This window comes from Carcharodon carcharias, chromosome 17, assembly GCF_017639515.1.
Source record: "Carcharodon carcharias isolate sCarCar2 chromosome 17, sCarCar2.pri, whole genome shotgun sequence".
In the NCBI taxonomy this organism is placed as follows: Eukaryota; Metazoa; Chordata; class Chondrichthyes; order Lamniformes; family Lamnidae; genus Carcharodon; species Carcharodon carcharias.
Genome location: NC_054483.1, coordinates 117,172,943 through 117,317,121, shown reverse-complemented (window position 1 = coordinate 117,317,121; position 144,179 = coordinate 117,172,943).

Here is a 144,179-nt window from a genome sequence, read left to right as displayed (position 1 = left end):
CTAATTCACGTACGAGGGAGCGCACACAGATTTCTTTAAATATCCCACAGGGCATTGAGCTCATTCAGTTGTGCTTCGTGCATCACTAGCATCTCTCTCAAGCTTACGCAATTACCCTGTGTAAAATACTTTGGGTTTCATAACCTTCTTTCTCTCCTCCACCTTCCCAAACTCGTCACCGACATGGAACACCAAATTGAAATGAAATCACTCACCCAAGTGTTGAAAGAACTTGCATTTTTATAGCAACTTTCATGGCCTCAGGACATCACAAAGCATTTAACAGCTAAAGAAGTACTTTTAAGTGTAGATTGTGCCTTGCATTTATAACTTAAGCAAATAACTTAACTCGTAAAACAATCCACAGGAAGTTTTAGAGGCTAAACTGATCTTGTGCCTTTGTTTTTACCTGGCATTCAGCACCGTCACCAGCCCATCGAGCAGACAGACTCCTATCACCATTACTTTCTTGATCCACAACAATTAGTGTCAGCAGTTGGACAATGGTCAGTGGAAAATAATGAGGTTGTGAGGCCCATTTCAGAAGAACCTTTCAGGATAAGGCAAGCCTCATAAATTGGTTTCCTCAACCAAGTCGTGGCAATGCACAGAGTGTTTGAGCATGCTGAAGGCTCGCATCCCTGCTGGCATAAAGACTGTTGTCAGGATTTAGAAATTGTTTCAGTTTAGCTTTAAGAGATCAATTTTTTTCTTGAAATGACTTCTACCCTCAACTAAAAGTGTAAAACACCCTTACAAAAATTTCAGATTTGGCCTGGGGAGAGTCATCTTCACCAAAGTCTCTGAGACATAAGGTGAAGAGCTGAGGGATCAATTAAATGCAACATCTTTAAATTACCATTAGTGCTGCCTCATTAGAGGCACCTGAATTGGAAGGAGGTGAATGGGCCTTTCAAACGCGGGAGAGATGATCATTTATTTGAAAGGAAGATCCCAAATTAGTCCAATGAAACAGAAATTCCTGTTCTGTAAAGTATTGGCTGAAGTACCAGAAATCCCCTAATCTTTCAGATAGTGTTGTGGGATTTTTACATTCAACAGAGGAACCGCCTCCAACAGTGCAGCACTCCCTTCAGTACTGTACAGCAGTGTTAAGCAGTTCTGGAGTGGGATTTTAACCCAGAGGCGACTCAGTTACTGACTGATCCCCGGTTATCAGATGCTTGTGTTTGTGATTGTCAGTGAATCCTTACACTTGTTACACTTGTGTTTTTCATTTGTAAGCAAAGATAACCTAGGTGTTTGGGCGTGTAGTATGACAGCAGTAGTAGTTTCAACCATGAAAAGGTATTAGGTAGGAGCCTGTAAAGCAAAGGCTGCTGGGATACTTGACATACGTTAGCCTAGACAAAGGACACAGCAAAAACAGAGTAACCCACACCCAATGGTTATAGCTAGATGGGTGTCAGTCATTAGAATGCTAAGTAAGGTGAGGCAGGAGACCTACAATACTTAGCGTTTATCATGACAGTAATTGTAGGTAACACAGTGCACATCACTGGAATGCAAAGGCACACAGCAGAATGGGGCAGTTGATCTGTCATCTATTGTGATAGGTTGTGAGCCGATGTGATCAAGAACACACCCGCAGGACAGGGACTAAATGTATAAAAGACAATGCAACAACACAGAGGGCACAGAGTACTGACTTGTTCTGGATTGAATAAGACGGGGTCTCCCTGCGTTCACTTGAATAAATGGCTGAAAACTGTACCTGAGTCTCCAACGTGTTTGATTTCACCGCAACAACTGGTGCAGTTGGCAGGATACTCGCATCAGGTCACTGGGACGGCGCTGCAAGGCGGCTGTGTATGTTTGAATTTATCACCCATAGATAGGGCGGTTAGTCTGACCGGACTGACGCTGGTGAGTATCAAAATAACCAAACTGGAGAACTCAGGATGGTAAAGTCACCGGGGAAAGGGTCGGAACTGCGCTGGCAGAGTCTGAAACCGCGCAGGAAGGTCAGAACCCACGGGTCGGAACCATGCGGCTGGGGGGTTAAAGACCACGTAGGAACATCGGGACTCAGGGTCAGAATCACGGTAGTAGGATTTAAACTGCGCAGGTAAGTCAGAGCCCAATATACATGGAGGGTCAGAACTGCGCTGGTAAAGAAATAAAGCCGCGCAGGGAGGTCTGGATTGTGCTGGTCAGAACCGCGCAGGATTTAAAGGGTATCCAGAGGTCAGAACCACTCAGGCAGATGATACTGAAGCACTATGGCCAATAGTAAGGGAAACTTGAACCAGAGGTTCCCTTTCCAGGTTTATAGCAGATAAACATAAGAACTTGATAAGTAAGATGTAAACTGACTGATGGGGACTCGGACAGGAGTCAGGGAATGTTTGGTAAAAATTACATTGGGAGCACCACTGCTGTCTAGAATGCTGTTGAAAAGAAACAAAAGGGAAGCAATTGCTTGTGAGTAAGTACCTTGGTGTATTTTGTTTCCTGTTTGAATGTGGCATTGTGTGTCTAAGTGCTGTTTTTATGTCAGTGAATGAAGTGGGTATTAGCTCTTTGTGGTCTGGTCTTGCGTGATAGTTTTAAGTTTTTTTCATGGTTGTTTAATGCTTATTAAAGTTCAGACTTTAAACTGGTTTAAATTCTAATTTGTTTTCTCTCTCCTCCCCAGAGCTCGTGATCCGGGGGTACTTTTGGTTCCTGGAAATATGAAAGTTTGAATGCGCCTATGTCAATTTAATATCAGGTTTGGTTATGGATTTGTAGGGGCTCATGACCAGATAGATGTGAGAATTATAAGCATGGTCAGAGGGTTGTGGAATTAATGTTGGGATTTTGTGTTATCACACCTCTCCCAGATATAAAGAAGAGGCTTTTAGAGGAGCTAATGTGTTTGGGTGAGAATGAGTTTGAGATTTTGAATCAGTGCAGAATGCAGGTAACATTAGGAATTAGAAGTTGGTTTAAATAGGGGAACGATAGGTTAAACTATGATGAAATGAAAGAGAATGGAAAATTCTGCTATTTTTGGGTTTTTTTCTTATTTTAACTGAAGAATTGTGAGGTAGTAATGTTTTGTCTCTTTAAAAGCCTGCCTGTGTCTGCAAAACACATAAGACATGACTGAAATTTATGTGCTGTGAGAAACTGATTGCTTTTCTTTTGTGTGAATGCTTCTTTGCATTTTGGAGTAAAAATGTTGGAAGTTTCCTTGTTAGAATTTCCTTTTCTTCAGTTTTTTTTAATTACAGTCATTGGAAACCCAATTGAAGAAAGAATCACAAGACCACTGAGATTTATTTCTGTTCTCCTTCCTTTAAAAGCACATTCTACCCTTTTCTGTGTGTGTGTGTGTGTGTGTGTGTGTGTCTGTGCGTGGATTTATTTTTTTCTGCACATTATGTTTGTATTTGAATGTGTGACTTTATGATTTGAATTAAAGAGGGAACGTATTTTATTTGAAGTGTTTGGCGCAATTAGAATTAATTCTGAGCTGGGTTGGATTGATCTTGGGTTAAAAACTCCCTGCAAAGTTTAAGGATTGGAGGATTTTGGCTCTCAAGAGAACAGAGGGAGTTTATGTTTTAATTTCGGGATGTTGCTGATTGGAACTTGGAAACAAAGATTTTAGGTCTGAAACAATGGTGATGTAAACTCCAAAAAAAAAAGAGAAACTGAGAAGTTTGGAGACACTTGGCACTTAATCAAAAATCCTGCAAGCTACCGGGCTGAGGGAAATTAACTAGATTTAAAGATTCAAGTTACTGGGTAAGAGTGACTTTCAGTGTGACTTCAAAGCTGAATCACATTGCCACAATGTGGATGAAGCTCCAGCTATTTTTAAGTTCTCAGCTTTCATACCAGAGTTATAACTTACACTCGGAAAGTAGGTATGCATTTGGAGTAGGGCACGACTACTTGATTGCATGGAGTCATAGAGGCCTCAGGGGGATGGAAAATACAACCAGAGACCTGGTAGAGTCTGCAGTGGTGAAAGTTAAGGCACACCAGCAAGGTACAGACCCCATTCAGCCAGGTAACCAACAGACAGATGAGGCCACCAAGGGGGCAGCCGTAGATGGCCCAGACTATCGGATAGCAGTGGCAGTAATTAGACCACAGGAAGTAATGCTCATGGAATAAAAGGGACAGTAGCAACGTGGATACAAAATTGGCTGAAAAATAGAGAGCAGAGAGTGATGGTCAATGGGTATTTTTCGGGCTGGAAGAAGGTTTGTAGTGGAGGTGCCCAGGGCTTAGTATTGGGATCCTTGCTGTTCCAGACATGTATTAATAGTCTAGCTCTTGGTGTGCAAGGGGCAATTTCAAAGTTTACGGATCACACAAAGCTTGGGAATGTTGTAAACTGTGAGGAGGATAGTGTAGAACTTCAAGAGGACATAGACAAATGATGGTCTGGGCAGATAGGTGGCAGATGAAGTTCAATACAGAGAAGTGTGAGGTGATGCATTTTGGTAGGAGGAATATGGAGAGACAATATAAAATAAGGTGAAATTTTGAAGTGGGTGCAGGAGCAGAAAGACCTGAGTGTATATGTGCGTAGATCATTGAAGGTGACCGGACAGATGGAGAGAGCAGTTAATAAAACATATAATATCCTGGGCTTTATTAATAGGGGCATAGAGTACAAGAGCAGGGAAGTTATGCTGAATTTATATAAGACACTCGTTAGACCTCAGCAGGAATATTGTGTACAGTTCTGGGCGCCACATTATAGAAAGGATGTGAACACATTTGAGAGAATGCAGAAGAGGTTTACAAGAATTGTTCCAGGGATGAGAAACTTCAGTTACGAAGATAGATTAGAGAGGTTGGGACTGTTCTCCTTGGAGAGAAGAAAGCTAAGAGGAGATTTGATAGAGATGTTCAAAATCATGAGGGGGCTGGACAGGGTAGATAGGGAGAAGCTGCTCCTGCTTGTAAAAGGATCAAGAACGAGAGGGCACAGATTTAAGGTGATTTGCAAAAGAAGCAAATGCGATGTGAGAAAAACTTTTTCACACAGCGAGTGGTTCGGGTCTGGAATGTACAGTCTGGAAGTGTGGTGGAGGCAGGTTCAATCGAGGCATTAAAGAGGGCATTGGATGATTATTTGAATAGAAATAATGTGGAAGGGTATGGGGAAAAGGCAGGGCGATGGCACTAGATCATAATGCTCATTTGGAGAGCTGATGCAGACACGATGGGCTGAATGGCCTTCCTTCTGTGCCGTTAAAGTTCTGTGATTCTGTGAAGTAAACATTGTAGAGCTGCCTGGGGATTATGACAGAAGAGATAATTCCCAGGTGGGGTTTACCATTACGGATACACTTCGACCAAGGGACACATTTTATGGGGCGTCTAATAAAGGAAGCATGCAGGTTACTGCGAATAAAACAGAAATTCCACATACTGTATCATTCACAAAGTTCAGGATTGGTTGAGCGAAAGAGCAGGACGCTGAAGAAACCTTTAGCCAAAGCAATCCAAGAGACAGGGAAAGGATGGGCTGATTTGTTGCCCAGCATCCTCATGTGATGAAGGGCAAAACCTAATAGGACAACTGGATTAACTCTGTATGAGCTAATGACAGGAAGGGCTATGAGGTTGCCAGGAGACACTGTAACTGGGAGTGAGGAAGTCAGACCCGCAAGGGAAAGGGTCAAGCGGTTTGTGAATGAACTGTGCAAGCAATTGCACGGGTTAAAGCAGGAGGCCAAAGATCAGCAGATCAAATGAGATATGGAAATGGAAGCGGGCATGGAGAGGGTGAGGGTACCTAATGTAGGAGAGAGGGTAATGGTAAAAATAGTGCCTGAGAAGCCGGGATTTGCACCAAAGCGAGTAGGGCCATGCGAGGTAATAATGAAGTGTGATACCCGCGCCTGTGTTCATATGAAGGGGAAGGGTCACTAGAAAAATTGGTCACATGTAAAACCATATAATGGCTGATTTGTTTACTCCACAGGGAGATCAAGGTGATTCCCAGACACAAACTATATGATTGCAAGTTGAAATATGGGCCCCAATACATGGATCATGATAATACGCATCGGACTACTGGCCCCAATCGTATCGGGAAGGAACAGAAGACAATCCACTACGGGACCCGACAGATGAACCTGCCTGGAACTGAAACCAGGAATCCTTCAAAGTGGGTCATACAGACTCGAAATGTTAACTCTGTTTCTCTCTCCACAGATGTTGTCGGACCTGCTGAGTTTTTCCAGCAATTTCTATTTTCGTTTCAGATTTCCAGCATCTGCAGTATTTTGCTTTTATCTTGGTCATGATGCAATTGGATCCACTTTATTTAAACATCTGTTGAACAGGATAGCTCAATTTAGGTAATGGAGATTAAACCACAACAGGATCACAGCTTCTTTCTGGTTTGAATACAACATTGTCCCCAAGATCAACCAATAATGCAAGGCATTCTCAGAATTTCATAAGATCAGTGTGCATGTATATTTCTGTCTAAAACTCTCCCAGCTTTATCTATGCTACCAAGGATCAGAAGATGCCACCCACCATATTTTAATGCATGTCTTCTTGTCAGGAGATCTTTGTTTGAGTGCAATAATCACAAAGAGAAACCTTGCACCCAACAGACAGGAAAGTGAAGGAAGAATAACCAAAATGAGAACTCATACATGCAATGGGAGAAAATGTTTCACTTTCTGCATCTCTTACTGTTACTATTGAGATATGGAAAGATAAAGTATGGAGGAAAGAAGTGTTATATTGTTTTGTTCAAAGAGAAGGTGGAGCAGTTTCTGTTTATTGAAGTGGCACAGTTCAGCTTATTTTCCAACATGCAGAATTCATTTAGAGCCCCTGTTATTTTATCAGACAATAACCAACACAGGCCGAGCAGAAAATAAGGATTGCAAATTAATTTATCTTCCATCATGGCTGAACTCACTGAAGATATGAAAATCAATACAGAAAAATAACCCACTAAAGAGAATCTGATTTTTTTTAAACTGGTGTGCAGCTCACAATTGTCCTGCAGACAATCTGTATTCATCTAGTTGAGCTAATCTGTAAAAAGGATGCTTAAATTAATTTTGTTAATGTCCATTGTGGGTTATGGATTATCAAATCAATTGCTTGACCTAAAAAGCAAGCCAGGAAGAATGGTTGTGGTTGTTATGTGTTAATGTCATCAAAAATGTATTCATGAAAGTATCCTTTGGTTAGTGTTTCTCACAAACACGTTCTTCTTGAGTGACTATTGCAATTCCTCCCCCATGGTTTTTAAGGTAGCTATTTCCAAATAACCACTAAAAATCAGATTGCAGCACTTGAAGGCACTAATAGCACTTATGAAAGCACTTCTTAATGCCACAGTAATGCACTTTCTGTTGGAACTGAAGGTAGGCTGTAGATCATGCTGTCAAAAGAGTCTACCAAAGTTACATTTAAAGAAAGCATGAAATTCATTTTGCCATTAAAGTTAATGTGCAGATGTTATTAGAGTTTAGGAGATGAGAGAACCACCCCAGAACACTTTTATTTATTGCTGTTTTGTGCTCCTATGAATCACTTCAGCCATTTTTTAAAAAGTGTCTTGTGTGTATAATCATACATGAAAAATGATGTTCAACGATTCAGCCAAAGTTTTATAAGCCACAGAAAGTTATGATCTAATTGTACAGTTCTCTGGTCAGAGTGCACTTTGAATAGTGTCCAGTCTGGAGACTGAGAAACAGGAAGACATCTAAACACCAGAGATAGTGTAATGAGGAGCCACATGGTCGATCTGCAGTGATAAAGATGTGAGTCATGAGGAAATGCTGGAGAAACTTGGGGTTGAATTTACCTGTGGGCCACACTGGCCAGCAATGGCACTGGCTTGACCATTTTCCTGGAGCAGCCTCCTTAATTGGCTGTCTCCAGATGGTTGGGCTCCTGATGGAGTGGATGGTCCGCACTGGAGTGCTGTTTTTGGCTGCAGTAGAGTGCTTCAGTTGGAGTTTGGTGAATGAGGGAGTTCAGTGAGAAGGAAGGAGGTGCTCCTTTCTTTTTCTATCTTTCCCCAGAAAGAAGAGTGGTGGCCTTGGTAAGTAGGAACTGGTGAGTAAATCAGGAAAGTGTAATATTTTTAAACAAATAGCTGTACTTGGGTTAACTGAGAAGCGCATGGAATAAGGGAAATTTAGGGCCAATATAATAAAGTAATATAAATAATCCAAAATAGAATAAAGTTATGTAAGGGAAGTGGAGTTAAGACATGGCAGTGCAGCTCAGTCGGGTGGAATGTGTGTCCTATAATATGTGTGAAGTCATGGACGTCACCGGTATCCTAGACGACCACATGTGCAGGAAGTGCTGTCAGCTACAGAAACTTGAGCTCCGGGTTTCAGAGCTCGAGCGGCAGCTGGAGTCACTGTGGCACATCCATGAGGCTGAGAGCTACGTGGATAGCACATTCAGAGAGGTGGTCACACTGCAGCTTAAGGGCCTGGAGACAGAGAGGCAATGGGTGACCACCAGGCAGTCCAAGAGAAGTAGGCAGGAAGTGCAGGAGTCCCCTGGGGTCTTGCTCAAAAATCGGTTTTCCGTTTTGGAAGCTGGTGAGGGCGCTGGTTCCGCAGGAGTGCAGTCAGAGCCAAGTTTGTGGCACCACGAGCAGCTCAGCTGTACAGGAAGGGGAGGAAGAAGAAAGGGAGAGCTATAGTGATAGGGGATTCATTGGTTAGGGGAACCAACAGGTGTTTCTGCGGCTGTAGACTTGACTCCAGGATGGTATGTTGCCTCCCTGGTGCCAGGATTAAGGATGTCACAGAGCAGCTGCAGGACATTCTTCTGGGGGAGGTTGGTCAGCCAGAGGTTGTGGTCCACATTGGTAACAATGACATAGGTAGGAAGGGAGATGTGGCTCTGCAATCAGTATTTAGGGAGCTAGTTAGAAAATTAGCCAGCAGGACCTCAAATGGTAATCTCGGGATTACTCCCAGTGCCACGTGTCAGTGAGTATGGAGGATAAGGCAGATGAGTTTGTGGCTGGAAAGATGGTGCAGGGAGTGGGGGCTTTAGATTCCTGGGACACTGAGTCTGACTCTGGAGGAGATGGCACCTGTACAAGCCAGATGGGCTGAACAGAGCTGGAATTGAGTTCCTTGTGGGGCATTTTGCAAGTGCTGTTGGGAGGGCTTTAAACCAACTCGGCAGGGGTTTGGGAACCAAGAGAAAATATTAGAGAGGAATACCAGCGTACACAAAATACTGGGAGGGACAGATGCCACTAGTATGTAGAATAGTAAGTTAATAGATGACGTCGGGGTGAGGGAGAAAGTAACAAAATCTAAATCAGGGTTACTATGCATGTAAGCGAATGCACGGAGTATAGTAAATAAGATTGGGGAGTTACAGGCACATATTGTCATGTGGAAATACGTTGTTGTGGCAATAACAGAGACCTGACTCAAGGAAGGGCAGAACTGGGTGGTAAATATTCCCGGGTACAAGGTGTTCAGAAAAGATAGGAAAAGGAGGATGGGTGGCAGTATTGGTTAAGGAAAGCATCGCAGTGCTGGAGAAAGAGGATATCCCAGAGGGTTCAAGGGCAGAATTAATTTGGCTAGAGCTAAGGAACAAAAAGGGTGCAATTACATTGCTCAGTGTAGTCTGCAGACCGCTAACTAGTGAGAATGAGGTAGAAGAATAAATCTGCAGGGAAACTGCAGAGAAATGCAAGCGTTATAGAGTAGTTATAATGGGTGACTTTAATTACCCAAATATAGACTGGGACAGTGCTAGTGTAAAGGGCGGAGAGGGGCAAAAGTTCCTAGACTGTGTTCAGGAGAATTTTCTACAGCAGCATGTGCCCAATTTGATGGGTCAGGAACGGAGCTGGGCCAGATAGACTGGAACAAAATATTGGCAGGAAAAATTGTGGCTGAACAATGGGCTACCTTCAAAAAATAATTGGTTCGGGCACAGTCAAGGTATATTCATTCCATCGAAAAGGAAAGGTAGGGCAAACAAATCCAGAGCTCCCTGGGTGAAAAGGGAGATTGAAGTTAGGATGAAGAAAAATTGTGATTATGACAGGTATCAGGTAGAAAATACGATTGAGAACCAAGAGGAATACAGAAGGTTCAGAGAGGGGATGAAAAAGCATATTAGAGAAGTGAAGAGGGATTATGAGAAAAGACTGGCAGCCAACATAAAGGGGAATCCCAAAGTCTTCTATAGACATGTAAATAATAAAAGGGTGGTAAAAGGAGTAGTAGGGCCGATTAGGGACCAAAAAGGGAACTTACACAGGGACGAAGGGGCCAGGACTGAGGTATTAAATGAATACTTTGCATCTGTCTTTACCAAGGAGGTAGATACTACCCAGGTCATGGTGACAGATGAGGAAACTCTGTCACTAGAAGGGTTCAAAATTGATAAGGAGGAAGTGTTGAATAAACTGTTGGTACTTAGAGTTGACAAGGCACTGGGACCGGATGAGATACATCCAAGGATATTGAAGGAAGTGAGAGTAGAAATTGCAGGGCCACTGGCCATAATCTTTCAGCCTTCCCTAGACTCAGGGGAGGTGCCAGAGGACTGGAGAATTGCAAACATTACACCCTTGTTCAGAAAAGGTTGTAAGGATAAGCCAGCAATTACGGACCAGTCAGTTCAACTTCGGCGGTGGGCAAGATTCTCGAAACAATTATTTGGGATAGAATTAGTAGTCACATGGAAAAATATGGGTTGATAAGGAAGGACCAGCATGGATTTCTAAAAGGGAAATCGTGTTTAACTAACTTGCTGGAGTTCTGTGAAGAAGTAACAGAAAATGTTGATGGTGTGCATGGACTTTCAAAAGGCATTTGACACAGTGCCACACAACAGACTTCTGAGAAAAGTCATTGCTCACGGGATAAAAGGGACAGTAGCAACATGGATACAAAATTGACTGAAAAATAGGAGGAAGAGAGTAATGGTCAATGGATATTTTTCAGGCGGGAGGGAGGTTTGTAGTGGAGTTCCCCAGGGGTCGGTATTGGGACTCTTGCTTTTCCTGATATATATCAATGATCTCGACCTTGGTGTGCAGGGGACAATTTCAAAGTTTGCGGATGATGCAAAGTTTGGGAGTATTGTTTACTGCAAGGAGGATGGTGTGGAACTTCAAGAGGACATAAACAAGTTGGTGGAGTGGGCAGATAGATGGCAGATGAAGTTCAATGCAGACAAGTGTGAGGTGATGCATTTTGGTAGGTAGAACATGGACAGACAATATAAAATAAAGGGTGAAATTTTGAAGGGGGTGCAGGAGCAGAAAGACTTGGGTGTGTATGTGCATAGATCATTGAAGGTGGCAAATGGGGAGAGCAGTTAATAAAGCGTATAGTATCCTGGGCTTTATTAATAGGGGCATAGAGTACAAGAGCAGGGAGATTATGCTGAATTTATGTAAGACACTCATTAGACCTCAGCTGGAATATTATGTACATTTGGGTCACCAAATTATAGGAAGGATGTGAACACATTGGAGAGAGTGCAGAAGAGGTTTGAAGAATGGTTCCAGGGATGAGAACTTCAGTTATAAAGATAGATTGGAGAGGTTGGGACTGTTCTCCTTGGAGAGAAGAAGGATAAGAGGAGATTTGATAGAGATGTTCAAAATCATGTAGGGGCTGCACAGGGTAGATAGGGAGAAGCTGCTCCTGCTCATAAAAGGATGAAGAATGAGAGGGCACAGATTTAAAGTGATTTGCAAAGGAAGCAAATGCGATGTGAGAAAAACTTTTTCACACAGCGAGTGGTTCAGGTCTGGAATGTACAGTCTGGAAGTGTGGTGGAGGCAGGGTCAATCGAGGCATTCAAGAGGGCATTGGATGATTATTTGAATAGAAACAACATGCAAGGGTGTGGGGAAAAGGCAGGGCAATGGCACTAAGTCATAATGCTCATTTGGAGAGCCGGTGGAAATTCTCATTTGGAGAGTCGGTGCAGACACGATGGGCCAAATGGCCTCCTGCTGTGCCGCTAAAACCCTGTGCTTCTGACGCTGCTGGCCCAGTCAAACGGCCGGCAGCTCTGGAGCCTCAGTAGGGCCACTGAGAGAGGGGTGGGCGCCGCTGAGGCAACTCAGAAACCTCAGGGGTACCTCCTTGTAAGTTTATAAAAAAAAAGAATAAAAATCAGAGGGGTCAAGCATTGGAGTGGCTGGTGGGCTGGGAGGGCCTTCGCTGTCTGTTGGAGCATGGCAACTCTCTGACCGGCAGCTTCCCATACAGTGTGGGGGAAGGTGAGGGGTGGGCGGTGGGGGTTGGGGGGGCGGGGGGAGGGGGGGTGGGGAGGGGGGCGGTGGTGAAGGGGGCACACTTTACCACTGACAAAATATCAGCAGTCCAGGAAAATCACCCCTTGCTGAGGCATTTAAAATTGGCAGCTTGCCCCAGCTGATCTGCTACTGGGGAAGTTCCCCTGCAGCAGGACTGTCTCGAGCGGCTGTACTGATTCGGTTCCCTGTTATTTTCCACCTCTCAGACCATCATCCTGGGACTGGGAAAATTCTGTCCTGGGCTTTTCTGCCCGGTATGGAACTGTTGGAGAGGTGATAGTATAAGGTTTATTCAATAGCAAAGGGAGTGGAAGAGATAAATGCAGATTATGAATTTAAAATTAAACCGAGAGTAAGACGAGGACGCATGGAACCAGTCTAGCCAAAGAAATATTTAGGCCCTGATGTTATGAAGGTTGCCTTCATGCAAAGAATGACGTGGAGGCAAAATCCTGAAACCATATAAGAAACAGCTTGAGTTCTGTAATGAGGGACTGTTGACCCTTCTTAGTGGGATCTATTAAGATGAACAAATTGCTGTCCTTATCCTTAACTTCCTTGAATCAAAAATTCCTTTAGTTTTCACTGGATCAATATTGGTAGGCAAGGTAAATTTAACCTACTCCTCCAACACGCCAAAAACGTTGCGATAATATTAACCCTGAATAATGGTGAGGGGTTAACAATAAATTGGGCGAGGGTGGGTAATTAAAATATTGAAAATTTCAAGTACAGCCCCAAACTTCCAACTTTTCTTTTATTCGTTCATGGGCTGTGGGCATCACTGGCCAGGCCAGCATTTATTACCCATCCCTAGTTGCCCTGGTGCAGAGGGCATTTAAGAGTCAACCACATTGCTGTGGGTCTGGAGTCACATGTAGGCCAGACCAGGTAAGGATGGCAGATTTCCTTCCCTAAAGGGCGTTAGTGGACCAGATGGGTTTTTACAACAATTGACAGTGGTCACGGTCATTATTTAGACTTTTATTGAATTCAAATTCCACCATTTGCCGTGGTGGGATTCAGACCCGGGTCCCCAGAGCATTACCCTGGGTCTCTGGATTACTAGTCCAGTGACAACACCCCACTACACCACCGCCTCCCTCTCAAACTTCCAGTTTGAATGAAGGCAGGCAGAGGCTTGTGGGTGACCAGTCCACTCACAGGACATGGGTCAGTCGATAGATCATTTTTAGGCCTTTTAAACATTCCTTTAATCACCCTTGGTATGGGCCAGGGTGTGACGGCCCCTCCCACCGGCAGGGTGTTGCAGTCCTGCTGAACTGAATGGAGATTTAAGTGGCTCGCCGCATCCCCCAGGGGGTGGGGGGGAGACACACTGTGGCCCTGCTGTACATTCCTGGCCATAATCTGGATCTTTCCTAATCCATCCAAGGTGACATTACCTTCTATGTTTTAATATTAATAATGCCATTAGATCCTGAATGCCCACCATCTGCAGGGGCTTCATCTCCAGGAGTATAGACTGATGGGATGCAGACATTTAGCAGTTCTGCCATAACCTGAGAATAAGTTTGAATCTACACTACAGTCGTTTCCAGTGCTTAAGGGTCTTCTGACTTATGACTTTAGCTGGAAATGATTTTGCTATTACTACTGCAGTGATGCATCATCTTCTGTAGCAGATATCTCTTGGCTAATCTTGTGGCTTTTCTTGTCTCCCTTAATTGCAAGGGCAATTAGGGATGGGCAATAAATGCTGGCCTAACCAGTGATGCCCGTACACCATAACTGAGTTGAAAAAGATTCCATGCAATATTTTTCCACGTTCTCCTCGGATTTACATGTTGCGAGTGTGCAGAATGCCAACTGTTTCAATTCTGACAGGGCTGGACAGACTGGATGCAGGGACGATGTTTCCTTTGGCTGGGGTGGAGGGGGGTGGGGGTCTAGAACGAGGGCTCACAGTCTCAGGATACGGGGTAGGCCATTTAGGACTGAGATGAGGTGAAACTTCTTCACTCAGAGGATGGTGAACCTGTGGGATTCTCCACCACAGAGGCTGTGGAGGCCAAGTCACTGAATATACTTAAGAAGGAAATGGATGGATTTCTGGACTCTAAAGGTGTCAAGGGGTATGGGGAGAGAGCGGGAGAATGGCATTAAAATAGAGGATCAGCCATGATCATGTTGAATGGCGGAGCAGGCTCGAGGGGCCAGATGACACACTCCTGCTCCTATATTCTGTGTTTCTATCTGCTTTGCCTCTGTTTATTCCTGGTCAACCATAATGGTTTTATTTTGCCACGTGTCCTTCTTTGGACCATTGAGATGTACATGGCTTTATTCTGTCTGAGAATGGTTTTCATGAAGACCCATTTGTCCTTGGCGCTAAATTGTCAATCTAGTCAATCTGGCCTGGTCAATTTTGCCAGATTTTTCAGCCATTTTTGTTAAGCTAGTCCTCTGAAAATCTGGGACCAACATTAGATTGACTGCAACGTTAGACTGACCAATAAGGTTAAATCTAAATATATTAGCTGTCCATCACATGGAGGTTTGACACAACACTAGGGTCACTGTTTAAAAAATAGGTCTAAAATTTGTTTATCCCTAACTGATTCCTTACACAGCATATACTGGGGAGACGCCATTGTTTGTGCCACTTTTGTGGTTGATTGACTATATGGTGCGGGTTTATTTTTTAAAAATAAAATTGCACAAACATTCACATATCAAGGGGCGATGTTGCTGAGGGTAGCAAGCGGGTAAAGAAATGAAGGATGGATCTTAGGGGGCCAAGGATGGATCTTAGGGGGCATGCCAGAGATGTTAGTTTTGGGAGTGGGAAGAGGAGCTATTTCTGGAGATGTTCTAGCTGCATTTGGATAGGGGTGAAACTGTGCAATGCCAAGGTCACTGAGTCGGATGAGGGTAGTCGGCCAACTGGGGTGCTGCTATGTACAACAACTTTTTTCCCTTCCTTATTATCTAATATCAAAGAATGTGAGAAGATAGCAATGCCTGATAATATAGTGCCTTTAATACAGCAAAACAGCCCTAGGGGCTTCATAAGATTGCAGGAGATGCATTACATTATGTAAATACATGAAGGAGAAGAGAATGGAAAGTCCTGCTTGATAGGGTTAGATGAAAAAGGGCAGGAGGAGGCTCATGGAGCATACAGATCAAAATTGATTGGTTGGGCTGAATGGCCTGTGCTGGATTTTTAACCTCCACCTGGGGTGAGAGCTGAGGGAGGCGGGTGTGGAATTTTCTGCCACTAGCCGGCATGCCTACTTCCCAGAGGCAGTATTGGGGGGTGGGGTGGTGGTGGTGGTAGGGCGTGTAGCCGATTGAGCAGCTTGAGGGCCTATCAAGGCCTGTTGTCAGGGGATGACTGGCTTTGCAGGTTTGGGGGATGGTGGCAGTGGTTGGGGCAATGCCTCCCGGTAGCAGACCAGGGGTGGGGGAAGGGGAATCATCGGTCCAGGTAGGCTTAGAGGCCCAGCCCCCTGCCTGCGTTCAGCAGTAAATTCAGGCTGCCCTGTGGAACAGAGAGACACCCTCCACCCACAACCCAGTTGCTAAGAGCAGTTTTTTTTATCTTAAGTTTGTAAAGGTTGGAGAGAGGGCGCCTCCATTTTGAAGGACCCGCGCCCTCAGTTACCAGCAATGGCATCCGTCTGCTGCTTTCAAGGAAGCCCTCCAGCCCACCTGTTGTCCTTAATAGCCTGCCCTCTGGCCACTAATTGGCCAATCCAGCGGAAAATCATGGCTGAGTGACTGTTTCCACACAGTGCGGGCTTCTGACCCCCATTTGAGCCTGAAACCCACAGGAAAATCCTGGTCCATAGATTTTAAGCAAGCTTTTGGAAGTCAGAAGAATCATAGAACAGTTTCCTTGTTTGCCTGCATCGTTGGAATTGTAGTAAGTTGGCCGGATGGCTGCTTTGTGATGCAGAGCGATGCCAACAGTGTGGGTTCAATTCCCGTACTTGCTGAGGTCATCCATGAGGGAAAACGGAAACAAGAAAATGCGGGAAAAGCTCAGCAGGTCTGACAGCATCTATGGAGGGAAAGATGTGAAGACCCCGCCTTCTCAACCTCTCCCCTCGCCTGAGGTGTGGTGTCCCTCCGGTTAAACTCACCACCAGTCATCTCTCTCTCTAATGATACAGAGCCGCCTATGGTCCTCTGGGACTATGTCAACTTTCAGTATCACCGAGTGCATATTTACAAGAATTTGGTGATGTAAGCAATGTGCCTGAATTGCCTGACAGGGACAAAGTAATTATACATTCACTGCAGTGAAAAGCGCTGCAACTTGTAGTCGCACGATGGCACATCACCCTCTCTATTGTGGCTGTCAAGTATGACCCCAGGAGATGCTAATTCAAATCTGCCAGGGTCCTTCAACATATCCTGTGTATCCCTGTCATGTTTATTGTGGTGGAATTCTGGGTTTCTGCTGCTTCCTTGAAGGATTGCTCATCAGCTACATAAAGAGCTTTCAGAAGGAGCCCTAAACAGCAGGAGTGAAGTATGTATATATAGCTGAATAAGCAAGGATACATAAAAAAAAGGCTGTGTTATGGACTATTATGCAAAGATTCTCATCCCTTCAGCATGGCTAAACAAGCTGGAGTGTGTCGCACAACCGCTCCTGTACTTTGGCAATTCTTGTCTCCCAACTGGGCTAAATAATAACATAATCTTCCTAATGGGCCTGCTGAATGACTGTCTGATATTAGGTATGTCAGGCTCCATTTATTCCTGCTAAGTTTTGCGCAGATTTATAATCTGCGGCCAACTCAGCTGTGAAATACTCCTTATTTTTCCTTTGATGCTGGTGTCACACAGACCAATAATGGGAGGTGACAGTGGCTTCAGTGTTTCAGTGTAATTGCAACAACACAAAGGTTATCAAGCCTTTTTTTTTTTAGATGAGGTTTGTGATTGTCTTTGATTAAGTTATGTGCAGTTCAGTTCATATCAAAAGACAAATGGTGCCAACGATAAGCTGGGTAACTGATAATCACATCCAAGATAACACCTTGTGACGTCTCCAAATGTGGAGTTTATTGTGCCAGCGTAAAAGACCAGCAACCTAAAATCCTCTAAACAGAAATGAAGTGAGTTCCTGGGAGCATGACAATGTATCACTCTAACCATATTCCTGTCCGCTTTAATCATTAATTTATATCAATATTGGAACTTATTCTTGCCACTGAAGCCATTTTTTTTTAATGATGGCTAAATTGGTTGTTATAGGAAGTAACCAATGATTGTTATAATAAGGTTTAGGAATGGTTATTGTGATTTCAATACCCAATGACTGTCAATAAGTAAGGGAAGGTTACTTCTTAAAATTCTAAAATTGATTTTTCTTTTATTCATTCTCGCACCCCACCTCACCCAAACTGTTCCAATGATTTATTTAAACTCATCTTGTGTTCTCAATGGAAGCTTGAAGTTCCATTTGACATCGTCCTTCCAGTGACAGTGAAGGAATGGCGATACGTTTCTACCATCCTGACTTGGAAATATATCGGCTGTTCCTTCACTGTCGCTGGGTCAAAATTCTGGAACTCCCTCCCTAACAGCACTGTGGGTGTACCTACTCCACATGGGCTGCAGCAGTTCAAGAAGGCAGCTCACCACCACCTTCTCAAGGGCAACTAGGGATGGACAATGAATGCTGGCCCAGCCAGCGATGCCCACATCCCATGAATGAAATAATAAAAAAAGAATATTAACCTCACCACGTTTGAATTCACTTACAGCTGCACTCTCAAAATCCCAACTGTATGGCTTTAGGCCCTCTGCTCATGACATTTCTGCAGCTACTGATCTGCACCACCAAACCCTGAGCCCCACCTTCCATGCCCTCATTTGCATTAAACCCGTCACTCTCGCCCTCTCACCCTGATCGTTCCCCCTGGATAAGGAGAGAGGATATTGCAACAATGGGCGGAATCGTCCTGTCCCATTCGTCATGGTGGGTGAGGGGGGCTTACAATTTGGCGTGAGGGGTAGAAATCAGTTTCACGCTGGCGCGAAAGCAGAGTGGGATCACCCGACAGTGTCCGCCATGATGGAACATCAGTTCTACTGGCTAATGGGATGCAAAGTAAGGTCCAACCAGAATCGTTCACCCCCCCACCCCACCCCCCACGCTCGATTTATTGTTACTCCGGCAGGAAAATACGCCAGCCCAGAACTCGTCTGGACAAGTGAGACGTGCAGAAACCGGGACTCAGTTTTAAGGGCCGTGCTCAAATTGCGGACATCGGGGGGAGAAGAAGATGCTGGAGCCTGACAGCTACCGGACCCTGGAGGAACACGTGCATCGCATGCTGGCTGGATTCTCATGGACATGGCTCCACCACAAGGCAGCTCATGGAAGGTGGGAGGTCTCTGTTGATGCTTTTGGGCCTGCGTTGGAGCATCATGGTCTTGGGCATGGGATGCTGTGAGGACAAACATATGAATTAGGAGCAGGAGTGGGCCACTCGGCCCCTCCAGCCTGCTCGGCCATTCAATAAGATCATGGCTGATCTGAATATAAACTCAACTCCATATTCCCGCCTACCCCCGATAACCTTTCACCCCCTTGTTTATCAAGAATCTATCTAGCACTGCCTTAAAAATATTCAAAGACTCTGGTTCCATTGTCTTTTGAGAGAGTTCCAAAGACTCACAATTCTCTGAGGGAAATATTTCTCCTCATCTCCGCCTTAACTGAGTGACCCCTTATTTTTAAATAGTGACACTGAGTTCTAGATTCTCCCACAAGAGGAAACATCCTCCCCACATCCACCCTGTCAAAACTCCTCAGGATCTTAAAGGCCAGTGAGGAGGGTGGAGAGGAAGGTGTGCCAGGATTGGAGGGGGGTGGGAGAGGAAGATCTAGGTGTGACTGGGAGGTGAAGGTGTACCATGGGGAAGGGCTGAGGTTGGGGTGGGGGGGGGGTAGTGAAAGAGGCAGGGGGGGGTTGTGAGGTTGGGGGTGGGTGGGGTCGAAAGTGTCAGGGGGAGAAGAGGTTGGGAGGCGGGGACTAAGATGTTGGGGGTGAGGTTGGGAGTAGGGAGGAGGGATTGTGGGGGGAGGAAGGTGTAACGGTGGTGGGTGGGGGGGGGGGAGAATGCAGGAAGTGGGGAGGTAGGTGTGAGGGGGGAGGAAAGTGTAAGGGAGGGAATTCGGAGGTGGGAAGGTGTCCGGGTGGAGGAGGGAGTAAGGGGGGAGATGTCTAGGTGAACATGCAAGGGAGAGAGGGCCTGTGGAGTCAATGATTGCCTCTTGCAGACCGAACTGAGGGTGGGAGGGGGCTGAGTGAGCTTGGAGGGTGAGGGTGCTTCGGTGTTGAGAGGGCAATGGCGAGGGTGTTGGTGGGGACTCGGAGGCAGAGTGGACCCTGAGATTAGGAAGGAGGAGGTCGGGGAGGTCAATGTGGATCGGGTGGGATTCTCAGAAAGGTAGGGAACATGCACGCTCACCTGGACATCCTGGAAAGATGAGGGGTTAGTCTGGTAGATGACAGTGGGGAGGTGGAAGGTGATGTCAGGGCGGTAGACAGTGATGGGGGAAGGACTTGGGTGACTGGGGGAGGGGAAAGGATGGGGGAGCTGACAAGATACTTGACCACGACCATGGTTGTCAAAATCGAAATTGCGCAGAGCCTCGTGTTGGGTGGGCACAGGTGCTGCATGGGAGTGTGGTCAGTGGGTGGGCGGAGATTCAGGTTGGCTCAGGTGGAGAACTGAAAGAGAACCCCGACATTGAAAATACTCGGGACAGTGAGATGAGTGTGATGGACGAAGGCTCTGCGTGTGTGGGAGAGTGTTTGCATGAGGCTCTGAAAGGCTTTGCCACACATGCACTTCTCCCTCCAGAATCAATCGTGGTCCAGCTACATGCCAGTGGGTGGTGACAGGGGATGCAGTGGGAGGGCTTGTGAAGTCTGCCAATGAGCCTGAAAGACAACATTACAAATTACTCAGTGAAAATGAATATATTTTCAGATTATAACGTGACAAAATGTGTTAACCCGTGCAACCAACTGTGATCAGAATTTCTTAACTTTTCTAGGTCTACCACTTCTACTAGGTGCTGCCCTGACATCTGCAGCAGGGTGGAGACAGCCTATGCAATGGTTGACCCTGATGCCTCTGATGACTTTGGCGTGGGTGCTCTGGAGAACTGAGGTCTTGATGGGGCCGGTTTGCTTTGGCTGTCTTCCTGTGGGCCAGCTGCTCCCTCTGCAGTGACGGAGGACCAGGTTGAAGGGGTCACAGGCAAAGGGCGCTCGGAGGGAGCCTCTGAGATTCCTGAGTGGATGACCCGGGAGTGTCCAACTGCTGCTCCTCTTCCCTTTGGGTGCCTGAAGGCCCCAGCTTGACTCCTTGAGGTGAAGGAGCACCTGGAGGGATGTCGATGTGACTCATTTCCCTTTCATGTTGCCTCTGCGAGAATTTACCCATGGCTACTGCAATGGAGGCAGGTCTGCATGCAGCTCCGTGTTTTGCTGGACCAGGGTCTCCATGGTGTATGCCACCATTGTCCTGGAGACCTCCATGTGCACACATCTGGGCACCACTTCATCAGAGAGCATGTGGACCCTCTCCTCTGACTCACGTGCCAATCAATTGAGAGCTTCCAACAGCTCTGCGTGATGTCCCCCTGCCTTTTGCAGACTCTCCACGATGAGTTGGGAGGCTGAATCCAGAGGCTCACCATTTGATTCGGACCTCACAGATGCCTCTTCCCCAGCAGTCCGCTGAGTGCTGGGGACCTTGGCTGAACCTGCCTCCTCCTGCTGCGGACACGGGTTTGTGTGGTGACCACCAGATTGTGAACCCGAGCCTGCTCTAGATCCCGGTCCCACCGAGGTGTGTGTCTCTGCGCTGGTGCAGGGTGTGGGTAAGCTCTGTGATGGGTCTTCCAGGCTGCTTATTCCCAGCTCTTCATTGGAGGAGGTGTCCTCTTGGCTGGAGGTGAGGACCTGGATGGAGATGAGGGACAGGCTGAGGGTGTCGGTCACTTGGCAGAGCTCCCTGTGAACCAAAGTAGAGATAATTAGTGCATGGCAGCAGAGTCAAAAGCAGGAGAGAGAGCACTCAGTTGCATTGAGAGAGGGATGATGTGGTGTAGGATCCTCACCAGGGTGTTTGCCGCCAACCTCACTGTCACCACAGGCACTGTCCATGTCCTCAACAGTCAGCGCGATGGCACACTCCTTAATGTGGGTGAAAGGGCCTAATATGGGCCACTCCACCCCCAGTTTGTGACCAGCCTCCCACTCTGTGCAATGTACCATACCTGAGAGGCTGCTGTGAGGCAGCTTCTCCTGCATGAAAACAGATGGAGAGAGTGGGGGCAGAATGCATGATGCTGAGTGGAATGTTTGTGTGGTGAGCGGAGCCATGGACAGGATGAGGATATGAGCTCCAGAGGATATGGGCCTGATGGAGACATGAGGGTGTGTGTGAGAGTTAGCGGTGTTGACCCTTGAGGTGTGAGATCCCTGTGGATGGGTTTGTGAGTGCGTGAGTTGAGAGTGATGAGGTAGTTGACTTACCCTGGTGGAACGGATGAGAGCAGTCTACCTCTGGATGGCTGACCTCTGTGCTCTGGTGACGCTAACAGCTGTTGCCACCGCCTCTCAGGCCGGATTGGTGACTTTGGTGGACCCCCAGCGCCAGAGCGGGGGTAGAGGACATTGTGGCGGCCTTCCCCAGAGAGGTGTCACTAAATTTCAGGGCAGCCGGTTTCTTTGCTTTTGGGGCCAACTGTCATCTGGGACAGCCCTGGCCTGTAGACATGAGGTGGGCTGTGCTCTGATGTGCTTTAAATATGGCGCCCAGAGCGTGGAAGTGCTGAGGTCACAGCACGGCGGGAAACTCTGAGCCCAGCTGTCAGCGGTCCGGCATGTTTCCCGTGAATACACTGGTAATGAGGTGGGTTATGCTGAGATGGGGTGATGCGGTGTGAAAACCTGCCATTGAGGCCGGTGGGTAAAATAACCTTTTTCACACCCGCTGCCACAGTTATTACAAATCTGGGATGATTCCGCCCAATGACTAAACTTCAGAAGTTTCTTAGATACAAGTAAAATACTGCGGATGCTGGAAATCTGAAACAAAACAAAAACATCGAGGTTTTCTACACATGGTGTTGACAGGGCCCTCAACCGTGTCCAGCCCATCTCACGCACAGCTGCCCTCACACCTTCCTCTCCCTCCCAGAACCATGAAAGGGTCCCCCTTGTCCTCACTTATCATCCCACCAGCCTCCGCATTCAAAGGATCATCCTCCGCCATTTCCGCCAACTTCAGCATGATGCCACCACCAAACACATCTTCCCTTCACCCGCCTGGTTTGCATTCTGTAGGGACCGTTCCCTCCGGGACACCCTGCTCCACTCCTCCATCACCCCCTACACCTCAATCCGCTCCCACAACACCTTCCCATGCAATCTCAGAAGGTGAAACATCTGCCCCTTTATTTTCCCCCTCCTCACCATCCAAGAGCCCAAACACTCCTTTCAAGTGAAGCAGCATTTCACTTGCACTTCCCTTAATTTAGTCTACTACATTTGCTGCTCCCAATGGAGAGACCAAACGCAGACTGGGCGGCTGCTTTGCAGAACACCTTTGGTCTGTCTGCAAGCATTACCCAGGCCTCCCTGTCGCTTGCCATTTTAACACTCCACCCTGCTCTCTTGCCCACATGTCCGTCCTTGGCCTGCTGCATTGTTCCAGTGAAGCTCAACACAAACTGGAGGAACAGCACCTCATCTTCCGACTAGGGACTTTACAGCCTTCCGGACTGAATATTGAGTTCAACAATTTTAGATCATGAACTCTCTCCTCCATCTCCTCCCCCTTTCCGATCCCCCTTTTTCCAATAATTTATCATTTTTAAAAAATATATATATATATATTTTATATATTTTTCTTTTCCCATCCATTTCTATTATTTTAAAATGTATTTCTGTCCATTGTTTTATGTCCACCTTTTAGCCTATTTCGAGCCCTCCCCCCCACCCCACCCCCACTAGGGCTATCTGTACCTTGCTTGTCCTGCTTTCTACCCTTAATGTCCCCATTAGCACATTCCTCAGCTAATATCACCACTGTCAACACCCCTTTGTCCTTTTGTCTATGACATCTTTGGAAATCTCTCCTTTGCCTCCACCTATCACTGGCCCTCTATCCAGCTCTACCTGTCCCACCTCCTCAACCAGCTTATATTTCACCTCATTTCTATATTTCATTAGTTCTGCTGAAGAGTCATACGGACACGAAACGTTAACTGTATCCCTCTCCACAGATGCTGTCAGACCTGCTGAGCTTTTCCAGCTATTTTTGTTTTTGTTTCAGAAGTTTCTTGTTGACCTTGAAGCACTTTGGAACATTCTGTAATTATAAAAGACTCTTTATACATGCAAGATCTTCCTTTCCTTCCTTGTGCTCACCGCAGACTTTGTGGTGGCGACATCGTCTGAGTCTGCATTGACAGCAAGCTGGGTTTTGTGCGGAACAAGCATGGGTCTGATGGCCTCTGTCTGAGCTCCCACCGAAGCACTGAGACCTTGGGTGGCTTCCAGCTGTGGTGCGGCCGACGCTGAGTAGCGGAACGTGTCGGCCACTTCATCCCCTGATGAGTTGGCAGTCGAGACTACGGTTTTTCCCCGTGCAAAAGCTAAGTGCTGCAGAACACCCCCCACCCCCCCACCACCCTCGGGCCCTTCCCGGCCAATGAAGGGTCGTGTTTCACGCTGGGTGGGCCTTAATTGGCCCGCTAGCGTGAAATCGCGGTCAGGGGCCAATTGCGGGCGGAAGGCTGTTTCCCGGCAGCTCCTGGTCCCGCTGACCGCGCCTGCTCACCCACCTCCAAATTCCCAAAGGTGTGTGACAGCAACTTCTGTTTTTATTTACGCTTTCACCACATCGTGGCCTGGTTGCAGACAACTCCTGCACCTCACCTTTCAGGTACGCATTGTGCCACATTAAATGACAGTGTTTCTGCATCACTGGCGCAGGGTCGCTCTCCCTCTTCCTCTTGGGTTTGCTGCGGCCACTCTGGTGGGATTCCTTGGGTCTTTGAAAGTAGACGGTCAGAAGGGGAGAGTTTGGGCGATGGAGGGGCAGTGAGGAGAAAAGCAAGAGCCACGCGCTCACTGCAGTTTGGCCATCGTGCCAGATAGCGGGATGAGGGAGAGGAGGGGACTGAGTAGGACTACAATATACTGTAACCCTGGTTGTACTGGTGATGCCAGGTGCAATGGGCTGTCACAGGACTTGAAGAGGCATCTCCCCCATTGGGCTCAGTGCCTGCTCCCCCCACCTGTCCTCTGCTGCTCTGTCCTGCTCTGAGGCCACTTTGCCCTGCAACAGAGGGGGGAGAGTGTCAGTGATTGTGTAGAGCTGTGATTGGCTGGTGAGCCTGTCATCGCTGAAATAGCTGGAGGTTTATGGCTCCAGCAAGAGTTGGCTTTGAGGCTGGTGTGTGCAAGGATGAAATTTACTGTGTGAATGTTAGGCAGGAGTCCTGAGAGCTGGGTGGTGCTGTTGGGTGTGATGGGGGCATGGTACATTGTGCAGAGTGAGAAGCTGGTGATCCATGATGATGTGCGAAAATATATTCACTTGCCTTGATCACCATATGAGGTTATTAAATTTTTGCTGGCACTGCTGTAGGCTCTGAGGGCCAGATTCCTGGGCATTGACCTCCTTTGTCACCCGCTCCCGTCAGAGGACTCACACAGAGCGTCTCCTGGACGCTGGCAGAAACATAGCAGCCGCTCCCCCCCAACCCACCCCCCCCATCTCTCTCACTCTGTCCAACTCCATTAATAAAGCCTCCAATGCTGATTCAGTAATCTGGAAGCCCTCCCTCTGCCCTGGTGTTGCATTTCCCTTCTGTAGAGTTGCAGTAATCTAATTCAGCAGCAGCCTCCTTTGATTCAGTGCAGCTTCCCTTTAAGAGGGACAGACAGCCTTTAAGAGTTGGCGGGCTGGCCAGAACATCTGCAAGCCCCACATACTGTTAGGCCCCCTGTTTTGCATGTAGTCAGCTAGAAGCACCTACCTTGCTGGACTACACGCAGAAACCTTGGAAATGAGGAGACAGCACACAGCTGGGGAACTGGGAGCAGACCAATTTTAGCCCCCTTTTTAAAAAAATATAAATCGGGTAATTTTCTAAGTTTGAACTCCAGTAGGAAGCCTGAGAGGGTATATCAGAAATGTTGGTGCATAGGATTTATCAATCGATGTATAACACAAAATCAGAAAATGACCCCTACAGAATTTTAACAAAGTGAAAGCCACTTGAATCCTGGGTCTATCAAAATATCATCAGAGTAGACATAGCTGGTACATATGGATGGTGCCACTTTTATAATGGTTATTCTATATACTAGAATGCATGAGGTAGTGCTGGCTCTCCTTAATTTTTGTTGACACACAGCACAAAGTGAGATGCAATTGGAAATAAGCAACTATTACTGACAGGTTTTGGTCTGCTTGAGAACTCACAGTGATGATGTTTAGCGAGTAAGACTCGTGAATTGATACACACATAATTGACAAATTACCATGTAAAATGGTGAGGGAACAAGCATATGCCTTGCAAAATCCTTCATCAAAACCTTCCAAACCCGTGACTTCTAATGCCTAGAGGGACAAGGGCAACATATGCATGGGAATCATCTGCAAGTTCCCCAAGTCACACACCACCCTTGGAACTTGGAACTATATCGCTGTTCCTTCACTGTCACTGGATCAAAATCCTGGAGCTCGCTCCCTCACAGCACTGTGGGTGTACCTGTGGTTCAAGATGGTGGCTCACCACCACCTTCTCCAGGGCAATTAATGCATGGGTAGTAAGCGCCCACACTCCATGAACAAATAAAATCAATCTCAGTTCAACCAAGCACTGTACAGTTCAATCGGTGTAATATTTTTGCTAAAGGAATTCTTAGTTCTTACAATTTATTTTGATGGAAATCGTTTTTAAGTGCAGAAGGTGCAAATTCTATATTGAGTGTAGGATTTTGCAAGGCATATGCTTGTTCTCACCATTTTACATGGTAATTTGTCAATTATGTGTGTATCAATTCACGAGTCTTACTCGCTAAACATCATCACTGTGAGTTCTCAAGCAGACCAAAACCTGTCAGTAATAGTTGCTTATTTCCAATTGCATCTCACTTTGTGCTGTGTGTCAACAAAAATTAAGGAGAGCCAGCACTACCTCATGCATTCTAATATATAGAATAACCATTATAAAAGTGGCACCATCCATATTATTTCTGTGGAGTGTATGTTTGGCCTCTTCTACTGAAGATCAATATTTGAAGACCCTAAAATGTTTTTGGACATTTCAGAAATAACTGTGTTTATCATAATAATCAGGGTAATTTGATGGTAAGTGGTTGGTTACACTCCCACCTCCCAGCCTCCATATTGTAAATGCTATTCTGTTTGATATTCATTTTGTGTGCTTGAGTCAATATAATGCATTCTTTGTAAAATCCTGAAGTGCCCCATCATTTATAGGTTTAAAGCCCCATCACATTTAGCTGCTTTTTTTCGATGCATTAACAGTACAAAATTGTTCACCTACTTAAGAGCATCAGAAAATATTGAATTGCGGTTGAAATATTGAAGGCATGGGAAGGGAATGGGAAAAGGTAGATACATAAGGGATCCTCACAGAGTGGCTTCTTTCATTTCAGTTAGGCAATTCTTTATAGGATGAAAGGAGGCCATTCAGCCCAGTATGCCTTTGTTGGCTTTTTGCAAGAGCTATCCAATTAGTCCCACTCCCCTGTTCTTTCACCATTACCCTGCAAATATAAGCAGGTAAAGGAGAAGAGAAATAGCTGCACTTTGATCTTATTGTCCTTTGGATGAGACACTAAAAGTTGGACACTACCCATTGAGGCGGATGTTTAAAGATTCCATGCCACTTTTTGAAGGAGGGTTGGGAGTTCTCCTTATCTCCCAACCACCAAGGACAGGATTTTGACTTTTGGGTTGAGACCACGATGTTGGGGTAAAACGAGGGTCAGCCCCACACTGTGTGGGAAACACAGTCTCCCGGCAGCAATATTTTCTCCCCCCTGAATTGGGCAATTAATGGCCAGGCAGCTGTCCGATTCAGGATGGCAAGTGGGTTGGCTCTCAAAGTTGGAAGGCCAGTTGGAGCCCCTCCCCAGCACAGGAGAAGCATCAGGCTGCTTTCTCGGGTAAGAAAGAGAGAGAGGGGGACCTTGAGATGGAGGCAACCCTCCTTCCTACCTTTGAAACCTTTAAATAAAAAATTGACTCTGCAGCCATGTCCACAGGATGACCTGTGCTTGCAGTTGAAGCCAGGTAGGTAGGAATGGCCTCAAAGCATACCTGGAGCACTGCGTCCCCGATTTCCTGCTGGGAGGCAGTTGGTCTAGTCCCCAGTGCTTCAGGAAGCCTGAAGACCAATAGGAAGATTACATCAGGCCTCTGACAATAGGCCTTAATAGGTCTTCATTTGGTTACCTGCTTAAGAGCATCAGAAAATATTGAATTGTGTTTGAAATATTGAAAGCATGGGAAGGGAATGGGAAAAGGTAGATACATAAGGGATCCTCACAGAGTGGCTTCTTTCATTTCAGTTAGGCAATTCTTTATAGGATGAAAGGAGGCCATTCAGCCCGGTATGCCTTTGTTGGCTTTTTGAAAGAGCTATCCAATTAGTCCCACTCCCCTGTTCTTTCACCATTACCCTGCAGATATAAACAGGTAAAGGAGAAGAGAAATAGCTGCACTTTGATCTTGAGTAGGTAACCAGATGAAGACCTATTAAGGCCTATTGTCAGGTAGGGGGCAGGTAGCTCTGACATCCCCCTCCCACTCTGGGAAAATGACCCGGGGCGGGGTGCAAGATAGTGCCAGCCAATCAACATGCTGGCTGGTGGCATGTGATCTTGCATCCTCCTGCTTCCTTGCTTGCCCCCGTTGGGGGCTGAAAATGCTACTCAATATTTTCATCTGACACTAAAAATAGACTCATTCAGCTATTTGTGGGGCTGCTGCTGGGCGCAAGATGACTTCCATGTTTGCTTATATAGTAACAGTAAGTAAATCATTTTATTGCAATGTGCTTTGAGATATCCTGAAAAGCGCACACCAGGCGCTCGCTTGTATGAAATGAGGTAGAAGCCATGTTTACGTGTGCAAATGGGTTTCTGTAGCAATTCTGTTGAAATTATGGTGATAGAATGGGAGCAGCTTTGAGGAAATTCATGACCATGGGCAAAGTTAACATAAGCAAGAAAACAGCCTTAGAAAAGAAATATTTGGAATTATAGACCTGTTTGTTCTGGGTAAGTTATTGGAATCTATAACTAAAGACACTTAAATAAAATGAGCTGACAAGAGAGATAATGGGAGCCACCTCAGATTTTTAAAGTTAAGTCATGTCGAATGAACCTAATTGAATTTTTTGAGGAAGTTACACAGGGACTATTGGCCTTGGAAGGTGTACAGCATAGAGCATGTCAGTCAGGGCAGCAATGGTTAAATAATGAGAGATTATATAAACTAGGTTTGTTTTCTCTGGAATATCGAAAGTTAAGAGAAAAGTTGATTGAGATTTTTAAGATTTTGGGAAGAATTGATAGGGGAGAGAGAGAGAAACTGAAATACTTCAGCTGGGACACTTAGTCCACTTGTGGCATGACCCATGCTAATGTGGGTGTGCTGTGGATGTACCAGAAGTGTGCAGAGTAGGTGGATTGTGACCTTAAATAGCCTTTAATTCTGATTTGGTGCACAATCTGCCATTTTAGGCTTTCCAGGCTTGGTTAATGCCCTCATATGGTCACACCCAGCTGAATGTGTGTTCATCTACAAAAGGGACCCACCCCCCAGGGAACCCCCCCCACCCCCCACTCCGCTGCACTAGTGTTACTTCAGTTACCTTTGCTGGTATAGAGTTAGTAGAAGTGCAGCATTGTGTTATTGAAGAAGTTTTCCTAATTTCTCAGATTTCCAATGGGATGGTGCTGTATCCTGTTAGGAGAAAGTCTGTTTCAATAGAGTCCCTCTTGGGTTTGACTGAAGCATAACTTGGAGATGCATTAACAGCAGAGAGGAGGAGCAGTGTACGGTGGGATGAGGTCTCGGGCTCTCAATAGCACTTTACTCACCAAGGACCTTTAGGCAACAATTCTCCTCCCTGAGCAACTTGTGTTTCAACAAGGAGACGGCCACTGAACTGTGCCATCTTCTGCAAAATGAACTGCAGCCTCACAGCAGGGTGTGGATTGGCACTGCCGATGCCCATCAAGGTCACTGTTGGCCTAAATTTCTACGCCAATGCATCCTTCTAGGCCGGGGCAGGTGACACCAGCAGCATCGCACATTTCGTCATCAATTGCTGCATCAGGGGGGCGACAGAGACACTACAGGAGGAGAGGAGACATCATTACCTTCTCACTGCCCAGGGGAAAGCAGGAGGGAGCTTGCCGATTTGCCAGGCTGGAGGGTATCGCAGTGTAATTGACTGCAGATAAAAAGCTCTGTGGGGCCTACATGTTAATGGGGCGATGTTCTGCAACTACAAGGGCTACAAATCTATTGATGTCCAATTGGTGTATGACCATGAATGCATGCTATCCTAACAGCAGCCATGATGCCTTCATCCTCAGATAGTTAGCCGTATATGCTATCTTAAGATCACCGTGAAGAAATAGAGACTGGCTAACGGGAGATATCCCCATATACCTGGCTAATGACTCCCTCCGCCACCCAATCACATGGGGACGATGTGCTCATAATAAAAGCCAGGCAGCAACAAGGAACTTCATGGAGCAAATGATCAGTGCCCTGGTGCAACGGTTCTGCTGCCTCAAGGATGCCCCACATTGCTCGTGAGGGCAGGTATCTTGGTGGTGGTGGTCTGCTGCATCTGCCACAACCTGGTTATCATGTGGGAGCAACCATTTCCACACTTGGAGGTCACCTTGGGAGTAGGAGGAGGAAGAAGAAGCATTTAGGACCCGGTCGCTCTAGGCAGGCTGTTCAGTTCCTCTAGGCTGCCATCCCAACATCTCCGCAGCTCCACCATTCCCGACTTTTCAATTCACCTGCTAAGTAGTAAAACACTGCTCTCCTGACCAAAACCCTGAAATAAAAGGCACCACAAAAATAACAACCCTTAACAACTTTATCCAGCAGCACTTCCAGTAATACTCAACTATTCACCCTTTTGCATTCCCTTGGCGTCTGTCTTTTGCCTGGCCTGGTTCTGAAGCGCACAGCTACCCCGGTGGCTGCAGCATTGCTGGTGGAAGGCAACTTGAGACAGCCCAGCTTCTGGCTGCACTGCACTAACATGAACAGCAGCAGCCTGGGCTGGCCAAGAGCAAGAGCACAGGAGAGCGACCTGTGGCGGTAGCAAGAATGCTGTCCCCCTGAGAGATGCTCCACGGACCCACTGCCACATCTGTAAGGTGATGCCACAGCAACCCTAGTGATCTGCTGGAGGGCAAATTCCTCGACTGCTGTGAGAGTCTAGATCCCCCTTTGAACACGGCAACAAGCATGGTTGTGTGCGGCTGCATCAAGTGGTGCGTAGACCCTCAGTAAGCAAACACCAAGTGTCACTACGTGCTGAGGTTCTACCTGTCCCCGGCGTTGTGAAGGATGGGTCTGGCCACGCTGCCGCGGAATGCTCCAAGTAGTAGGACCGTGCCGTACCACCTGTCCCTCGTGGGAAAATTTATGCAGAGAAACACCTTTGACCACAAGTCCATCAGGCAGTGGTCGGCACATAACATCTTAAAGGCCCTGAGGGAAAAGGAGAGGGTGGATCCTGTGGGATGGTTTCCCCGAGCAGACTGACAAAGTCATTTGGCAGAATGCCTCATGACCAGAACTTTCCAACAAGCACTAAGGTGTAGCTTGGCTGGTGGTGAGAAAGGCCCTCCCTGTAAGATCCTTCCTACACACCAGGAGTCTCACCCCCTCGGCACGTTGCCCTCGAGGTGGCTGTGGTGGGGACGAGACCGTTGTTCACCTCCTTGTGGATTGTGCCTTTGCAAAGAAGGTCTGGAGAGAGATGCAATGGTTTCTGTCGAGGTTCGTCCCGAGCAGCTCTGTGACACAAGACTCTGTGCTCTACGGGCTGTTCCCAGGGACACACACCGAGACAAACATCAACTTCAGCTGGAGGGTCATCAACTCGGTGAAAGACACTCTATGGTTTGCCCGAAACTTGTGGGTCTTCCAGCGCAAAGAGTTGTCCCCGACCGAGTGTTGCAGACTGGCACATTCCAAGGTCCAGGACCACGAGCTGAGGGACGCACTAAAGCTTGGGGCAGCCGCTGCAAAGGCACAATGGGGAAAGGTCACTGTCTAAGACCTTTCAGCCCTAGTGCACCGAGGGACTGGGAATTGTATAGACCCCTCAGGCTGTACAGCTCACAATGAATGTATGTAGTGAATACTAAATGTGTCATAATTGAAGCACCTCAGAGTGCAACATGATCTATGTCGATAACTCCAATCCCATTGCACTGTCTGACTGTCTGTAATGACCAGATTGAATTGATTGTAATATTCATTGATTGTATTGATGCACCTTGTGATCCATGTGTAAAAGTTGAATCTGATTTCACTTTTTGTGATGGCCATTCAGAATTGTTTTGTAATGTTCATTCAGATGTTTCCAATAAAAAAACAAGCATGGGTCTTGTGACCTCAGTCTGAGTTGTGGCACTGAGACATCAGATGGCTTCTGGCTGTGCGGACGTGGAAGCTGAGACATGGACAACCAGATGCTGTATCACAGGTGGGTCTGTAAATACTGTCCTGTAGTCAGTCACCACTTCCGTCGTGGAAAGTATGGTCCCCAAAATCGGTGTGAAATGTGCCACGTTGGCTGGACTCCTCCATGCTCCTTGATAATGACAGGAAACTCTGGTAGGTCTGCCAAGGCACCAAACGTTTCAGTGTGTAGCCTGTCAGCCTTTTCTTATATGCTGTGCCATTGAATTCCTTATCTGTAGCAGAATTCATCTGTGACCTCCTCCTTAATGGAGCTGGCACATGAACTATCCTTTTCCCCTCGCCTAGCTGCTGCTCATTGGGGCTCAGCGATTCATCATGTACAGATTCCACCTCTCTATCTCCCTCTAAAATGCATGTGGTGGCTGTATCTGAGCTGGTGGCTGCAAGTGTTCGATCAAGTGGTGCTGTTCCTTCATCAGAGCTCAGGTGAGTAGGCTCGAGGGTCTGAATGGCCTACTTCTGCTCTGATTTTGTATGTTCATATGCATGAAACTTCCTGGCGAGGCTGGAGCGGCTGGGGATGTGCCAGACCTTGGGTACCTGAAAACATAAATGCACAAGGGGAGGGTTGGGGTGAGGGAAAGGAAATGGGGTAGAAAATAGGAGATCCATGGTCATACCATCTGCAACTTACACTTCATGCCAGATATCATGCTAGGATGAGGGTGAGGTGGGGTTTGAGTGGCATGAGGCAGGAATATACCTTTATCCTAAATGTATCTGGTGACATCAGATACATCAGGGTCTGTCATAACCACCCCATGATGAATAACATGGTCTTCTCCAGAGTGTGGCCCAGGTGATGCAGTCCCCAGTGGGTCTGCTCTTCTCTTGCCAACTTGTCTGGCAAGAGAGAGTGAGAGGCAAGAATGTTAGTGATTGTATTGCAATGTGTTTAACCCGGCGATGTCCCTGCCATGGATAAAAAGCTGGAGGCATGAAGAAGAAGTGAGTGTGATGCTGGCAACAATGTGACAGTGAGGTGGAGTATCTGAATGTTAGCCAGGAGCCCTGAGTGCCATGGAGTGCTGCTGAATGAGTGATGGGGGTGCGGTGCATTGAGTACCATAAGAGGCTGGTGCTAGGAGATTTCAAGTGAAGATGCATTCACTCACCTTGACTACCAGATCTTCTGGGCCAGATTCCATGGGTTGACCTCCCTGACCGCTCCCACGAGGTTGGTCCTTGAGGTTTGTCTGGCCACCTGCAGAAATATTGCACCCCTCCTTGGCTCCATTTGGACTAATGCCTCCATCACTGTATCGGAAAGTCAGGACGCCCTTTTCTCTTGCCTGTTGCTCCATATTATGTTCTTTTGCTTCTATCGACAATCCGTAGCAACCTCTGTAACCTGAGTGCAGCTTGTGTGTGTCTAGGGGCTGAATTCCCCACCAAGTGTTTTTATTCTGGACGCCGGGACCATTTTAAGCCAGTCGTCCCCAGGAGGTGTCCGATTAAGAACAGGATGCCCTGGCATTGCTGCCCACTAGGGGATGGTGGGTAGGTGATTCAGTTTGCTCAGTTACAGGGACAGCCTGTCGCATTCACTGTGACTGCAGTGAGCGTGTGGTTGAGGTGAATGGGACAGGACAGGGACAGGTGAAATGGGGCAGGAAACGGGCTGGAGGAAACAGCAGCAGCTTCGTCACTGCCAGGACTATCCTTGACTCCACTCTCCTGGGGCTGAATTTTACGCTGTTCGGGCGGGTGTGAAACCACGCAAGATGACGCTGGGCGAGCGTCCTGACATCACCCCACGCTGGCGTGGTATTTTAATCGGTGGGCATGTGCAAAAGCCTGAAGTGCGCCTGCCAACAAGTAAGAGGGTAACTTAAGCCCATTATTGGTGCAATTGTCTGTCATTTTAGGTAGCCCGCCAACGTTATGACTGGCGGACGAGAGAATCAGCCAGGCGGCCTTTACATTTTTCAACAAATCTCATCGAAGGGTGGGATGAGGTTTCTATAGAGTCATAGAGTCATAGAGGTCTACATCACAGAAGAAGGCCCTTCGGCCCATCAAGTACCTAACTATTCTAATCCCATTTTCCAGCACTAGGCCCATAGCCTTGTTGCCATGGCATCGCAAGTGCACATCCAAATACTTCTTCAGTGTTATGAGGGTTTCTCCCTCTACCACCCTTTCAGGCAGTGAGTTCCAGATTCCCACCATCCTCTGGGTGAAAAATTTCTTCCTCACATCCCCTCTAAACCTCCTGCCCCTTACCTTAAATCTATGCCCCATGGTTATTGATCCCTCTACCAATGGGAAAAGTTCCTTCCTCTCTACCCTATCTATGCCCCTCATAATTTTATACACCTCAATCATGTCCCCCCCTCAATCTCCTCTGCTCCAGGGAAAATAACCCCAATCTATCCAATCTCTCCACAACTAAAACTCTCCAGCCCAGGCAACATCCTGGTAAATCTCCTCTGCACTGTCTCTAGTGCAATCACATCCTTCCTATAATGTGGATTCCAGAACTGCACACAATACTCTAGCTGTGGCCTAACCAGTGTTTTATTCAGTTCCAGCATAACCTCCCTTCTCTTATATTCTATGCCTTGGCTAATAAAGGCAGGTATCCCATATGCCTTCTTAACCACCTTATCTACCTGTCCCTCTGCTTTAAGGGACCAGTGGACATGCACACCAAGGTCCCTCTGATCCTTGGTACTCCCCAGGGTCCTACCATTCATCACATATTCCTGTGCCTTGTTTGTCTTGCCCAAGCGTGTCACCTCACACTTATCCGGATTAAATTCCATTTTCCAATGATCAGCCCTTCTATATCCTCCTGTAATCTAAGGCTATCCTCCTCAGTGTTTACCACCCCACTAATTTTCGTGTCATCGGCAAACTTGCTGATCAACCCTCCTACATTCAAGTCTAAATCATTTATATATATACCACAAACAGCAAGGGACCCAACAATGATCCCTGTGGAACCCCACTGGACACAGGCAGCCAGTCAAAAGAACACTCCTCGACCATCACCCTCTGCTTGTTGCCACTCAGCCAATTCTGGATCCAATTTGCCACATTGCCTTGGATCCCATGGGCTCTAACCTTCGTTATCAGTCTCGCATGGGGGACCTTATCAAAAACCTTGCTGAAGTCCAGGTAGACTACGTCAAATGCATTGCACTCATCTACACACCTGGTCACCTCTTCGAAAAATTCAATCAAATTGGTCAGACATGACCTCCCCCTAACAAAACCATGCTGACTGTCCTTGATTAATCCCTGCCTCTCCAAGTGTAGATTAATTCTGTCCCTCAGAATTGCTTCTAATAGTTTCCACACCACTGAGGCCTGTTGCTCCCTGGTTTATCCCTTCCTCTCTGCATGAATAATGGTACCACATTGGCTGTCCTCCAGTCCTCTGGCACCTCTCCATTACTAAATAAAATAAAAATAGAAGTCTGTGGACAGCATTTTTATGATCTATATGTTCAGGTGCCTGATTGTGACGCTTGGATAATCTTTTTCTGAAGTTAAAAACTTTATTTCCTGGGTTTCAGGTCTTCAGCTCCCTGAGGCTCCGATCAGCTCCCTGTCTTCAGGGAGCTTTAGTCAGCGCTGGCCGGCGCCCAGGTCAACGTCATTACCTGCTCTTCCCCTGGCCCCCAACCCCCGGCAGCGCTGAGATTTTCAGTGCGCGTTTCACGCTGGCTAATCGCTAACTGGCCGGCCAGTGTGAAATGGTGGTCGGGGGGCTGATGGCGGCCGGAGGTCTGTTTCCCGGCTGCTCCCAGGACTCTGCCCATCGCGCCCGCTCACCGGACATAATCAAACAATTACAAGCCTCAGGCTGCAGGTGACCTGCAGCTTAGAGATTTGAACTGTTAATGTGCAGATTGCGTATTATTTTCACGACACCCTCTGACCTCAGACTGGGAGTTGATGAGCAGCTGACATGTGGCTGCATCACTGGTAAAAATTCCATTGCCCTCAGAAAATGCCGGTTAATCGATTCATTAAGTATCTCAGTTGGCTTCCTGCTGCTAAAGGGCGGCACACAAAAGCTGCCTAGGAGAAAAGCAGGAATAGACGGGAACCTGCTGGTATCCCTGTTTGACTTAATATTTTTTTACTAATTCCCTTCTTTCCTCCCCCCCCCCATCCCTGCCTTTCAGTCAGCCTCCAAGGGCCTGCTAAAATCCTACCCCTGCATGTTCCTGTAACAAAGGGGCACATTAGTAGTAGCAGCTGAGGCTGGTGGCATTGGAAGACAGGTTATAAACCAAGGCCTTGTTTACCGGTCCAAGTAGGCATGAAAGAGTTCTTTCTGAGAGGAGCAGCAAGGTTGCCTAATATCTAGGCCAATAGCCCACATTTTCTAACAGCAACTAAAAGAGACTTAACTGGTTCATTCGTTTTATTTTCTATTTGTGATCGTTTTATTTGCCTATATAATGACAGTGGCCGCATTCCAAAAACAAAGTCTTCCCATGTGATGACCTCTGGCTTCTCTTTTGGACATGTTAAGGCACTTTGGGTGTGCAAACTCTTTTTCTTTCATTTTAAGGCCCCTCTGGAGAGAAAAATCAATCCATAAAATCCTTTAGGCAGTTAAATAGCTACCAAATCCTTTCATGTTCAGAGATATGTCTACACAGATGGATTATGTTTTAGAATTGTTAATACTTGGTGCATAATGAAAGGAACATCATTGTGGTGAAGTGAGCTTGATGAAAAAGACAAAAAGCTTTCTTCGGAGAAATGCTTTAAAACTCTGTCATCTTAAAGTGAAAAGCAGTTCTAAGATTGATCAAAGTTTGGAGGCTGAAAGTTTATTTTTCTTGAAACAATTCTTCAAACGATGGTAGGACTCTGAATCTATTTATATAGCACCAATAATCAAATGTGACTTTAAATGTGACTTTATGGTGGAATTTTATATGCCAATGCGATTCTTTCCTCTCATTTAATTAAATTAGCTTCTACTTTAAAAAAAGATAACCACACACATTTTGCATGCCAATGTAAATTACAAGATCTGCCCAAAACCTGTGCCCATTTCACTGTTGGGTTGGTACCCACAACATTATCAGTTGTACCAGTTTTAGCCTCTGCAGTTAAACTACTTTTTGTACTATGCTGGTAAATGTTGTCAAACTCAGTTGGTGTTGCCGGGCATTTTGTTTTTATTCTCTCTTTTTTTCCCAATAATTTTCTCACCCCCAAAGATGTCTGCATCAAATCCATGTGGTGGCCCCAGTAATACCTGGATCAAATGCAGGTGGTGGCTCTAGTAACCTTTCAAACCCTTAGGTGCTGCATAATCTGAAGCTGGGTGCATCTTATGTTTAAGCAAATGGTTGTGGTTCATTTTGTTCCTAATTAATACTTTGTTCTATTGCCAAAGAAATGTCAAAACCCAAAAGGTTATTTCCCCTTCGGTGTTACATTTTAGCTAAAATAATTCCTGTTATTTATTTTGGAAAACTTAGACCTTGATTTAAAAATATTTCAACGATGTGCATATAGGCAGACTACAAACCAGTTGGGATGTTGTGCAGAGCTAAATCATCTGATACTGAACAACTATTGCTTATAACAACAGACCTGTTTTGTGGGGTGGGGAGGGGCGTTGGCAGTGATTCATTGCCATGATCGACACACATTGACAATACTCCCCTACATTTACCCTCATGTTGATGAATGAGTTGACACACCTAACTCCTACCTTAATATATGTTACAGACACCCTGTTGTAACTTTGTGCAAGTGGATGGGCTTTGAACAAGTTAAAAAACTTGCTCAATGTCTCTGACCTTGATTAACCTACACACTATCCCATTTTCCCGGTTCAGGTAGATTTCTGTCACATGAAGAAATCTGACGGTATAAGTGCTTTTTAAATCATAAGCTACACCACATATCTCTGATGTAAAATACATTTCATCCTTTCAATATTGTATCAACCTGTTGCCTTTCTAACTGTGCATTTGTTTTCTTTCTGGAACCTTCTGAAAAAATTGTTTTCTAGCAACTTGTAACACTGAAGATTGGAAAGGAGGTTTTAAAAATGTACAATTGCCTGGGTTAATTATATTATTGGAATAAACTTAATTATAAAATCTTGTGATGGTGGTACCAACCTCAAATGTTTTAAATTTGAATTGACTTGAATAAAATTTAAAATGTGGCATTTTATTTTTGTTCTGAAGATAGAAAATCACATCTCTACAAGTTAGTTGAGGGAAGTCTTGTGGCTGCCTCTGTATCAGAAGCTCAGGGTTCAAGACCTACCTCAGGACATGATGGCCAAGGAAGTTGCGTTCATAATGTTGCTAAACAGGCTGATTTATCAACCTGCAAATCCTTCCAACATATGCCAATGTTAGGAGAAGAGAGAGTAATTAAGAAAGCTAATAGAATATTATTACTTATTGTGAGGGGAATCGAGTGCAAAAGTAGAGAGGTTATGTTTAAGTTATACAGGGCACTGGTGAGATCACATTTGGAGCACTGTGTACAGTATTGGTCTCCTTATTTAAGGAAAGACGTAAATGCAATAGAAGCAGTTCAGAGAAGGTTTACTAGACTAATACCAGGAATGGGCGGGTTGCCTTATAATGAAAGGCTGGAGAGTTTAGGCTTATATCCACTGGAGTTAGAAGAGTAAAAGGTGGCTAGATTGAAACATAAGATTTTGAGGGGTCTTGATAGGGTGGATATGGAGATGTTTCCTCCTGTGGGAGAATCTAGAATTAGGGGTCACTGTTTAAAAATAAGGGGCCGCTCATTTAAGATAGAGGTGAGGAGAATTTTTTCTCTGAAGGTCGTGAGTTTTTGGAACTCTCTTCCTCAAAAGGCAGTGGAAGAAGAATCTTTGAATGTTTTCAAGGCAGAGGTAGATAAGATTCTTGATAAGCAAGGAGGTAAAAGGTTCTTGGGGGGGTAGGCAGGAATATGGGTTACAATCAGATCAGCGATGATCTTATTGAAGGGCTGAGTGGCCTACTCCTGTTCCTAATTCATTTGTTTGTATGTAAGAATTGCAGAGATTCCTGGTCAGCCATGTAATGGAAAGACAGTTGGAGCCTCTACCATCGCTGTCCATAGCTCCAGACTACAACATGCATGTAAAAGTGTATGTTGCCAGAGCAACTCGGACTCCCTAAGTGATCTATAGTACACATAAGTTAGAGAGGTGATGGTCTAACAGTCCATGACCTCAGGAGTGATCAGACTGAACTAGAGAAGGCGAGGGGGCAATCATATTGATCCTGTACCTCTGCTTCCAAATATCATATAATCCCTGAAAGCACTGCTCGTGGCCTCTCTCGTCCAGACAACAACCTCCATGGTTTGTTGGGTGTTTAGAGACTGTACTCATTGACTATAATTACTGTATATGCCTTTATCATACAGACCAGTTCCAATAACTTGAGCCAGGATGTAACTGTATGCCCTTGTAAACCATTGTAAAGCATAATAGTATATCATCATTGGAAATCAGTCTTTATTTTTGACCTTTTCATAAAATTGAAAAGGTTTACTCTTCATGATCAGTGCTTTTTTAAAAAATCTCGATCGCCTTTGTAATTAATTTCAAAGTAATTAAAAACCTAACCAAGGAAAACGGCCATGATATTTGAACAAAAGAAAGCATTTTGCAGCTGTATAACATGGGATTTTAAACTTTGAAGAATACATTAACAAGGCTGTTGTGTATTGAGAGATTTTGCATAGATTGGAGTTTTGTGGAAGTAAACCATGGTTTCTGTTCTTTTTGAATGAGAATAAATGACTTTTTGGAGTTGGGGGAGGTGAGAAAGTTGAGGGGGCATCAGGCAAAGTGAGCTTTAATTACACCGTATTTTTGTGTTATGATAACTATACATATTGATTTTAATGGCTCAGAAAAACAAACAACAGCTGCTTTGGAGGCTACAAGAACTGTTCAAACATTGTTTTGTGTGTATTGTCTCACTTGTGCTATAAACCTAATGCGTTCACACTGAAACCCTCAGGGCTAATTAGCAGTAATTATTTCCAGAATACAGTTTTGCTTTAACTGAATGACATTCAGCTTTCCTAATGAGATCAAGGTTTTGCTTTCATTACATTCTTTATCACAGCAATCTAACACTTCACCATCTGCAGTGGAGAGTGGCAACAATGCACCCTCCATTTCTTTGTCTTTCCAGATGGTTTTTATAATTGCATTGCTACCTTTCCAGCTGGTTTTCATAAGAGCTGCAGAATCTTTGCCAAGGAAAGATGGATGAACACTTTAGGATCTACACAGGCAACCCTTCAAATACTGCAGTCACCTTTCCAATTGCTGTACCCAAACATTTGTTTTCTGTTTCTATTTTTGGCATTTTTTTTGAGACACGAAAGCTGCCCATGTCTGTAAAAGGAACAGCTTGTGGATTTCTGTTTGTTGACTTGTGATGAAGTTGCAGTCGCCTCAGTGAGGGATTTATTTTTTCGCACTCCTTAAAAACATTTCGTTTTTTTTTAAAGGAACTCTTGACTTATCAGAATCGACCAAAATAAAGAGCAGAAATGACCTCTGGAGAGAAAAGAGATGATGGGATTTGGTGAGCAGGAGGAGAGTTTACCTGGATCTAAAGGTGATTTTTCTGGTTTGCCAAAACATTGATCTTCCAAATATTAAGGATTATAGAGTTTTCTTCCCCATGATTTTTGGAGGTTAAATTCCGGAACTATGTGATTTTCTTGTTTCTGCCACTAGGCTTTCACTCTTTGCTTCCAACCCCTGACTCCGAGGTGAAGAATGAAGCTGAGCGCCCTAACTTGTCCTTCCCATTAAGATGATCTCCATGACGCATTTAAAAAGAAAATCCATCCATAGGTATTGTGGTTAATGTTTGTGTTTTTATAATGATATGGAGGTACCAAACGCTCATCAGGGATTGTGCAAACACGTTGTGGATTCATTTATCAAGACGAGGCACATGGGAACAATTATACAGAGGCAGAATTCTTCAAGACATCAGAGCTGTGTGTGTGTATACTCTGCTGAAAAGCAAAAGTGAAACTAAACTGGATTGCACAACACCCTTCCTTTCTAGTGATGTCATGCTTCTATCCCTTAAAGTCATATTACAAGAGTTAAAGCACAATTTTTGGCAACTGGGCTTTTCACTTGGAAATAAATTCTTGTAAACATTGTGGTTATCAAGGTAAGGGATGTTGCTGCTGGATAATGGAATATTTTCCATTTTAAGCCATAGTGGGTGAGATTTGAACTCATTCAGAACCTACCCACTTCCCCATTTTTAAAATTCATTTATGGGATGTGGGTGTCGCTGGCTAGGCCAGCATTTATTGCCCATCAAGCACCTGCAGGTCAGGGATGTCACAGTGAGATGTGGAGGGCCCCTACCTGTACAATCATGTGCCTCTGCCTCAAAAGTGTCACCTCTACTGCATTTATGGTTAGGTATTGGCAGGTGGACTGCTTATTCCTGTGAGATGTGACTTATTTCTACACCAGCTATTGTTCCTTCGAAGGAGATTGCTAATTACTACCAGATATAGGCTAATATGTGGTGTGGAGCCTTTAGCACAAGAACTAGATTGAGACTTTGCAAATTCATGTCGTATTGGCCATTTTTTCATGCTATATTTGATATATATAATCATTGGTCTCCGGCAGAAGATTGTGTGCGGGTGAGTCCTCAGACCCACATGTGACATTACCCTGACTCTACTGGCAGTAAATGGCACCAAGATTGATGGCATGGTCCTTTTATTCAGAGCAATGCATTCCATACAACCGATGTATCTAGTTCCCAACTGATGTCTTGCATTTGGAGTTGTATCAAGGCTGATGCCTTGATTAAGTAGCATGATTTGCATTTCATCTCCAAACTAGCATCAGAAGATGCATATCCTGTTTCTGCTCTGAAGAAAATTGATCACATCATTGTGACATTTTGAGACCGCACAGCCCTTGTACAAATGGTATCTGGCAAATGAATGGTGGTGCCAGTCATAGGCTGTCTCCTGCATTTTGTTCTATTTAAACTAAATTCTTTCACCCTCTCGAATAATATCAGGAACGTTGTGCTGTTTACCCACGTCCTTGTGTGAAATGCTGTTTCCCTGTTTTGCTAGAACCTGCTTGTTTATGGACTTCACATCTAGGTGGTTATGTAATGAAATGTGTTGGGAAACCATGGGCGGAATTTTTCTGTTGGCGAGTTGGGGGCGGGGCCCACTCGCTGACATGAAAATGACATCGGGAGGAACCCCCGACATCATCCCGCCCATTTAAATATTCAGGAAGGTGGGCGGACAGCGAAATCAGCTGTCCGCCCGCCAACCTGTCAATAGCCAATTGAGGCCATTGACGGGGTAATTAAACCAATTAAAGGCCCTGCCCGTCCAACCTTAAGGCTGGCGGGCAGGTCAGGAGCCCCAGCGGGCTTCTGAAAAAACATGAAACCTCATCCACCAGCGGGATGAGGTTTCATGTCTGTTTTAAAAAAACTTAACAAAGTTTTTGTGACATTTATTAACATGTCCCATCTCGTGTGACATTGTCACGTGAGGGGGACATGTTAAATTTTTTTTTGTTTTTCTATTTTTAAACTTTCAAACACTGTCAGCAATCTCCCTGAGGTAGCATTTAGTCTCAGGGAGATGTGCGCTCTTTCGAACACATGCGTGAATGAGCGCACTCTGACAGTTGGGGAATCCCTCCCCCCCACCCCCGCTTCCCATCAGGCGGCTTGCTGGGTGGACCTTAATTGGCCCACCCACTTAAAATGGCGGCAGGGCCCGTTTCGGCGGTGGTGATTGGCTGCCCGCCCGCCGCCGAGCTGGTGGGGCCCACCAGCCCATCAAGGGCAAAATTCTGCCCCTAGTCTTCTAGAACTGTATTTTCTTTTAAAATTTGGAGGGACATTGCATTATTTGGACACTTGGGAACTGGCCTGGATTTTGCTCAAAAAGTCATAAGTATCCCTTGGACTGTGAGCAAGCATATCTTTTAAAATAAATCACATGACTTCAGGTAAATGACCAGCGTGGCATTTGAGGCTGGGAAAAAAACAAAACTGTTTTGAAGGCAAAGGCCCTAGTGATTTACTGGGAATCACCTGACAAGGATGAGTTTTATGTTTTGGACTTGTTTTTTTTTAACTCAGTTGGGAATAAACCGAGGAGGAGAAAACTGCCCCACTTGCACTCTCCTCGCCTTGCCTGGAAAGCAGTGCGGTTATCAGAATCCAGCTAGGAATCCTTGCCCCCGTGAAACTTGTCTGTATTTGGAAACCTGAGAGGCTGAGACGAGAGAGAGATCCCAAGGATTGGCCTGGCTCTATTCTCATCCATGCTGAAGCTCCATTGGTGAGAGCCTTCAAACATCTACTGGGACTAGTGATCACCTTCACATGAGGGAGAACTGTTTGATGACTATACAAACGTTATCTTTTTCATAAAGTTTTCCTTAACTGCCCATCTCTGCAGAGACTCTATTGGCAGAATTTTGCCCGTGGTGGGTGGGCTCGATGGGGATGGGTGGGGGCAGTCAGGAAGCCAGAAGGTGATTTGACGCCGATGGGCCAATTAAGGCCTGCCCAGCTTGAAAGGTGGCTGGGGAAGCTCCGAGAAGTGGCTGGTGGGGTTGGGGGCATGTTGTCTGCCGGGTCCAATGGAGACCCAGCGGCTGATTCAAAACCAGTGCAGGCAGCCCCCAGGGAGGCTGACTGGTTCAGAGCTGCAGCAGTGACATGGCTGCAATCCACGAAGGAGAATCCGGGAGGTGAGGTTGGCTGGGCAGTTGGCCCCGTGTTTCTCCGATGAGAGCCTCCTGGAGGAGGCTGCCAGAAGGGACAACCTTGCCCCCAGAGACAGGAAGAGGAGGCCCCCGCACCTCACCAAGAGGGCATGGGTTGAGCTGGCATCCTGTGGTGAGCAGCTATGACGTGGCGAGGTGCACATGGGTGCAGTGCTGGAGGCGCTTCAACGATCTGCTGCTCTCGGTAAGCATGAGTACCGTGTTGGCATTGGTCAGTGTGGCGAACAGTTAAGGGCTGGCCATCGCCCTGTGGAGCTCAGGGGTGTTAGAGTCTGAGTGGCACCTGTCAATGACGCCGGAGCTGGCCAAGGGGGTGAACTAAGGATGCTTGGACTGAGTGTCTTGCGGATTGAGGGCCACGACTTGGATGTGGCCTGTGAGGTGTTCCTCAGATGGGCTGGGCCAGGCTGCAATGGAGCTGCAGGTAGAGAGTGGACTAATCAATGGTCCCCTGTCCTTTCAGGAGAAGACATCCTATAACAATATTGAGAGGTTGTAGACTGGCGAGGGACCCCACACCTCCTCATCCTCACCAGCTATGAGCAGGAGGCCTTGAAGCTTGAGAGGCTGCATGCACCTCGGTAAACCAGCAATGGTGACGTTGGGGTATCAGATGAAGGTAAGAATGCAGTGCACTGAGCTGAGAATTTTGGATAGTGCAACCAGTCTAGTGTAGTCTCTTCATTGATGTGAGCCTCAAACCTGGAACCCCCATTGATAATTGAAAGATGAGGGCACCCTGATGCAGATCTCTGTTGTCTCACCTGACATGCACAGTGACAGTGTGATGTCCTTCATCTCCCTTTAGGTTCACCATGGCAGTCGCTTGCCATGAGGAGCCTGAAGGCCTGCCCCTGACCATGGAGGACCACCATGCTCCCAATGGACCTGTGTCACACCCACTCTACCAAGCAGGCACCAGGCAGATACCAGCACCTCAGTGGGCATTAGATCGCCAGCTAGTATATCAGTGCACAATGGTGAGGGCACTCCACTTGTGCTTGAGGTGCAGGCACAGGCAGCGAGTGCCAAGGGTGCTGGCAGTCAGAGGATGATCTTCAGTCGAAGGCTGATGATGGGCCTCTCCAGTTGTCCATTAGGCAGCAGATGCTGGGAGTCCAGCAGGATGTGTGGGTGGATCTGGCGGAGATACATGAGGGAATGCGTGCCATGCTCTCTGTTTGTGGGGGAGTCCCTGCGGAGTATGACCACTGGGTTGACCCTGATGGCTGAGCGCAATGCCCCCCCCCCATGGAGAGAGTGGCGACTCTCATGGAGAGGCAGCTTCAGGGACAGAATCAAGGGTCCCTGGGGTTGCACTCGGACCTGCAGCCCTCACACAGACAATGGCCTCAGCTGGTCAGTGTTAGTGTGGGAGATGGATGAGGCACCCAGTGTCCCAGCTAGGTGCCCGCCCATCAATGGTGAGCAGGGAGCTCCAGAGCGACCTGAGGAGCTGCTTGTCACTCCTGCAGGCTCCCCTCAGGGGGCTCCGGATGAAGGCAGCAGCTCCTCTGCCCCTCTGCCACTGATGAGACTGCAGTGAGTGGGGAGATGCCAGTCATGGCACTGGCCGCTCCCTCCCAGGTGGGACCAGCACAGGCTCCATGGGCCAGAGGACGCCCGCCAAGGTCATCAAGGCCAACAGGACACCAGAGTCAGCAGCTGCCTCCAATGCTGGTGCCAGTGAGGAGGGAGCATCCAGACATAACACTCACAAATGTAAACTTACAGCACCTTAAGCACAAGACAGGCTTATCACAGGTGATATTTTATTCTGTTTCCCCATTTTGCTTTGAGGTTTTTAATGGTGTGATAAACAACACCGGTTAATGTTTAGTTCAGCAATCTATCACATGTAACATTAAATGAGATTTTATTTTGTGCTATTGGCCTCTGTATGCTTCATTTGTTCTCTAGATTTAGGGAAGGCCATTATGTAATGATGGACGAGTGTCTCCAGAAACTTTATAGCACAGATAAAAGAGTGTATGTTGGTGGCCAAGGAAATGATCCTCTCTGGGATTGAGTATGGAGCCTGCAGCCCTCGCCAGTGGTGGTGGTTGTTATTTTGTAGCCTAGCTGAACGAGCATTGGATCAAAGCATCCTGGGTGTCCCTGCCTCCCTGGAGGTTACCCAGGTCAGCGTCCATGCCCTCAGTGTTCTCCTCACTGTGCTCGTCCTCAGACTGACTACTGGATTCATCCTCTGTGGCCTGTGCAGCTGTGTCAAGATCCTCTTCCTCCAGTGGGATCCCCCTTGCCAGTGCCAGATTGTGGAGGGTGCAGCATGCCACCACTATTAGTGACACCCTCTCTGGGGTATTGCAGTGCACTCCCTGAACTGTCCAGGCATTGGAAGTGCATCTTGACAAGACCAATGGTCCTCTCTATCGCCATGCTTGTGGAGACATGACTCCTGTTGTACCACCGCTCAGCCTCTGTTCTTGGGTGGCGGAGAGACATCATGAGCCACCTTCTGAGGGGATAGCCCGTGTCACCCAGCAGCCATCCATCCAGCCGGGCTGGAGCACTGAAGAGCCCCGGCACCTGGGAGTGTCTGAGGATGTAGGCGTCATGGGAGCTGCCTGGGTACCTTGCACAGATTTGTAGAATCAGCATCCTGTGGTCACACACTATCTGTACATTCATAGAGTGGAAGCCCTTCCTGTTGACGAAGGTACCCGGCTGACCCGCTGGTGCCTTGATGGCCACATGTGTACAGTCTATTGCACCCTGGACACGGGGGAACCCAGCAATCACTGCAAAGCCTCTGGCTCGCTCAGCCTGGCTGGCCTCATCTGTACGGTACCCACCTGAACAGAGCTCCTGTCACCAGCTTGACACAACTATGGACAGTTGATTGGGAGACTTTATACAGATACCCCACTGACCCCTGGAAAGAGCCGGAGGTATAGAAGTTGAGGGCCACTGTGATCTTCAGGGCCACTGGCATGGGGTGTCCACTCACACAGTCGGAGCTGATCTCAGGCCCAATCATCTGACAGATGGATTTGATGGTCTCCCTTGAGAGATGGAGCCTCCTTCTGTTCTGCACCTTGGACATATTGAGGTAGCTGCATCACCGCCTGTAAACCCTAGCAGCAGGATAGTGGTGTCTTCTGTAGCCCCTTCTACCTTGGACTTCCTGCTGGCCCTGCACCCCTTGTGCCTGCGCCTCTCCTCCCACAGGTCCCTCCACTGGAGGCTGCACTGGGACACCTGGCCTCCTCTCCCTTCTGCCCCTCTCTTCCTCCTCAGAGGAGGTACCTCCAGCAGAGACCACAATCCCCATTCCCAGGGTTAGGGAAGGATGTCTGATACCTGGAAGGGCCCAGACAGTCGGAATCCTCCGGGGGCCTGGGAGACACCAATGATTCCTGAAACCAAAACAAAAACAGCTGGTTAGTTCCGATGACGAGTCAGACGGACTCGAAATGTTAACTGTGTTCCTCTCCGCAGATGCTGTGAGACCCGCTGAGTTTTTCAGGGTATTTTTGTTTTTGTTTCAGATTTCCAGCATCCGCAGCATTTTGCTTTTATTATAATGAGTCCTGAAATGAACAGAATGCAGTTCTGAAGCGAGATGAAGATGTCTGGTTCACATAAGTACCCAGCAGCACACGATCTCCAAAATTCCTCATTGTTCACACTGACAATGCTGCTGATCCTTCTTATCCCGCCCACCGATGAGCTTTTGCAAATTGTGACCTGCCCGCCTGCCTGTTATGTCTGTGCGACGGCCGAAAGATCGCACAGGCTACGTAAAATTGACCACAATTGGTGCGTCAAGGGCCTTAACTGGCCTCTTAATTAATGGCGGGCGTGTCTACACCCCCCTGTGCCCGCCTGCTGAACGAAATATCACTCATTGAGGTCGGGACGCTTGGCCGACATTAATGCAGGTTATTTCACGCTCGAGCGGGTCAGGTGTGCACCTGCTGAGTGAAACATTCTGCCCTGTTTGTTTGTCCTTTGTTTGAGCAGGTGTGCGCATTTGCTGGGATTTTTTTTAAAAAAGGGATGGATAGTCAGGCTTCCAGATTACAAGGTGGGTGTTAACCAGTTCTTGCAGCTTGTTTAAAAGAGTTTTGTTTTATCACAAATCAATCATTCTGAGTTTATTGAAGGAAGCCTGGTTAGAGTCTCTTTTATTCTGGGTAGAGCAGGGGGTGAAGGTAAACAGATGGCCATTTTGATGAGTGGGTTATACGTTTACACCTAGGGTGTGACCTGTGGAGTAGTGGGGCTAGAGAAACTGCACGCTCCTCCCATTCCAGTAGTAACAAATGAGTGTGAACACCAATTCACCATCGCAAGGCAGGTTGCGGTCTGTGGAGACCTTTATAGTGCTCACTACGGAGCAGTTTGGACCCACTGACAGCAACCTCTGGCTTCCCATGGTAAGCTGAGCATGTTCGGACTCCTGCTGTCAGTTTCAGTGGAGTAATTATGGTGAAAGCTGATGGTTTTGCCCTTATTAACACAGCTGAATTGATGCTATTGAAAATGCATAAGGTGTTGGATAACATTGTTCCAATTCTAGTTAGTTAATGGGCCGTAACTTCCGTGGAGCGGCAGTGACAGTCGGATTGCCGCTCAGCTCCTAGTTTTTTTTACCTTGAAACCCAGCCGCTCCTCTCCCGCCGGACCTTCCGTCTCCGGCTGTGTGAGAACAGCGCAGCGCAGCGAGTTTCCGGGGCCTTCGGTTCCGGGCAGTTGAGGCTGAGGGAGGGAAGACGTGACACTTGCTGCTGTAGAGCAGGGAAGAATAAAGGTCCAGCCGCTTTCAGGAGCCGGGGAGAAGGCAAGTGTGGAAGCTAAGTGGGTAGGATGGGGATGGTCGGGTGGTCAGTGTGGGAGAGTGGTCAGTGGAGGGGTCAGATGGTGGTCAGTGGTGGGGTGGTCAGTGGAGGGGTGGTCAGTAGGGAGGAGGGGAGGGTAGTCTGGGGGGGCGGTTAGGTGGGGGTGGGTGGGGCTGCAGTCGAGGGGAGGAATAAATAGTCGGAGGAGGGCAGTTGGGGTGAGGGAAGAGCAGTCGGGGGTGTAATCAGGGTTTGGAGGTTGCAGTTGGGGGGTAGTTGGAGAGGGTAGTTGGGGGGCTTCGGGAGGGGTAGTCAACAGTTGGGTTTCCCATGGAGGGGGTAAGTCAGGGGAGGTCAGTACAATGGTTACCCAGAAGTTAGAAGTGGTTTTAATTCTTCTAACTTTAACTGGGTAACTATTACTGTAAAAACAGTTGGAATCATTTGAACTTTGCGATTAAAAACCGTAGTTTCGGATGATTTCCATTGCAGGGCAATTGCCCAACAGAAGTTTGAACTTTCTGGGCAATTGTCATGTAATCCTTACCTGCGGACTTGCGGGGATGAGGGGGAGGGTCCCCCAGCACAGCTTTGGGCTCCCCTCAGTTACGACACCACAAATATCAAAAATTATTGGCCATCGTCTTAAATTTGGTTATTTGGTACATTTTTTTTTGTTAATCTTATTTGTAGTTTTCTAATGTGAGATATGTCTCTCTCTCCCTTTTAACTGTCTGTATCTACTTGGGTCATTTAAAATTTGCTGGATTGGTGAGGTGATTTTCTAGGTTATTCTTGGTTACAACCCCACCCCCCCAACTGTTGCGCTGGAATTTATTGAGTGTTTGTTGGGTTCACTGAGGAGAACAGCAGTAGGGACTTCTACCCAGGCCTTTGAGTGGTCTAGCAACATTGAAAAAAAGCTGTCTCTGCCCATCTTCAAAGTACTTGTCCAGTAACTGAGTGAAATGTGTGATATTTCTCATGGGGACCAGGGGTGTGGGAGTGGGGGTTGAGGGAGTGGGGGGAGAGGACGGAAGGGTGGGTGGGGTGGGGAGGGGGGGTTTGCGTGTAGTTTAATTAAATGATTGGTACAGAGGTAACAGTGCAATGAAAGCCACTGTTAACAGTTGGAAAATTTGAGGTGATTATAGGAACATAGGAAATAGGAGCAGGAGTAGGCCATTCGCCGCTTTGACTCTGCTCCACCATTCAACTAGGCCATGGCTGATCTTTTACCTCAATTCTATTTTCCCGCCCTATCCCCATATCTGTAAAATCTAGAAATATATCGATCTCTGTCGGGAACATGCTCAATGACTGAGCCTCCATAGCCCTTGGGGGTAGAGAATTCCAAAGATTCACCACCCTCTGAGTGAAGAAATTCCTCCTTATCTCAGTCTTAAATGGCCTGCCCCTTATGCTGAGGCTGTGTTCCCTGGTTCTAGACCCCTCCACAACCAGGGGAAACTTCCTTCCGTCATCTATCTTTTTGAGCCCTGTGAGAAGTTTGTCTGCTTCAAGAAAGCTGCCTCTGCCCATCTTCAAAGTACTTGTCCAGTAACTGAGTGAAATGTGTGATATTCTCACTTTTCTTAACTCTAGAGAATGTAGGCCCAGTCTCCTCAATATCTCCTCATAGGAAAGGAAGAAAGACTGGCATTTATGGCAAAAACAGAATTACCTGGAAAAACTCAGCAGGTCTGGCAGCATCGGCAGAGAAGAAAAGAGTTGACGTTTCGAGTCCTCATGACCCTTCGACCGAACTGAGTAAAAATAGGAGAGGAGTGAAATATAAGCTAGTTTAAGGTGGGGGTGTGGGGGGGAGAGAAGTCGGGGGAGGTGGTTGTAGGGACAAGCAAGCAGTGATAGGAGCAGATAATCAAAAGATGTCACAGACAAAAGAACAAAGAGGTGTTGAAGGTGGTGATATTATTTAAAAGAATGTGCTAATTAAGAATGGATGGCAGGACACACAAGGTATGGCTCTAGTGGGAGTGGGGTGGAATAAGACTAAAAGGGCATAAAAGGTATAGATTTAAAAATAATGGAAATAGATGGGAAAAGAAAATTCTATATAAATTATTGGAAAAAACAAAAGGAAAGGGGAAGAAACGGAAAGGGGATGGGGATAGAGGAGGGAGTTCAAGATCTAAAGTTGTTGAATTCAACATTCAGTCCAGAAGGCTGTAAAGCGCCTAGTTGGAAAATGAGGTGTTGTTCCTTCAGTTTGCGTTGAGCTTCACTGGAACAATGCAGCAAGCCAAGGATAGACATGTGGGCAAGAGAACAGGGTGGAGTGTTAAAATGGCAAGCGACAGGGAGGTCTGGGTCATTCTTGCGGACAGACCGAAGGTGTTCTGCAAAGCGGTCACCCAGTCTGCATTTGGTCTCTCCAATGTAGAGGAAACCACATTGGGAATGCAGAAGACTAAGTAGGGGGAAACGCAAGTGAAATGCTGCTTCACTTGAAAGGACTGTTTAGGCCCTTGGATGGTGAGGAGAGAGGAAGTGAAGGGGCAGGTGTTGCCTACGGCACCTCCTCATGCCCACGCAAAAGATGCAACACCTGTCTCTTTACTTCCTCTCTCCCCACTGCCCAAGGGCCCAAACACTCCTTTCAAGCGAAGCTGCATTTCCACCAACTTAGTCTACTGCATTTGTTGCTCCCAATACGGTCTCCTCTACATTGGAGAGACCAAACGCAGACTGGGCGACCGCTTTGCAGAACACCTTCGGTCTGTCCGCAAGAATAACCCAAACCTCCCTATCGCTTGCCATTTTAACACTCCACCCTGCTCTCTTGCCCACATGTCTGTCCTTGGCTTGCTGCATTATTCCAGTGAAGCTCAACGCAAACTGGAGGAACAGCACCTCATCTTCCGACTAGGCACTTTACAGCCTTCTGGACTGAATGTTGAATTCAACAACTTTAGATCTTGAACTCCCTCCTCTATCCCCACCCACTTTCCGTTTCTTCCCCTTTCCTTTTGTTTTTTCCAATAATTTATATAGAATTTTCTTTTCCCACCTATTTCCATTATTTTTAAATCTATACTTTTTATGCCCTTTTAGTCTTATTTCACCCCACCCCCACTAGAGCTGTACCTTGCATGTCCTGCCATCCATTCTTAATTAGCACATTCTTTTAGATAATATCACCACCTTCAACACCTCTTTGTTCCTTTGTCTGTGACATTTTTTGATTATCTGCTCCTATCACTGCTTGCTTGTCCCTACAACCACCACCCCCACCACCGACTTCTCTCGCCCCCACACCCCCCCCACCTTAAACCAGCTTATGTTTCACCCCTCTCCTATTTTTACTTAGTCTTGTTGAAGGGTCATGAGGACTTGAAATGTCAACTTTGTTCTTCTCCGTCGATGCTGCCAGACCTGCTGAGTTTTTCCAGGTATTTCTGCTTTTGTTTTGGATTTCCAGCATCTGCAGTTTTTTGTTTTTATCTCTGGCATTTATAGAGTGCCTTTCACAAGTTCAGTATGTAGCAAAACGCTTTGCAGTTAATGAATTAATTTTGAAGTCTAGTAATGTAGGAAATGCAGGTGCCAAATTGTGCGCAGCAAGCTTTCATAAACAACAATATTTGTTAATGACCACATAATCTTTTATTTAGTGATATTGGTTATGATGCCTGAGAGCGCAAACAAAAGACTGGATTGAATTGGAAGGACAGGGACAGGATCCTGACATCGGCTGAGCCTGAAGGAAGTCACATGATTAAAGTTTTCACTTTTAATTCCAATGTTATTAATTTCTTCAAGGCTAATTAGAGACAACAGTTAGCTGGCATTGATGAGTATTTAGGCTGCATTAAAGATTGCTGAATTTTAAGTAGGAAATTGTTGAGCGGGATAACCTTCAGCCAGAGGAGCAGAAGAATTGTTGACCCTTTTACATTTGAACTAAGTCGGATGGGTGAAATTGCAAGACTCTTAAACAGCGGGTCTCACTACCCTCTAAGGTCCTTACTCCATACTTTTCCAGAAAGTAAGAAACAGTAAAAGTTGGGAAATAAGAGTACTGGACCGAATTGTTTTATCCCTTCTGGATTGGCATCAACGACACAAAATATACAATAGATACAATTTCCACGTTATGTGGAAAACCTTAATTAACCCGCTAAGCAATAGTATATACTTAAAATGCCAGTTGCTTAGTAAGACTCACGTGCAGGAGCTCATCCCCGGGTGGTCAGTACGCTGAATGAATTCCTCCACATGACTTCCAGTAACTGACCAAATCACACTTCCTGGCTGCAGCCCAATGTCCTTGGGAGCTGTGGCTTTATACCCCTTTCTGACCCTGGTGTCTCAGCATATAAGGTAGTGTCTTAAATCAAGACATCTGAAGCACACCCTGACCATGCAAAGCGCACATGCATGTGGTGACTTCTTGCCCCCAGCAGGGGGTATCTCTGGGTTCCTGCCAGCAATCGATATGATTTCTGGAACAAAAACAAAAATAGCTGGAAAAACTCAGCAGGTCTGACAGCATCTGCGGAGAGGGACACAGTTAACATTTCAGGTCTGTATGACTCTTCATCAGAACTAAGAAATGTGGAAATGAGGTGAAATATAAGCTGGTTGAGGGGGATGGGACAGGTACAGCTGGATCAAGGGCCAGTGATAGGTGGAGAATGCCAAAAGATGTCATAGACAAAAGGACAAAGAGGTGTTGACGGTGGTGATATTAGCTGAGGAAAGTGTTAATGGTGACATTAAGGGTAGAAAGCAGGACAAGCAAGGTACAGATAGCCCTAGTTGGGGTGGGGGTGGGGGGAAGGGATTTAAATAGGCGAAAAGTTAGAGATAAAACAATGGATGGAAATACATTTAAAAATAATGGAAATAGGTGGGAAAAGAAAAATCTTTAAAAAAAATAATAATTATAAATTATTGGAAAAAGGGGGATCAGAAAGGGGGTGGGGATGGAGGAGGGAGTTCAAGATCTAAAGTTATTGAACTCAATATTCAGTCCGGAAGGCTGTAAAGTGCCTAGTCGGAAGATGAGGTGCTGTTCCTCCAGTTTGCATTGAGCTTCACTGGAACAATGCAGCAGGCCAAGGACAGACATTTGGGCATGAGAGCAGGGTGGAGTGTTAAAATGGCAAGCGACAGGGAGGTCTGAGTCATGCTTGTGGACAGACCGAAGGTGTTCCGCAAAGTGGTCGCCCAGTCTGTGTTTGGTCTCTCCAGTGTAGAGGAAACCGCATTGGGAGCAGCAAAGGCAGTAGACTAAATTGAGGGAAGTGCAAGTGAAATGCTGCTTCACTTGAAAGGAATGTTTGGACAGTGAGGAGAGGGGAAGTAAAGGGGCAGATGTTGCACCTTCTGCAGTTGCATGGGAAGGTGCCATGGGAGGGGGTTGAGGTGTAGGGGGTGATGGAGGAGTGGACCAGGGTGTCCTGGAGGGAATGGTCCCTGCGGAATGCCGCCGAGGGGGATGAAGGGAAGATGTGTTTGCTGGTGGCATTATGCTGGAGTTGGCGGAAATGGCGGAGGATGATCCTTTGAATGCGGAGGCTGGTGGGGTGATAAGTGAGGACAAGGGGGACCCTATCATGGTTCTGGGAGGGAGAGGAAGGTGTGAGGGCAGATGCGCGGGAGATGGGCCGGACACGGTTGAGGGCCCTGTCAACCACCGTGGGTGGAAAACCTTGGTTAAGGAAGAAGGAAGACATGTCAGAGGAACTGTTTTGGAAAGTGGCATCATCAGAACAGATGCGACGGAGGCGAAGGAACTGAGAGAATGGGATGGAGTCCTTACAGGAAGCGGGGTGTGAGGAGCTGTAGTCGAGGTAGCTGTGGGAGTTGGTAAGCTTGTAATGGATATTGGTGGACAGTCTATCACCAGAAATTGAGACAGAGAGGTCAAGGAAGGGAAAGGAAGTGTCAGCGATGTGCCATGTGAAAATAATGGAGGGGTGGAAATTGGAAGCAAAATTAATAAATTTTTCCAGGTCCAGATGAGAGCATGAAGCGGCACTGAAGCAGTCATCGATGTACCGGAGAAAGAGTTGTGGGAGGGGGCCTGAGTAGGATTGGAACAAGGAATGTACCACATATCCCATAAAGAGACAGGCATAGCTGGAGCCCATGCGGGTACCCATAGCCACACCTTTTATTTGGAGGAAGTGAGAGGAATTTAAGGAGAAATTGTTCAGTGAGAGAACAAGTTCAGCCAGACCGAGGAGAGTAGTGGTGGATGGGGATTGTTCGGGCCTTTGTTCGAGGAAGAAGTGGAGAGCCCTCAGACCATCTTGGTGAGGGATGGAGGTGTAGAGGGATTGGACGTCCATGGTGGAGAGGAGGTGGTCGGGGGCCAGGGAACTGGAAATTGTTGATATGATGTAGGGCTTGATAAGAATCGCAGATGTAGGTGGCAAGATACTGGACAAGGGGAGAGAGAATGGAGTCAAGATAGCAAGAAATGAGTTCCGTGGGGCAGGAACAGGCTGAAATGATCGGTCTGCCGGGACAGTCAAGATTTTAGTACCTTGGTAAGGCAGGAAGAAAGCCATTTGCACATGCCCCAAGAAGCCATTGTCTAGGTCAGTCTCTGTAATCAGGGTGTCTGGTGGTTAACCAGCGTCTCAGTGGCATGTCCTGACACACTGTATCTGTGTGCATTTGTATCCTTGCCCAATCTCTATTTTTGTTTTCATATAAGCCTCAGAGTTGATGTCTTAGGTCAGAAATCCTTCTCCCTTCCTCCGCATTTCATGTTCCTACCACCTGGTTCTGAGCTCAAGATGTTGGTCCACCTCACAGCTGGTTACATTTTAACACAAGTATAAAGATAACAGATATTAAAAAAGAAACAAAGGAAGGCCTTATAGCATGACAGAAATACATAAAATACCAAAATGTCTTACAGAATTGAAGCTTTGAGTGAAGATTTGAACTTGGTTTCTGATTTGGGAAATTGAGGTAACAGTTTTATTTGACCTTCTGGAGGATGTTGTAGAACAGGATTTGATGGTACTTATTTCCAATTTCCTTTTTTTCTTCATTGCAAAAACAAAACCAGGCAGCGACGACCTCTCCGCCTTGTGGTAATGAGTCTTTTTTTTATTGCTGGGTGACCTATTGGTATGTAATCCCTTTTATAGATTGTAGCACAAGATGCTGACTGCTGTCTATCACATCTAAGCTGACAATGGGAAAAATCATTCATTGATGAGGAGAAGAGGAAATGCATCAAAAGAAAACATTGGCCATTTCCTGCTTTTCTGCACTACACTGATAATGGCCACAGAAAAGCACACAGGCTGGTAAGTGCAGCTGATGAACACTGGGATACTTTGCGCTATGCTGCTATTGTATAATATTCTTTCAGTGTGCTGAAGTTGCTGACTCCTGTTGTCCATTTTAATTTTTATGGATTTTTGGGTCTCTTGAGAGTAGAGCTGTTAACTTCTAGTATAGTTTGGGTTATGCTCCTTTGCCATACCTTTCTAGTTTGATATATTCAAGGGCATCCTGCCCTTACCTTAACTCAGCCTCACTGTCTTTGTCACCTTCGAGTTTAACTCCAAAGATGTTATTGCTGTCCTTCCAAACCTCATCTTAAGTGAACTCCAACTTGCCCAAAACTCCAGGACCCGCATCCCTGTCCTCAACTCCCTCCACTGCTTTCTCATTTCAAGAAAGTCAAATTCAAAAATCCTTGTCCTCATTAACAGATTCTACATAGTTAAGCCCAACATTGATTACATAGCGATAAAAACAAAAAAACTGCGGATGCTGGAAATCCAAAACAAAAACAGAATTACCTGGAAAAACTCAGCAGGTCTGGCAGCATCGGCGGAGAAGAAAAGAGTTGACGTTTCGAGTCCTCATGACCCTTCGACAGAACTTGAGTTCGAATCCAGGAAAGAGCTGAAATATAAGCTGGTTTAAGGTGTGTGTGTGGGGGGTGGAGAGATAGAGAGACAGAGAGGTGGAGGGGGTTGGTGTGGTTGTAGCGACAAACAAGCAGTGATAGAAGCAGATCATCAAAAGATGTCAACAACAATAGTACAATAGAACACATAGGTGTTAAAGTTAAAGTTGGTGATATTATCTAAACGAATGTGCTAATTAAGAATGGATGGTAGGGCACTCAAGGTATAGCTCTAGTGGGTTTTTTTTTTATTTTATATAATGGAAATAGGTGGGAAAAGGAAAATCTTTATAATTTATTGGGAAAAAAAAAAAGAAGGGGGAAACAGAAAGGGGGTGGGGATGGGGGAGGGGACTCACGACCTAAAGTTGTTGAATTCAATATTCAGTCCGGAAGGCTGTAAAGTCCCTAGTCGGAAGATGAGGTGTTGTTCCTCCAGTTTGCGTTGGGCTTCACTGGAACAATGCAGCAAGCCAAGGACAGACATGTGGGCAAGAGAGCAGGGTGGAGTGTTAAAATGGCAAGCGACAGGGAGGTTTGGGTCATTCTTGCGGACAGACCGCAGGTGTTCTGCAAAGCGGTCGCCCAGTTTACGTTTGGTCTCTCCAATGTAGAGGAGACCACATTGGGAGCAACGAATGCAGTAGACTAAGTTGGGGGAAATGCAAGTGAAATGCTGCTTCACTTGAAAGGAGTGTTTGGGTCCTTGGACGGTGAGGAGAGAGGAAGTGAAGGGGCAGGTGTTGCATCTTTTGCGTGGGCAAGGGGTTGTGCCATAGGAGGGGGTTGAGGAGTAGGGGGTGATGGAGGAGTGGACCAGGGTGTCCCGGAGGGAGCGATCCCTACGGAATGCCGATAAGGGGGGTGAAGGGAAGATGTGTTTGGTAGTGGCATCATGCTGGAGTTGGCGGAAATGGCGGAGGATGATCCTTTGAATGCGGAGGCTGGTGGGGTGATAAGTGAGGACAAGGGGGACCCTATCATGTTTCTGGGAGGGAGGAGAAGGAGTGAGGGCGGATGCGCGGGAGATGGGCCGGACACGGTTGAGGGCCCTGTCAACGACCGTGGGTGGAAAACCTCGGTTAAGGAAGAAGGAGGACATGTCAGAGGAACTGTTTTTGAATGTAGCATCATCGGAACAGATGCGACGGAGGCGAAGGAACTGAGAGAATGGGATGGAGTCCTTACAGGAAGTGGGGTGTGAGGAGCTGTAGTCGAGATAGCTGTGGGTGTCGGTGGGTTTGTAATGGATATTGGTGGACAGTCTATCACCAGAGATTGAGACAGAGAGGTCAAGGAAGGGAAGGGAAGTGTCAGAGATGGACCACGTGAAAATGATGGAGGGGTGGAAATTGGAAGCAAAATTAATAAATTTTTCCAAGTCCTGACGAGAGCATGAAGCAGCACCGAAATAATCATCGATGTACCGGAGAAAGAGTTGTGGAAGGGGGCCGGAGTAGGACTGCAACAAGGAATGTTCCACATACCCCATAAAGAGACAGGCATAGCTGGGGCCCATGCGGGTACCCATAGCCACACCTTTTATTTGGAGGAAGTGAGAGGAGTTGAAGGAGAAATTGTTCAGCGTGAGAACAAGTTCAGCCAGACGGAGGAGAGTAGTGGTGGATGGGGATTGTTCGGGCCTCTGTTCGAGGAAGAAGCTAAGGGCCCTCAGACCATCCTGGTGGGGGATGGAGGTGTAGAGGGATTGGACGTCCATGGTGAAGAGGAAGCGGTCGGGGCCAGGGAACTGGAAATTGTTGATGTGACGTAAGGTGTCAGAGGAATCACGGATGTAGGTGGGAAGGGACTGGACAAGGGGAGAGAGAAGGGAGTCAAGATAACGAGAAATGAGTTCTGTGGGGCAGGAGCAAGCTGAGACGATCGGTCTACCGGGGCAGTTCTGTTTGTGGATTTTGGGTAGGAGATAGAAGCGGGCCGTCCGAGGTTGGGCAACTATCAGGTTGGAAGCTGTGGGAGGGAGATCCCCAGAGGAGATGAGGTCAGTGACAGTCCTGGAAACAATGGCTTGATGTTCAGTGGTGGGGTCATGGTCCAGGGAGAGGTAGGAGGAAGTGTCTGCGAGTTGACGCTCAGCCTCCGCGTGGTAGAGGTCAGTGCGCCAGACAACAACAGCACCACCCTTGTCAGCGGGTTTGATGACAATGTCAGGGTTGGACCTGAGAGAATGGAGTGCAGTAAGTTCAGAGAGAGACAGGTTAGAATGGGTGAGAGGAGCAGAGAAATTGAGACGACTAATGTCGCGCCGACAGTTCTCAATGAAAAGATCGAGAGAAGGTAAGAATCCAGAGGGAGGGGTCCAGGTGGAGGGAGAATATTGAAGATGGGTAAAAGGATCCGTTGAACTGGGAGAGGACTCCTGCCCAAAGAAGTGAGCCCGGAGACGAAGACGGCGGAAGAAGCGTTCAGTATCATGCCGAGCCCGAAATTCATTGAGGTGAGGGCGTAAGGGTATGAAACTAAATCCTTTGCTGAGCACTGAACATTCAGCATCGGAGAGGGGAAGGTCAGGGGGTACAGTGAATACACGGCTGGGGCTGGGATTGGAAGATGGGGTGGGGACGGAGGGACAGGCAGGGGTGGAGGGTCCTAGATGGGTGTTGGTGTCGATGAGTTGTTGCAGCTTGCGTTCCTTAGCACTTGAGAGAAAGAGAAAAAGTTTCTTGTTGAGGCGTCGGATGAGCCGAAGGATAAAATGAAACTGGGGGCACGCGCAGCTTTGAAAAAGGGTACGGCGGTGCTGCTGGAGGGAGAGGTCGAGTGTGTTCATATGGCGGCGCATGGCACTGAGTGTGGATCTCAGAATGTGACGGGAACAGCAGTCCGAGAAACGTTTTATGTCCCGGAGATACCTGTAATCCTGGGTGGGTTCGAAACATGAGGGGTGGAATTTCAGTTGAAATCCACGTGGGGTAAGTCGGAGACGGAGACAGTCACTGAGAAAGGAGATATGGCTGTGAAAGCGGGTTTTAGTAAACACCTTGTCAAACACTAGGAGAGAAATGGAAAGCAATGAAGGTGAACAAGGCAACAGAGAAATCCGGAAATCTTGTCGCAGAGAGGAACTGTCTCTCTGTCTCTCTATCTCTCCACCCCCCACACACACACCTTAAACCAGCTTATATTTCAGCTCTTTCCTGGACTCGAACTCAAGTTCTGTCGAAGGGTCATGAGGACTCGAAACGTCAACTCTTTTCTTCTCCGCCGATGCTGCCAGACCTGCTGAGTTTTTCCAGGTAATTCTGTTTTTGTTTTGGATTTCCAGCATCCGCAGTTTTTTTGTTTTTATCTCTGTGTTTAATTGACTGCCACTGCTCTTCAAGAAATGCCTACCTCCTTGAAGAAGTTGTGTTCCTCTCTGCGACAAGATTTCCGGATTTCTCTGTTGCCTTGTTCACCTTCATTGCTTTCCATTTCTCTCCTAGTGTTTGACAAGGTGTTTACTAAAACCCGCTTTCACAGCCATATCTCCTTTCTCAGTGACTGTCTCCGTCTCCGACTTACCCCACGTGGATTTCAACTGAAATTCCACCCCTCATGTTTCGAACCCACCCAGGATTACAGGTATCTCCGGGACATAAAACGTTTCTCGGACTGCTGTTCCCGTCACATTCTGAAATCCACTCTCAGTGCCATGCGCCGCCATATGAACACACTCGACCTCTCCCTCCAGCAGCACCGCCGTACCCTTTTTCAAAGCTGCGCGTGCCCCCAGTTTCATTTTATCCTTCGGCTCATCCGACGCCTCAACAAGAAACTTTTTCTCTTTCTCTCAAGTGCTAAGGAACGCAAGCTCCAACAACTCATCGACACCAACACCCATCTAGGACCCTCCACCCCTGCCTGTCCCTCCGTCCCCACCCCATCTTCCAATCCCAGCCCCAGCCGTGTATTCACTATACCCCCTGACCTTCCCCTCTCCGATGCTGAACGTTCAGTGCTCAGCAAAGGACTTAGTTTCATACCCTTACGCCCTCACCTCAATGAATTTCGGGCTCGGCATGATACTGAACGCTTCTTCCGCCGTCTTCGTCTCCGGGCTCACTTCTTTGGGCAGGAGTCCTCTCCCAGTTCAACGGATCCTTTTACCCATCTTCAATATTCTCCCTCCACCTGGACCCCTCCCTCTGGATTCTTACCTTCTCTCGATCTTTTCATTGAGAACTGTCGGCGCGACATTAGTCGTCTCAATTTCTCTGCTCCTCTCACCCATTCTAACCTGTCTCTCGCTGAACTAACTGCACTCCATTCTCTCAGGTCCAACCCTGACATTGTCATCAAACCCGCTGACAAGGGTGGTGCTGTTGTTGTCTGGCGCACTGACCTCTACCACGCGGAGGCTGAGCGTCAACTCGCAGAGACTTCCTCCTACCTCTCCCTGGACCATGACCCCACCACTGAACATCAAGCCATTGTTTCCAGGACTGTCACTGACCTCATCTCCTCTGGGGATCTCCCTCCCACAGCTTCCAACCTGATAGTTGCCCAACCTCGGACGGCCCGCTTCTATCTCCTACCCAAAATCCACAAACAGAACTGCCCCGGTAGACCGATCGTCTCAGCTTGCTCCTGCCCCACAGAACTCATTTCTCGTTATCTTGACTCCCTTCTCTCTCCCCTTGTCCAGTCCCTTCCCACCTACATCCGTGATTCCTCTGACACCTTACGTCACATCAACAATTTCCAGTTCCCTGGCCCCGACCGCTTCCTCTTCACCATGGACGTCCAATCCCTCTACACCTCCATCCCCCACCAGGATGGTCTGAGGGCCCTTAGCTTCTTCCTCGAACAGAGGCCCGAACAATCCCCATCCACCACTACTCTCCTCCGTCTGGCTGAACTTGTTCTCACGCTGAACAATTTCTCCTTCAACTCCTCTCACTTCCTCCAAATAAAAGGTGTGGCTATGGGTACCCGCATGGGCCCCAGCTATGCCTGTCTCTTTATGGGGTATGTGGAACATTCCTTGTTGCAGTCCTACTCCGGCCCCCTTCCACAACTCTTTCTCCGGTACATCGATGATTATTTCGGTGCTGCTTCATGCTCTCGTCAGGACTTGGAAAAATTTATTAATTTTGCTTCCAATCTCCACCCCTCCATCATTTTCACGTGGTCCATCTCTGACACTTCCCTTCCCTTCCTTGACCTCTCTGTCTCAATCTCTGGTGATAGACTGTCCACCAATATCCATTACAAACCCACCGACACCCACAGCTATCTCGACTACAGCTCCTCACACCCCACTTCCTGTAAGGACTCCATCCCATTCTCTCAGTTCCTTCGCCTCCGTCGCATCTGTTCCGATGATGCTACATTCAAAAACAGTTCCTCTGACATGTCCTCCTTCTTCCTTAACCGAGGTTTTCCACCCACGGTCGTTGACAGGGCCCTCAACCGTGTCCGGCCCATCTCCCGCGCATCCGCCCTCACTCCTTCTCCTCCCTCCCAGAAACATGATAGGGTCCCCCTTGTCCTCACTTATCACCCCACCAGCCTCCGCATTCAAAGGATCATCCTCCGCCATTTCCGCCAACTCCAGCATGATGCCACTACCAAACACATCTTCCCTTCACCCCCCTTATCGGCATTCCGTAGGGATCGCTCCCTCCGGGACACCCTGGTCCACTCCTCCATCACCCCCTACTCCTCAACCCCCTCCTATGGCACAACCCCTTGCCCACGCAAAAGATGCAACACCTGCCCCTTCACTTCCTCTCTCCTCACCGTCCAAGGACCCAAACACTCCTTTCAAGTGAAGCAGCATTTCACTTGCATTTCCCCCAACTTAGTCTACTGCATTCGTTGCTCCCAATGTGGTCTCCTCTACATTGGAGAGACCAAACGTAAACTGGGCGACCGCTTTGCAGAACACCTGCGGTCTGTCCGCAAGAATGACCCAAACCTCCCTGTCGCTTGCCATTTTAACACTCCACCCTGCTCTCTTGCCCACATGTCTGTCCTTGGCTTGCTGCATTGTTCCAGTGAAGCCCAACGCAAACTGGAGGAACAACACCTCATCTTCCGACTAGGGACTTTACAGCCTTCCGGACTGAATATTGAATTCAACAACTTTAGGTCGTGAGTCCCCTCCCCCATCCCCACCCCCTTTCTGTTTCCCCCTTCTTTTTTTTTTCCCAATAAATTATAAAGATTTTCCTTTTCCCACCTATTTCCATTATATAAAATAAAAAAAAAAACCCACTAGAGCTATACCTTGAGTGCCCTACCATCCATTCTTAATTAGCACATTCGTTTAGATAATATCACCAACTTTAACTTTAACACCTATGTGTTCTATTGTACTATTGTTGTTGACATCTTTTGATGATCTGCTTCTATCACTGCTTGTTTGTCGCTACAACCACACCAACCCCCTCCACCTCTCTGTCTCTCTATCTCTCCACCCCCCACACACACACCTTAAACCAGCTTATATTTCAGCTCTTTCCTGGACTCGAACTCAAGCTCTGTCGAAGGGTCATGAGGACTCGAAACGTCAACTCTTTTCTTCTCCGCCGATGCTGCCAGACCTGCTGAGTTTTTCCAGGTAATTCTGTTTTTGTTATTGATTACATAGCACTTTCCACAAAGAAACAGCTCATTCAGACCAACTAGCCTAACCTGGAATTGATGATTTGCATGAAACTTCTCCCTACTTCCTATCACCCTAGCAGTATATCCTTCTATTCCTTTGTCCCTCTTGTACATATCTAGGTTCACATTAAATGCTCTATTCACCTCTATTATTCTAGGTGGTGGCAAGTTCCACTTTCTAACCACTCCTGGGATGAAGATGTTTCTCCTGAAATCCTTATCAGATTTATTGTTGACTATCTTATGTTTATGACCCATAATTTGGACTCCTGCACAAGTGGCAATATCTTTTCTATGTCAATCCTATTAAACCCCTTCATAATTTAAGATATCACCCCTTGGTCTTCTCTTTTTCTCTAGAGGAAGGAGTCCTAGGCTATTCCATTATAACCTTGCAGTTTTGGTACCATATTTGTAAATGTATTTTTGTACCTTCTCCAGTGTCTCTATATCCTTTTTGTAATATGGTTGTCAGAGCTATGCACAATACTCTTAATAATTAAACAGGGCCAATTCATTTTAGCTAAACCACGCATTTTGAATATGCATGTGCTGTGCGTATGCAAAGGTGGAATTGGTGTTCTGGTTCCAGTTATCATCTTTTTCGAGAAGGACGAGGACAAAGGGAGAGTTTAGTGATGATTTGATTGTGATATTTTACTGGTTTTGATATCAGGTTTGCTTTGTCCAGCGAACGCTAGCTGAGCTCTTGATATTAACACATTCTTGGGTGTTTAAAACAATTTGGGGAGAGAGACTAACTGAACAACCACTGGTAGTTTATTGGAACTAAGAACTAACACCTTGGGCAGAATTTTACAAGTCGGCGAGCAGGGAGAGGGTCCGCTTGCCGACATGTAAAATGATGCGCGGTGACATCGGGGTGAACTCCCAACATTACTGCGCCCGATTTAAATTTCCAGGAAGGCGGGGGTGCAGCAAAAACAGCTGCACACCCTCTGACCTGTCATTGGCCAATTGAGGCCATTGACAGGGTCAATTAAGTAATTAAAGGACCTGCCCGTCCAATCTTAAGGTTGGCGGTGGGCAGGCCAGAAGCCTCAGCGGGAACTAGAAAAAACATGAAACCTCATCCACGGACGGGATGAGGTTTCATGCAGGCTTTAAAAAATTTTCAATAAAGATTTTGTAAAAATTATGGACATGTCCCAACTCATGTGACTTCGAGGGGACATGTAAGGGAATTTTTTTTCTCTATTTTTAATATGTTTGAAAGTAGAGGCAATCTCCCTGAGGCTGCACTTAGCCTCAGGGAGATGAATGCGCTCTTCTGTGCGCATGTGCGAAAGAGCCCACTCTCAGTTTTGGAATTCCCCCCCCCCCCCCGCACAGGGACCGCTCAGTGATTCTGTGCGGACGTCACGCTGGGCGGGCCTTAATTGGCCCGCCCACGTAAAATGGCGCCATGCCTCCGATTGGAGGCACTGATTGGAAGCACGGCAACACGCACCCGCCCATCAACTTCGCCCCCGAGAGGCAGGTAAGTTCAGCCCAATGTGTGCTTCTACAATCACCTCCAGTTCTAGACTTACAGTTACCCAAGAAGCTCATGCTGTGCAGCGATTGGTCAGTACAGTCACATGGTCAACTAATTATATTCTCTTAAAGGTACACAGCACTCCACCTTACCACATCCCTCCCCCTTTACATGAAAGTACAATTGACAAGCATCACAACATCCCAATTATTTACATGAATAGCTATTTACAAGTCAAGTCTCTCAGGAAGCTTCCTCAAACGTGTCGAGCATTGTAGCTCAATGGCCTCGGCTGGTTTTTCCCAGACCCTCTTCTCAGGGGTCAACTGTCCACCAGGCTCTTTGGTGGAATTGGGAAAGTTTGTGTCTTCAACACTCTCAGGTTCAACAGGCCCCACCGGCACTTTCAAATCATGTGACATTTTTTCCATGTGTGGTGCAGACTCAAACGCAAATGATGACAGCATTCCTTCTTGTGGGACCGTCTCTCTTCTCTGGAGATGATCCATGTGTTGTCTAATTATTCGGTTGTTTACTGACACATTATAGGAGAGACATCCTGTCGCAGCACTGACTTCGCCTAATAGCCAATTGGGTCCATCTCCAAAGTTCCTCATGAGAATTGTGTCTCGCACAGTGAAACCTCTTTCATGATTATGGCATCATGTCTGGCCTTCTGGGCCTCTTGGCTTCTCTCCACCCTCCACCCTAAATTTGGCCTGATAAGAGTTAGACGGATGCGGAGACGTCTCTTCATTAGCAATGCAGTGGTCGTGTGTGGTGTTGTCCGGTGTGTGAACAGGAACCGTGACAATCTGCTGCTGATGGAATCCCCGTCCAGCTTTTCCTTTTCGGACTTAAAAGTCTGGACCGCCCGCTCAGCCAAACCAATAGAGGCTGGGTGGTAAGGTGAGGATTTGATATGAGTTATTCTGTTGAGGGTTGTAAACCTGTGGAACTCCCGGCTGGTAAATGCAGTCCCGTTGTCTGACACAAGCACCTCTGGTAACCTGTGCACTGCAAAAATCTGTCACAAACGGTCTATGGTGGCAGCAGACGTGGGTGACCAGACTCTGTAGACATCCATCCACTCGCATTGGGTGTCTATTAGTAAAAGGAACATCGTGCCCAAGAAGGGCCCCATGTAGTTGACGTGGAGGTGCACCCATGGCCGCTCCAGCCATTCCCAGGGGCATAATGGAGTTAGAGGGGGGTGGGAAGCTTTTGTACCTTCTGGCATTGAAGACAACTTTTGACTAGGGTTTCGATGTCCATGTCCATCCCTGGCCAACATTAACAACTGCGTGCGAGCATCTTCATCCTACTAATGTCAGGGTGAACGCTATCTAGTTCGGCAGGAATGGCCTTCGCCCTCTTGGGGGCATGATAACCCTTGCTCCCCAAAGCAATATGCCATCCTGGCAGGCGAGCTTATCTCTGTGACTGAAACTGGGACGACATGTCATCAGACTTTGGCTTGCCGGACCGTCCATTCAAGACCTGCTCCCGGACGTGAGATAAAAGTGGATCTCGGCTTGTCCGCTCACAGATTTGTTTGGCCCGGACAGGGGAGGAATCGAAAACATTTGGTACTAAGATAATTTCTTGGGGATTTGGAGCCTTCACGTTGTTATCTGGCAGTGGGAGGCGGCTCAGTGCGTCAGTATGTGCGATCTGGCTTCCTGATTGGTGAATAAAAGCATAATATTCGTAAGCAGCCAATATCAGTGCCCACCTCTGGATGTGAGCAGATGTGATGGGGGGTATCACCTTATCCTCTCCAAATAATCCCAGTAGAGGCTTGTGGTTGGATATAATGTGAAAATGGTGACCGTGGAGGTATTGATGGAATTTTTGAACACCAAACACAACAGACAAATCCTCCTTCTCAGTTTGAGAATATCATTACGCTGCAGCACTGAGCGTGCAAGATGTATAATCAATGGGTCGTTCGGACCCACCCACCATCCGATGGATAAGTCCAGCCCCTACTCCATAGGGGGATGTGTTACAAGTTAAAATCAATTCTTTCTTTGGGTCAAAATGGACCAGTGGGGCCGATGATCTTAACAATTGCTTTACCTTCAGAAACGCATCCTGGTGTGGAGCTTGCCAAATCCATTTATGGTTTTTCTTAAGTAATGTGCATAATGGAGCCAGTACAGTTGATAGATATGGGAGAAATCACCCATAGTAGCTTATCATCCCTAAGAAGGCCTTTAGTTCTGTAGTGTTGCTCGGTGCATGTGCCTCGCAAATAGCCTTGACCTTTTCTTCTACTGAATGCAGACCCTGTGCATTGACCTTATAGCCCAAGAAAACTAATTCTTTGGCTTGGAAAAGACATTTTTCTCGCTTCAAGTGCATCCCCACTTGTGGAAGAGTTTCAGCACCTCCTCCAAATTAGCTAAGTGTTCTTTGTCAGTTCATCCAGTCACTAAGACATCGTCCAGATAAACAACGACATGGGGCAGTCCCTGTAGCAGATTTTCCATGGTAGGCTGGAAAATAGCACACGCCGATGAAACCCCAAAGGGTAGTCGAGTATATTGACACAATCATCGATGCGTATTGATGGTCATGAATTCCCTCGAGCCTTCTTCCAACTCTACCTGCTGGTAGGTGTGGCTCATGTCGAGGTTGGAATATGTGATGCTCCCTGCCAATTTCGAATATTTCAATCTTCAGTATCGGGTGTCTATCACGTTTGGCCACTCTGTTTACAGTGAATTTAAAGTCACCACATAAGCGAACACTTTGGTTTGGCTTCTGTACAGCTACTATGGTTGCCACCCACTTAGAAAATTGAACCAGTTTTGTTTGATACCCAACTTTTCCAGCCTGTTTATCTCTGTCTTGATCTTGTCCTGTAGAGCATAAGGGACAGGTCTGGCTCTGATAAACCTGGGGGTTGCATTAGGCTCTATGTGGATTTTGGCTTGTAGCCCATGAATCCTTCCTAGCTCGTCACTGAAAATGGAAGCGTACTTTTGTAACAATTCCTGTAAGTTTCTCGCTCTGATTTGAAAAATCTCAGCCCATTACAATTTAATCTTTTTGAGCCAGTTGTGACCAATTAAACTGGGGCCCGCCCCAGCTACTGCTATAAGGGGTAAATTTGCAGACTGATCCCCATACTGCACTAGGACTTCACATATCCCTTTCGCTCTTATTTCTTCACTCGTATATATTTTTAATTTAGTGTTTGACTTCTCCAAAACTTAAAGGATGGACTCCTTTATTCAAGTATCTGAACGTATGTTCTCCTGTGACAGACATTGATGCCCCTGTATCGACCTCCATCTTGATAGGCTGCTCATTGACTCTAATGATTACCTGGATTGGCTCAGTTGTACCCACTTTCAGGTTGTATAATGAGTAAATGTCAGATTCTGCTTCCTCTGGTTCTTCAATGAGATAGGTTTCGTGATTTCTTCCTCTGTTTTTGAAATGCTGTCTCAGTCTATCCTGAAGGTGCCGCACATTATGTGACCATTGCAGTGGTAGAAAAATCATTTGATATTTCTGATCTGTCAAGTGCCTGCAGGCTGCCTGAATGAATTTCTCTCATTAATGTTGTGGGTTTTCACTGTAGTTCTGTTGTTCTTCAATGGTCTGTACATAGTGGACTTTCCCCATCTTTCTGTGGAGTCTGATGTTTTTGCACCTTTTGTCACTGGCCCTTCCCACCCTACAAGATGGACAGCGCCATTTTGTGTATCTCCTATTACCTCCGAGCCTCGAACAGCCTCCCCATGGCTGTTGCCAATTCTAATGTCTTACACAAGTCTAGATTAATTTCAGAGAGCACTCACTTTTGAACAGTATTGTCCGCGATTCCGCATATCAATTGGTCCCCCAACATGTCCTTAATTGAAGTTCCAAACTCACAATATTCCATTAATCCCTTTAAAGCAGCTACATAGCCAACGATTGTCTGTCCTGGAAGCCTATCCTCGAACTGAATTTAAAATGCTGCATAGTGACTGAGGGCTTTGGCTTCAGGTGGTTTTTTTTTTACTGTGTTTACTGACTCATCAAAATTCTTCCTATCAGGGGTGTTAGGTGAGGTGAGATGAGGCTGCGGATCAGCCCATACGTTTTGCTCCCGCGTGTGGACAAAAGAATCACCCACTTCTTGTCCCCCCTCCCGAAGGCGTTAGCGGTAAAGAAGAACACTAGGCGTTTGACATAATGAGACCAGTCATCGGAAACGGGGTCAAATGGTTCAAGGTGCTCAAACCGCGGCCTACTCGATGACCAAGGAGATTGCGCTTCCAAGGTAGTGGTGAAGTAAGATAGCTGGCTTACCGCAGCTTTCCTGATTGTCATCAATTGATCCAGTTCATCCTCGTCGCCAATTTTATATTTTTGGTTATCAGTTTCACTTTGTCTGGCGAACGCTAGCTGCGCCCTTGATATTAACACATTAGTTGGCGCTTGAAACAATACATGCAGAGAGACCGATTAACTGAACAAACACTGGTGGTTTATAGGAACTAAGAACAGAGCCACTAACACCTTGTCTGCTCCTTCAATCATCTCCAGCTCTAGACTTACAGTTAACCAGGAAGCCCCTGCTGTGTAGGGATTGGTCAATACAGTCACATGGTCAACTAACGAGATTCCCTTATAGGTACATATCTACTTTACCACAGATATGTTTCCATTAACAGAATTTCCTGTGCTGAGCTAATTGATGCTGACCCATCAAACCAACTTACTAACCAATGAAACATCTTGCATTGGTGTAGTAATTAATTGCAAGATGAGAACCTGTCACGGGATAGTTTAACTGTGCCCTCCTCCTTCTGCACATGTATTCCCATTATTTCAACTTGCTGAGCCACCAGGAGCCATCAGCAAGTTTTTCCATTGAGCTGCTGAACATTGTGCAGCAGGATTGCAGTTTGTTTCCCATCTCTACTAAGAGTTAATTGAAGCGACAGTAGGTGTACTGTAGTCATTCTCAGCTTCCCTTGCTTAGGGATGGGAGTGTGTGTGCATTCAGGCTGATCAGTACCTGCCAAAATACAACCCAGCGAGGGGAGCGGGAAGAGAGTTGGCGATGGGTGGGGGTACACTGCTGCTGCTGCCTGTAGCTACTCCTGCCAGGGGATCTGCTGTCATTGGTTTGCCATGTTCACCTGCCTTGTGCCATTCTCACACATCCACTGTTGCTGGTCTCCAACCGCCCTATGAAGTCCATCATCCAACTATGGCTGGGTCAACCCCTCTTGCTGCTGCCGTCCACTTTGCCCTCTAGGAGAGATCCCTGTAGCTTTTCAGCTCTGATCAAATGGCAAAAAATACAGACATTTTCTTTTTTGATGTCACTTTTTGCACTTGCAATTTCAAGCAGCGCTTCACTTGTCTTCTGGTCTCTGTATGGAATTTTAAGCAAATGTCTTAACATTCATATTTCAAAGGCACCTATTTTCTTCCACAGATCTTACTTATTGTCCAGGCTCCTGAAACTCACAGAAAAGGGAAGAGGTATGCTAAAAAATGTTTAATTGCCTTTGTGCTTTAAGTGACCGCCGATGTCGGTTTAAATAAATCTATTGGTAATTCTAAATGTGCCTCCTGCTTATACTTCATAATTTTTTCCCACTTTCCCTTCTCTATTGAACTGATATACCAATCACCCACTGATATGTACCCATGGTGGTTCTCTCTGTGTTTGGTGTGAGGTTCCTCATGCAATATTGACAAATTCATAGCCGTCCTTGGTAAAGCTAGTGTGCAAAGTCTTGCTTCCTTTGAGTGAATACACACGGCCTGGAGAATTGTGCTGGTGGTAATCTGAGGTGCAATACACCTTTAAGAGAATGTGAGTAGATTGACCACGTGATTGTATTACCCAATTGCTGTATAGCGTGGGCTACAATGTTAATCAATAGTTTAGAATAGGGGATGGTTTGAGAAGCACACATTGTGTTAGTACTCTGTGACTTGCGTTAATAAACTGCATGTGCTTCACTGGTCTCTGCGTCTGCAGTATATTACTCACTCATGCACCAGTAGATGGGCTTTTAACCATGTTCACTGAGGAAAGCGACCTGACAGAAGGAACATAACAGTGCTACTGACTCTTCCCACTATGAAATCCCATTCCTAGATAGGAATGTGATGCAGGAGATTACATGGCTTTTAGGTGGGGAGGGGTTGTGTCTTGGTTGATGCACAACATACTGCAGTTGCATGGGACATGCTGAATGGAGAGTTGGAATTTTTGCCTGTTTGTGATTGTTGCTGATTGGCATAATTGATGATGGCAGACTGAGAGAGAGAGAGAGAGAGACAAGGGGGTGCACAGTTACTTGCTTTCAAAATAGAATTGCACAGCAGTGTTAATGAGATCAATTAACTGAAGCCAGCAAAAGCCAAACTGAATGCTAAACCTAGATTATGGAGTTCTGTATAGATCATCATGCTTAAGACAATGGATATTTTTTCTGCATTCTATTGTGATTATTATGTTTAAAAAATCCAATTAATCACCTTTTGAATAGGTCTGCTAATCGTGCTGATGTTTGGAGGCATTTAATGAGTTGAGTTGTCTGAATCCCATGGTGACGATAGACTCACTTATGGAGCTATTTGGATCTTTACTGACAGCATATTCATCATATTTGTTAAATGCTGGGTTCCACCGGCACCGGCTCAAACAACAGTTTTGACTGTTATTCAATAAGAACTACTTACATTTATACAGTGCAACTCCATAGCAGCATAATAAGACAAAAAATGACATTGAGACAAGCAAGGAGCCATGATTAGAGATTACTAAAGCTCCCCATCTGAAAGCTGTCCTAGTCCCCAGTTTCATTTCATTCTGATGAGTTCTGATGAAGAGTCATTCGGACTCGAAACATTAACTGTGTTCCTCTCTGCAGATGTTGTTAGGCTTGCTGAGTTTTTCCAACTACTTTTGTTTTTGTTTCAGATTTCCAGCATCCGCAGTATTTTCTCTTCTTTTCTGGGGTTAGGGAATGCAAGCTCCAGCAACTTATGGGTAGTGATGCCCCTTCAGATCCTTCCCTTTCTTCCCTTCCCTCAGACTCCATCCCTTCTTCTACTCCCACTTCTTGCCATGTATTCACTCAGCCCTCTAACCTTCCCCCTCTCTGACGTTGAATGGTCTGTGCTCAGCATAGGACACAGTTTTATCACCTTATGCTCACATCTCAATGAGATTTTGGGCTTGAGGCTATGTTGAACTCTTCTTGCATTGCCCTCATCTCTGTGCTCACTTCCTTCCCTTGCTCAATGGACCCATTCAGCCGTCTCCACCTGGACACCTCTCTCTGGCCTCTTACCCACTCTTGATCTTTTCTTTGAGAACTGTCGGCATGATGTCGGCCATCTTAATTTCTCTGCTCCCCTCACCCACCTTAACCTGCCTTCCTCTAAACTTGCTGCATTTGTTCTCTGTGGTCTAACCATGACTTTGTTATCAAACCTGCTGACAAGGGTGGTGCTGTTGTTGTCTGGTGCACTGACCTCTACCTTGCGGAGGCTGGGCGTCAACTCTCAGACACTTCCTCCTACCTCCCCCTGGACATGACCCCACCACCGAACATCAAGCCATTGTTTCCAAGCCTGTTACTGACCTCATCTCCTCTGGAGATCTTCTGTCCACAGCTTCTCAGCTTATAGTCCCCCAACCCTGAACAGCCTGCTTCTACCTCCTTCCCAAATTTCACAAACAGGATTGCCCTGATAGATCTATCATTTCAGCCTGTTCCTGCCCCACTAAGGTTATTTCTTCCTATCATAACTCTATTGTTTAATACTTTGCCTAATCTCTTTCAAACTACATTCATGATTCTCTGATGCCCTACGTCATTTCAACAATTTCCAGTTTCCTGGCCCTAACCACCTCCTCTGCAGTATGAATATCCAATCTTTCTACACCTCCATCCCCCACCGGGATGGTCTGAGGGTTCTCCGCTGTTTCCTTGAACAGAGGCAAGAACAATCTCGATCCACCACCACCCTTCTCCGCCTGACCGAACTTGTTCTCTCATTGAACAATTTCTCCTTTAACTTGTCTCACTTCCTCCAAGTAAAAGGTGTTGCTTTGGGTACCCACACGGGCTCTAGTTATGTCTGTCTTTTTGTGGGGGATGTGAAACATTCCTTGTTCCAGTCCTAATCAGGCCCCCTCCCATAACTCTTTTTCCAGTACATCGCTGGCTGTACTGGTGCTGCTTCCTGCTCTCATCCAGGACAGGAAAAATTAATCAATTTTGCTTCCAATTTCCACCCTTCTGTCACCTTCACATGGTCCATCTCCGACATTTCCCTTCCCTCCCTTGACTTTTCTGTCTCTATTTCTGGTAAAAGACTGTCGACTAATATTTAATACTAGTCCACCGACTCCCACAGCTACCTTGACTACCTCCTCTCATCCTGCTTCCTATGAGGACTCCATTTCATCCTCCTAGTTTCTTTGTTCTCATCGCGTCTGTTCAGATGATGCGACCTTTCGCCATGGTGTTTCCAACATGTCTTCCTTTCTCCTAAACCAAGGATCCTTCCCTCCACCGTGGTTGACAGGGTCTTGCAGATCTAAAGCTGGCAATCACTAAGTTTTGCAATTTTACTTCTGCTTCACTTTTGATTTTTAAGTGAACCTTTTATTGAATTTTACTTTGTAGACATTGATTCAAATCTAGGTGTGGTTGTACTTCGATTATTGATCAATTATATAATCCGTAATATTTTTAGCTTTAGACTTGGGCCTCTTCCCAATGATTTTTCTTGGACATCATCTTCACAGCTGCTGTTTTAACTGAACATTGTTTCTTTTTTCTAGAAGCACCTCTGAAAAACAAAATTATTTGTCCATTGTTCTTACTGTATTGACCCTGATGACCCTTGAACTACAAGCCAGGGCAGTGATGGCTCTACACTTGAGGTGTTGAACAAAATGGAAATTGACTGACAGACAGTAGACCTGTGAGAGATACAACCAAGGATGTGCAAAAAGCCTGAGTTCTGTGAAACCTGCAGACTTTGTAAAGTCTTTGGGGGAGATTCACGGTTGTTCAGGCCTATATTTTGGGGAAAGTCCAAACAAGGCCTCGAAGGACTGGAAGCGAGCCAGATATTTGGCTTACAAGGACAATGCTTCCAGGATTCGCTGTGGCAACTGGAGTGGATTAGTCAACCGCTGAAGACTACGGGTGGGGGGTGGGTGGTGAAGGGACATCAACATGACTGATCGAAGAGTCCACCCGCATGTAAGGCCATTCAGAGACTTGGGCCTGAATTTTAAGTTCCAAGGTCAGGGGCACGCCTGACCTGAACACATGTAAAATTGCACAAAATGACATGGGGCGTGCATACCGAAGTCACCGCAGACATGAGCAAAACTGAGGGTGGTAGGTGTGCGTGGCTAGTTGGAGCTGCACCCACTGACAATGAAAGGGCCAATTAAGGCCATTAAAAAGCACATTGTCCATGATTTTACGTTGCCCATGCGATTTCACACTCATTGCATGGGCAAAACAGGCAGGCAGGCAGCCCGCTTTTAACCAATTGTTATCCAAGGGTGGGATAAAAAGGGTCTGGAGCATTGCCAGTGTGAGTAGTGAGGAGTTTAGCAGATAGTTTGCTGCTGTTGCTTAGTGAAACTTGACAGCTTCGTCTGTTTTTAACTTCAGTCTTTGTATTGTTAGCCTTCATTTCAGGACTCACTGGTATCTCCAAGGCCTCCAGAGGATTTAAACCATGTGAACCCTTTCAGTCGCCAGACAGCCTCCTGTCACTCTGGGAATGGGGATTGTGGTCTCCGCTGGAGGAACCCCCTCTGAGGAGGAAGAGAGGGGCAGAAGGGAGAGGAGGCCAGGTGTCCCAGTGCAGCCTCCAGGGGAGGGACCTGTGGGAGGAGAGGTGCAGGCACAAGGGGCACAAGGCCAACAGGAAGTCCAAGGTGGAAGGGGCTGCAGAAGACGCCACTATCCTGCTGCCAGGGTTTACAGGCAGCGATGCAGCTACCTCAATATGTCTGGGGTGCAATGCCGAAGGAGGCTCTTCCTTTCCAGGGAGACAGTGACCTCCATCTGTCAGATGATTGGGCCTGAGATCAGCTCCGACTATGTGGGTGGACACCCCATGCCAGTGGCTCTGAAGGTCACAGTGGTCCTCAACCTTTATGCCCCCGGCTTTTTCCAGGGCTTAGTGGGGGGGTCTGTGTGGAGTCTCCCAATCAGCTGTCCACAGTTACTTCAAGCTGGTGCCAGAAGCTCTGTTCAGATAGCTAATGACATTTATTCATTTCCGTATGGAGCATGCTGAGTGAGCCGGAGGGTTTGCAGAGATTTCTGGGTTCCCCCACATCTAGGGTGCTATAGACTGTACACATGTGGCCATCAAGGCGCCAGCGGGTGAGCCCGGTGCCTTCACCAACAGGAAGGGATTCCACTCCATGAACGTGTAGATAGTGTGTGACCATAGGACGCAGATTCTACAAGTCTGTGCAAGGTATCCAGGCAGCTCCCATGCCAAATACATCCTCCAATGCTCACAGCTGCCGAGGCTCTTCATGTCTCCAACTTGACTGGATAGATGGTTTCTGGGTATCAAGGACTATCCGTTGAAAAGGTGGCTTATGTTGCCTCTCTGGCAGCCAAGAACAGAAGCAGAGCAGGGGTATAATAAGAGTCATGCCTCCACAAGGGCAATGATAGAGAGGACCATAGGTCTGCTGAAGATGAGATTCAAGTGGGTGCACTACAATACCCTCCAGAGCATCTGTCTCTAATAGTCATTGCATGCTGCACTTTCCACAATCTGGCACTGGCAAGGGGGACACACACTGGAGGAAGAGGATCTTCAGGCTGCTCCACAGGCCCCAGAGGATGACTCCAAGTGGTGGATCAGAAGAGGAGTCCAGGGAAGAACACGGTGAGGGTGTGGAGGCAGACCTCTGGGACATTCAGGGAGGAGGGGACAACAGAGAGGCCTTGATTCAACGCTCCTTCAGCTAGGCTGGCAAGGTCTGCTTCCAGCTCATACCAGGGGTGTCACCTCCTTTCTGGATGCCTGAAATGACCCTTTCCTTTGAACTCAAAGTCCACTCAGTGCCTGTGCAATAAGATTTAGAGCCACTCATGTCCAGCATGAGATATTGATGTGCTCTGCACCTACAAAACAAGTGAAGCATACTCAGGCCATTAACACAAAAGCGAAATTCATATAATGTTGGCACTCACAGAAAATGAACATAACAATATAAGTGTTAATGGCCACAGCAGTAAATAAATTAACAGATCATGGCAGAACAGAAGATCAGTCATGAAAAGCTCCTCTTGTGCTCATGGTGCTTAAAGTTATGTGTGTGAGTGCTGTGTCTTGGTGCTCCCTCCTCGCTGGCAGCCTGGAGACAGCTACTGACTCCGCTGTCCTGTTGGCCTTGATGACCTTGGTACTTGGCGGTCGTCCTCTGAACAGTGGACCCTGTGCTGGCCCCGCCTGGGAGGGAGCGGCCAGTTCCATGGCTGGCATCTCCCCAGTTATCACAGCCTCATCAGGTGCCATGCTCACTGGCAGAGGGGCAGGGGAGCTGCTGCTGTCATCCAGAGCGTCCTGAGAGGAGCCCACAGAGACAACAAGCAGTTCGTGTTTCAACGTGAGGTTGGTCTGGAGCTCCCTGCTCGCCATTGATGGACAGGCATCTAGCTGGGATACTGGGTGCCTCATCCATCTCCCACACTGGCAGAGCCCTCCTGAGGTCAGAGGGCTGCAGGTCCGAGCGCAACCCCAGGAACCCCTGATTCTGTTCCTGGAGCTGCCTCTCCATGCGAGTCGCCACTCTCTCCAAGGAGGAGGCAGTGCGCTCGGTGCTGAGGGACAACACAGTACTCATGCTCTGCACGGACTCCTCCATGAGAGAGACCATGGTATGTAATCCCTCAGGAATCTCCGCCAGATTCTCCTGTTCATCCTGCTGGTCATCCAACATCTGCTGCCTAATGGACAACTCCAGGGACTCGTCAACTGTCTGAGACTCAGCATCGTCCTGGTCTCCATCAATTCTCCAACTGCCGGTGTCCTGGACACTCTCTCTGCCTCCGCCTGCTCCTCATGTGAGTGTGAAGTGCCCTCACCGCTGTGCACCGACATTGTAGCTGATGATCTAATGCTCACTGAGGTGCGGGTATCTGTGCTGGTGCCTGGTGCAGACAGGGTGTATGATACAGGTGCATCTGACAGGCACTGGTCCTCTGGCATCAATGGTGGCTCATCGCGGTCCTGCAATCATTTACTGGATGGTGAATCTGGGGGAGAAAAGCGACATGTCATTAGTATTATTCATCACACTCTTACTATGCATGCTGGGCGGGCTGGCGAGACAATGGAGATCTGCCTCATGGTGCCATCGTCTTTCAATGAACAATGGGGTCTCCAGGTTTGAAGTTTCCATTACAGATGAGAGAACACAAAATGTTTACCCATTTCAACTCTCTCATACTTGCGCACTGCACACTTACCTTCGTCAGAGACCCCTGCCTCTCCATGACCGATGGACCGAGCTGAATGCCAGCACTCCATCTCCAGGGCATCATCTCCTTCCTTGTCAACAGAGCTGGTTTGGGGGGCCTCTGCTTGTCCTTAACCTCTCGACGTTGTTATGGCTTCTCTTCTCCTGAAAGGACAGAGGAGCATTGATTAGTCCAATCTCTACCTGCAGCACCACTGCAGCCTGGCCAACCCCACCTGAGAAACACCTCGCAGGGCACATCCGAGGTGTGGCCCTCAATTTGCAAAGCAATCAGGCCAGGCAACCAGAGCTCACTGCCTTGGCCAGCGCCAAGGTCATTGACAGTTGGCGCTCAGACTCTTACAGCCCTGAGCACCATGAGGGGGACGGCCAGTTGTTAAAACTTCTCCACACTGACCCATGCCAACTCGGTACTCACCCTTGCCAAGCGCAGCAGTTCGTTGGCACTACACCCATGTGCCGCCGCACAACATCATGGCTGCTGACCTGGATTGCTACCTCACCCATGCTTTCTTGGTCAGGTGCAGTGGCCTCCTCTGGCCATCCCTGGGGATGAGGATGCCTCACATGGCATTGACCTCCTCCATGAGGATTCCTGGGCACTCATCCAAGAACCAGTGTGCCAAGTGCCCACAGGACTTGCCCTCCCATCTGGCAGGTGCAGATGCCAACGCTGATCAAAAAAAATGTTTCGTCAAACAACTCCAGAACTACAAAGTGTCCCCTGGCAGCCTTCAGGGAGCTGTCTCTGCTGCTTTTAAATCCCACACCCGGTCACCATTGGACCCAGCGCTCGACAGACTCCACTCCCGCCCAGCCCCTCTGACCATTAAGAATACACCTTTCACGCTGGGCATCCCTTAATTGGCCACCCAGCGTGAAATTGCATTGGAAACGCAATCCCACCCGACAGCGATTATGTGTCCGCTTCCAGGCCCTCTGACTTGGCGCGCACGGCAAGTGTGAAATTCAGGTCTTGGTAATGTTTGTTTTCAAAGGATCACCCTCCGCCATTTCTGCCACCTCCAGCTTGATGCCACCACCAAACACATCTTCCCCTGTCAGCATTCTGAAGTGATGGTTCCCCCTGTAGTAACAGCCTGGTCCACTCCACTATCATCGCCAACACCTCACCCACCCCAACGGCACCTTCCCACATAATCAGAGAAGGTGTAACACCTGAGATAAAAACAAAAAAACTGCGGATGCTGGAAATCCAAAACAAAAACAGAATTACCTGGAAAAACTCAGCAGGTCTGGCAGCATCGGCGGAGAAGAAAAGAGTTGACGTTTCGAGTCCTCATGACCCTTCGACAGAACTTGAGTTCGAGTCCAAGAAAGAGTTGAAATATAAGCTGGTTTAAGGTGTGTGGGGGGCGCGGAGAGAGAAGTGGAGGGGGTTGGTGTGGTTGTAGGGACAAACAAGCAGTGATAGAAACAGATCATCAAAAGATGTCAACAACAATAGAACAAAAGAACACATAGGTGTTAAAGTTGGTGATACTCTCTAAACGAATGTGCTAATTAAGAATGGATGGTAGGGCACTCAAGGTATAGCTCCAGTGGGTGTGGGGAGAGCATAAAAGATTTTAAAATATTTAAAAATAATGGAAATAGGTGGGAAAAGAAAAATCTATATAATTTATTGGAAATAAAAGGAAGGGGGAAACAGAAAGGGGGTGGGGATGTTGGAGGGAGCTCAAGACCTAAAGTTGTTGAATTCAATATTCAGTCCGGAAGGCTGTAAAGTGCCTAGTCGGAAGATGAGGTGTTCTTCCTCCAGTTTGCGTTGGGCTTCACTGGAACAATGCAGCAAGCCAAGGACAGACATGTGGGCAAGAGAGCAGGGTGGAGTGTTAAAATGGCAAGCGACAGGGAGGTTTGGGTCATTCTTGCGGACAGACCGCAGGTGTTCTGCAAAGCGGTCGCCCAGTTTACATTTGGTCTCTCCAATGTAGAGGAGACCACATTGGGAGTAACGAATGCAGTAGAATAAGTTGGGGGAAATGCAAATGAAATGCTGCTTCACTTGAAAGGAGTGTTTGTGCCCTTGGACGGTGAGGAGAGAGGAATTGAAGGGGCAGATGTTGCATCTTTTGCGTGGGCATGGAGTGGTGCCATAGGAGGGGGTTGAGGAGTAGGGGGTGATGGAGGAGTGGACCAGGGTGTCCTGGAGGGAACGATCCCTATGGAATGCCGATAGTGGGGGTGAAGGGAAGATGTGTTTGGTGGTGGCATCATGCTGGAGTTGGTGGAAATGGCGGAGGATGATCCTTTGAATGCGGAGGCTGGTGGGGTGATAAGTGAGGACAAGGGGGACCCTATCATGTTTCTGGGAGGGAGGAGAGGGCGTGAGGGCGGATGCGTGGGAGATGGGCCGGACACGGTTGAGGGCCCTGTCAACGACCGTGGGTGGAAAACCTCGGTTAAGGAAGAAGGAGGACATGTCAGAGGAACTGTTTTTGAAGGTAGCATCATCGGAACAGATGCAACGATGGAGTCCTTACAGGAAGCGGGGTGTGAGGAGCTGTAGTCGAGGTAGCTGTGGGTGTCGATGGGTTTGTAATGGATATTGGTGGACAGTCTATCACCAGAGATTGAGACAGAGAGGTCAAGGAAGGGAAGGGAAGTGTCAGAGATGGACCACGTGAAAATGATGGAGGGGTGTAGATTGGAAGCAAAATTAATAAATTTTACCAAGTCCCGACGAGAGCATGAAGCAGCACCGAAGTAATCATCGATGTACCGGAGAAAGAGTTGTGGAAGGGGGCCAGAGTAGGACTGGAACAAGGAATGTTCCACATACCCCATAAAGAGACAGGCATAGCTGGGGCCCATGCGGGTACCCATAGCCACACCTTTTATTTGGAGGAAGTGAGAGGAGTTGAAGGAGAAATTGTTCAGCGTGAGAACAAGTTCAGCCAGACGGAGGAGAGTAGTGGTGGATGGGGATTGTTCGGGCCTCTGTTCGAGGAAGAAGCTAAGGGCCCTCAGACCATCCTGGTGGGGGATGGAGGTGTAGAGGGATTGGACGTCCATGGTGAAGAGGAAGCGGTTGGGATCAGGGAACTGGAAATTGTTGATGTGACGTAAGGTGTCAGAGGAATCACGGATGTAGGTGGGAAGGGACTGGACAAGGGGAGAGAGAAGGGAGTCAAGATAACGAGAAATGAGTTCTGTGGGGCAGGAGCAGTCTGAGACGATCAGTCTACCGGGACAGTTCTGTTTGTGGATTTTGGGTAGGAGATAGAAGTGGGCCGTCCGAGGTTGGGTGACTATCAGGTTGGAAGCTGTGGGAGGAAGATCCCCAGAGGAGATGAGGTCAGTGACAGTCCTGGAAACAATGGCTTGATGTTCAGTGGTGGGGTCATGGTCCAGGGAGAGGTAGGAGGAAGTGTCTGCGAGTTGACGCTCAGCCTCCGCGAGGTAGAGGTCAGTGCGCCAGACAACAACAGCATCACCCTGCAAAAGATGCAACACCTGCCCCTTCACTTCCTCTCTCCTCACCGTCCAAGGGCCCAAACACTCCTTTCAAGTGAAGCAGCATTTCACTTGCATTTCCCCCAACTTAGTCTACTGCATTCGTTGCTCCCAATGTGGTCTCCTCTACATTGGAGAGACCAAATGTAAACTGGGCGACCGCTTTGCAGAACACCTGCGGTCTGTCCGCAAGAATGACCCAAACCTCCCTGTCACTTGCCATTTTAACACTCCACCCTGCTCTCTTGCCCACATGTCTGTCCTTGGCTTGCTGCATTGTTCCAGTGAAGCCCAACACAAACTGGAGGAACAACACCTCATCTTCCGACTAGGCACTTTACAGCCTTCCAGACTGAATATTGAATTCAACAACTTTAGGTCTTGAGCTCCCTCCCCCATCCCCACCCCCTTTCTGTTTCCCCCTTCCTTTTTTTTCCAATAAATTATATAGATTTTTCTTTTCCCACCTATTTCCATTATTTTTAAATATTTTAAAATCTTTTATGCTCTCCCCACCCCCTCTAGAGCTATACCTTGAGTGCCCTACCATCCATTCTTAATTAGCACATTCGCTTAGAGAGTATCACCAACTTCAACACCTATGTGTTCTTTTGTTCTGTTGTCTGTGACATCTTTTGATGATCTGCTTCTATCACTGCTTGTTTGTCCCTACAACCACACCCCCCCTCCACTTCTCTCTCTCTCTCTCTCCGCCCCCCCACACATCTTAAACCAGCTTATATTTCAACTTTTTCTTGGACTCGAACGCAAGTTCTGTCGAAGGGTCATGAGGACTCGAAACGTCAACTCTTTTCTTCTCCGCCGATGCTGCCAGACCTGCTGAGTTTTTCCAGGTAATTCTGAAGGTGTAACACCTGCCGTTTAACTTCCTCCCTCCTCACCATCCAAGGCTCCAAACACTTCTTCCTGGTGAAGCTGAGATTCATTTGTACTTCTTTCAACTTAGTCTGTTGTATTTACTGCTCACAATGCAGCCTCCTTTATAATGGGGAGGCCAAATGCAGACTGGGTGTTTGCTTTGCCGAACCCCTTTGCACAGCCTGGCCACTTGCCATTGGAATTCACCATCTCATGCCCACTTTTCTGTCTTCAGCCCTGCTGCAACTCAACCCCAATGCACCATAGTGAAACAGCACCTCAGCTTCCGATTAGGCACTTTACAGCCTTCTCAACGTTGAATTTTACAACTTCAGACCATGAACTCTGCCCTCTATTTTTGCCAGTTTGTATCTTGCTTCATGTTTTTGCCTTCAGACATTTGTATTTTGCTACTAACACCTACTCTGAGGGCCACAGATTAGATGGCTAGAGTGTGATGAAGCATGACCCCAATCGCGCAGGCTCAACTCCCATACCGGCTATGGTGATTCACGGAAGTCTTGTCTCCTCGCCTTGCCCCATGCTTGCAGAGTGACACCCCTCAATCTACAAGTAGCTAGAACTTCTCTCTTTCTGTAACAGGGAGAGATGCCTATGGTCCTTTGGGACCATGGCTTGATACAACACCTACTCTGGACCAATGCTTTGTTTCTTCATCACTACCACTACCACTTTCTTTGCCTTTCGGTTCATGACATCTTTGATATTTACTCTCCCCCAACCCCAAACTATCCCTGAACTTCCACTTGCTCCTCCCCCACTTTTTCAACAGCGTAAAACTCATCATGTTTCTACCTCTCTTCAGCTCCAAACAAGAGTCATTTTGGGGGATACATAAGAGGATGGAGTTGGAAGAGTGAAAAGTCTTTGGAAGATTGTAGGGCTGGAGGTTACAGAGATAAGGAGGGTTGATGCTGTGGGGATGGGAATTTTGACTTTAGCTCCTGATCCCTCGATGCCTCAGAATAGGGCATTGAACCCAGGGGAATTGGGAAATTGGGGTATCGGCAGCAGAGGTTTTAATGAGCTGTTAGATGGTTGAGGGTATGATGCCAACAAGGAGAGTGTTTGAAATGTTAAGTTTTGAGCATGGATGAGGGTGTTAGCAGCAGATGGTCTGAGGTGAGGTGGAGATGGATAATATTATGGGGGTGCGGTGGTGGTGGTGGTGGTGGTGATGGGTGGTAAGTGGCAGTTTTGATGGGGAGGATATGGGATTGGAACAAAAACAAAAATACCTGGAAAAACTCAGCAGGTCTGACAGAGGGATACAGTTGACGTTTCAAGTCCGTATGACCCTTCATCAGAACTAAGACCTATAGAAATGAGATGAAATATAAGCTGGTAGAAGGGGATGGGACAGGAGAGCTCAATAGGGGGCCAGTGATAGGTGGAGGCCAAGAAGAGATTGCCAAATATGTCATAGACAAAAGGACAAAGGGGTGTTGACGGTGGTGATATTATCTAAAGGATGTGCTAATGGGAACATTAGGGGTAGCAAGCAGGACAAGCTAGTGGCAGATGGCCTTAGTGGGGGTGGGGGGAAGGGATTGAAATGGGCTAAAAGGTGGAGATGAAACAATAGATCGAAATAAATTTAAAAATAGGAGGGAAAAGAAAACAATATAGTTGTAAAACAATTGGAAGCTCAGTTTATAGTCCAATTGTCAACTCTAACCGGAGACATTAGCTGGGAAGGGAGGTGGAACCCATCGTGAGAGTAGAGTTTGTATTGGGGAATCGAAGAATATTGAACAGATTTTAATGTGCAGACCTGCTGGGAGCAGGGGGTGCCGGATAGCACACAGGAATCTCAGAAATATGTTACGTGCATCTGACAGTGGCTTTACTGTAGTCACTTCAATTGCATTTTATTTCCAGATTTCCTGTTTGATTAGAGTCAGAAGGTATGATGATGTCCCACATGACCTATTCCAGTATTTACTCCAAACATACAATTTGAAGTGTGATGTTCAAAGGCTGCACCCTATTTCACAGACTCCTCCCTGGATGGGGGCTGTAGGGACCCAGAGGGAGCTAGTCTTCCCTCCCATTGGGACAGTTACTGAGTAGTGCAGGCTTGGGCAAGGTGATGGTGTAGTGGTATTATCACTAGACTAATAATTCAGCGACCCAGGGTAATGATCTGGGGACCTGGGTTCAAGTCCCACCATGGCCATTGGTAGAATTTGAATTCAATAAATATTTGGAATTAAAGTGATCTAATGATAGCATCATCATAAAAACCCATCTGGTTCACCAACCAATATCATTTAGGGAAGGAAATATGCTGGCTTATATGTGACTCCAGGCCCACAGCAATGTGGCTGACTCTTCAAAAACAATGCCTTTTGAACAAGGGCAGTTAAGGATGGGGAATAAATGCTGATTTAGCCAGCGACGCCCATATCCCATGAACGAATAAAAAAAAGTTAATGATTTTTCCATCATTTCCAATTCAAGCTTAATTTCAGGTTAAGCATCAATTATAACATGCAGCCTATGTTACAGAAAGCATAGAAATGTGAGTGCTGTGACATAAACTGTTCACTTGAGTAATTACAAAATCACAAGTCTCCTGGTTTCATTGTTTCCTCAGATATTAATAAAGTAACTTGACTATTTATGAAGAGAATTAATGAATCCTTGAATCTGATTTTATTGTTAATGTATTTTGAACTTCTTTATTCACAATGTCAGTTGTTTGGTAGATTTTCCATTCATAGAAGCTGATGGCACCTAGTTATTTTAAGAACTTTGATCTTGAAATTATGCGCAGTGAATAATTGCACAAGCAATTGTTACATCCATTCTTGTGCAGTTCCTTACCATGCTACTTTAACCGATTCACTACCGTATCTGGTTCAATGATGACCAAAGGGATTGCATACAAATGTGTTGAGAGTTATTATGCTAATATCACCAAGTTTAAATGGGTTAGCATTCTCAGAGTTGACCAGTTCTGAAATAAAATCCATTTGTTAATGGCATAATTATATTGGATAAGGATTTGTGTGCAACAATTTATTCCTTTAATTTTATGTTAAATATTTGTACTGAGATTGCCTGTGCAATCCTCTTAAGTACATGTGGAAATAAAACCTAAGGCTTGATTCGAAGTTTGACAGCATCCAGTGCTCCAGATTGGAAAAATGTTGATGAATTGGTGGACCTCGCGAAGGGTCATTATTAACCTCAGTTATGATGCAAAGGTTCAAGTTTAACTCAGGAAACAGAGGCCCACGGGAGACAGTGGCAGCCAAGTGGCATGTTTGAAGCAGTTAATGGAACATTGTGAGTTTGGTACATCTTTAAACAAACGTGCTCAGAGATCGTTTAGTGTGTGGTGTGAATAAGGACAATATTCGGCAGAGATTATTGTCCAAAGTGAATTTGGAGTTCAAGAAGGCTCTAGAGATAGCACCGGCCATGGAAAACGCAGTAAGAGAAGATTCAAAAGCCATATATGAGTGCAAAATGGTGCCAACCTCCACATCGAGTGGGAAACCCCAGCCAAAAAGAGTGCGAAAATGCAAGACTCTGCTGAGAAGCGGGAAACAGGACCCGCTAGCTGGAAAATGAGAAAAGACGACTTAGTACCGAAAGCAAAGAATAATATCAATAGAAGTGGAAACAAGCAGTCTTTTAGCAATTGGCAGTTAAAAAAATCAAATGTTATTGTCACAGAAACGGACATATAATTTGACAGTATAAGGAAAGATTCAAGCAGGTTTTTAAACAAAAGCAAAAAACCCAGCGAGATCTAAAATGTAGAGAAGCCTGAAACACCAAATTCAGATATTTACTCATTGTTTAATCTGAAGGTTGAAAAGACAGAACCAATATCTGTAACAATGAAAGTAAATGGCAGATCTATTTGGATGGAAGTGGACACAGGAACTTCCACTACAGTGATTGGGGAACATGCCTTCAGATATCTGAATAATGGGGAACATCAATTAAATTTAAAAGAAACAGCTGTCCAATTAAAAACATACATGGGTGAAGACATTCAAGTCAGAGGCATAAGTAGAGTAGCTGTCCATTATAGAAGCCAATCAGCAAAGTTACCCTTGATGGTGGTAGCAGGCGAGGGGCCAAGCCTCCTGGCATGAAACTGACTAAAGGAGATTAAGTTAGAATGGGCTGTAATTTTCCAGTTGAGGGCAAGTGGGTTACCAGAGATACATCGAAAGTACCCCACAGTCTTCAAGGACAAACTTGGGAAGATCCAGGGGCTGCAGGCAAAGATGCATATCGATCTGGAGCAAGTCCTCAGGGAGGGAGTGGAATAGTGGTATTGTCACTGGGCTAGTATTCTAGCTCAATGCTCTGGGGACCAGGGTTCAAATCCCATCATAGTACATGGTGAAATTTGAATTCAGTAAAAATCTGGAATTAAAAGTCTAATGATGACTAAGAAACCATTTGCTGATTGTTGTAAAAACCCATCTGGTTCAATAATGTTCTTTAGGGAAGGAAATCTGCTGTCCTTACCTGGCTCTGGCTTACATATAACTCCAGACCCACAGTAATGTGGTTGACTCTTAAAAATGCCCTTGGGAAGGGCAATAAACACTGATGTGCATATCCCATGAATGAAACATTTGTAAAAAATCCTGATTCATGAAGGTGAGACCCATACCTTACACACTGTGAAGAAAAAGTCAACACCAAACTGGACAGATGAGAAAAACTGGGCGTTGTACAACCTCCACAGTTCACTCAATGGGCAGTGCCCATGTTCCCCATCCTTAAACCCGGCCAAAGCGTCCGAATTTGTGGAGACTACAAATTGACGGTTACTAAAGTAACTAAGCTAGACAGACACCCTATACCAAAAATCGAAGAGCTGTACGCTGGCAGGTGGAACTGTCTACACGAAGCTTGATATGAGTCACGTTTATCAACAACTAGAGTTAGAAATTTGTCACAATAAATACCCACAAAGGGTTGTACCAATATACATGATTGCCTTTCAGCGTCTCCTCAGCTTGTGCCATCTTCCAGAGAACAAGTTTACTGCAGGGACTGCCCCAGGTTGTGATCTATTTAGATGATGTTTTGGTGACAGGATTCACTGAGAAAAAGCATTTGGAAAACCTAGTAGAAGTCTTAAAATGTTTCTTGCAAGCTGGAGTGCGTTTAAAAAAAGAAAATTGCAGTTTCCAAGTGAGGGAGGTAATCTATTTGGGTCACCGGGTAGATTCACAGGGCCTCCATCTGATTGAAGAGGAAGTGAGAGCCATAAGAGAGGCACCTGTGCTAAAGAATGCCTCCGAGCTCAAATCATTCCAAGGAATGATCAATAATTATGGGCGGTTCTTACCTAATTTATCAACAGTGCTGGTCCCCCTGCATTATCTACTCAAAAAGAACCAGTGGGTTGGTCTTGGGAGGTGCCCTGGAAAGAAGCTTTCATAAAAGTGAAACACTTGTCCAATGCATTAGTACATTTCAACCAGACAAAAGAATTGGTGATGCATCCCCCCGCAGAGTGGGACCAGTGCTCTCCCATCGGATGGACGATGGCACGGAACGGCCTATAGGTTACCTATCAAGAACGCTCAACACAGTGGGTAAGGGATACTTGCAAATGGAAAAAGAAGGCCTGTCCATCATCTTTGGTGTCAAGAAATCTCACCAGTACGTACACGGCCGCCATTTTACAATGGTTTACAAACCATTGCTAGGATTGTTCAGTGAGGACAAGGCTATACCACCCATAGCCTCAGCAAGATTACAACGATGGGCTTTAATCTTGACAGCATACGAGTACACTTTCATACATAGGCCTGGAAATCAAATCGCAAACGCCAATGCACTTAGTCATTTGCCTTTACAAGAAAATGATCAGGACATCCCAGTTCCACAGGAACTTGTTTTATTGTTACATTTCTTAGATTCCTCTCCAGTATGTGCTCGACAGATCAGAGACTGAACGAGTAGGGACCCAGTTCTATATCAAGAACGAGAAAAGGTGCTTTGTGATTGGTCACAGGAGCCTGTTTCTGATGAAATGAAACTGTCCTTCAACAGAAGACATTAAATAACCAGACAGGATGGCATCTTTTTGTGGGGAGCCTGAGTGATTGTTCCTCCAAAGGGTAGAGAACCACTTTTAATTGAACTATACAGTGCACATCCTAAAGAAAGACCATAGCTCGCAGATACCTATGGTGGCCTGGGATGGATGGTGAAATAGAGAGTTTAGTGAAGAACTGTGTGCAATGTCAGCACCTGCAAAAGTTGCCCTCAACAGCTCCGTTACATCCTTGGGAGTGTCCAGGAAGACCATGGGTGCGGTTACACAGTGACTATGTGGGACCTTTCATGGGAACAATGTTTCTGCTCATTGCTGGCGCCCACTCAAAATGGATGGACATATACGAGGTGAAGTCACCAACATCTTCTGCTACAATTGAGAAGCTACATCAATGTTTTGCCATTAATGGACTATCAGAAGTCGTTGTTTCTGATAAAAGCATTGCATTTACGAGTGCTGAGTTTCAACGGTTATCAGCCTCAACGGTATCACTCATGTAAAGACTTGACCGTACCCACCCTTTCTCAAACAGACTGGCCGAAAGGGCAGTTCAAACGTTTAAGACAGGCATGAAGAAGCTAACCGGAGATTCCTTAGCAACCAAGCTAGCACATTTCTTTTCCATTATAGGACCACCCCTCACACAACAACAGGTGTCACACCTGCGGAGTTATTGTTGAAACACCATCTCAGGATGAGATTGAGTTTAATAATGTCTAATTTAGAGGGGAAGGTGGAAAGGAGTCAGGGAAGCCAGAAAACTAGACACAACTGGCATAGTCGTGAAAGGAAATTTACCATGGGAGAGATGGTAAACATGGAGAACTTTGGAGAAGGACCAAAGAGGGGAAAATGCTAGCGTCTATTATAAAAGACGTGGTAACAGAACACTTCAAAAGAATTAATGGGATTAGACAAAGACAGCAAAGGGAAATCATGCTTAACTAATCTACTGGAGTTTTTTGAGGATGTAACTAGTACAGCAGATAAGGGAGAACCAGTGGATGTGGCGTATTTGGATTTCAAGAAAACTTTTGATAAGGTCCCACATAAAAGGCTAGTGGGCAAAATTAAAGCAATGTGATCGGGGGTAATATATTGGCATAGATTGAGAATTGCTGGGCAGACTGGAAATAGAGAGCGGGAATAAATGGGCTTTTTTCCGGATGGCAGTCGGTGGCTAGTGGTGTACCGCAGGGATCAGTGCTTGGGCCCCAGCTATTCATGATATATGTAATGGATGAGGAAACCAAATGCCACATTTCCAAGTTTGTACAAAACTGGGGGGAGGTTGTGAGTTGTGAGAAGGATGCAAGGAGGCTTCAGGGCGATTTAGACATATGTGTGTGGACAAACACAAGGCAGATGCAGTATAACATGGATAAATGTGAAGGTTTACGCTTCAGTGAAAAACAGAAAGGCAGGGTATTATTTAAATGGTGATATATTGGGAAATGTTGATATATAAAGGGATCTGGGTGTCCTTGTACAATGAAATTCAATGAAAGTAAACAGGCAGGCGCAGCAAGCAATTCGGAATGGCAAATGGGATGTTGTCCTTCATTTCAAGAGGATTTGAGTCCAGAAGTAGGGATGTCTTACTGCAGTTATACAGGGCCTTGGTGAGACCACACCTGGAGTATGGTGTGCAGCTTTGGTCTCCCTACCTAGGAAAGTATATACATGCCATAGAGGGAGTGCAGCAAAGGTTTAATAGGCTGATACTGGGGATGGCAGGGCTGTCGTATGAGGAGAGATTGGTTCGACTGGGTCTGTATTCACTAGAGTTTAGAAGAATTCTAATTCTGATTGAAACTTACAGAATACTGAAAGGCCTGGATAGAGTGGACGTGGGGAAGATGTTTCCATTAGTAGGAGAGTCTAGGACCCGAGGGCACAGCCTCAGAGTAAAGAGAAGACCTTTTAGAACAGAGATGAGGAGAAACTTCTTTAGCCAGAGAGTGGTGAGTCTATGGAATTCATTGCCACAGAAGGCTGTGGAGGCCAGGTCATTGAGTGTATTTAAGACCGAGATAGATAGGTTCTTGATTGGTAAGGGGATCAAAGGTTACGGGGAGAAGGCGGTTGAGAAACTTATCAGCCATGATTGAATAGCGGAGCAGACTCGATGGGCTGAATGGCCTCATTTCTACTCCTACGTCTTATGGTCTTATGGAATGAGAAGTACCCTGATTGAAACATATAAAAGTCTAACAGGGTTAGACAGACTGGGTGCGGGGAGGATGTTTCCCCTGGTTGGCGAGTCTAGAACCAGGGGCCACAGTCTCAGGATACAGGGCAGGCCATTTAAGACAGAGATGAGGAAAGATTTCTTCACTCAGAGGGTGGTCAACCCGTGGAATTCTCTACCACAGAGGCTGTGGAGGCCGGGTCACTGAGTATATTCAAGAAAGAAATAGATAATTTTTTGGATATTAGGGGCATCAAGGGGTATGGAGAGAAAGTGGGAATATGCCGTTGAGGTAGAGGATCAGCCATGATCATACTGAATGGCGGAGCAGGCTCGATTGGCTGAATGGCCTACTCCTGCTCCTAGTTTCTATGGTTACTGGGTGAAATAAGTGCAGTGACTAGACCTCTATCTTACCATGTGGAGATGTAAGGCCAAGTCATATGGAGACCTGTGGATCATCTAAGGAAGAGAGAAACAAATCACCAAGAATTGGTTCCATCAGTGTTCATGACTGGGTCGGCATTTCTTGTTGAGCGATTTCAACCCAGGACTGATGTTCCTGTAAGAGTTGAGGATACAGAATTGCGAGTGCCCACCGAAGCACCTGATGTTCTGGCAACTCCGGGAAAGGGGGTTCCTAACAAAGAATCTGAAGTTGTAGAGCTGAGACGTTCTACACGCATCAGGAAACCCCCAGAAAGACTGAATTTGTAAATTACTTAGCAGTGTAAATATTTTGTTCTCTTGAGAAAATTGTATTTGTAAATATAAAATGCATATCCGATTAAAGGGGGTGTGGTAATTATGGTTTTATTTATAGTGTGTAATATACCTTTAAGAATGATGCTTGTTAAGGAAGATCACATGATCTTTAGTGCCCAATAGGAGAGTAGTGTGGGCTACCTCTGTAGTTAGTAGTATAGAGATAGAATTTGAAGTGAAAACACATGTTTAGTCTCTGCTGAGTACTTTTGTAAATAAACTAGAAGTTTCCACTTAAGAAGCGCCTGCTGATCAACTGTAACAATAGTACCAACTCAGCCACGTCTTGTAACAGGATCCATATTTTAAGCCCAAAATATTCAACTGTTCCAAACGGGAAAAAGAAGCAGCCAGACAACAGTGACTGAACTTTTTGTCAGGGGTCAGGAACGTGAGGGCTAGTTTCGGGTTCCGAGTCTGCACAGTGTGCTTTAAATGCTTACGTACAACAAAACTTTCAAAGCTTCAGTCAACTAAAAGCCATGGAGTTGACTTGTTGTCCAACTGGAGGCTGCGGACAGGCTCCTGACGCTGGAATGGGAGGCAATCCTCACTCTGGAATTTGCAGCCACGCAGCCGATGTGGGAAATTGGATGTGAAGATGCAGACAGTGAGGGACTAGGGTGGGTAAGTTTGTTTTCATTTTAAAAATGGCATAGCTGCCTGGCTGTGATGCTCGACATCACCCAGGCCAATATGGGCTGCCCGCATTGCTGAATGGAAATCCCAGTCAACGCAGGCGCCTTCACTGAATCTAATTACCCTCAAGTGGTTTACCCGCTGCTGACCGGTGGGCAGCCTATCCGACCCTGAGATCGCCTCGTTCAAACTGGCTCGGGGTCGGGCTGGTGATGAGGGGAGCCAGCACAGAGGTCAGCAGCGCTCTATTACCTACCTCCCACCGGGAACATGACCCTTTTTAAAATTGCATTTTTGGAATACCTGAATTTGGAACAGCCTGTCCCTCTCAATATTCCCCAAACTTCCCACACATGGGCACACGTTCAAAAAGCACCAAGGGTAGCACAGACACTGACCCCTTCATGTAAATTGTGCCCCCCCCCCCCCACCATCCCTTATTTGCCACCTTGATATTCAGTATCAATGGAAAACAGAATTGACATGGGGTAAATTTTTTTTAGCTTGGCCGGTGGGAGTGCGGCCGGCCTGACCGAGCGTAAAATGACTGGCGATGACATTGGGCATGCGTCCTGACACGATTGCGCACACCCTCGTGATATTTCGGTCGGCGGGCGTGTGCCAGAGTTGGCAGCACGTCCACGGACAATTAAAAGGCCTGTGAAAGCCACTTCAAAGGTAATTGAAGTAAATGTTTCACCTCCCCGGGTAGGGAGAAAGGCCAAGCGGCCTTTGCACTATTTTTGGAAACCTCATCCATGGGCTGGATGAGGTTTCCAAAAGCAAATAAAGGTTAAATAAAAACATATAAGTTTTCGTAGATAACGTAAATAACCCTGCTCAAGTGACAGAGTCGGATGAGGGGACATGTTTCATAGCACTTATCAAATCTTTAACTTTTTTTTTTCGAACCGGTTCACCTCCCTGTGGCAGCCTCTGCCCCAGGGGAGATTGTACAACACGTTCAACCGCGTGCACAAAGGGCACTCTCGCGCAGCTCACACTCCGTTCCCCGCCCGCATCCGGCTTGCATTTCGTGCTGCGTGGGCCTTAACTGGCCCACCCAGCGTGAAATTGCCTTCCAGGCCCGATCGTGGGCAGCGGTCGGCTTCCCGACCACCCCTGCCCACCCCTGCCCACCTCTGCCCATCTCCGCCGAGCCCTCGCGCCAAGGGCAAAATGCTGCCTATGATTAAGCTCAGTGATTTCACCAACTGACGTTTGCTTCCTCTCTTTATGGCGTTCACTCCACAGTGGAATTATTTGCTCAGTTCTGTAAGGGTGACAGGTTTAACTTGTGCCAGTCTGTCTTTCAGTAAAAAAGCTGACTGACACTAAGTTTGCCTGACAGGAACATCAACACATGTCTACAAAATAAGCAGCCTCTTAATGACGGGCCACAGCTTTGTATCACTGCAGCTGAGCCATTCAGAGCATCACGTTTGTTACTGCGCTTTACCAACAGAACAATTTTACATGTGAGCCTTTTAAGGGATGCCAAAGAGAGATTGAGGGCTGTCTGCTACACTAATCTCCACCAACATATCTTAAGTGATGTGCCATCTATCAGAGGAAGTAATATGTGTGGAGGTATGTGATGCATGACAGGTTCTGCATTACTTTGTTTCTCTAAATTGTGTGGTACATCTGTGAGGTGAGGCATTCTGTTGATTGAAATAACATTGTATTTCGATGCCTTCCATCTATTTATTTTATTTTTTTCTGTGCAGTGGATGCCGTGCAGCTTTGTGCCTGTCGTATGCCTGCTTACGTTGGCACATTGCTGCACGTCATTCAGAATTATAAAGGAAGAGGAAATTATGGACTTGCTTTTGATCATCTGACCCAATATCACCTTCTGTGGCTCAGTGTCATAAATTGCTTTATAATGCTCCTTGGGAAGTTTTATTATGTCAAAGGTGCTGTATAAATATAAGTTGTCGTTGACTTATGTTTGTCATGAAGCTATTAATGTATATAATATTATTGGAAAATATTTTCCTTTTAAAATAGAGGTTTAGTCTGCGGGTGTAATTGGATTAAAGCCCAGCTAGTCTGGGTGCTTTGGCATGTACTAGTTTTGATATGTAGGAGAGATAGAGTGTATTTGCATTTTTTGAATTGAGCATTGAAGAAGTGGGATGAATTCTGTCACCTAGCGAGCAGAGACCAAGCAATACGTTTATATTGCTAATAAAATTGGTACTATGAAAAGGGTTTTATTGTTAGATAAGGCTGGTGATACAATGAGAATTTACATTCAATGGGCTGTGCTAGGTATAACAAGACAACTGTTTTGAGTGTGTAGAGCAGAGGCAATGTGAGGTTAAAAGCAGCTGTAAGCCTCCAACTGTCTCCACAGGAACCAAAGTGAAAAGAATCTCATTTTGAATTTGTAAGGTGAAAATGCTTTGCCTGGTGTCTGGTTAAGTCTATGGGTTGCTGTTGCCTTAATGGAAATTAGTTTGGGAATTTGTTAAAAGTTATGACGTAGTAACTTGTAGCCATGTGTATATATTTAACTTGTGTAAATTAATAAAATGTTTCATTTAGCTTAATATAAAATATCTTGAACTGGTGGTCTGATTCCTGAATTTAGAGTTGCATCTTAATCATAACACTTAAAACTATAGGTTATGACAGTTACCTTCCAGTTCCAAAGTCCACTTGGGGACTGTAGGCCCGAGACCTGCAGCCACTAATTTTTGCAATTTTGTATTCTTGCATTTAATTTCTGCATTTCTCTTGATTTGAAGCCTGTAATGAATATTTCAAGTTACTTTGTAGACCTTGATTTACAACTAAGTGTGATTGTGCTTTGATTCAGTCAAATAATTAATCAATAATAATTAGTATGATATTATTAACTTTGGACATATTTTCTCAAGCTCTTGTTTATCATACTGGCCATTCACAGCTGGTATTTGGTCTACATCTTTGTTATCCCTTTTCAAGCTATACCACTAAAATAAAAGTTGTCTTTGGTTTATCAGAAGTCCTTTTGTTTACTGCATTTGATGACCCTTGAACTACAAGCCAGGACAATGAATAGCCCTGCATGTGGAATGGTCAACTATGGTATGGAATCAGGAGATGGAGTTTGACTGATGGACAAACGACCTGATTGATGGCAGATGGGAGACACCCATCAAAAGATGTGTAAACCAACTTGGATATTGTGAAGATCAAAGCAAAATATTGCAGATGCTGGAAATCTGACATAAAAACAGAAAATGCTGGTCATTTGGGTCATCACAAAAGACAATCCTTAATTTAATTATGGTTCTCTGTGGTCTCATCCAGGAGATAACAAAGTTTTGTCGACTCCTCATTGTCAGAATGTAAATTGTGCCTTGGTCAGGCCAAAGTCTAAGAACCACAGGTGGGAGAAGGGCTGTCCCACGTGTTGATGCCTTATTTGGGAGATGACTTGGCATTTTGTACAGGTCACATAATAACAGCGGCCATCTTAGCTTACCCGCAAAAGGCATTAAAAAGGGCAGGAAGTTCAGGGGTGCATAGAGGACCATCCTGAAGAAGCTTCAACCCAGGGAGAGACCGAGAAAGACACCTAGAAACAGTGGACTTCTGCTGTAAGTAACTATGCAGTTTGAGGTGCCACACCTATAATGAGAGGAATGCTCTCTCCTCTCTGTAAACCTGATTTTAACCTACTAAGCTACTTATTAAAGCAACCTCTGGAAATTTGACCATGGAAGACATTGCAGCTGTACAGATAACTCTACAACCTCAAGAGCTTCACCCCAGTCAATGCAACATCTCAACTTCAAATATATCAGGCCTGCACTGAACAATAAGAGACACTGAACTGATCCAATTTTTATGAGTATTGTTTTTATTTTCCTATGTAGCTAATCTTTGTGGCTGTGTGTGTATTCGTGATTATCTTTTCTTAAGTAACTTCTAGAGCAATAGTGTGAAATAAACTAACTTTTTCCCTTTCAAGTAAAAAGGCTTTGACGGTGGGTTAATGTGAAATTTAATTACTCACTCCAAAGGTGAGAAATATTCATCCACATACAAATACATTGTTCATGGGTTACTTTGGGGAAATACCTTTTAAAGCATCTATGACACCTTCCATTACCTACATGCCCCCCACGCATCCTCCAAACCCACTCTTCTAGAATCCTCTGTGTCTGGAAACAAGGAGCCTTATATTAACACTGGTGAGTCTTTGAAATGCTCCTGAAGCTGACAAAATAAGTAAACAAGCTTTGAAAATCTTGTTTGAAAAAATATTCCTCTTACGTCCTCATAAAATTGTCAATCAAACACAGCTTTAGTCCTTTTATTATCTCATAATCTTGTCCGCATAAACAACTAGGCATTGAGAAATTACTTTAAGAAAGGCAAACATATAATAAACTCATAAATGGGCCAATCAAACAAAGCTAGCACTTCCCTTTGCAGCTGTGTAAATGTTGCTGAATGCATTAGTCAGCCTTGGAGCTCAGCTAAGAATTCAAATGAGGCCACCAGGCAACTGTGTCAACAGAAGCAGGCTGAACAGATGTCCATAAAATGCTGGAAATACTCAGCAGGTCATGCAGCATCTGTGGAGAGAGAAGCAATGTTAACATTTCAGGTCATGACCTTTCATCATGTTTTCATCCCAGTTTCTCTGATTTTTTTTTGTAACTAAAGCCTCTTTATCCCTGTCAGTAACAGTGAAGTGAAGGGGGTATTTGTCCCATTTTTTATTAAGGTGAATTTCTTCCCCCAATTGACTTGAGAACCTGCTGTACAATTTGTTGGTAGTCCTCAACTGAACCACCTGGCAACAACTTGGCTCTTGATCCTCATTACACTATCTGATCCTGTTGCTGCTTGATAACAGCAAGTTACATTAATTTAAAGAGACAGGTCATTAGTAAGATATGCCAACATGCTGAAGTTAAATCACTGACGAACAGTGTAAAGTGGGAGATAAAAAAAATCTCACAAAAGATTGCTATTAGTTTAGTCACACTTGCCCTCCTACCCATTTGTCATATTTACTGATGATTCTTTTGTTAAAGTATACACATGTCTGTAGGCCTCTGCTAGGAATGATAGCTTTTTGTAATGAAGGCAAACATGTTCCCTACTAATTATTAATGGAGATCTGTTTCTCCCAGGCTGCTAACTCTGATTTTTCATTCTTTACCATCTATCACACTCAATGGGATAGTTTTCTTTACACAATAGAAACCTGTGCCAGGAATTCAGGTTTAGGTCAAAAACAAAAACAGAAATACCTGGAAAAATTCAGCAGGTCTGGCAGCATCGGCGGAGAAGAAAAGAGTTGACGTTTCGAGTCCTCATGACCCTTCAACAGTGTCTGTGAACCCTATTGGGTTGTCTTAACTATTTAAATATCCTAACCTCTATCTCCAAATTCCCCAGAGGCATTCACATTATTGCAAGAAATTTGTCTGACAGGGTAATAAAAGCAGATTCCATAGGGAACTGGATGAATACTTGAAGGGAAAAACATTACAGGGTTATGGACAAAGAGTAGGTCATGAGACTAACTGGATAACTCTACAAAAGTACTTCACAATCCATAAGTTATTTTTATTTGGACATTTAATAGAACATCAGCTTGGATTTTATAGTCAGTGATATACCAATGGCTCCAGTCATTTATTACATGTATTCTTACCCACAGGTTTCCTATGGAGTTTGCACTGGAGCTTGTGATGATTGGAGGTGTATTTTAGCCTGTTGTTCTTTACAGGGGATCTGGGACTTGTGTCAATAGGGCAAGCAACTGTGTATCTCCTTAACCAATAAGAAAAAATCTATAGAAATAGGAAACAGTGTGGCGAGTCCTCATTTCCAATTGGTGGGGGGTATGAAGAGGAAGGATGGGAATGTTCAGAGGAATACTGATCCCGGAAAAGTAGAGGGATATTGCAAAGGGGAGAGAGTTATTGGGGATTGGAGGGGAGAGAGGAATGATCTTTTCGAAATACTGATCCAGAGTGCAGGGGAGCTCCTTAAACAGGATTGGGGCCATTATAGTTGATTACTCTGCACATCCCACCCAACTCCTACCAGACCACTTGGATCTCCTGAAGGCGTGTAGCTTTCAACTGACATGCCTTGAACGTGACTTCCTACCCAAAGGGAGAAGAGGCAGCTGAAGCTGAAGGGCAGAAGGTGGTCTCTCCCCCCTCACCTACACAATATCACTGACCTTGCATCACAGAATCACAGAACCTTTACAGTGCAGAAGGAGGCCATTCAGCCCATCGAGTTTGCACTGGCTCTCTGAAAGAGCAATCTACCTACTCCCACTCCCTATAACTTTGCACATTCTTTCTTTTCAGACAGCAACCCAATTCCCTTTTGAATACTTTGATCGAACCTGTCTCCACCACCCTTTTATTAGTAAAGGCCCAAATCTACTCCTTTTACCTCTCCCTGAGAAGTCTTAGAAATTCCAGGGCAACATACAGGAAGCAGACACTTGGTATAACAATTCTCTGCCCCTTTTATTCCTTTGTATTTGGCAATGGGTATTCCCTCATAAGCAAAGGGGAAAATTGGCCACTTTTCAAACTTTCAGATTTAACATCATTCAGCCTGAATAATTATTATCTGGAAAGTAACTCCAAATTCGGTTATACCCAATAAAGACTCTGGGTGGGATCTTCTGGTCCTGCTGCGAGTCAATGGACTCCTGGCTGGGTGCCACCTTGCCCACGGTGGGTCCCACCCATGACAGGACCGGAAAATCCTGCCCTCTGACAGGTCATTGCCAGCTTTGAAAGTCTTTCCCTGCTCTATATATATATATACATATCTATATAATGGAATGAGTTACAGAAAAAGCATGCCTTCTCTTTCAAACACAAATATATTCCAGATCAATGATTCAATTCATCGCTTGCTCTCCAACTAAGTGCTCTGTGTTTCATTTGTCATTAATTCCCAATTAAACCTGCCATTTTACTGATAATAAATATTCTGTTTTACTTTTGACACAAGCACTGATTTACTCTGTTACGATCCCCATGGGGGTGAACTGTAAAACAAAACAATCAAATTTACTAAATAACTGTCAAAGGAAGCAATTTCCCACTTTTTGTAGCTTTTTCTTAAACACGACTCAGAACCAACAGAAGTTAAACATGAATTAACAAGAAAATAACGCTTCAAATAAGAAAGTAAATTTTACTTTAAATAGTCAGTGCGACAAGATATGTCTTACACAACCACAAGCATTCCTCTTCAGCATCTTTGGTTCCACAATATGCTGTTCTTTATTCATGCAGGGTAGGTCAGGAGACTTATCTGGCAAAGCTTTCACTTTTCAGTTTCATGGCTACGATTGTCATCAGCAAAGCACACTTGCATCAATCCTCTCTTCCGTTGGTCATGACAGTCCTGATGCTGGAGTATTCCAGATTTCCTTTCCAGTCCACCAACCAATAGCACCCCAGTTCATGGTTTGGCCAGTTCTGGGGAAACACCCAGCTCTTTAATGTCTCTGAGCTACTCACACAGCTTTCTAGGTTGTACATCCTTGTTTTGGCAGCTCGCACATTGACCCCAAGAGCGCTAGTCTCCTTTTCTGCCAAGCAGAAAAACTGACCTCTTCCTGAGAGTGATTTGCTTCTTCTCCTCTCAAGAATTCTCTGCCTTCCTCTCTCTTTTTTTATTATTATTTATTCACGGGATGTTGACTTCTCTGGCTGGGCCAGTCTTTATTGTCCAGACCGCAGTTGCCCTTGAGAAGGTGGTGGTGAGCTGCCTTCTTGAACCGCTGCAGCCCATGTACACCCACAGCACTGTTAGGAAGGGAGTTCCAGGATTTTGACCCAGCGACAGTGAAGGAATGGCGATATATTTCCAAGTCAGGATGGTGAGTGACTTGGAGGGGAACTTACAAGTGGTGGTGTTCCCATCTATCTGCTGCCCTTCTCCTTCTAGATGGTAGTGGTCGTGGGTTTGGGAGGTGCTGTTGAAGGTGCCTTGGTGAATTCCTGCAGTGCATCTTGTAGGTGGTACACACTGCTGCTACTGTGCGTCGGTGGTGGAGGGATGAATGTTTGTGGATGTGGTGCCAATCAAGCGAGCTGCTTTATCCTGGATGGTGTCAAGCTTCTTGAGTGTTGTTGGAGCTGCACTCATCCAGGCAAGTGGACAGTATTCCATCACACTCCTGACTTGTGCCTTGTAGATGGTGGACAGGCTTTGGGGAGTCAGGAGGTGAGTTACTTGTTGCACAATTCCTAGCCTCTGACCTACTCTTGTAGCCACAGTATTTATATGGCGAGTCCAGTTTAGTTTCTGGTTAATGGTAATCCCCAGAATGTTAATAGTGGGGGATTCAGCGATGGTAATGCCATTCAACATCAAGGGGCAATGGTTGGATTCTCTCTTGTTGGAGATGGTCATTGCCTGACACTTGTGTGGCAAGAATGTTACTTGCCACTTGTCAGCCCAAGCCTGGATATTGTCCACGTTTTGCTGCATTTGGACATGGACTGCTTCAGTATCTGAGGAGTTGCGAATGGTGCTGAACATTGTGCAATCATCAGCGACCATCCCCACTTCTGACCTTATGATGGAGAGAAGATCATTGATGAAGCAACTGAAGATGGTTGGGCCGAGGACACTACCCTGAGGAACTCCTGCAGTGATGTCCTGGAGCTGAGATGATTGACCTCCAACAACCTCAACCATTTTCCTTTGTGCTAGGTATGTCTCCAACCAGTGGAGAGTTTTTTCCCTGATTCCCATTGACTCTAGTTTTGCTAGGGCTCCTTGATGCCACACTCTGACAAATGCTGCCTCGATGTGAAGGGCAGTCACTCTCACCTCACCTCGGGAGTTCCGCTCCTTTGTCCATGTTTGAACCAAGGCTGTAATGAGGTCAGGAACTGAGTGGCCCTGGTGGAACCCTAGCTGGGCGTCAGTGAGCAGGTTATTGATAAGCAAGTGCCACTTGGTAGCACTGTTGATGACCCCTTCCATTACTTTACTGATGATCGAGAGTAGACTGGATTACTAGTCCGCGACAATACCACTACGCCATCCCCTCCCTCATGTCTCTGTCTGCTTTCTCTTTGTGTCTGTATTTGGGCCTTCAACCTCCAGCTTCTCAGCTTGTAGCTCTCCTTTATGTCTGCTGCTCTCCTTTGTGTCTGCAGCTCTCATTTGTGTCTGCCAGCTCCAAGGCTTCTTTCTTAACTTCCTTCCTAATGGTACTGCTTCTGGGTCAAGGGTCACCAGGTCACATGGACAACCATTTCTTACTGTCCAAGAAAATAACAACTGACCCCTTTATAATTGACGCAAGCTCCTAAAAGTCCCTTTCAAACATTCTTAAAAACAATTCCACAGAGATGCCTCTGGGTGAAGGGTTGTCATATTTCATAGCTGATTTCACATGAATATGTCAACCAAAGTTCAGGAACAAAGAAATAGTATCTCAAGATCAGTCAGTATAATTAGTCTTGATAGCTGCCTATTTATATAGGCAACATTAATTTTAATCTCTTGTCTTTGAGGCCTGCTAATTTTACCTGATGCCTTTTTAGTCCTGTTAAAATAGTTATAGGTTTAAATAACAATGTATGTCCGAATTTTCTAAATTTTCATAATTTTTAGGGATCTGGTTCATCTTCCTGCTCATTTCTACAGTGAGAACAAGTTCACTACTCTCAGCTTGTTTATATTTAATATTCTGAGTTGCGAGTTCATCCTGATTACACTTCTTTGAACCCCTTCTGATGCATTAATGTCACTTTGCAGGTCAAAAGAACAACCATTAAGGAAGATTTTGTTACTGGTGAAGTTTAGGATAGCTTGCTGGCATTACAAGTTGCCTTTAACTAGACCCTTTAATATAGTAAATGTCCCAATCTGCTTTAGAAGATGCCATTAGACAAAAATTGACAATGAGCCACACAAGGAGACATTAGGATGTGTGGCCAAACCTTTGGCCAAAGAGGAAGGCTTTTTTGGAAGTAGGAGAGGTTTAGGAAGGAAATTGCAGAATTTATTGTCTATACAGCTGAAGGCATGGTCACTCGTGGTGAACTGCAAAAATAAGGGGCAGGATTTTTCCATCCCTCTGAAGATGGGCAGGGAGGTGGGAGGCTTTGTAAAATGGCAGCGGAAGGTGTTGAGAAGGGAGCCCAATGACTTCTCGCTGCCATGGGACATTCTTGGGCAGGAACTTCAGCAGTGCAGCCACCCGCTGACCGGAGGTTGGCATCCGTTCAAAACAATTAATTGGGCAACTATTGCTCACTCCCTGCCCCTCCCAGCATTTTACTGGCATCAGGTGGGGCTGCTGTCACGTAGGGAAACCATTAGTTAGAGCGTGTTGGCCTCCCAGCAGGTCCCAGGGAGTGGAGCCCTACTTCATGGCATCTCCATGGCCCACGGAGGTGCCCCTTGGTGGCAACGGTTGCCCCTGCGGCCATGGAGCCGTTGCTGGAGGGTGCACCCCTCTGATCACTGGGGTCTGTCTGCCTGGCCCTGGCACATGAGATTATGAAACTTACCTGGCCTTCCAGGGCCTCTCTACATGGAGGCTCCCTCTTCTTCCTGTAGCCCCAGGTGTGGCCACATTGGCACTGCCAAGCTGCTGGCCCGCTGGGGCTGACAGATCTGGGAGGTGGGCCACCATCTTCAACTGGACAGCAGCGCCAAGGCAGCCTGTTAAATTGGCTGCAACTGGTTAAAATGCCAACCATCGGTTCCAACCATCCATCCATGCGGGCGAGGGTCCCACTTTCCGTCCCAGCATTGGCACAGCCTGGGCTGCCTATGCTGACAAACATTGTTTCAGCCTTAATCGAGCTTCGAAATTAATTGAGACTGGGGGATGGGGGGAGAAGTACTAAATATAATCAAAGTGGAAGAAAACTCAAAATGAAAATAGAAAACGTATCCTGTGGACAAATGATGCAACTGTTCAACACTGAACCTGCTATTGGATGGGCTGCCAACTGGAGGTGCCACTTGCATGAGGTAAACGAGAGGAGGGCACCATCCAGCGGACTGTGCTCCATTCCTGGCAACTGGTGCTAACCAGATCAAAGCCGTTTGAGACCTGCAGCACCAGAGAACAGGTTCAAAAGAAGAAAAAACTACCAAGCAGTACCATGCATCTGGCCTCCGATTCCCTGGGTCAGCGTTGCCCCTCAATTTGTTTGGGGTTTTCTGCTTGCTAAGCCCTCAAGCAGCCATGCAACTCTTTCAATGCATTTTCTGTATGTCCTGAATTCAGTAAATCAGACCTTCAAGGCGGCGTGTGCAACTGAAAATGACACTTATATCTCGGTCATTATGAAACAAAACAGCCTTGCTTCATAGTGTGTAGTCACTTACTGACATCCAGGCTGATAGAAGGAAAGAACTTGCAGCATTGCAGTGCATTTCATGACCTCAGACCATCCATCAATCTTTTGCTTTTGTGTTGGAGAAAGACACAGCAACCAATTAGCCCAGAGCAAGGTCCCACAAACTGCAATGAGAAAAGTGACAAGAAAATTCTTTTTTTTTCTTTAGTTAAAGGATAAATGTTGGCCTGGACATCAAGCCTGCTTAACAATTCTCTTTTCAAATAGTGACATGAGATCTTTTACTTCCATTTGGGAAGAAGGGGCTTTGGCTTCATGGTTTAGCTGAAATGCTGCATCTCCAATAATCTATCGTTGCCTCAATGTCAGCGACAGCATGTGCTCACATCGTTAAAGTGGGGCTTGACCTCACATCGTTAGAGTGGGGCTTGACCTCACAATCTTTTGACTCAGCTAAGGCTGAAACCTGACATGCAGACACCTTCCATCACCTGAAGATAGTTCTGTCTGTGTATCAAGATGGGACCTCAAGGCCAACAGTCCCAACTTAGAGAAAAATCTCCCTGGAAAGCATAACGTGCCTTGGATATGAGCAAACATAATCTGATCATTCCTTTGGAATTCCCTTGCTCCTCCAGCTGCCTGAAGGAAAGAAATCAAAAGAAATGCTTGGCTCAAGAGTTGGGACTGTTGCACATGAACATATGAATTAGGAGCAAGATTAGGCCACTCAGCCCCTCGAGCCTGCTCTACCATTCAACGTGATCATGGCTGATCTGATTGTAACCTCAACCCCACATTCCTGCCTACCCCTGATAACTCTTGCTTATCAAGAATCTACCTCCCTCTGCCTTAAAAATGTTTAAAGGCTCTGCTTCTACTGCCTTTTGAGGAAAAGAGTTCCAAAGACTCATAACCCTCTGAGAGAAAATATTTCTCCTCATCTCTGTCTTAAGTGGGTGACCCCTTTTTTTAAACGGTGACCCCTTTTTTTTAAACAGCGACCCCTAGTTTAGATTCTCCCACAAGAGGAACCATCCTTTCCACATCCAGCCTGTCAAGACCCCTCACCGGAATCTTATGCTCCAATCAAGTCACCTCTCACTCTTCTACAGTGTTGGATCCTGGTCACTAGTTTAGTTGGAATAATGGATCTGGGTTGCACGCTTGTTTTGGGATGGCTGAGTTGGGACCATAGACAGAGTAGATCAGCAGACAGTTCTTATGTAGAACATATTCTATATATTTACAAAGGAACTCAGCAGCTACACTTGATGCTTTCAACTCAAACCCCGTCTTTTCTTTACAGACTCTAACACTAGAACACTCACTACCGACTACTAAGGTAGCCCACGCTACTCTGATATTGGATACAAAGATCATGTGATCTTCCATTATAACATTCTCCTTAAAGGTATATTACACATCAAATTACCACATATGGATACAAGCATACCTGTCCAATCTTTCCCTCCCATTCCTGGTATTAGTCTAATTGCAAATCACAATGAAACCCCTTTTAATGCTGGCTGGTCGAAAAGCATAATCAAAAATGTAAAATAGTGCACCTAAATAAATGGAACAAAAACGAACCAAAAAAAAAAAGCAAAGTTCACAATTACTCACAAAATCACCAACAGCTTTAAGGCGTCTAGGAATTCACTTGTTGACACTGGGCAGAGAGGGGAGGATGGTCCGCTTTTATTACCTTGTCTCTTGACTGTTTAATGAAACCTCTGCACCCCAGCACCACTAGTCTCCTGCTCCCCAGGGAGCATCCTGCCCAGGGCAACATGTTGCACGGCACAATCCTGGTGCATTCTCTGACTCCGAGGATGGGATTTTCTGGCTCCACCACCGCCGCCGGGATAATCTGGTCACGCCGAAGGTCAATGGGCTTTTGGCTGGGCCACTGAATCTCCTGGGGCGGTTCCCACCACAAAGCGGCCGGAAGATCCCGGCCCTAGTTTGGTGCTTGATTTTCGGTGGCAGTCATTCCCCATCCCTTCGATGTTGGTACACCTGAGTGAAAAGCCTTTCCAACTTATCCCAAATGATGCTTGATACAAATAATTCAAATATTATTTGCTTTACAATTGAATTCCATTTGCTCTACATCCTACTAACTGCTTAATATTGTTGATCCAAGCCCCTATTTCAGTTATTTAGTATGTTTGGATCCTCTTATCATCTTGTAAAAAGCTACAAGCCTCCTGGATTAATGTAATCAAAAGGTCTTGTACCATCTTGTGCAGTGATTGTAATTCAAAACATTGTGAAATAAGGTCCGGATCTGATGTTGAGATGGTCCAAAAGACAGTGCAGTGCCTACAGCATCCTGTACTTCTCCTGCCTATTCATGTCATGTTGCACGTTGCTTCAGTGGCTCAAAATTACTTTATTAGTTTCCTCAGTTCCATTGTAACCCTCGCTGCCCGATGGGATTGGTGTGGGTGGGGAGTTACGATAACGGGGCAGGGGCTCGTGCCACATTCCTGGCCCATTCCCGGGCTCGCACCATCTTAGATCCCTTCGGGCAGGAGCGAGCCTCCCATCCTAGGTAGGCGTGGGCCTACTTTACTTCCAAGATTACATTATTAGTCCCACAGTGTCGACTTTACCTCAAAAGTCAGAGCTCCGCATGGGGCCAAACGCTTCAGCGGGGCCTGGTGACAATCAGCAGAGAGGCCAGAAGAGGCCAAGTTCACTTAGGTTTATCATTTAAGTTCACTTTTTCTGTGGGTTCCCTTTGGGCCAGGAGGCACAGGAGTGCCCCTCTGGCTCCTGCAAGGAATCCTTGGGCATCCCCTAGCCTCAGCCTAACTCTTCCTCCTGACATCAGCACTAACTTCATGCCAGGAGCCATTCCCATTCCCACTCCTCCCACTAGCTGTAACGTCAATGCCCACTGGCTTTGGGTGCAAGAGACTGTGCTGCAGCATTTCATTAAGACCCAGGAATTAAAAAGGCCTGTGTCTCAAGGTAAAGTTTCCCTGAATGTTCCCGGAATTAAAATGTTCTATTTGATGTCACTGAGCGAACTTGTGGGGGCTGGTTAGCCTGGTTAGGTGGCTCAAGTGTGGTATGGTATAACCCCAACAGCAGAGTTCAGTCCCCTATCTGGCTGGGGTGGTTCTTGTGCCCTGCCTCCTTGCCTTTCCCCTTACTGATATCCTTGGATAATGAGGATGCTACATGGAGAGAGAGGAGTGGGTTTGTAAACCCATCAAATCAAGTAGTCCGATTTCAATGTAAAAGAGGATGTTCCTTATTATTTGGTTAGAGTGATATGATTTGTACATTCTAATCTATAAAATGAAAATCTTTTGCCATTATTTTGCATTGTTTCTTTTTTTGATTTTTAATTCACTTGATCGTAGGTAATTTATTATTTATTGCGCAGCATTAGAGCATGCTCATGGTATAAATATCCGCCTTCAACTCTCTTGAAATGATTTTACCATCAGCCTCCCTAACCTTAGTGTATTTGGAAGATTGAAATTCCTGGCAGTGCACTTTGCTGCCAAGTCCCAATTTTGCTCCTTATTGTCCCTTCAGTAATCCTATAAGATTCTTGCTGGAAGTGGGTGAAGGGCAGTTTCATTTTAGTTCTAATCTATTCTATTTATTTTGCTGTGGTTGTGTGCATGTGCAGAACATAGCAAAACCAATTGAAACAGCAGTGGAAAAAGTGTTTCTAAATCATTTCACTGGGATCTAGTTCATGTCGCACGTATCTTGCTGTGTTCATGTTATTATAGCATACTGCATTTTACTGCTGCTATCTGAGTGCTGAATCTTATTAACATCTTGCAAAGCAACAAACATTGGCACTCAAGGATGCTGTAAAGTATTCCAAAGGGTGACAGGTTACAACAAATAACAGGAGTAGGTGCATTTCTTTTGTTTTTCTCAATAATTTAATGCCTTCCCTCATTCTGTGATTACTCCCTCTTCCTTCTTCAGTCAAGACGATGGGCAGGATCGTCTCAGACTTGCATTAAGTACAGTAGCGGTGGGTAAAACCCATTGGCCGTAATGGCGGCTTTTCATGTCGTATTGTCCCAAACCCGCTGTATTAATTATGCCTTCCTGGGACACACGCCATTTCGATGATGGGCATGCTCTGGTTCACCTGGCAGGCCTTCACCTCGCCACTTTCATCACGCCAGGCATCACGTTTAAAGTACACAGAAAACAAAAAAAAAAGCCGGAAAATCTCAGCGGGTCTGACAGCATCTGCGGAGAGGGATACAGTTAACGTTTCGAGTCCGTAAGACCCATCACCAGAACTGATGAAGAGTCATATGGACTCGAAATGTTAACTGTGTTCCTCGACGCAGACGCTGTCAGACCCGCTGAGTTTTTCCAGCTATTTTTGTTTTTGTTTCAGATTTTCAGCACCCGCAGTATTTTGCTTTTACATTTAAAGTATGGCCATGCTCAGTGTTTCCAGCCCAGGACTACAGCAGAGAAGACATGGCCCTGAAAGGCAAGAAGACTGCAGGCCTTAAGCGCCTTTTGGATGCCATGGAGGCCGCTGTGATGTCCTCTACGCCCACTCTGGCTGCAGGGGGAGCAGCCACATTACCCCTCCGGCTTGGGAGGCAATGGCAGTGGTGGTCAGTGCCAATGTTGCACAGAAGAGGTTGGCCATCCAGTGCAGAAAGACGATGAGTGATCACATCCATGCAGCTAGGGTTTGGAAACCATCTCATCACTCTAATCTCACACACTCACAAGCCCATCACACAATCTCTGGCATCTCACTCACTGCCAGCTCAAGGGACATCACCACCCATTCTCACACACACACCCTCACGTGTCCATCTGGCCTCATCGCCTCTGGAGACTGATTCCTCAACCCTCACCATCTTGAGGCCACTTGCACAGATCAGTATGTGCCCCCACGCACACCCCGGGTGGTACCTCTTTCCCCAGTACAGCTCTTGTCCTGCAGCCTCTTCCTTTGCCAGAGGCCACTTCTCCCCCTTCTGCATGGAAGACACTGAAAAGCCCCCCAAATATGGTTGATCTGATAGGTAGAGACCTACCTGTGAGCCCCCCTAAAAGTGATGTGGTGCTGTCTGTGAAGCCTGGCGCTGATGACCGCGAGCGCTGACCGAAGCAAGTTAAGCAAACAAACCTCCAAGTCCCGAGTGAAGGGCAGTCTGCCAAGTACGTGCCTTATAATTGCTGTTGTGAAACACATCAGCGTGTTTTCCTGCCGAAGTGGGTGGAGGATCCGGTGGGGGAGGCAAATGAATCTGGCAGGCTGGCCTTATAATGATATGCTGATGTATTACAATGAGATGCGCAATGCCAGGTGATGGGGAATGGGGCTTGCTATCGGTGGGCGATCGCAAACTAGTTTCATGACGTTGTGAAACCAATTTTTGGCCTTCCTGCCATGTTGTCTGCTCACGCCTCGGAACACGCCTGACACCGGTGGGCATGGAAAGTCCTGGCTGATGAAACAAATTGATTCCTGACCTCTCTGAGGTTGCTGCTACTGCCTACTCTGAAAGTGCTGCATGTAATATTATTCATGTGAGTGAGCTAGACTTCCCTTTGGCTTTCTCTTCACTTAGATGGAATGCTTCCAATTCAGCCATGGGTGATAGTAAGATAAATACTGAAGCTTAAAACTGTCCATCTGGTTAATAAGAGCCCTACCGCTTATCTCTTTGGCTTGGATTTTGCAGTAACAATAATGATGAAGCAATCAGCAATTTCTGGCAACCACACATGCAGTAATAATGAGCTTCTGTCTGAGTTGCTCTGCTCTTCCAGAAGCTGCACTATAACAATATCTTGCTGAGAGATTTGGCATTAAAACACCTGGAACAGCGTGAAGTGAGTGTATTTACATTGCGAGAGAGTGTTAGAGGCTGCTCGTTCAAGTGTGAGTAAATTTTAATAGCATGATAATTCTTAATAAGGACCAAACAACCTTTCTGGCCCGGTACTTTTACAAGTGTGGAGTCTTATTCTATCAGATTTTGGTTATTGTTAGAGGTTTAAAATAAATCATTTTAACCTTTTCTTTCCTTTCTCATCTCTCTCTCTTAATCGCATCTTTCTTTCCATTCCTTTACTGCCAACACTGATCTTGCATGGTGGGGATGGTGGAGTGTCATGCTATTGCCATTCAAATGCATTACTATTTTGTTGGCGTCAGTTACTCTGCAGAAAGGCCGGTGGTGAAGGATAAGACAGGAAGCAATCTTTACACACTCTTATATTCAGAGATGCACCTTACAAACATGCGCCTCCGAAATTCTGTAAAGTAAAGGGTTAACATCAGAAGCATACATGATGCTGATGTAATAATGATGCCAGACACATGACTGAGAAGGCTGGAGGAGAAGAAGCTCTAACTTTGTGTGGAGGTTTAAATGTGTAAATACTTGCTATAAATAAACAGTTATAGTTAAAGGGACTATAGACTCGAGCAGCACGCTTTTGGGAGACTGGGCAATTCCCAAACCCCCATCTAAACCCCACCCACACAACAAAACATGGGCAGCAAATATAAGATCCTCCTTCGGCATTGCACCCCAGACATATTGAGGTAGCTGCATCGCTGCCTGTAAACCCTGGCAGCAGGATAGAGGCGTCTTCTGCAGCCCCTTCCACCCTGAACTTCCTGCTGACCCTGCGCCCCTTGTGCCTGCGCCTCTCCTCCCACAGGTCCCTCCCCTGGAGGCTGCATCGGGACACCTGGCCTCCTCTCCCTTCTGCCCCTCTCTTCCTCCTCAGAGGAGGTGCCTCCAGCGGAGACCACAATCCCCATTCCTAGGGTAACGGGAGGCTGTCGGATACCTGGAAGGGTCCACACGTTCTGAATCCTCCAGGGACCTTGGAGACACCAATGAGTCCTGAAATGAAGCCTGAAAATGCTAAGAATGAAGCTCTGAACAGAGATGAAACTGTCAAGTTCAAATATGCAACAAGCAGCAAACTATCTCCTAAACTCCTCACTGCTCACTCCTCACACTGGCAATGCTGCTGACCCTTTTTCTCCTGCCCTTGGATGAGGTTTTGCAAAATGTGTGCTTCCCACCTTCCCGTTTTGTCCGTGCAGTGAGCGCAAAATTGCACAGGCAAGGGAAAATCGGGATCAGTTGGGTTTTTAATGACTCAAGTGGCCTTTTAATTGATGGCAGGTTCTGCTCAGACACCCACCTGTCCACCTGAAGATTTTGTGCGTGCAGGATGACATTGGGACGCTTGCCTGATGTCTTCTCGTGCCATTTTATGCCTGATTGGGTTGAGTGCGTGCTTGCCCGTGAGGTGCAAAATTCTGCCCTATGTCTCAAAATAGAAACTGTCCATAAACCTCTAGCCAGTCATCTGAACATGAAAGAAATTGCAAAGATGCTGCCCAGAGTCCAGCAGTTCAGATTAAGATTGATGAGATGCGACTCACTCACAGCGTGTGCAAGGCAAATGTCAAACAATAGCAGACACACTGTCACGAATACCGTCAGAAGGAACTGAACAAAAGGATTTACACTTTAATGAGGAGGTTAGAGCATACACGTCCTTAATCATTCAGCATTTACCAGCTACTGTAAGAAAGTTGTAAGAAATAAAGCAAGCCCCAAAACAAGATGAAGATTGTCTTCAAATCTGGGAATATTGTCTGGAAGGATGGTCAGACTATATCCCCACTAATCCGATACTGCACCAGTACTTTGAACAGTGCAAGCTCCTCACTGTCATTGACAGTTTATTAGTCTTCAGTGAGAGAATGGTCATACTGAGAGCAACTTGGCTTTATATTCTTCAAAAACTTTACCAAGGCCACCTAGAAATTGTAAAGTGTCTTGCGAGGATGCAACAACCTGTCTGGTGGCCGGCCTTACTCGCCCTATGGAAGAAATTATTCCTAACCATCTTACTTATGCCAGAACACAGCTTCCATCTCTGACACAAGCATTCAGACCTAACATCACCATGAATGGCCACAAGAGGGTAAAACAGTGCGAGGAAGAATAGAGGAACAACCATGCTCGGAACTTTAATCACAGGCATAAAGCATATGAGTTACCAATATTGAAGCCCATGGAGAGAGTATGGGTCTCAGATCAATAAGAGGCAAGGTACAATCATTGTAAAGCTCCACAACCAAGATTGCACAGGATTGAGACAGACCAGGGTATTGTAGGGAGAAACTGCTGCTTCTTAATATCCTTGAAAAGAAAGCCAACCAAAACTTGGGCTTACCACTCAGAAGAAGGAAAACTTACTACAAGCTTTACAGTCACCAGGAGAAGATCACTCACACCACCTGAAGGGAGAGTACGAAATATCCTCGATCTCAAAAGGAGGTCAGAACGAGATCAGGCTTGGAGAGATTAGTCAAGGCACCTCAGAGGCTAACCCTGTGAAGCCTGAGACTTTGGGGGAGATGTAGGACGATGTAAATATGACAGGCATAAAGATTTGGAGGGAGATGTGGAGTAAAGGCTTAACATCAGAAGCATATATGATGCTGATGTAATAATGATGTCACATCACATAGCTGAGAAGTAAGAGAGATCTAGAAGAGGAGAAGCTCTAACCTTGTGTAGAGGTCCAAATGTGTAAATACTTGCTATAAGTAAACAGTTGTGGTTAAAGAGACTCCAGACTTGAATAGGATACTTTTGGCAGGCCAGAAAACCCCTAAACCCCCTCCTGACTCCTTACCAAACAATGAAACAAACCCAAGTTCCAATTCCAATTTGTTCCTCTTTACAGGAGCTCAAGTGAATCCTTGGTTAATGTTCAACACTTACATCCAATTAAACACAGTTAACATATAATTAACAGCATCAACAGCCATGAGAATTATGATGGCCTAAAGTTCTTTACGGCCAATGAAGTCTAATCACCATTTTAATGCATGAAATGTGGCAGTCAATTTGTGCACAGCAAGGTCCCACAAACAACCATGTGATAATGACTGGGCAGTCTTTTTTTTTAGTTATGTTAGTTGTGGGATACATGTTGGGCAGCACACTGGTGAGAACACCCCATCTCTTCTAGGACATAGCGCTGTAGGATCTTTCATATCCACCTGAGAGGCCAGTTCTGTCTGAAGGAAGGCACCTCCAGCAGTGTAGCTCTCCCTCAGTACCGCAGTCACACGTCAGCCTGGATTTTGTGCTCAAGCCTCAGGAATGGGACTTGAATCCACAATGTTCGGGGTCAGAGGTAATTGTGCTACTGACTGAGTTATGGCTGACATTTGATGCGATAGTTTTTCTGCATTTTAGTGAGAACTTCTTGTTGTAACCAATTTCAGTTCCTTTTAGCAGGAACTTGTGAATTCTTGCATCAGGATTCAGGCCACTGAAGAACTTCAATAGAGAAATTAAGATTAGCTAGACATCCCGAGACACTAAAATACTACATATTTAGTAGCTATTTCTATTACTGGCCTGCAGCAGTGCTGGCACTGAGTGAGTGCCTCATTGAAAAGTCATAAAACATAAAAATGTGAAGCTGATTACCCTGTATAGGGTAAGACTGGGTGACATTATGAGAACGGTGGGTAATTAGCTATGCTACAAGGCCAATGAGGTTAAACCACACCAAACATGTGATGCCCAAAAACTGTCTCCCCAGCCCACTTCTTCTAGTCTTCTAACCCCTTGTGTTGAGAGCCTGATGGATTTAAGTCACTGAAATTATTTGGATTCAGTGTCTTCATTCTCCTTCAGTTCTCTGCCCAACGGCAGATCCAAACCACAGTACCATGATCTCCACCAGGTCCCAAATCCACCCCCAGCCAGATCAGGGATGAAACCTTGTGCTGTTGACACCAACCTGATCCCCACCAGTCATCCAGCCCCCCAAAGAACCTGAGTTGCTGTGGCAACATGCACTTTTACATGCATGTTGCAGTCTGGAGATGTGAATAGTGATGGTGGAGGCTCCACCTTTCTTTCTATCGTATGGCTGACCAGGAGTCTTTTTTGCTCTTACCGTCTGTCATTGACATTCATTGGAAGGATTTACAGATTAATACTCAAGCTGTCTGGCTACATTATGAATGTATGTTTCTTGGCCATAAAGTCCTGGAGTGGGACTTGAACCTATAGTTTCTGTCTCAGAAGTGGGGATGCTAACCACTGTGCCACAAGACTGTCTGCATTCTATGCCCCTATTTTTCACTTACATCTTGCCTCTTAGCTGCCTTATCTGAAAACACAATGGCAGATTATACATGTTTGCTGGCTGTACCCAGCTCTACTTCACCACCACCTTTCTGAACCTCTCCGTCACCTCCGTTTTCTCATGTTCCTTACAGAACCATAGAATCATTGAATAGCCACTGCACAGAAGGAAGCCAATGTCAACCTGCCTACCAACCGTCAATAATTTGTGCATATATACTCCTTGACCTGGAGCAGAAATTTCCCTCAATTAAATTCACCTGACTCAATTCAATTTGCTATGGTCCCCATCACAGACTCTGTTCCCTAGCCATTGTCTCTATCCACCTCCTTGGTGACTGTCTAAGGCTGAACCCCATGATTCGTAACCTTAGCATTAAGGTAAGATTCAGGCCCAAAATCGTATCCGTTACCAAGACCATTTACATCCATCTCCTTGTTATTTCCTGTCTCCGCCTCTGCCTCTGCTCATTTGCTGCTGAAAACTTCATGTGGTGCTCAGTTTTTCAGTGCTTGATTTTGTGAGTCTGATCTCTGCTCACGTGCTTAATTGGTTAAGTTTGGGTGTGGACTCAGAGCAAAGAAAACAGGCACCACAGAAGCTATTAGAAGTTGTAGCTAGAATAAGCATGGTGCAGAGATTTTGTGATTGAAGAGATATTATAAAGCTCTTGTAAATAAGCATGTTGCACGCTGAGAAACTCTGCATTCCTCTGAGATATATAAAATATTCAACACCTCATCCATGCCTTTTTCCCTCCAGACTTGACTATTCCAATGCTCTCCTGATTACTTTCCACCCTCCGTAAACGTGAGTTTATACAAAACTTATACCCTAACTTCACCCATTTTTAAAATTTATTCATTCATGGGATGTGGGCTTCTCTGGCTGGGCCAGCATTTATTACCCATCCCTTGTTGCCCTTGAGAAGGTGGTGGTGAGCTGCCTTCTTGAACTGCTGCAGTCCATGTGGTGTAGGTACACCCACAGTGCTGTTAGGGAGGGAATTCCAGGATTTTGACCCAGTGACAGTGAAGGAATGGCAATATATTTCCAAGTGAGGATGGTGAGTGCCTTGGAGGGGAACTTCCAGGTAGTGGTGTTCCTATCTATCTGCTGCCCTTGTCCTTCTAGATGGTAGCAGTCTTGGGGCTGGAAGATGCTGTCTTAGGAGCCTTGGTGAATTCCTGCAGTGCATCTTGTAGACGGTACACACTGCTGCTACTGTGTGTCGGTGGTGGAGGTAGTGAATGTTTGTGGATGTGGTGCCAATCAAGTGGACTACTTTGTCCTGGACAGTGTCAGTTTCTTGAGTATTGTGGGAGCTGCACTCATCCAGGCAAGTGGAGAGTATTCCATCACACTCCTGACTTGTGCCTTGTAAATGGTGGACAGGCTTTGGGGAGTCAGGAGGTGGGTTACTCATCGCACGATTCCTAGCCTCTGACCTGCTCTTGTAGCCACAGTATTTATATGGCTAGTCCAGTTCTGTTTCTGGTCAATGGTAATCCACAGGATGTTGATAGTGGGGGATTCAGTGATGCTGATGCCATTGAACATCAAGGGGCGATGGTTGGATTATCTCTTGTTGGAGATGGTCATTGCCTGACACTTGTGTGGAGTGAATGTTACTTGCCACTTGTCAGCCCAAGCCTGGATATTGCTGCAATTGGACATGGACTGCTTCAGTACCTGAGGAGTTGTGAATGGTGCTGAACATTGTTCCATCATCAGTAAACATCCCCACTTCTGACCTTATGATGGAGAGAAGATCATTGATGAAGCAGCTAAAGATGGTTGGGCCAAGGACACTACCCTGAGGAACTCCTACAGTGATATCCTGGAGCTGAGATTATTCACCTCCAACAACCACAACCATCTTCCTTTGTGCTAGGTGTAACTCCAACCAGTGGAGGCAGTCAATTTCCCCTCATCTCAGGAGTTCATCTCTTTTGATCTTGTTTGAACCTAGGCTGTAATGAGGTCAGGAGCTGAGTGATCCTGGTGGAACCCAAACTGAGCATCAGTGAGCAGGTTATTGCTAGGCAAGTGCCTCTTGATAGCACTGTTGATGATCCCTTCCATTACTTTACTGATGACTGAGAGTAGACTGAAGGGGCGGCAATTGGCCGGGTTGGATTGGTCCTGCTTTTTGTGTACAGAACATACCTGGGCAATTTTCCACGTAGCCGGGTAGATGCTAGTTTAGTAGCTGTACTGGAACAGCTTGGCTAGGGATGCAGCAAGATCTGGAGCACAAGTCTTCTTCTGTCAGAATATTGTCAGGGCCCATAGCCTTTGCAGAATCCAATGCCTTCAGCAGTGCTTTGATATCACGTGGAGTGAATCGAATTAGCTGAAGGCTGTCATCTGGAGGTCCATTGCTCTTGTGCTCGCTGATCTACATCGGCCCCTGGCGTGGCACTGTTTCAATTTTAAAATTCTTATTTTTATTTCGATCCTCCATGGCCTCTCACCTCCCTATCTCTGTGATCTCCTCCAGCTCTGATATCTCTGCACATTTTCAATGCTGCCCTTTTACTCATCCCCAACTTTCATTACTCCGCCGTTGGCAGCTGCATCCTCAGTTCCCTAGGCCCCTGTGCTTGGGAATTTCTTCTTTAAGTATGGCCATCCCTCTAGCTCTCTCTCTCTCCTTTATACCTCATCAAGAATGCTTTTAGTCACCGGTCCTAACACCTCTTTATATTCCTCGGTGAGAAGAGTTGTCCGATGATGCTCCTGTGAAGCACTTTGAGATAGTTTTAAAACATTAAGGGCGCTATATCGGTGCAAGTTGTTGTTGATACCAGATTCCAGGTAGCTCTTAGGAAAAAAAAACTTAATTTGAATTGAACCTTTTACATTGAGAAGCCTAAGTAAAAGGTTCAAACCTCAAAGCACAGGACATCGAAAAGATTAGAAAGGATGAGGGAAATCGAGAAGGACCAGATCTCCAGTGTGGATTTTGAAAGTCTGTCAGGGGAAGATAAGGTTTGGTGGGAAATGAGGCCATGCTTGGAATATTGTGTCCAATTTATTGACACCTTACTTCTGGGAGGATGTCAAGGCTATGACAGGCATAATGAAATTTATAAGGATGATGCAATGAATGAAGGGTTTTAGTTATAAGGAGAAACTAGGGAAATTGTAGTTATTTTCACCAGACAGAACAGACCCAGAGACAAACTAACAGAAATTTGCAAGTTTATGAGAGGCTTTGTTCAGTTTATTAGGTGGGAAAAAAAACAATTCTGCTGGTCAGTGAGTCAACAACTCGAGGGGATACATTTGAGGTTATCAAAAAATAACTAAGGAGGAGGCTAGGATTCTTTTTTTTTAACATGTGGAGTATCTTATCAAAAATAGTGGTGGAAGCACATTCCATAATAGATTACTTTTACAAGTGGATAAATATTTGCAAAATAAAAATTTGAAAGGATATGTGCAAAGGATAGGGAAATGGGACTAAGAGCGTAGCTGTCAACGTCACTAAAGTGTCTTCACTTCAAAAGTATCTCATTGCTTCTTAAGTGTGTTAGGACTGTCATGCTGTTATACTGATATAAACACAAATCGCTCATCAGGTTAGATTGTGTAAACATGTTGTGGATTCATTTATTTAGAATAGGCACATGAGAACATTTATGCATAGGTAGAATTCTTGAAGACTTCAGCAGAAGAGTTGTGTGTGTGTGTGTGTGTCTGTGTGTGAAAACGCAAAGTGAAACCAAGACAGGTCAAATGACACACTTCCTGTTCAGCAATGTCATGCTGCTATCCCTTAAAGGCTTATTACAATATCTCCCTTTCTTTTTAAAGATACTTCCTCCCCTTCCAAAGAAGTGTAATTATTTGCAATACATGTTCATATTTAGTTACCATTACATAAGTGTATAGAGCTGATGAATCTTTGGGTTTCTAAAGCACAGAGGTAATCTGCTGCTACGCTCAGATCTCGTAATTGTAGACTTGTCTGGAAGTTTCTTTAACTGCTTGCAGTGATCTGTGGGATTATCATTCTTGGATGTTGTTCCTGGTGGAATTTGGGATCTTGTCCTAGATGCGGTAGGACTGTACGATGATTGAGGAGCTGGAATGAATCTGATTTGTCCTCAGTTATGCCTCACCATTGTGTCTTTGTGGGTAATGACTTCATAAGACCTTGGTTCTGAATAAATCCTGATACCTTCTTGTGGAATCCTGGATGCAAACTTGTTGCCCCAAATGTAAACTTGACAATTCTGTACATGCATTTTTATCATGCACGTTGGTCATCTCTTGTTGTTTTAAAAGTTTCTCTCTAGTTTCTGAGAGAGTAGAATGGGTAAGAGTAGTAAATTGGAATGCACTGGCCTGCCAAACATAAGCCCTGCCGGTGATGAAATAGTTGGATTTAAAGGTGTCACTCTTTGATGTAACATTGTAATGTGTAGATCTTGCTTGGTCAGTTTACATTTGAAAAATAGGGATTTCACTGTGTGAATCATTCATTCAGCTAGGCTGTTGGATCTAGGGTAATGAGGAGAAGAAGGATTGTGATTCATTTTCCACATTCCACAATGCTTGATTAGCCTAACCAATAAATTCTGGATCGTTGTCAGTAATGATTTCTCTAGGCACACCAAATAAACTGAAAATAGCACTTAGAGTGTGCATGACAGTTGTGCTTGGTGTATTGTGCAATTGGCAAATAATGGGGTACTTGGTAAAGTAGCCAATGATAATCCTGAAGTCAGTGTCATGGACATGAAAGAGTCAGATGCTATTTTGGAGCAAGGATGGGTAGGATCTTCATGTGGAATCAATGGTTCTTTGTGCTGACTTGACATATGCTCTTGACATGCCTCATACTTATTGAGAACAACTTCAATGTCATTGTTCATACCCAGCCTGTCTCTCTGGCGAGTCTTATTGTCCGATTTATGCCCATGTGTAAGTGATGAAGTTGTTGAAGAAAATCAGGTCACAAAGGTTCCAGTATAATGACCTGCCTGCCTTTGAAAATGACTCCCTGGGAAACGCCCAGCTCATCCCAATAAGGCCAAAATGGTCTCGTGTGTTCATGGACATGCTGAGTTGAATCAGTCCATCCTTCAATGATGGTTTTCCACAGTTTCTGCAGTGTGGAATCTTTTGCCGCAGGCATTTGCATTGCACAAAATGTATCAGATCAATTTGGAGAACATCTTCAAATTCAATGTCAGTGAGGTCAACTTGTAGATCCAAGGATATATCTTCTGTTTTCACTGGGTTAGGCAATCTGCTAAGTGTATCCGATGTGACCATCAAGTTACCTGGTTTGTACCTAATCTCACAGTTGTAACCTTGAACCCTTGCAATCTTGGCAGTGTACTGGTCAATGGCTTTCACCAACTCATCTCGAGTGGCTTGTGGTCGACTCTATCATAAATCTTTTACCAAATAGATAGGTATGAAAATGCATAATTCCAAACACTAAGGCTAATGTTTCTCACTCGATGTTGGACTAGTTGGATTACATTATGGACAGAGATTTTGAAGCAAATGCAATCAGATTGCCTTTTTGTAGTACAGATGCTCCCGGACCTTCTGTGAGGCATCTATCTCCAGGGTAGCTGTGTCTCTAGGATCATAAAATTGCAATGTGGACGTTTCTGATAATAACTGTTTCAGAGCTTCGAAGCGGTATTGGTGGTCTTCATGCCACAGGAAAGGCACATCCTTTCTTCACAATTCCCTTAGCGATGAAGATTTTTGAGTGAAATTGGGAATGTGTGGAGACGAAAAATTAAGAGACCTAGTCATCTTTGGAGATTATTCGCATCTTCAGGAGTTGGCATGGCTTTAAAATCCTCTATTTTACTTGAATCAGGATGGATGCCAGCACTGGAATAAACAGAACCGAAGAAATCGATCTGTTGCACGTTGATGTCGCATTTCAGACTATTGAACACCAATCCTTCATTCTGTGCCACTTGCAACAATAAATATGGATTATGGTCATGTTCTTGCTTAGTTCTACCCACAACAGCAATACCATCTACGATACAAATGCATCCTGGCACAGAGCATGTAATGTGACCCCTGTGAGCTTCAAAGAGACCCTGGCAAACAGGTAGCCCGAGAGGAAGTTACTGAAAACAGTATTTCTGAACAGAGTACAAAATGTAGTAAGCTCTTGGGACTTCTCCGCAAGATATACTGACCAGTGGCCATGTTTGGCTTCGAGAAGAATTTTGCACCTGAAAATCTTGATTTACCTCTTCTAATGTGGGTATTTTGTAAGGACAGCATTTCAAAGCTGTGTTTAAACGTTGTGGATCCAGCCATACTCTCAATGATCCATCTTTCTTCATGATACATGTGATCAAAAGCTGTACCAATAGGTGTGCTCTTGTATTCATTTTCTGTCTTTCTCCATTTTGTCTAGTTCAACGTTCAATTTGTCTTTTAAATAGATGCTGTGCTTACATGATGGATCAATTGACAGACTTGCATTCTCCTGCAGGTGTAAGAATGCAACTCCTTTGAAATTGTCAATTTTGTCAAAACATTCTGATACTTTGATGTTGGGTCATGAACTGAGGTGATAGTAGTATCAGAGGTTGATCTGCTGTATGAAGTCTGATTGTTTCCATAGATTGTTGCTAGTGTGAGGTCACATCATGCCAGTAGACCTACAATCACTTGATCTTTAGTCTCCGTGATGTAGAACATCTGTGACACTCAAGAGGATTGATTGTACTTGCACTCCAGGACTTTGAACACTGCACATGAATTAGTGACCACTGTATGCTAAAAGTTGCACAGTGGTAGGTTTTTGCCATGGCCTTCCACATCTGTGGGTACATCCTTTAGAATTCACAGAGGAAGTACTTTGGCACTTGTCCCTGTGTCAATCTTGGCCAATAACGAATAGTATCAACTTTCTTAGGACAAATAATTCGAATCTTGGCAGACACTTCAGATGGTGTGATGGCAGCCCATGTGTTCCATCTGATTGTTAGCATGAAACTTGATTTCACCACTCTTTGTCTCATTGTGATCATCACCAATTTCTGGTTTGTCAGTCGCCTCGTGTATATGTTTCTGATATGACACTGGATGGTCAGTCTTATTGCTTGAAGGTGCCCGGTATGTATGGTCTGTTTGGATCAGTGCGCAGCGCTTTGTAGCTGCATCAGCCTTTGCTTTAGTGCAACCTAATGGAACCTTCCCCACATCTAGGTCATTTTGAGAATTAAAACCAGTGTATCAACTATTTCAACTAGCCACTTCTTTCAAGGCCTTAGGGTGAAGTCCATCTGGACCTGGGGATTTGTCAGCCCCACAGTCCCAACAATTTGCTTAATACCACTTCCCTGGTGATTGTAAATTTCCTGTGATCCTCCCTCCATTCCATTTCCTGATTTACAGCTATTTCCGGGATGTTACTTGTGTCCTCTTTAGTGAAGACCGAAGCAAAATAGCTGTTTAATTCATCCACCACCTCCGTACTTTCCATTATCAATTCCCCCAATGAACTCACTATATAGGCTCAACGCTGCCTGTGTGGAGGGGGTGGTGGGGGGGTGGTGGCAGTGGGAGAAGGGCCAGCGGGCTGAGTTCGAACCCTGTGTATGCACAGAGCAGCCTCAGGGAGATGAAGAGTTGATATAAAAAGAAAATACAGAAAATAAAAAAGTAATAAAACATGTACCCCCATATGACTCTGTCAAGTGAGCAGGGACATGTTACTAATTCAATTTTAAAACCTTTATTTTATTCTTATTTACTTTTGGAAACCTCACCCCACCTGCAGATGAGATTTTCCAAAAAGAGCAAAGGCTGCTTGGCTTTTTTGCCTGCCCACCAAATGTAAGGTGTTGTGTGGTGCTACCACCGTGCTAAATGGGAAAGATTTCAAACCGATCTAGCAACTCAAGACCAGGCATCCATGAGGCGCTGTGGGCCATCAGCAGCAGCAGAATTGTACTCGAACACAATCTGTAACCTCATGGCCCGTCATATCCCCCACTCTACCATTACCACCAAACCAGGGGATCAACTCTGGTTCAATGCAGGAGGGCATGTCAGGAGCAGCACCAGGCATACCTAAAAGTGAGGTGTCAACCTGGTGAAGCTATAACATAGGACGACTTGCATGCCAAACAGCATAATCAGCAAGTGATAAGAGAGAGCTAAGCGATGCCACAACCAACAGATCAGATCAAAGCTCTGCAGTCCCGCCACATCCAGTCATGAATAGTGGTCGACAATTAAACAGCTCACTGGAGGAGGACACTCCACAAATATCCTCATTCTCAATGATGAGGGAGCCCAGCACATCAGTGCAAAAGATAAGGCTGAAGCATTTGCTACAATCTTCAGCCAGAAATGCCTAGTTTATGATCCATCTCAGCCTCCTCTGGAGGTCCCCAGCATCACAGATGCCAGTCTTCAGCCAATTTGATTCACTTCACATGATATCAAGAAATGGCTGAAGGCACTGGATACTTCAAAGGCTATGGGCCTTGACAATATTCCGACAATAGTATTGATGACTTCTGCTCCAGAATTTGCAGTGCCCCTAGCCAAGCTGTTCCAGTACAGCTACAACACTGGCATCTACCTGACTATGTGGGAAATTGCCCAGGTATGTCCTGTACATGAAAAGCAGGAAAAATCCACCCAGCCAATTACGGCTCCATCGGTCTACTCTCGATCATCAGTAAAGTAATGGAAGGGGTCATCAATAGTGTTTCATGCGGCACATGCTTAACAATAACCTGCTTACTGACATCCAGTTTGGGTTCTGCTGGGGTTACTCAGCTCCTGACCTCATTACAGCCTTGATCATACTTGGGCAAAAGAGCTGAACTCCTGAGGTGAGGTGAGAGTGACTGCCCTTGATATCAAGACCACATTTGACAGAGTGTGGCATCAAGGAGCCCTAGCAAAACTGGAATCAACGGGAATCAAGGGGAAAACTCTCCGCTGGTTGGATTCATACCCAGCACAAAGGAAGATGGTTGTGGTTGTTTGAGGTCAGTCATCTCAGCTCCAGGACTGCAGGAGTTCCTCAGGGTAGTGTCCTCGGGCCAACCATCTTCAGCTGCTTCATCTTCACCTTTCTTTCATCATAAGGTCAGAAGTGGGGATGTTCACTGATGATTGCACAATCTTCAGCACCATTTGTGACTCCTCATATACTGAAGCAGTCCATGTCAAAATGCAGCAAGACCAGGTCAATATCCCGTCTTGGGCTGACAAGTGGCAAGTAACATTCACGCCACACAAGTGCCAGGCAATGACCACCTCCAACAAGAGAGAATCTATCCATTGCCCCATGACATTCAATGGCATTACCATTGCTGAATCCCCCACTATCAACATCCTGTGGGTTACCATTGACCAGAAACTAAACTGGACTAACCATATAAATACTGTGGCTACAAGAGTAGGCCAGAGGCTGGGAAACCCGTCGGGAGTAACTCATCTCCTGACTCCCCAAAGCCTGTCCACCATCTAGGAGGTACAAGTCAGGAGTGTGATGGAATACTCCCCCCTTGCCTGGATGAGTGCAGCTCCTACAACACTCAAGAAGCTTGACACCATCCAGGACAAAGCAGCCCGCTTGATTGGCACCACATCCACAAACATTCACTCCCCCCACCACTGATGCACGGTAGCAGCAGTGTGTACCATCTACAAGAAGTGCTGCAGGAATTCACCAAGGCTCCTTAGACAGCATCTTTCGAACCCACAACCAATGCCATCTAAAATGACAAGGGCAGCAAACACATGGGAACACCACCACCTGGAAGTTCCCCTCCAAGTAACTCACCATCCTGACTTGGAAATATATCACCGTTCCTTCACTGTCGCTGGGTCAAAATCCTGGAACTCCCTCCCTAACAGCACTGTGGGTGTACCTACACCACATGGACTGCAGGAATTCAGGAAGGCAGCTCACCACCACCTCCTCAGGGGCAGCTAGTGATTGGCAATAAATGCTGACCCAACCAGCGAAGCCCACATCCTGTGAATGAATTTTTAAAAAAATCTACTAGTTATGTCCTTAAAGAACTCCAGTAGGTTTGTCAAACATGTTTTCCCTTTCATAAATCCACATTGACTTTGTCTAATCCCATTGCTATTTTCTAAGTGTCCCTGTTATCACATCCTTTATAATAGACTCTAGCATTTTCCCTACTACTGAGGTTAGGCTAATCGGTCTGTAATTCACTGTTTTCTCCCTCCCTCCTTTTTTAAATAGTGGGGTTACATTTTTCACCCTCCAATCTGCTGGGACTGTTCCAGAATCTACAGAGTTTTGGAAGATGACGATCGCATCCACTATTTCCCTGGCCACCTCCTTTAGTACCCTGGAATGTGGATTATCAGGCCCTGGGGATTTATTGGCTTTCAGCCCCACTAATTTCTCAAGCACTATTGTTTTAGTAATACTAATTTCCTTCAATTCCTCCTTCTCACTAGACCCTTGGTTCCCTCATATTTCTGGGAAGTTATTTGTGTCTTTCTCTGTGAAGACAGAACTAAAGTAGCTGTTTAATTGTTCTGCCATTTACTTGTTTTCTATTATAAATTCTCCTGTTTCAGACTGCAAGGGACCTATATGTGCCTTCACTAATCTTTTTATTTTTACGTACTCACAGAGGCTTTTCCAGTCGGCTTTCATGTTCCTTGCAAGTTTACTCTCATACTCTATTTTTCCTCTCTTAAACAATCTCTTGGTCCTCCTTTGTTGAATTCTAAACTGCTCCCAATCCTCAGGCTTGCTACTTTTTCTAACAAATTTATAAGATTCGTCTTTGGATCCTTGATTCCTTTTGTTAGAGCGGGGAGAGTTCATTTTAAAAAGAGCAGGGAGAGTTCATGTGAGCCAGCAGCGGAGTGACGCCTTGATCCACAATGTGACCTGAGTGTAGGGAAAGCAGCTGATTAGCAAGTATCTCTATTCATTAAAGTAAAAGTAAAATCTTTAGTTTGTGTTAAGGCCTCTAGTCTTTTTTTCTCTTTTATTCTCAAAAATAGCTTGTTAGGTATAAGATCGATACTGGTGTAAAAAACAATTAATTATAATAAAGTGTAAAGAGCGGGGGATTCTTCTAGTTTAAAGAGCAGGGGTACTAGAGTAATTAATTAATAAATTAAATAAAATACCATAGTGATGGCAGGAAAGGTGATGTGTTGCTGCTGCAGCATGTGGGACCTACTGGACACCAAAGTGATCCATAGCAAACACAACTGTAGTAAGTGCTTGCAGCTCGAGGAACTTTGGATCAAAGTTGAGGAGCTGGAGTCTGAGCTGCTGACATTGTGCCACATCAGGGAGGTTGAAAATTCCCTGGACACTTTGCTCCATGAGACAGTCACACCCCTCAGATTAGGCAATTCAAATTTGATCTGTGATCAGGGACAGGAAGGTGTGACTGCAGGTGAGGCAGGTATGGGGACCCAGGAAGTAGGGTTCAAGGAGCCTCAGCCCCTGCAACTGTCCAACAGTTCTTGCAAGCTGTGTGGATGAGAGTGGGGACTGCAGATAGGATGAGTGAACTGACCATGGCACCATGGTACAGGGAGCCATTCAAGTGCGGGAGCAGAAATAGGAATGTATTAGTGGTATTAATAATTAGGGGAATAGATATTGTTCTGTGCAGCCAGTGCCATGGTTAAGTACATCTTTTCAGGGCTGGAGAGGAACTTGGGAGGGGAGGGATCCAGTTATCCATGTTAGCACCAACAACATTGGTAGGACTAGAAAGGACAATCTGCTGAAAGAACTTGAACAGTTAGGAGCTAAATTATAAAGCAGAACCTCCAAGGTAATAATCTCGGGATTACTGCCTGAGCCCAGGATAAGGTGGCATACGGTAAATAAAGTCAAGGAATTAAATGTGTGGCTCAAAGATTGGTTTTGGAGGAATGGGTTTCAGTTCATGGGGCACTGGCACCAGTACAGGGGTAGAAGGGAGCTGTTCCAGTGGGACAGTCTTCACTTGAACTGTGCTGGAACCAGTGTCCTGGCAAATTGAACAACTGGGCCTGTAGGGAGGGCTTTAAATTAAATAGAGGGGGGCAGCGTTCTGGAGAGGGGCTATGTAGGCTTACAAAGCAAAAGGATATGGCATCACTGTAGGGCAGCTATTTAGGTAATTATACCCAGAGTTTGACAGGAAGGGACAGAGTGTACAAATATAAAAAAAACTACAAGCAGGGTTAAAGGGGGAAAATGATAAAAAGGCAAAATTAGTGGCTCTTTGCTTAAATGCAAGTAGTATTTGGAACAAAATAAATGAATTCATGGCACAAATAGAGATTAATGGATATGATCTTATATCCATTACAGAGACATGGTTACAAGGAGATCAAAGCTGGGAACTAAATATTCCGGGGTATGTGACGTTTTGAAAGGACTGGCAGGAAGGAAAGAGTGGTGGGGTAGCTTTGTTAGTATGAGATAGAATAAGCACGATAGCAAGAAATCATCTTGGATTGGAAGATGTAGAATCCATATGGTTGGAGGTAAGAAATAACAAGGGGAAGAAGATACTGGTGGGAGTAGGTCCCCTAACAGTAGCTATACTGTAGGACAGAGAATAAATCAGGATATAGTGAGAGCATGTAAAAAAGGCGGTACATTAATCATGGGTTACTTTAATCTTCATATAGATTAGAAAATTCAAATTGGCAGAGGTAGCCACAAGCAAGAATTCATAGAGTGTATTTGGGACAGTTTCCTAGAACAATATGTTGTGGATCCAACCAGGGATCAGGCTGTTTTGGATCTGGTAATGTGCAATGAGGCAGGTTTAAAAAATGATCTCAGAGCAAAAGCTCCCATAGGAAACAGTGACCATAACTTGGTAGAATTTGGCATTCAGTTTGAGAGCGAGAAACTTGGGTTGGAAATAACTGCTAAACTTAAATAAGGATAATTACAAAGGAATGAAGGCAGAGTTGGCTGGAGTGGACTGGGAAAGGAGTTTAGCAGAAAAGATGGTGGATGAACAATGGCAGATGTTTAAGGAAATAGTTCATGACTCACAACAAGGATATATCCCAGTGAGGAAAAAGGATTCTAGGGAGGGGAAAAACCAACCATGGTTAACCAAGGAAGTTAAGGATAGTATCAAATTGAAAGAAAAGATATACAGATTCGTGGTAAACCAGAGGGTTGGGAAAGTTTTAAAAATGAACAGAAGGTAACCCAAAAAATAATAAAGAGAGAGAAAATAAACTTTGAGGATAAACTAGCAAGTAATATAAAAACAGACAGTAAAAGCTTCTTTAAATATATAAAAAGGAAGAGAGAGACCAAAGTGAACACAAGCCCCTTAGAGAATGAGGCTGGGGGAAATAATAACGCGGAACCAGGAAATGACAAAGGAGTTGAATAAATACTTTGCATCAGTCTTCACGGTAGAAGACACTAATAGCATTCCAAAAATACTAAATAATCAAGGGGAAAAAAGGTGGAGGAAATAAATACAATAGCTATTACTAGAGAAAAAATTCTAGGGAAACTAATGGGGCTAAAGGCCGATAAGCCCTCTGGACCTGACGGGTTGCATCCTAGGATATTAAAGGAAGTAGCTACAGAGATAGTGGATGCACTGGTTGTAATCTTCCAAGAATCTTAGATTCTGGGAAAGTCCCAGAGGATTGGAAAACTGCCAATGTAACACCCTTATTCAAAAAGGGAGACAAAAAACAAGTAACTATAGGCCAGTTAGTTTAACATTTGTCATTGGGAAAATGTTGGAGTCTATTATAAAGGATGTAATAGCAGAGCATTTAGAAATACATTATCTAAACAAGCAGAGTCAATATAGCTTCATGAGGGGGAAGTCATGCCTGACGAATTTATTAGAATTCTTTGAGGAGGAAACAAGCAGGATAGATAAAGTAGATGTAATATATTTGGATTTCCAAAAGGCGTTCGATAAGGTACCGCACATAAGGCTACTTAATAAGGTAACAGCCCACGGTATTAGGAGCAGTATATTAGCATGGATAGAGAATTGGCTAACTAATAGAAGACAGAGAGTTAGGATAAGGGGGCATTTTTGGGATGGCAACCTATAACTAGTGGAGTGCCACAGGGATCAGTCCTGTGGCCTCACTAATTTACAATATATATATTAATGACTTAGATGAGGGAAGTGAATGTACTATCACCAAGTTTACGGATGACACAAAAATAGATGGGAAGGCAAGTGGTGAGGGTGACACAAGGTGCCTACAGAGGGATATAGATGGGGTAAGTGAGTGGGCAAAAACATTGCAGATGGAATATAATGTGGGAAAACGTGAGGTTATGCAGTTTGGCAGGAAGAATAGAGCAGCTGAATATTATTTAAATAAGGAAAGACTGAAGAAAGCTGCAGCACAGAGGGATTTGAGGGTCCTTGTGCATGAATCACCAAAAGCTAACTTACAAGTTCAGCAGATAATAGGGAAGACAAATGGAATGTCGGCCTTTATTTCAAAGGGAATGGAGTATAAAAATAGGGAAGTCTTGCTAAAACTATACAAGGCACTAGTTAGACCACACCTAGAATACTGTGAACAGTTTTAGTCCCCTTATCTAAGGAAAGATATACTGGCATTGGAGGCAGTCCAGAGAAGGTTCATTAGGTTGATCCTGGGTATGGAAGGATTTTCTTATGAGGAGAGATTGAGTAGGTTGGGCCTGTACTCACTGGAGTTTAGAAGAATGAGAGGCGACCTTATTGAAACATATAAAATTCTTAGGGGGCTTGACAGGGTGGATGCTGAGAGGTTGTTTCCCCTTGTGGGAGAGTCCAGGCCCAGAGGGTATAATCTCACAGTAAGGGGTCGCACATTTAAGACAGAGATAAGGAGGAATTTCTTCTCTCAGAGGGTGGTGAATCTGAGAAATTAGTTACTGGAGAAGGCCGTAGAGATTAGGTCGTTAAGTATATTCAAGGCTGAGATAGGTTTTTTAATCAGTAAGGGAATCAAGGGTTATGGGGAAAGTGGAATTGAGGATTATCAGATCAGCGATGATTTTATTGAATGGTGGAACTGGCTGGATGGGCCAAGTGGCCTACTTCTGCTCCTACATCTTATGATCTTATGGTCTGTCTATATGTAGATTAAAGTCACCCATGATTACTGCAGTACCCTTGTTACATGCATCTCTAATTTCCTATTTAATGCCGTCCCCTACCTTATCACTACTGTTTGGAAGCCTGTAGACAACTCCTACTAATGTCTTCCACCCTTTGTTGCTTCTTAGTTCTGCACAGACTGATTCTACATCTAGTGTTTCTGAGCCAATATCCTCTCTCACTATCGCACTGATTTCATCCTTAGCTAACAACGCCACGCCACCTCCTTTTCCTTTTTGCCTCTTCATCCTAAATATCAAGTGCTGTTGGATATTCAGTTCCCAGCCTTGGTCACTCTGCATCCATGGGCAGGTTTTTCTGGTCGGTGAGCGGGGGCGGGGCCAGCTCGCCGAAGTGTCACATGATGCAGGAATACGTCGGGCGTGTGTCCCGAGGTCACCCCGCGTCATTTAGACTTTCAGTTCGGCGGGTGCGCAGGTGGGTTGTCTGTGAATGGCCTATTAAGGCCATTAAGAGACGAGTTAACTTGATTGATGAACCTGCCCCGTCCAACCTTCGGGTTAGCGAGCAGGCCAGGAGCCCAGACCATCCATCAGCGGGCGGAGGTTTCGTGAGGGCTTTTAAATATTTATCAGATGCTCAAATAAAAGTGCCGTTCATGTCCCAATTCATGTGACAGTGTCACATGAGGGGACACATCAGGGAAATTTTTTTATTACCTTTCTGCCAACGTTTCAGTCGGAGCTGATCTCCCTGAGGCAGCACTTTGCCTCAGGAGGACTGGTGCGCTCTTTCTCGTGCATGTGCGAAAGAGCATCCCCCTGGCTGAGGGAATCCCTCCCTCCCACCCACCCCTTCCGCCCCCACCGCCACCACACAGGGTGTGCACAGGGCTTCCTGGTGGAGGTCACTCTGGGCAGGCCTTATTTGGACCGCCCACATAAAATGGCGGCACCCCCCCCCACCACACCCCCTCCCCACCGACTGTGGGTGCCGATCGGAATTCTGGTCACCGGCACCCACTCCTGCACTTCCCAAGCTCCCCCATGTGTCCATAATCACAATCATATCATACCCATTTACATCTATTTGCATTGTTAATTCGTCTAATGCTCCGTGCATTCAGGTACAATGCCTTTTGACTTGTCTTTTTAACATTTTTACACTTTTTTTTGTATTAGGCCCTATTTGCTGCTAGCACTTGTTTCCTCTGCCTTCTACTTCTCCTTTCTACTTTTCTATCTTTCATTCCTATCTTTGTTTCCCTCTCTTGTGTCTCCCCGCTCAGGTTCCCATCCCCCTGTCAATCTAGTTTAAACCCTCTGCCGCAGTATTACCTGTGCTATCCACAAAGATCTCATCCAGGTTGTACAGGTCCCATCTTGCCCAGAATCAGTTCCAACGCCTCAGGAATCTAAATCCCTCCCTCCTACACCCTCTGTCCAGACATTCATCTGGTCTATTCTCCTATTCCTGAGCTCGCTAGCATGTGAGACTGGGAGTAATCCTAAAATTATTACCTTTGAGGTCCTGGTTTTTAATTTATTTCCTAGCTCCCTATATTCTGCTTTCAGGACCTTATCTCTCTTTGTATCTGTCGTTGTTACCGATATGGACCACGGCCTCTGGCTATTCACCCTTTCCCTAATGAATGTCCTGCAGCCACTCAGTGACAACTTTTACCCTCGTCCCAGGGAGGCAACAAAACACCTGGCATCATGACTGCAACTGTAGAAACATCTATCTGTTACCCTTACTGTAGAATCCCCGATCACTGTTGCTCTCCTACTCTTTCTCACCCCCCACCCCTCTGTGCAGCTGAGCCACTCATGGTGACACAGACTTGGGTCTCGCTGCATCCCCTGAGAAACCATCTCCCCCAGCAGTATCCAAAATGGGAATTCTGTTGGACAGGGAGATGGACCCAGGGAGATGGACTCCTGCACTACCTGCTGAGTGCATATACTCTGTCTGGCTGTCACCCATTCCCTTTCTGCCTGTGTACTCTTTACCTGTGCTATCCACAAAGATCTCATCCTTGCAGATGTTCCACAGTGTCTCCAGGCACAGCCCCAGATCTGAAACACGGATTTCAAGTAGCTGCAGCTGGAGACAATCCCTGCACACACAGTCGCCCTGGATACTGGAGTTGTTCGTGACTTCCCAAATTGAACAGGAGGAGCATTCTACCTGACCGAGTTGACCTGCCGCGACTTATCCTTAAATTACTCCCTTTTCTCTTACTTCCTCTAGTTTAAGGAATGTTGAGGACAGGATAAATACTTACCAAATCCTATTCACCAAGACCGCTGCTCTTCTTATTGAGAAAAATACAAAATGAAAGGATCACCTCCTTCCCTCTTCAGGGAACTCCCTCCCTCACCAAACTCCAGCTGTAGCACTCTAATGCAGCCTGAAGCAGCACTCAACTACAGACAAAGCAACACTGTAGATGGCTTGCTTTTATGTTGTCTGAATCTAGCTTTAGAAACATGTTTAAGTCAGTTGATTAATTTACTAGCTGCAGCTCCAAGCAGAGCTTGTATAACCCCAGTTTTCAAGCTAGACTAAAACCACCTTCTCCCAGTCCAAAGAGCAACTTTTAGTTAGTTGCTAAATTAAAGAAAGATTAGACTTCAGATAGAAATTAACCCTTAAAAGTCCAGGCCTAGTATAGCCTGCTCTCTGGTTGGCTCCAGAACATGCTGTTCTAAGAAACTATTCGGAAAACATTCTATGAACTCCTCATCTAAGCTACCTTTGCCCATCTGATTTTTCCAGTCTATATGTAGATTAAAGTCCCCCATGATTATTGCTGTACTTTTCTGGCAAGCTTCCATTATCTCTTAACAAAAACAGAATTACCTGGAAAAACTCAGCAGGTCTGGCAGCATCGGCGGAGAAGAAAAGAGTTAATTATCTCTTCTTTTATGCTCTGTCCTACTGTGTAGTTACAATCAGGGGGCCCATACACCACTCCTACAAGTGACTTCTTGCCTTTATCATTCCTCATCTCAACCCAAACCGCTGCTACATCCTGGTTTCCTGAACTTAGGTTATCCCTCTCTAATGTGTTAATACCATCATTATTTAACAGAGCCGCCCCTCCACCTTTTCCTAACTTCCTTTGCTTCCTAAGTGTCACATACCCTTCAATATTCAGGCCCCAATCAATGTCATCCTCCAGCCATGTCTCTGTAAAGACCGTACTTATTTAGATCGTACTTATTTATTTCTAATTGCACTATCAGTTCATCTGTTTTGTTTCGAATGCTACGTGTATTTAGATACAGAGCCGTTAGTTTTGTCCTTTTATTATTTTTGTAGTGTCTAGCTTTATCTGCTGGTTTACTCTTACATTTGTTATGGCAGGAGGATGGTAAATGCCAAGCTGCCCAAATCAGAGAGGGAAACTTGAAGCAGCTCCCACAACTATTTGCAATTCGTACTTATTTTGAGATGCGGGCTTTGAATTCAGTAAAAAGTAGGTCACCAAATCTTGTAGGTTTCTTATTTGATTTCTGTTTGCTTTTGGAAACCTCATCCCGCCCGTGGATGAGGTTTTCAAAAAAGTGCAAAGGCCGCTTGGCGTTTTTGCCTGCCCCACCCACCATAAGGTTAGACGGGCAGTGCAAACTTTCTTTTAATTAACTTTTTAATGGCCTTAACAGGCCTTTTAATTGTCGGCGGGGGTGCTGCCGACTCCACCGCGCACCCACCAACCAAAGTATCGCGCGCCCACCCGCCGAGCTAAAGTTTTTACTCTTGGCATGAAGGCCAGACCAGGGAAGGGTGGTAGACTTCCTTCTGTCAAGAACATTAGTGAACCAGATGGGTTTTTACAACAATTGATGATAGTTTCATGGTCACCGTTGTTGAATCTAGCTTTGCATTCCAGATTTATTAACTGAATTCAAATTCCACCAGCTGCCATGGTGGGATTTGAACCCTTGACCTCAGAGCGTTACGCCAGAAAAGTTTGCAATTCTAACAGATGGGGCTTCAGAAAAATGCGCGAAAACAGCTACAGTGACACTCATCCCAGGCGCGTTAGGAGAGGAAAGGTCAAGGGGTTATTGTTATTGTCAAAATATCCACAAAGTTCCCCAGTTTGAATTGGGATACAGCTGACCCAGCTGAATTCAAAATTTTTATGATCCAATTTACTAATAACCTGCAGCAAACCTGAGTTAGGATCAACTCAGAAGGTTACATTTATTTTACAGTCAAAAAGCCTGGGGAAGGAATGTTTGCCACGTCCCACTCAAACACGCACACTCAGTCACAGTAAAGGGGATTAGAAAAAAGGAGTATTACAGTGCAAGAACCAGAGAAATGACTATTAGTTGACATGATTTCCAGCATCTCATGTCAGGATCCAATGGGGGAATTCTTTCACACAGGAGTCTGAGTTCAGCTGGCTGAAGGTCAGGGTTGTAGTATTCACTTTTCAGTTGGTGCTGACTGCAAGATGAAGTAGGTACGCAGAGACTGAGTTGGTTCTGGAGGCGATGGCACGAAATCTTCCAGCAGAGGCTGGCTTTGAGGTACACAGGCTGTTGATCTTCCTGGAGGAGCCCACTGGAGGGGCTAACTGAGTGAAGACTTGGTGAGAGGTGACTTTTAAGTGTTAATTTTGTTCATAAATTTTGCTATTAAAACCTAATTTAGTCTGTAATTACCAGTAACTGGAAAGTACTGTGTGAGCAGGCTAAGTTGTTTCTTTCTTGCAGTTTAGACAGGGTAAACTCACTCTCAGCTGTAAGAGCTGAGTAGTTAATTAGCTAACCAGTTGAATCTGGTTAGTAGCCTCAGTTCAGCTTATTAGAAATTCAGGGCTCTTTAGTGCAGCCTTGGCACTTGGAGTGCAGCTGGGTAGCTGAGTGAAGACTTGGATTTTGGTGAGAAGGGGAGTTCGGTGAAGAAGTTGGTTTTTGCTCTGCTGCAGGGAAAGGAGCTAACTGTTTCATGAGTATCTGTTGATTGGGTACATTCTATTCTATCCCTAACATTTAAAATGGTACACAATTTGGTGGTAAAGTTAATAAAATATATAAGAAAGCAACATAAAAAGTGATTAATATAATTAAGTAATTATTTGAAACACATTAAGGATGGCAGGACAGTTGATGTGCCAAGGCTGCAGCATGTGGGAGCTCCTGGATAACACTGTAATCCAGGGCAAACACGTCTGCAGTAAGTGTTTGTGGCTTGAGGAACTTCAGCTCAGAGTCATTGAGCTGGAGGCTGAGCTGCAGACACTGCGACACATCAGGGAGGGGGAAAGTTGCCTGGATACTTCATACCAGGAGGCAGTCACACCACTTAGGATAGGCTCTTCTGATTTGGTCAGTGGTCAGGGACAGAAGGGTGTGACTGCGAGTGAGGCAGTTAAGGGGACCCAGAGTGTAGGAGTGTGAGCCTCTGCAATTGTCCAATAGGTTTGAGGTTCTCTCAGCTTGTGTGGATGAGAATGGGGGCTGCAGAGTGGGTGGGCAAACTGACCATGGCACGGTGGGACAGGAAGACATCCAAATAGGGGGAGCAAAAAGGAATGTAGTGGGGGTAATTTAGTAAAGGGGATTGACATTGTCCTCTGTAGCAAAGAGTGAAAGTCCGGACGGCTTTGTTGCCTGCCCGGTGCCAGGGTTCGGGACATCTGCTCAGGTCTAGAGAGGAGCTTGCAGTGGGAGGGGGAGGATGCAGTGGTCATGGTCCATGTAGGTACCATTGACATAGGCAGGATGAGGAAGGAGGCTCTGTATAGTCAGTATGATGAGCTAGGCACCAAATTAAGAAGCAGAACCTCAAAAGTAATCATTTCTGGATTATTACCTGAGCCCCGTGTAAATTGGAGAAGTGGGTTCCAATCTGTGGGGCACTGGCACCAGTATTTGTGAAAGTGGGATCTGTACCATTGGGATGGTCTGCACCTGAACTGTGCTGGAACTGGTGTCCTCATGAGCCACATAAGTAGGGAAGCAGAGAGGGTTTTAAACTGAATTGTTGGGGTAAGGGATCAAATTTGGGAAGATGTGGCAAACCAAAGGGTAGAAACAAGATGAGAGAGGCAGGCATTAATAATGAAAATGATAAACAGACTGTGACAGGAAGGGACAGAAAGTACAAATCTGTCAGGAAAGTACAATAATTTTCATAATGTTATTGCAGTTTATTGCAATGTAGTGTAATAGTGGGGTCTGTGTGTGTGTGGGGTGGGGGATGTAATTGAATTAAAGGCAGCCGGTCTGAAGTCTTTGATGTATCAGAAAATAAGCTATGTTTGAAACATTAATTAGGTAAACATGGGGGAGGTTTTACAATGTGAGGTGTAAAGGGAACATTTGCATTTTTAAATGAACCAGAAGAAGTTAAGAAATAGTGTGTTTATTTTTCACAAAGATTACTGGTAAAGTTAGTACTATGATAGATTTTTATTATTAGAGGCAAAGTCCAAAGACATAGTGAAACAATGGGGATCTGCATTCAAAGGGGAAGATATGTATAAAGGAGAGAAGGCTGTGTACAAGGGAAAGAATTCGAAGATCTAACAGGTATGAAAAGCCTCTGTGCCCGAACTGCTGTCCGCAAGAACTGAAGTTAAGAAAACTCGCTTTGAATTTGACTGTTACTTTCCCTGGGTCCTTTAAAAGGTCCCTGGGACCTTTGAGTCGGTGAGCAGGGGCCAGCGTGACATCTGCCAGGAAGTGCTATGTGCTCCCTGTGCCGGCAGGGGGAGGATTCCCTCAGCCGGGAGTCCACTGTTTCATGCGTGTGCGCAAAACAGCCCACAGACCTCCCTGCGGCTAAGTGCTGCCTCAGGGAGATCAGCTCCGATTTAAAACTTTTAATAAACATGTTTAAAAAGTTCCTGTGGCACTGTCACATGAGTTGGGACATTTCCATAAGTTTTATTGAAACCTTTCTTAAAAAGTTAAATACCCCCATGAAACCTCATCCAGCCCATGGATGAGGTTTGATGCTTTTTTCAAAGCCCACCCAGGGCACCCGGTCTGCCCGCCGACCTTAAGGTTGGACAGGAAGGTCCGTTAACAGCCTTGATTAGTTTCTCAATGGCCTCAGTAGGCCATTGACAGATCGGCGAGCGCACAGCTGACCCGGCTGCGCCCCCTGAAAATGGAAATGACGCGGGGTGATGTAAAGAGTTCCACCTGAAGTCATCCCGCGATCCCGTGTCATTTTATGTGTCAGCGAGCGGGCCCCACCTCCTGCTCGCCGACCGGAAGATCCTGCCCATAAACCTGACATCACTTAAAACTCTACTGCCTGTACCCTTACTTGCACCAAGTCCCGTTCACCCATTACCCCTGTGCTTGCTGCTCTACATTGGCCTCCTCGATAAGCAATGCTTTGATTTTAATATCCTCGCTCTTTCTCAAAATCCCTTCATGGCTGCAACCCTCACTATCTCTGTAATCTCTACAAACTGCGTCCCTCCAACTCTGGCCTCTTGATCATCCCAATTTTAACCTCTCCTTCCGGTGGCTGTGTCTTCAGATGCATAAGGTTCTAAACTTTAGACACCATGCCCCTGCCCCACACCCTTTATCTCTCTATACCTCTCCTCCTTTATCTCTTTGATCAAGCTTTGGTCATCTGGACTCTGTTGAATTTTGTTTGTTAATACCCCTGTGAAGTGCTTTGGGATGCTTTATGATGTTAAAGGTGCTGTATAAATGTGTGTTGTTGTTTTTGTTGAAATATTTATGTGTCTGGTGAATGGAATAATGTGTCACATGAAAATGCACACATGGTATTATTATTTAGGAACATGGGAATTGCCAGATGGAAAATGACAAAGGTCAATTTAGTTCAGCCTCTATCATCCTGGAAGTCACTTGATAGAAAGATAATGGAGTTGTTGATTAATCGTAGCAAGCAATCTCTCTCAATTAGCCCACAGCGGATCCAGCCATGACATGAGAAAAAGTACATTGGTGCAGAACATTGGGAACCATCGGTCCTGTTTAACCCCCCCAAGCATGTTACTCTTGCCATTAGTCATGTCACATGTTTGGATCTGAAGTGAATTATCTGAAATATCATGAAGACAGCAGTGTGTGAGGTGTAAATAATAAGTATGTATCTAATTGATAAGAATGCACCTATTAAGGGGTTGCTGTTCTGATCAATGTTTCCTATTAATTTTGAACTCATCCAGTTTCTTCAACCCCTGGGCTAAATAGCTATTTCACTGAGAAAATGGAAGCTTCTCCTGTTTCCATGCCATTGGCAGAAACCTTTGCACTCAGCCATTAAGAGGTGCCAAAGATTGTACAAGCATGACTCTGTCTGACTTTCCTGCCATCCTTGGGGAGATGCTCCAGCTCCAACAATGCTCTGAAAGCTTGACACTATCCAGGGCAAAGAAATTCACTTGATCAGTGGTCCATCCACCATCTTAAACATTCATTGCCTCCACCATGTGTGCACCCTGGATACTGTGTGTACCATCTATAGGATGCACAACATAGACACCATCTCCATTGTTTATCAAATTGAGATGAAGAGCAAGGAACAAAATCAAGGCTTATATGTGACATTTGTTGACTAATAATTCCAACACTGTCAATTGGACCTGAACCTTTGGAGACATCTGAGGAAGTTTGGGTGGCTAGGGAAGTTTTTGTTGGTTCCAAAATAATATCAGAACAGGATTGGTATGCTACACCGCAGGTCTTGCTTTGCACTGAGTTCATTGTTCCCTCTAAGGTGTGCCAGTGTATGGCTTCGCTGCACTCTGGGATGTACCTGCAGGGAACAAACAGGCCATGCACAACCAACGTTTCTATCAAAGCACGCACATGTGTGGGACTGTGGCAAAGGGACCCAAAGGGACCATGCAGTGCAACCAACAGGCTGTGCATGGTTAAGAGAATTTAGAGGTAAAATTGGCTGTGATGCAGTTTGACAGGATGGGCTACCCCTTAGTAGGCCGGCCAAGTATTCATTCCATTCGTAACCTGAGATATCAATTATTGGCAAGATATTCAACTTTAACAAGGGCCAGCTACAGCAAAATGAATCTCCCATCTCGATCGACCCCACTGATAGCTACAAATTTCAGTTTTGATGCCTATAGGTGGAAAGGGAGTTTAAAGAAAATGTATTCCCTGCTTGCAAAAATCAACATATGCTGATAATTATCCATCATGCTAATGAAAGCTATCTGAATTCTCAGCTGGGATTTCATTTATTTCACAACACACCAATCCGTATCAGTATGATTTAAACTTTTATTTTTGACAGTATTCTGTGTGAACATTTCCCTCTTTCAAAAGATATGAAGCAAGGATGTGTGTTGAACACTGTTTTGTTTAGACTTTTTTATGCAGCCATGTTGAATAATACAAATGGGGATTTTCAGTTAGGATACAAGTCCATGCACAGGGAAATTGTTCAATCCAGCATGGTTGTGAGCATCGATTAAAGTCTCCAAAGAACTGATGCTTGTGACTGGTAGCACCAAAGAGGACCTTCAGCTGATGATGGGTAGATATGTAGGTTCCACTAGTAGCTACGGGCTTACTATTACTCTGAATAAGACTGTAGTAATAAGACCATAAGATATAGGAGCAGAAATTAGGCCATTTGGCTGATAAGTTTCTCAACCCCATTCTCCCACCTTCTCCCTGTAACCTTTGATCCCCTTACCAATCAAGAACCTATCTATCTCGGTCTTAAATACACTCTATGACCTGGCCTCCACAGCCTTCTGTGGCAATGAATTCCATAGATTCACCATTCTCTGGCTAAAGAATTTTTTGCTCATCTCTGTTCTAAAAGATCTTCCCTTTACTCTGAGGCTGTGCCCTCGGGTCCTAGTCTCTCCTACTAATGGACACATCTTCCCACGTCCACTCTATCCAGGCCTTTCAGTATTCTGTAAGTTTCAATCAGATCCCCCCTCATCCTTCTAAACTCCATCGAGTATAGACCCAGAGTTCTCAAACGTTCCTCATATGTTAAGCCTTTCATTCCTGGGATCATTCTCGTGAACCTCCTCTGGATCCTCTCTAGGGCCAGAACATCCTTCCTGAGATACGGGGCCCAAAATTGCTCACAATATTCTAAATGTGGTCTGACCAGAGCCTTATAAAGCCTCAGCAGCACATCCCTGCTTTTATATTCTAGTCCTCTCGAAATAAATGCCAACATTGCATTTGCCTTCCTAACTACCGACTCAACCTGCAAGTTAATCTTAAGAGAATCCTGGACTAGGATTCTATATGTAATGTAACAACCAGCTCCAAGGAAGCCACATGTTAGACCATCTATCACGATTGGCAAAACCGAATTAGGGGCAATCATGGAGGTCCCGTATTTTGAAAGCATACTCTCTGCTGATTTTAAGATCAATAAGGAAGTGATGACTCACAAACAAAGAGTGACTTTGGTAAACTGGTCAAGTGTGTTTAGAATTAACAGCGTGTCATACTGCCCCTGAAAGTTTATAAAGTGGATACTGACATGGATATGATACAGAAAATACATTCAACAGCTGGATAGGCTTCTTCAAAAACACGTTTGTACCTTACTTTGTATTAGGATGCAGAACGAGATCACCAACATCAAAGTGCTGGAATTTTGATAGAAGGTGCTCAACTTTGTTGAGCTGCACATGTTGTTTGGATGGGTGATGGATGGTCACTAAAGCAGGTGCTTTGTGAGACAATGTGGATAGCAGAAGAAAGTAGGATGCACAACAAGGGGCAGTACAATAGCACACTGAAGATACACATGAAGTAGTGCAACATGATCTCATTGACCCATTGGAAACCCTGGCCATTGGCAGATGTGCTGAAGAGTGAGAAGGAGTGAAAAGCTTTGAGCTACGATGATGCAAGTCTGGATGGAAGTCACAAGTCCAAATGATCGATAACGTCAAGGGATCAACAGGAGAACATGCCCTCCCTATCCTGAGGAATGTGTTACGTGTGAGTTTGTGGTAGACTATCTCTGTATGTATTGGCCTACATAGTGCTATTAAATGCATTCATCCGCCACAAAACTATGCTTTATCTTTTGTTGGTCTCAATTATGAGGGGCGTGCACCTACTATATTCCTCGCATTAAATGCATGTTCAGCAGTATTTTCCTGCCTTTCCTGTAAGAATGTTTGGTTGGGATTTAATGCAGTCATTCTATTCCCCGGCTGAATTGCTTGCCCTGCTGTAACTGTTTGCGCTGGAGGCCTAGCTACCCTACAGTAATTGCATGACCTAAATAGTCCCCATGCCCTCGTGGTATTGTGTTCCCTGGGTAGACTGGGTATTCCCTGCAGTAATTGTGTTTCTCAGGTGATTAGCATGATCTCCGGTACTCTTACACGTTGGTTTGATTATCTTGTCTGTGAGCCCTTCCTAGAAACAAACAGGACAAGAGATAGAAACAAAAAACTGTGGATGCTGGAAATCCAAAAAAAAAACAGAAACAGAAATACCTGGAAAAACTCAGCAGATCTGGCAGCATCAGGACTCGAAACGTCAACTGTACTCTTCTCCGCCGATGCTGCCAGACCTGCTGAGGTTTTCCAGGACAAGAGTTAGTACAGCCAGATTAGCTTAAAATGGTTGTCATGAAGTTAAGCTGTGACACATTGGAGCAGATGGAGAAATGGTATGAGAGCTGGGTTGACCGCACTGGGACAATGTTCACCTGTTCATGAGCAAGTTGATGCGGGTGCTGAACAATGATAACTTGCTATTATCAGCTAGCTTGTTTGGAATCCAATTGCTGCCTACCAGAGTTCTGCCCTCCATATGTTCCACTATGTATGCATTAACTGTGTATCCTGGGTAGAAGAAAGAAGGCAATATGGTCCGATGGTGTAGACTGTCCATGTAGCGGGAAGATGCGTGAGACACAATCTAACATCACCAGGTCATTTGCCACAGTTACTTCACTGTAGCAAGAGTAAATGGAAAATGAAAACTGGTCTTGAAAATAGACACAATTGTGAATAAAATACATCAGTGTGATTGAAGTAATTATGGTTTTATTTAGTGTGTAATGTGCCTTTAAGAATAATTGTTAGGGAAGATGACATGGTCTGTAGTAACCAATAGGAGAGTAGTGTGGGTTACCTGAGCAGTCAGTGTAGAGATAGAGTTGGAGTTGAAAGCACACGTGTAGTTGCTGCTGAATATATTATAAATAAACTTAATGTTTCCACCTACAAAGTGCCTGCAGATCAACTCTATCACTAATAGTACAACTTTGCCACCCTATAGCAGTGATCTTTGCATTCTTTTAGACCAGTTCGATCACTACATTTCAAGAGATAGTGGTATGATTTGAATAGCAATTGTTGAAGTTGAATGTGCAAGGAGTGTGTAGTGACTGTTACAGGTCCTGTCGGGATTGAAGAGGACGTCAGAGGTAACCAGATGGAACACCAACAAGGGCGAGGGGCTGGGTATTGTCAAAGTTACTTCACCAATAAACAGTCTTGAGTTTGGGACTAATTCCAATAATTGCTCTTGAAAGACGATTCCCAAAACAGGTTCAACCCAATAAGACATGACGTTGGCATCATCAGAATTGACAGTTCCATTGTGAACGCAGCCATCCTTTGCTTGGTGGAGGAAGCACTTCTTTTGCAAGGCAGATTGCACCTTCATCCCCCTACAGATGGCTGAATGAATCTCCATGGTGGAAGCTGAGGTTTCAGCTATTGAAGCACATCACTTCTTTTCACCATTATACTTTGTGAAAAGATTTTGAAAGATATTACTATTTATATTTGTGTTAATGTAATACATTTGTCCCTTCCAAAAGCTATTGTGCTTTGTAAGAATCATGGCCGTGAAATTGGATCATGCTGTGCCAATTTTACAGGTGTCAAATGTATCACAGGATACATGTATGGGCGCACTCATTCCATGTCAGAAGTGAGCTGTCTGTCATGTTTGTAAAGGCTGCCCCAGAGGGACCTAGACTGTGCACCTGATGCGGCAGTGGCTGGTTTCTTTAGGCACTTAGCAGCCAAACTGGGGCCCTAAAGGGCACTGGTGGCAAGACTGATGACTTTTACTTACCTCCTTATGGAGCCTAGAGGCACATGAGCACTTCTGGCCTCAGGTTGAATCTGCAGGCCTTTGCTGGCTACCATACATCGCCCCCACCCCCCACTACCAGGTGCCTCCTGATTGCCTAACGCACCCCACCCCCCTCTTCCTCAACCCAGATCTTAGCTGGCATCTGAACTAACTAAACTTGGCACCCTCTGGTACAGGTGAACTGTGTCTGAGACCAGGACTGATGACCGCAGCTCGCCTGTAATAAGGAATTGGGGGCAGCGGATCAATTTAACTCAGTCCTGCTGTCAGTCGCGTCAGAGCAGGAGGCTCACTTCTGGTGAGAAGGACAGCATGCACACCACCTGTTGTACTGAGCCCTTAGGCACACATTCCCAGCCTGTAAAACACAATCCCATCCAGGCACCATCCAATTCCTAGGCCCACATTTCCTGATCGTTTGTGTATCTTGTTTTTTTTTGATCTGATGAAACGAAGCTTTGCTTTGAATTATTTCCAAATTAATTTTCTTTATTTAAGCGCATGCAGACGAAAGTAAAGTTCATACACCTGCCAATGGCGATACGTTGCAAGGGTTTGCAGCCTGTTGGTGGCCGGGGTTATGGACGCGCCCTCCTTGGCCATCATGTCCTGGGAGTTCACTTGAACCCAGAGTTTCTGGCTCAAATATACCCACTGCACCAAGGGACTTCCTTAAAATGAGAGAACTTGGGGGAGAGTTAACATATAAAACCATAAGATGTAGGAGCAGAAGTAGGCCATTTGGCCCATCACATCTGCTCTGTCATTCGATGAGATCATGGCCGATCTGACAATCCTCAACTCCACTTTCCTGCCTTTTCCCCATAACCTTTGATTCCCTGACCGAGTAAAAACCTGTCCATCTCAGCCTTGAATATACTTTAAGAGTATTTTATGTATATTATAACATATATATTTTATTTATATATATATAAAATCAGAATATCAAGCTCAATTTTTTAATTAAGTTAAATCAGCAAACTATCCATTAAGCTGAATTCCATAAAACAACTTTTTAATTTAATTTTTTACTTTATTCAACAAAGGCCAATCTCCTCAGTGTAACTTGGTTTAACCAGTCGAATTCAGTAGCCGAACAAAATCCTATTTACACTTTGAACAGAGAATGTCTGCCAGTGTTCAAAGTGTTTTTTAAACGTTTCTCTGACTGCTATCTGGAATCCATTTGTTAAACTCGATATTGTGTAAGGGAACAGTACAGCGAACAGACTAACTCCTCATTGAGCTTCCATCCGAGTGGTAGAAAGCTCTTTTTGAATATAAAAACATCAGAACATCACCCTTGGCCAGTTAAAGTACATCGAACCACTGATGGAGGAACTTGGAGAAACAGGGAAGAACTTAGATTTATACAACAGGAGTGTATTTTGATTGGCAAGGCTCCAATCATAAAATTGATGATTTACTTTCATGCCATAGAATGAAATGTACCGATGCTATCAGGACTTTTAAATGCATTAACAAAGAGAGGATTTCGTCTTGTATTCTTTATCAGTAACCTGGGGGAGGACTTTCCCCTTGTCGGGCAGGCCCAGGAGTGGTTGTGCAAGGGTCTGTCACACACTATCGGGCCTTGACCGCAATTTCACGTTGGCTGGCCAGTTAACGGCTGCCCAGCGTGAATCACGTGCTGAAACGCTCAGCGCTGACTGGGTGGAGGTGGGGCGTTGGGGGGGGTGGGTTTGGTGAGGGCAGGAGGGTGAGTGCGGAAGTCAGCACAAGCATGTGGGGGTGCGCTCAGCGAAAGCTCCCTGAAGGCACAGAGCTGCCTCAGGGAGATGAAGGTTATTAACATTAAAAATAAGGATTTCAAAAATAAGGAAAACATGTCCCCGCTCATGTGACTCTGTCGCATGAACAGGGACATGTTAAAAATGAGTTTTAAAATTTTTTATAGTTTTTTTTTAATTTACTGTCCGAAACCTCATCCCGCCTGTGGATGAGGTTTTGTTAAAATTGCAAAGGCCGCCTGGCCTGTTTGTTTGCCCGCCAACCAAACAGTTGGACGGGCAGTGAAAAATTTGCTTTAATTAATTGATTATGGGCCTTAATAGGCCTTTTGATTATCAGCAGGCATGCTGCTGTCTCTCGCCTAGGCCCGCCAAGTGAAATATCATGAGAGTATGCGATGATATCGGAGCACTAGCCCGAAATCATCGCGCACTATTTTACTCCTGTTTCAGGTTGGGCATGAACCATCCTGATGGAGGAAAAATTCTGCTCCTGGTGACTTGGCTGGACTACAATTGGAATTACTGTGCAAATCCCAAACTGCGGTCAATCACTTGTGCACTGCCACTTTCTACCACTCACAGCAGCCATCTTAACTGGCACTTCAAGCAACATGGCTCAGCACAGAATGAAGCTATTCAACCTATCCTGCCTGTGCTCTGAGAAAGATCTATCCAATTCTTTTATCCCATCATGGGCTGTAGGTGCCCACCCTCCCCTAATTGCCCTTGAATTGAGGGGCTTGCTAGGCCACTTCAGAGGACAGTTAAGAGTCAACCACATTGCTGTGCATTTGGGGTCACATGTAGGCCAGACCAGGTAAGGATGGCAGATTTCCTTCCCTAAGGAGCATCAGTGAAACAGAGGAATGATAGTTTCACAGTCACTGTTACTGAGGCAAGATTTATGTTCCAGGTTAATTAATTGAATTTAAATTCCACCAGCTGCTGTGCTGGGATTTGAACCCATGTCCCTAGGGCATTAGCCGAGGCCTTTGGATTATTAGGGCCAGTGACATTACCACTATGCCACCATCTCCCCCGAATTATGGCACAAAATTTTAAAAATGAACTGTCAGAGAAAAATAAAGCACAAAAACCCATTAGGAGCCTGAAAACAAAATTAGGAACGTGAACCTAGGCTTTATGCATGGTTAGATTGATAGGGAACACTTTAAATTTGGAAACAGCATAATTATATTACATTACGGTTTATCGAGACATTTTTCTACAACAGTCACTCTAAATAACATACAGCACTGATGGAGGTCTTTCAGCCCATTGTATCTCTTAGAAAAATGTATCCAATTAGTCGCAAATAATTAATAAAGGAGATAGTATGAAACCTTTCATGTAGTCTTCGAGATTGTCCTGATCATGCATTAATGTTCAAATTGGTAGTTCAGGTTTGAATCCCACTGATCTTACTTCGTTTCACAAAGATCCTCCCTATTCCAACCAGAAATATGGAAAGACGAGCTAGTAACAGATCAGTGGACCCATCAAGCTCCGTGATCCCACCTGAAC